This window comes from Pinus tabuliformis, chromosome J, assembly GCF_031772625.1.
Source record: "Pinus tabuliformis cultivar Carrire ecotype Pingquan chromosome J, CPIR1, whole genome shotgun sequence".
Taxonomy (NCBI): domain Eukaryota; kingdom Viridiplantae; phylum Streptophyta; class Pinopsida; order Pinales; family Pinaceae; genus Pinus; species Pinus tabuliformis.
In genome coordinates this window covers 1,578,050,427-1,578,194,605 of record NC_142295.1, presented here as the reverse complement: position 1 = coordinate 1,578,194,605, position 144,179 = coordinate 1,578,050,427, and positions in this window count along the sequence as shown.

The window sequence follows — 144,179 nt, the reverse complement described above, 5'->3', positions numbered from 1 at the left end:
GTGAGTGAATTTTTTTCAAATGAACCAAGTATTGACCTTCTATGGTCCATCCATTCATCAAGAGTGAGCATCGAGAAGGAGGATCTTCTTGACACAACTTCAATTATGGATCTTGAGTCTCCATACATCAAAAGGTTCAATAAATAGAGACGATTTGCAATGACTAGTGACCCCCACAGATCCATTAACCCCACCTTATTCAAAGCCAATCCTCCATTTCAGATAATAAGAAAGTGAATACGAGTGTTGATCTGCAACCATGCTCCACACCCACACCTGTCATCTTGTGCTGGACCATCAAAGAACCCTACAAGAAAGATCACCGAAGGAGGGGGGAATCTGTCTTGAGTGAATGAACAACCTAAGATGAAGTCTTCCACAACAACATCCAAGACAAATTTTTTGAAACAATAATGGAGATAAGGAGAGGCCTATTTTCAAAGATATCCAGGTTACAAGCACACCATATCTCCCATACCTTGAATAAAGGAAGCGACTTATACCTGCCTCTTCTTTGGGGCCCCCACCTAAAACAAGATTCCAATGAACCATAGGTATCCAGTTGTGAAATCTTGACTTGTTTCAGAATACTTCCCTAGAATTCCACTAAGAAGGGGCATAGGATAAACAAATGTGGCATGCTCTCCATATCCGAATGACAAAAAATACACTACCCAGGCCCGAGAAATTCCCATTTTCCAAGGTTATCCTAGGTTAAAATCTTATTATTCAAAGCCAACCAGCAGAAGAGGGTCACCTTTAATGGAACCTGCCACATCCAAACTGTCTTGAACCAACACTTGTTAACATAAAAAGAGATCTGATTTGAAATACATTTGTAAATGTTTGAAACCATGACCGTGTCCTTTTTCATAGCTCCCTCCCACACTATGGCTGCCATTTGGTATTTAGCATTTCTTGTTTCATTCAACAACTTTCAAAAACATTTAAAATTTGAATATAGTATAGATCGAGAAATAAAATTGTGATAACATAGATCCCCATCACCTATACTAGGAATCATAGGTAAGTTATTATTTGAATTATAAATTATTTCAATTATAAATCTATTTCTTAAACATTTCATACAAACTTAGTTTAAGAGGTTGCTCATATACTCATTTAAGTATTATGATAGGAAAAGTTTTGTTACTATTAGAGATATTAACTCGTATTTGTCTTGTGTTTATTGTGTAATATTTATGTATTTATTGTGTTATATTTATCATCAAACAGTTTGTTAATTAGTTGTAGTTAGTTCTTAATTTTAGTGTATGGTTGTGATATTATATGAATTAGGTAATTAGATTGGCAGGCTAAGATAGCTAAACTATCTTTAAGCCTAGCTTGTTATATAAATAAATATTATAATAGTAATAATAAAATATAAATAGATATTATTATAATAATATTTATTGTAGGGTTTATATACCTTGGGTTTATATTTTTTTATCACTTGGGTTTATAATATCAATCCCTTGAGTCTATTACTCTAAGGGTTCATATTCCTAGGGTTTAATATTATTCCCTTAGGTTTATAGTCCCTTGAGTTTTTAGTATTAATCCTCAGGGTATATTATTCCCTTGGATTTATAATATCAATCATGGTCAACCATGGTCAACCATGGTCAATCACGGTCAACCATTGTCAAATATGTTTTATAAATTCAATCATGGTCAACCATGGTCCAACATCACATTGTGATAAGTATTGTCTCAATATGAGAATCAACCATGGTCAACCATGGTTCAATGTCGCATTATGACAAAGATTCTCTTGATTTGAAAATCAATAATGGTCAAGCATGGTACAATGGTACATTGTGACAAGGATTGTCTCAATACAAAACTCAACCATGTTTATTTTGGTGTTTATAGTATTTATCTTAGGATTTATATACCTTGGGTTTATAATATTGTCCCCTTGGGTTTGATATTAGTCAACCATGTTTTATAAAATTAATCGTGGTCAATAATGGTTAATCATGGCCAACCATGGTCCAATGTCGCATTGTGACAAATATTGTCTCAACCATGGTACAACGTTGCATTATGACAAAGATTATCTCAATATGATAATCATGGTCAATCATGGTCAACCTTAGTAAACCATGGTCAAACATGTTTTATAAAATCAAACATGGTCATCCATGGTGAATCATGGTCAACCATGGTCAAATGCCGCATTGTGACAAAAAATGTCTTGATATGAAAATCAATCATGGTTAAGCATGATTAACCATGGTCCAACATCGCATTGTGACAAGGATTGTCTCAATATGAAAATCAACCATGGTCAACCATATTTGTTTTAGTGTCTATAATTTTTGTTTTAGGGTTTATATATCTTGGCTTTATAATATTAGTTCCTTGGGCTTAATATTATTCCCTTGGTTCATAATCCCAAGGGGTTTTAGGATTAATCCCTTAGGTTTATTATTCCCTTGGGTTTATAATATAAATCCCTTGGGTTTATTATTCCCTCAGGTTTAGAATATCAATCACGGTTAACCATAGTCAATCATAGCCAACCAAGGTCAACCATGGTAAAATGCCACATTGTGACAAGGATTGTCTCAATATGAAAATCCACCATGGTCAACCATAGTCCAATGTCGCGTTATGACAAAGATTGTCTCAATATGAAAATTAATTATTGTTAAGCATGGTCAACCATGGTCCAATGTTGCATTGTGATAAGGATTGTCTCCATATGGAAATTAACCAGGGTAAACCATGTTTATTTTAGGGTTTATAATATTTATCTTAGGGTTTATATACTTTGGGTTTATAAGTTTTATCCCTTGGGTTCATAATATCAATCCCACATGTTTATTAATCTAAGGGTTCACATTCCTAGGGTTTAATATTATTCCCTTAGGTTTATAATCCCTTGGCTTTTTAGTATCAATCCCTAGGGTTTATTATTCCCTTGGGCTTATACTATCAAAATCAATCATTGTCTCAACCATGGCCCAATGTCGCATTATGACAAAGATTGTCTCAATATGATAATCATGGTTAACCATGGTCAATCATGGTCAACCTTGGTCAACCATGGTTGAACATCACATTGTGACAAAGATTTTCTTAATATGAAATTCAACCATGGTTAAGCATGCTCAACCATGGTCCAATGTCGCATTGTGAGAAGGATTGTCTCAATATTAAAATCAACCATGGTCAACCATATTTATTTTAGTGTTTATAATATTTATCTTAAGGTTTACATACCCTGGGTTTATAATATTAGCCCCTTGGGTTTAATATTATTCCCTTGGGTTCATACCCCATACGTCACATTGTGACAAAGATTGTCTTAATATCAAAATCAATCATTGTCTCAACCACGGTCCAACGTCGCATTATGAAAAAGATTGTCTCAATATGTTAATCATGGTCAACCATTGGTCGCATTGTGACAAAGATTGTCTTGATATGAAAAAATCATGCTTAATCATGGTCAACCATGGTCCATTGTCGCATTGTGACAAGGATTGCCTCAATATGAAAATCAATCATGGTCAACCATGTTTATTTTAGTGTTTATAATATTTCTGTTAGGGTTTACATACCTTGGGTTTATAATATTAGTCCCTGGGGTTCATAATCCCATGGGGTTTTAGTATTAATCTCTTAAGGTTTTAGTATTGATGTTCTATTATTTAATAATTAATTAATTATTATTTATCATTTTTTATTAGTAAACTATTATTAGCAATATTATTAGTAACAATTTTATTATTATTATTATTATTATTATTTCCTATAAATAATATTGAAAATGAATTATTTTTGATTAATATTTAATTAAATATATTTATTTTTAAATATTATTATATATTTATTAATGACTTGTGTGATAGATATAAATTAAGCATCTGACACACATCAACAACATTTACTAAAATAATTATTATTATTACTAAATAATTATTGTTATTAAGATTATTATTATTAATTAATATTACTACTATTATCAACTAATACTATTATTAAATAATTAAATTAAATTATATAATTTACAATTAAATAATAATTAATAAATGATATAAATTAATATTTAATAATAATAATAATAATAATATAATTTTGTTGTAATAGTTTTTTTTTTGTAATATTATTTTTACTAATATATATTTATTAATGGTAGATAGGCGTATATCAACCAAATTAATATTTTTAATGTGGTTTTGCTAATTTGTATTCAAATTTTCCAATTTGGTATGAATGCAGGTAGCCCTATGTGTAACTCCCTCATGTGAGCATCCAAAAATATGTGAGAGATGTAGATTAAATTAATATAGATGTGTGTTTGTTGCATGAATATGTGGATGCCTCTTTTGGGAAGACCTGTCGGTGTAAAGAACCATCGTTAAAGAAGAATGAAGAAATCCCAGTTGTGGATAATGTGATGTAGATCTGGCATGGAATTAGTGCATTAAGCTAAATGTAGACCTGTATGTGTGTTGTTTTTTTAAAGAGTTTTAATATCTGTGGTCACAAATTGAAAGCATGTCAAGTCAAAATGCTGCTAGTTTTTTGTAGATATGATTCAAATGCTAAATGGCTTTATGCTAAATCTTGCACATTGATGGTGATGAACAATTAGAGAAAACTATTGTTTGATGAGAACTCGTCAGCGAAAGTTGGAACTATTTGCAATGTTTCTGACGGGACGCCATGGAATTGAATATCTTGTTGCAAATTAACTTGAAGCTAGCCTCATATAGCTGCTTATTATTATGTGAATTTCATATTATATGAAACACCTAATTAAAGTTCTGGGAATTCCTGTTAATCATATTGTCAGAATACACTTCCTAGTGGATGTAAGAATGGAATTTAATGATCTTCCTGAAGACAGATATGATTACAACACTTAAATCAACAATAGCATCATATATGTAAAATTACAAGTAGCTATTGGTAGCACCAACATTGACTTTTACAAAATAAATGGAGCAGATAAGATCATGGATCACAATTTCTGTTGCAATGGCCATGGTGGTTTTATCGTATAATTGTATGACAAGTAGTGTTGTCGTCGAATTTTACATGTGGAAGTAATGCCCTGGAATGTGATGGAAGCATTGGATGGCATCTTCATATGGTATGAGGCCCCTAAGCCCACATTTACTTTTATATTTTCCATTATCGCTAAAGTTTTCCATGAGTGATGGAAGTTTTTGTGTGTGCATGCTAACTAGGGTGACATGACCACAAGAGCATTGTGATTGGTTGTTTATATATATATATATTTCATAACAGAAGCTCAAGAGTCACAAGGGAGGTGCAGAGTTACCTCAAGAATTTGAGTATTCACCTTGGCTACTAAAGCTAGGCATAGGAGAGAAGATTAGTCTTTTGAGAAATAAGTAGTGGATTAACATTCCACTATTGGAATTAGTGATGTATCATTGTAATGGTGTATCTTCAGACTTTCACTTTATAATTTGAAGCTCCCTTGGAGTCGATGCACTTTCAAGCATATGTTGTGAATGATTCTAAGACTATTCTTTCATTGTTTATATTGTATGTCTATGTTTCTACATACAAATGAAAATGAACTATTTTGTTGGCTTTAGTATGCATCTTTGAATTGCACGTCTCTTGTTTTCATGATCATTATTTCTTTATGAACTATTTCACAGGTTAACTAATGATTCTTTCAGATATGTGTGTGTGTCTTTATTAGGATAGTAGTATTACTTTTCTCTTAAAGACTCATTTTCTCTTCCCTTCCATGAAATAACCTTGATACACTTTGCAATTGAAGCTAAATTACTTTTTTATCTCGAAATTATATGTGCTCTCTCTTGTGTTGATTATTGTAGCCAAGGAAAATCATTAAGGATTTGGTATCCGGTCCTATTTCTTGAATGGAGCTCCTACTCCAAATGGTGTGGCATCTAATTGTGACTTCATATTGAGGAGACCCCCTAATTGTTGGTGGCATCCAACCCCATCAACAATTTTGGTGCTAGAAAGAGGGCAACATTTTTATGGATGATAATTCACCACATTCACATAAAGAACCTTATATGAAAGTCAGTAATTGTCGGATCCCAACTCCAACTCATATATCCAAGAAAGAAGAGTCATCTAAGCAAGTTCTATACTATACCTACAAAGTAACGTACGAGAAACTCTGGACAATTCGAACTGTTATTCATCAGTTTTCTAAAGCTCTTTGATTACTTCCTATCACATCTGTTCCTCATAATAAAACAAAGAAAGAGATCACTTGTGGTGGTGTTTTAGTTTCTTCAATGGAAGAATTGGTTACCCCAACCCTTGAATATTTAGCTGACTCTCTTGAAGGAAATTATCATCAAGTGGATATTCCACCACCTATTGGGGAAAATATGGAAGGAGACGGGGAGGACTTTCATTTTTTTAACAAAGAACAACTGAGAGATTACAAACAATCAAATTAAAATGAGAATTTGAGTAGTGAAGAAGACAAGGCTTCAAAATCAAAGAGTCAAGAGGAGGAGGAGAATAAAGACATGGCCAATGACCAATTGGATTGAATGGCCAAAGGGCCTCTTACTCTTCCGATAAATCTTCATCACTCGCTAAAGCACCCAAAAAAACAGCCTACAAAGTATGGTTCTATTATGCAACTAGATAAAAAAACAAAAGAAAACATAGATCAATGAATTAAAAATTAGCCTCTTCGAGGGGCTAACCTCCTTTACATTAAATAAATTAAAAATTAATGGATGATACAATGACAAGACCTCCTTTTTATATATAGGAGTCTAAGGGGTCATAATATAATCATAGCCTACATAACAATAACAATGTAATGGCACAAAAATAACAATAGTGGTCTCCTATGAGGCACAACAATAACAATAAGTGGGCTACACTAACAACAACAATATAGGGACCTAACATGCCCCTCTCCTTCAAAAAAAGTGTTGTCCTGAACGCTTGAGTAGTTCTAGTTTCTTCTGTATAAAATTCTCATTCTCCCATGTGGAATCTTCAGCGGTTAAGTTCTTCCACTTAATGAGATACTCTGAAATTGTTCGATTTTGTAGCTATCATGGTTTTTTTTCATGACTACTTCATGATCGAATATGGTTTTTCATTCTTCGTCAAGTTCTGGAAATATTGTTTGAACTGGGAACTTGTCACTGATAACTTTCTTTAAGCATGAAACATGGAAAACTAGGTGTACTTGGGAAGATGCAGACAACTTGAATTTGTATGCCATAGTACTAATCTTTTGCAACACCTTGTAAGGACCATAGTACTTGGGTGATAATTTATTATCCTTATTAGCTTGCTTGAGGGAAATTTGTTTGTATGGTTGTATCTGTAAGAATACCTAGTCGCCTACATCAAAACTTCTTTCACTGCGATGCTGACATGCATGTTGTTTCATTCGATTCTACGCCAGAGTGAGGTTATCCTTTAAGTGTTGGAGAACTTGTTGTTGATGCTCAATGTGATCTTCCACTGCTTGAACCTTACAATTTTCTCTTAAAGATGATGTGATGAATGTTGGATGATATCCATAAAGTGCAATAAATGTGGTCATTTTTGCTGCAATATGGAAAGAAATGTTATACCACCATTTATCCATAGGAAACCACTTAACCCATTGTGTTTTTTTATTAGATACAAATCAAAGAAGATATCCTTCCAAACGTTTGTCCATTATATCGGTTTGACCGTCAAATTGAGGGTGATAATATGAGATATGAGCTACTTGATTACCAAGACAAGAAAATAATTCTGTCCAAAAATTTCCAGTGAAAATGAGATCTCTCTCACTTACAATAATCTTTGGGTTTCCGTGTAGTTTTTGAACTGTTTCCATAAATGTAGTAGCAACTATACTAGATTTAAAAGGATGAGATAATGCACAAAAGTGTGCATCTTGGTAATTCTATCAACAACCACCATGATGACACTCTTTCCTTTAGATTTGGGTAAACTTATGATAAAATCCATTGAAACCTCCTCTCAATGCTGACTTGGAATGGCTGAAGGTCATTAAAAGGGCATACTTTGTATACATAAACTTCACCTCATACCTTTATTTGTAAATTTCATCATTTTTATTTTTATTATTTATTATTTAATGTATAAATTGTGTGAATTTAATGACTAAGAATATCTATCTATCTATCTATCTATCTATCTATTTATTTATTTGAGGCCATAGGTTTAAAATTAAATATAAGTAGAGTTTGTATATGTTAAATTATTAATATTGGCTTTGTGATGAGGTTCATTGGATAAGTGTCCCCTTGGAGCGAGACCTAATAGGAGTGTTTCTACACATCTTAACCCTTGCCAAGTCACATGTTCCTTACTGATACTGGCTTGCGGGCTGTCGAAACTATATATATATATATATATATATATATAAAATTTGTTCCAATATTTACTTTTTTTGTTGCATTCCTACACTACCATTTATTCTCCATCACCAGACATTCTTTTCTATTAACATTATTATCAAGATAAAGATGTTTGAATTGAAATGAGGTTGTTTTTTTTGCTCCTTCCCACTCTAGAATTACTAAAAACAATAGTATAACACTTTAATAACCATCTTTTTTGTTCATTTATGATATAGGCATGCCTTACATTCCTTTATAATAGGGACAATCACCATGTCTTAATGAACACGATGGTTTGGTCCTTTATTGACAAATTACATGATGAAAATCTCATACCATTAGTGTGCTAACTTTCCTACATTTAAGGCGTAGAGACAACTCTCATGCCTTATAACAAGAATATACAATATGCCTTAAGGAACACCTTAGTTTGATGTTTAACATAGAAACTACATGATATAACTCCCTTGCTACTATTATGCCTCTACTCACTTGCATTGTCCTTTATACTTTTATGTACTTTCATTTATTGTTAGTATAGCCAAAATCCCATTCAAAACCTCTTATGTGTTCCATTATCCTCATTAATTTAGGGATAACTGTTAAGAATATGGTTTAATGTTTATTTGATGTTAAAAGCTTAATAAATGTTGAAGAGGCATTGTTGGATTGATGAAAGTAAGGGATTGTTAAAACCCCAATAAGGTTCAAGTCTCTACAATGTCATGTTGCTCATGTCATTGAGATTGGCCCTCTACTTTTAGATGCTTTTATCTGTTGTTACTATAGCCAAAATCCAATTCTTTTATGTGTTCCATTATCCTTGCTAATGTAGGGATAATTGTTAAGAATATATTTTAATGTTTTTTGAATGTTAAAAGCTTAAGAAATGTTAAAGAAGGCTCGTTGCCTCAACAAAAGTGAAGCATTGTTAAAACTCTACCAAGATTCAAGTATCTTTAATGACATGTTACTCTTTTCATTGAGATGAGGCCTTTAAGGCCAAGTGTAGGACAAGCATCCTCACTCTAAGTTTTCCAACTCATCTGATAATCAAGGAATTAATAGGGTAGCCTTAAGTAATAGGGTGGCATGATGATGTAATATGATAAGTGGAAAATTAATAAAAAAATGAAGAAGCTCAAGAAGTGAGCCACAAAAGGAAAGAATGTTATGAAATATTTGTTGAGAAACAACAATGGATTGACTTATTATTAAAAACTAATTCATGACAAGGTATATCTCCTTAGCTACTTATACAACTCATGCACTACTTAAGGTGGTTGCCATTTTCATGATTGAAAAAAATGTCTCTTAAACTACTTAGTACTATTCTTTCATGAAATAAGTTGATTGAATTTCATGATTAAAAGCATATAGAATCCTTGGGAGGCCATTAAGCCTTTCATATGCTAAAGGGATTTAACCGTGTGGATTAGCCTATCTTCCAATGATAATTGAAGGTGTTGGACATTATTCTTTGAGAGTGATTGTAAGCCATTGTAAAAAAATCCTTGATTGTAGAGAATTGATTTAATTAGGAAGGGGAGAGACATGACCAATGATTTATTTGAAAATAATGAGAGAGAATAAATCCCATGGATGAAACTTAGGCTAAATTTCATGCTAGACACACCTAAAAATTTCATCATGTATATGGTGTAGGGCATGATTCCAGATGATGTTATTCCTAAGGTTGGATTACAATCCCATAAAGACTAGTGGTGGAACTTGAAATGGGGTAGATCTAAATTATTCACTACATATATTATGTTTTTTGTTTGCTAGGTAATGTGAGTCGTGAGATGACTAACACACCTAACCCGTGGCTTGAATAGCCATGACCCAGGGGCATCTAAGTCATCAAGATCACCTGGGGATCATACCTAGATTCGGCCACACCAACCATTAGCATGGTTGGATTTTTTCCCATGGAGTTTCGAACTAGTGACAATTACACCATGTAGTGCCTTAACAAAACACCCTATCACCATCTTCTCTACACTCTCTCACTACGTACAATCTTGTTCATGACTATAGGTGGATTTTCTCTAGGCCAATATTTGATATTTGACTAAGCAACATTTAGTGCATCAAATCCAAACAAAATACTTGGATCTTCCAACTGTGAAGCCAATAGAATCTAGATTTAGAACCTCACAAAAATATTTTTTCTTTAGTTAATCTTGGGCTTGATATCTATACATAAAATAGTCACTTACCAGGTGTTCAAAACCAACATTTTCCCCACTATGGGCAAGCTGGGTGCTTCAAAAACACAATTCTTTTTATTTTTCCTTAGTGAAGTTGTCATGGGCCCAAGTAAAGTCCATTTTTTCCTACCAATACCTCTTGCTTTTAGATCTTATAAGGAATTCTTGTTCAGAGATCATCTTCCATGGACTTTAGAGTTCCAATCAACATGGGTGTTTTTCCATGTTTCCTTTTTAAGTGGAAGAAACACATTGAAGCAAGCTCCGTTTAATAAGAAAGACGTCTTGTTATTTCACATGGTATGATAATGCTTTAATTAGTGTGAGACCATCTTTGAAAATTGAAGTGAAAGTGTAAATACTTTATAGGGAGATGGGCCATGTACATTAGTGATTAGACTTGTAGGGTAGGAATGTTGTGGCATGAGCATGAATCTATCTAGTGTTTCATGTGCCTAGTTAACATGATAATAGCATAGCAATGGCAGGCCTTAACATAGGGTAGGTTGATAGGTTTGTTAAAGGGATGAATATATATACCCCATCTTCGCCCTATGGTACAAAATAACAATATTTTGATAATAGCAGTAAACATGCCTCTCACACTAGTGATTCATGGATTGGAGTTAATACTAGCTATGATAAAAGCACTTATTGCTAGTTGCTGGGTAATGCCAAATGATTCTAATGGCCTTCCATTAGAGAAACTTATAATTTAAAACTGTGCCCCAATACATAAATTTTCTATATAGAAAGTTATAGGGAACTAATCTATATTTTAGCATGAAAACCATTGTTAGTTCAAATTTTTGTCAATTGTGTCCTAATCCATTTTTTAAGTTTTTTATCATGTTAAAGAATAAAATTAAACTAATCTAATATGCACAATGTGCAATGTGGGTGTCGAGACTAAACTAATAGAACTAAAACGATAAATAGAACAACAAATGCATCAATTTTTATTTTTTATTTTTAATAAGGTTACTCTGTGAATAATAGTAGAAATACAAATAAGAGTAGTGATGGAGAATAAATGACAGCATAGGGATGCAAAAAGAAAGTAAATATTTGAATTTTTTTTATAAAAAAATTAAATAATTGTTTATAGCTAGTATTGACAACCCGCAAGCCAATAACGACAAGAATATATGACTTGGCAAGAGTTGAGATGTGTAAAAACACTCCCATGCGATCTCGCTCCAAAAAAACGTCTATCCATTACAACTCATCACAAAGCAAATATTAATCATTTAACATCTACAAACTCTACTTATCTTTAATTTTAAACTTATGGCCTCAAAATATATATATAGCCATTAAATTCACACAATTTATACATTAAATAATAAATAATAAAAAATAAAAATGATAATGATAAAATATACCAATAAAGGTACGAGGTGAAGTATATGTGTACAAAGTACGTCTTTTAAAAAAAACGGTATAAAGAAAAGATGGAACATATTATTAGTAAAATTGTTTTTTTATAAATTATATTTGAAGAGAGTATGAAAACCACACATTTTACCATTATTTGTAGATAAATTGATAATTGCATGCACTCTTTTAAAAATAAAATCTCAATCCATAGTGGTAAAGTCATATTCTTTAATATTTATTGTATTATCAACTTTTTAAGTGTGAGGAAGGATATTCCCTAGCACCATGGGGGTTTGTCGACAAAGAACATCTTTCTCTTGAGTGGCAAGCTCACTTTGCATGGTGTTACTCATTAAAGAAGATTCGCTAGGACCTTATGTTGATTAAGACCATCCGTCTCATATCATGTTGTGCTCTTAGTATACCATTTCATTATGACAAAATGATGTGCCCACTTCTATGATTGGTACACTCATTTAGAAAAGGCTCTTAGTTGCCTTTCAAAGCATTCGCCGTGCATGCTGTCCTTTAGAGTAGTCCATCTATGACTGAGCTGTGAGATTATTTTATTACAATTGAATATGGAGTTATTTAAGCCATCATGTTGGACTCAATGGTTTACACAAATATCAAATTAATATTCCATTGTATAAAGTCCTTTAAAATAAAATAATAAGGTTAAGGAATGTAAATTTATATGGCAAATATCAAATTAATATTCCATTGTATAAAGTCCTTTAAAATAAGATAATAAGGTTAAGGAATGTAAATTTATATGGAGTAATTTAAATATGGGGTAATTAATATATTTATATAAATAATTTAATATATATATATATATATAATTTTTTTAGTTTATTAATTTAAGGGTTTATATTTTCAGGGTATAATATTATTTTTAGGGTTTATAATATTAATTTTTGGGTTTAATATAAATCTTTTGGGTTTATAATTATGGTTCTATGTCATATTGTGATAAAGATTTTTCAATATGAAAATCAACCATGATCCAACATTGCATTGTGACAAAGATTGTCTCAATATAAAAATCAATCATGGTTGACCATGGTCTAATGTCACATTGTGACAAAGATTGTCTCAATATGAAAATCAAGCATAGTCAACTAGGTTTATTTTAGGGTTTATAATATTTATCTTAGAGTTTATATACGTTGGGATTACAATATTAATCTCTTGGGTTTAATAGTATTCCCTTGGATTTATAATCCCTTGGGGTTTTAATATTAATCCCTTGGGTTTATAATGTCAATCCCTTGAGTTTATTAATGCAAGGGTTCATATTCCTAAGGTATAATATTATACATAGGGTTTGTAATATTAATCCTAGGGTTTAATATAAATCCATTGGGATTATAATCATGGTCAACCTTGGTTTAACCCAATGTCACATTGTGACAAATATTGTCTCAATATGAAAATCAACCATGGTCCAACGTCACATTGTGATAAAAATTGATTCAATATGAAAATCAACTGTGGTAAACCATGTTCAACCATGTTTATTTTACAGTTTATAATATTTATCTTAGGGTTTATCTATCTTGGGTTTATAATATTAATCCCTTGGGTTTAATATTATTCCCTTGGGTTTATAATCCCTTGGGTTTATTAATCCCTTGCGTTTATAATATCAATCCATTGTGTTTTAAATTCGTTTAATTTATAATATTAATCCTTCTGGTTTATAATATCAATTTGTTGAGTTTATTAATCCCTTGAGCTTAAAATATTAGTTACTATAGAAAACTTACATTGCATTCCAATTTTTTGAACATAGCATTGTGACACTATAATGTATTTATTAATGTAGTGATATATTTATAATAATTAATTCCTTTATTTATTTATTAAATATTTTTATTATTTTATATTAATAATTAATAATTTATCAATTTTTTTTATTATTGGTTTATTAATACTTTATTTTAATTTACTAATTTATTTAATATTAATTTAAAATTAGCCCATAGGGCATTGGATTGATGGTGAATGAGTGTACTATTAAGGCGCTCCTTGTGATAGGTCACTAGTTCAAATCCCCCTAGGTAAGTACCTACCAAAAAGATATTAATTTAAAATTTAATTAATATTTTAATTTAATTTAAAAATTTATTAATAATTTAATTTATTTCTTTAATTTATTAGTAAGTTATATATATATATATATATATATATATATATATATATATATATATATATATATATAGATATATATATATATATAATCTTGGTTGGTTGGGAGGGAGGAAGGAATGGAATCCTCTCCACTTAGATTTAATTATTGCAAGTGACATGTTCGATGTTTACAATATTGATATTATATATGTATTCATCATGTACAATATATAGTGTTGTACCATGAAAATTATTTTATTATTTTATATTTATTTTATTGTATTTTTGTCTTATAAAAAGTAGTTTTATATTTTATATGAGGAATATATATGTTTTATCTTTTGGGACGACTCAAACTCAACAATAAGGTTTGAAGCATTTTCCATGAGAAATATCTTTATATTCCACATGAAGAATAACATGTTTTGGTCCTTGATGGACTACTCACACTTAACAACAAGGTTCAAAGTTTTCCCCCACAAAAAATATATTTATGTTCTATATGAGAAATATACATGTTTTAGTTATTGAGGGACTGCTTAGACTAAAAACCAAGGCTCAAAGAAATTTTCCATGAGAAATATCTTTAATTTTTATTTTCCATATGAGGAATACATATGTTTTGATCCTTGAGGGACTACTTAGATTCAACCATAGGGCTCAACTCTTTTTTCCACCATAAATGTCTTTATATGCTATATGGGGAATACACATGTTTTGATCCTTGATGGATTGTTCTAACTCAACAACAAGGCTCAAAGATTTTTTCCATGAGAAATATCTTATATTACATATGAGAAATATGCATGTTTTGGTCCTTAAAACACTTCTCAGACTCAACAACAATGTTCGAAGTCATTAGAACAAAGCTCATCATGTCACTTGCAAGAGTTGAACCTGGGTAGGGAAGATAACTATCATTCCTTCAAAATACTTGAGATAATCCAAATTGACTTATTGTATTGTATTTATTATGTTATGAGAGGGGTTAAATTTTTTAAATTGCAAATATTTTTTAAAGTGAAAATTTTGAAGGAAGATTTCATTTCAAGAGACTTGATTCCTCCCCACATGTAAAATTAAGATAGATTTAAATTAGTTTTTTTTAGGACATTAAAATCATATTAAGAAAAATGTGTGCTTTGGGCACAACAAATTACATAGTGTACTTCATTGACTAAATTTTAAGAGACTCAACCCAAAATATGTGTTGAGATAGATCTAAACTATCCAAACTTTGACTATATTTCATTACAATAAACCAAGGTTGTGAATGTGTATATAATTCGTAAAACACCCCTAGACATAATAATAATGTATCCAACATTGATATATTAACTTTGAGACAAGAAAAGATGATGTTCATCAACTTTATCTATGTTTGACTAGGTAGCTTCTAGATTTATGTTTGGAAGGATAAGCATGTGAGGTGAAGCATAGTGAGTCAAGACCAATGGTGTTGCATAACATAAATTCCCCATGGACCAACAATACCCCTTTTCCAAAGAGTTGTAAAGCATTTAATTGAAACCTCAAGCTTCCCAATTTATTTTTTGTACACTATAATTGGATCTTCTAATCAATCTGTATCTCCATTGTAGAGGTTAATTGAGATGTCAATTTCTCTGTTCTAACATAGAGGTAGAATATAGTTTCCTACATGTTAGTAATTTCATACATGGAGGTTAGGGTTTCCTTGTTCCAATAATGTGCCATGGTAGAGATCCAAACATTTGGAAGGGAAAACACTAGAATTCATTTCAAGGAATATAATAAATGACAAAATCACATAGGAGCCAAATGGATAGTAGTCCATGTGTGGCAAGATGCCATGAACAAGAATGTAATCCCCTTCCATAATTGCTCCATATCATCATTGTACTAGGAAGTGATTATCACTCTGTGGTAGATATAAAAACCTATTGTTCCATGATGACCCTTATAACTCCTTGCATTTGAGTGTGTGCCCCCCCAAATGTATGAGCTATCCAATGCCATGTCAAAATTATGCTTCATGGCATGATTATAGGTTAATAATTGAGAAGGAATGATGACCTTGAGTTGGCACACAAGGTTCTGAATGGATGCCCCATTGCATGGGAGGTATAAGAATATTCCCGGGAGTTATTTTACCTAATAATGTGATAAAATTTAGCCTATGGAATGTAGTCTAGTTTAGAATTAATATTCCTGAAGATGGATTTTAACCTTCGATCATGTGGTGAGGTGCCTAAGAATAGATGTTAGATAGAGTTTTTTGAGTCTCTAATAATTATTAACTTGTGTGGATAATGAGAGAGGGTCAGGGTTATTCATTGAAGGAATAGGCCTCTACTTGATTATTTGAGGCATGGCCTAGGCTCCAAGAGAAAGTTTATTCAATTGTTCATTCGTGGCTATAGATCAACCACATTGCACCTATCTTCCATTTGCAAAAGGAGGATGTGCGGTTGGGCTTTGATCCACGTATGTGTGCATGAGTTGTGAGACCATTTAATATAATCTCTTTGGTTAGAGCCACATGTTCGACCACTACCTAAAAGTGCCCCAGTGACTCCAAGATAGGTCCTCATGGGAATTGAACCTTGTCTAGTGGTGAAAAACTCCCGCTTTTCACTGTTGGATCCAACCACTTTGGGCTTAAATTAGTTCTTCTATTAAGTAAAACTTATATTTATTTTTCACGAATCTACATTATAATTATTTTTGTCTTATATTAATGATTTTTTTATGATATATATTAAGTTACTAATTACTTTAATTACAACAAACATATTTTATAAAACATGTTTCAAAAAATAAAAGTTGTAAGAAGAGCTTCGGCGTAAATCACATATAGAAAGAGATCTTTGTCTTTCGAGCCAGCAAGTGCTGATGATGAGCCACACTTGCTGGCTCGAAAGACAAAGATCTCTTTCTATATGTGATTTACGCCGAAGCTCTTCTTACAACTATTATGGATCACAGAAGTCTCAATTTAACAACTAAAATAAAAGTTATTTAAAATTTTATTAAAAAATATTATTAAATTTTATATTTTTTTTATTAATAATATAAATATTAATTATTAATAAAATATGTTGATAACTATATATTTATTTAATTAGTGATTTTATATTTTTATATTTTCATTAATTTATAGATATACACATTATGAGGAAATACATAATGTTATTAGTGCCTATCCTTTGGGATGCAGGGACTATAGTAATCGATTTTTGATTTCTCAATTAGTTTGATATGAAAACCAATGAAATTTCATGGTTTTAAACCAAATTTTCAATAAAGTCACATGTTTTTAATGTTTACATTTCACTTTTACTCTAAATGACTTTTACCCTACGTTTTAAATTTGAGGCCTTAGGTTAACATGTAGATTTCATTAACAAGTTTTTAAAATGAATGACATACTTTGTACACATATACTTCACCTCATACCTTTATTTGTAAAATTTTTCATTTTTATTTTTATTTTTTATTATTTAATGTATAAATTATGTGAATTTAATGGATAAAAATATAAATATAAATAAATAACTATATATATATATATATATATATATATATATATATATATATATATATATATATATATATATATATATATATTTATTTATTTATTTATTTATTTCAGGGCATAGGTTTAAAATTAAAGATAATTCAAGTTTTTATATGTTAAATGACTAATATTGGCTTTGTGATGAGATTAAATGGATAAGTGTCCCCTTGGAGCGAGACCTCATGGGAGTGTTTCTACACATCTCAACCCTTGCCAAGTCACATGTTCCTACTGCTACTGGTTTGCGGGCTGTCGATACTAGATATAAACAATTATTTAACTTTTTTATAGCATTTTTTCCAATATTTACTTTTTTTGTTGCATCCATACACTACCATTTATTCTCCATCACTAGCCATTCTTTTCTGTTAACATTATTATCAAGATAAAGATGTTTGAATTGAAATGAGGTTGTTGTTTTTTCTCCTTCCCACTCTAGAATTACTAAAAACAATAGTATAACACTTTAATAGCCATCTTTTTTGTTCATTTACGGTGTAGGCATGCCTTACATGCCTTTATAATAGGGACAAGAACCATGTCTTAATGAACACGATGGTTTGTTGTTTTATTGACAAATTATATGATGAAACTCTCATACCATTATTGTGGTAACTTTCCCACATTTAAGGTGTAGAGACAACTCTCATGCCTTATAACAAGAATATACAACATGCCTTAAGGAACACCTTAGTTTGATGTTTAACATAGAAACTACATGATAGAACTCCCTTGCTACTATCATGCCTCTACTCACTTGCATTGTTTTTTATACTTTTATGTACTTTCATATATTGTTAGTATAGCTAAAATCCCATTCAAAATCTCTTATGTGTTCCATTATCCTCATTAATTTAGGGATAACTGTTAAGAATATGGCTTAATGTTTTTTTGATGTTAAAAGCTTAAGAAATGTTGAAGAGGCCTTGCTGGATCAATGAAAGTGAGGGGTTGTTAAATCCCCACTAAGGTTCAAGTCTCTTCAATGACATGTTGCTCATGTCATTGAGATTGGCCCTCTACTTTTAAATGCTTTTAGCTATTGTTACTATAGCCAAAATCCAATTCTCTTATGTTTTCCATTATCCTTGCTAATGTAGGGATAACTGTGAAGAATATATTTTAATGTTTTTTGAATGTTAGAAGATTAAGAAATGTTAAAGAGGGCTCGTTGCATCAATGAAAGTGAGGCATTGTTAAAACTCTACCAAGATTCAAGTATCTTCAATAACATGTTACTCTTTTCAATGAGATGAGGCCTTTAAGGCCAAGTGTAGGACAAACATCCTCACTCTAAGTTTTCCAACTCATTTGATAATCAAAGCATTAATAGGGTAGCCTTAAGTAATAGGGTGGCATGATGATGCAATATGATAAGTGGAAAATTAATTAAAAAATGAAGAAGCTCAAGAAGTGAGCTACAAAAGGAAAGAATGTAATGAAATATTTGTTGAGAAACAACAATGGATTGACTTATTATTAAAAACTAATTCATGACAAGGTCTATCTCCTTAGCTACTTATACAACTCATGCACTACTTAAGGTGGTTGACATTTTCATGATTGCAAAAAATGTCTCTTCAACTACTTAGTACTATTCTTTCATGAACTAAGTTGATTGAATTTCATGATTAAAAGCATATAGAATCCTTGGGAGGCCATTAAGCCTTTCATATGCTAAAGGGATTTATCCGTGTGGATTAGCCTATATTCCAATGATAATTGAATGTGTTGGAAATTATTCTTTGAGAGTGATTGTAAGCCATTGTAAAAAAAACCTTGATTGTCGACAATTGATTTATTTAGGAAGGGGACAAACATGACCAATGATTTATTTGAAAATAATGAGAGAGAATAGATCCCATGGATGAAACTTAGGCTAACTTTCATGCTAGACACACCTAAAAATTTCATCATGTATATGGTGTAGGGCATGATTCTAGATGATGTTATTCCCAAGGTTGGATTACAATCCCCTAAAGCATAGTGGTGGAACTTGAAATGGGGTATATCTAAATTATTCACTACATACATCATATTTTTTGTTTTCTAGGTAATGTGAGTCTTGAGATGACTGACACACCTAACTTGTGGCTTGAGTAGCCATGACCCAGGCGCATCTAAGTCACTAAGATCACCTGGGGATTGTACCTAGATTTGGCCACACCAACCATTAGCATGGTTGGATTTTTTCCCATGGAATTTTGAACTGGTGACCTTTACACCATGTGGTGCCTTAACAAAACACCCTATCACCATCTTCTCTACACTCTCTCACTACGTACAATCTTTTCCATGACTATAGGTGGATTTTCTCTAGGCCAATATTTGATGTTTAACTAAACAACATTTAGTGCATCAAATCCAAACAAAATACTTGGATCTTCCAACTATGAAGCCAATAGAATCTAGATTTAGAACCCCACAAAAATATATTTTCTTTGGTTAATCTTAGGCTTGATACTTATATATAAAATAATCACTTGCCAAGTGTTCAAAACCAATATTTTCCCCACTATGGGCAAGCTGAGTGCTTGAAAAACACAATTCTTTTTCTTTTTCCTTAGTGAAGTTTTCACGGGCCCAAGTAAAGCCCATTTGTTCCTACCAATACCTCTTGACTTTTAGATCTTATAAGGAATTCCTATTCAGAGATCATCTTCCATGGGCTTTATAGTTCCAATCAACATGGATGTTTTTCCATGTTTCCTTCTTTTAATTGGAAGAAACACTTTGAAGCTCTATTTAATAAGAAAGACGTCTTGTTATTTGACATGGTATGATAATGCTTTGATTGGTGTGAGAATATCTTTGCAAATTTAAGTGAAAGTGTAAATACTTTATAGGGATATGGGCCATGTACATTAGTGATTAGACTCCTAGGGCAGGAATGTTGTGGCATGAGCATGAATCTATCTAGTGTTTCATGTGCCTAGTTAACATGATAATAGCATAACAATGGCATGCCTTAACATAGGGTTGGTTGATAGGTTTGTTAAAGGGATGAATATAGGTACCCCATCTTCACCCTATGGTACAAAATAACAACATTTTGATAATAGTAGTAAACATGCCTCTCACACTAGTGATTCATGAATTGGAGTTAATACTAGCTATGATAGAAGCACTTATTGATAGTTGTTGGGTAATGCCAAATGATTCTAATGGCCTTCCACTAGAGAAACTTATAATTTAAAATTGTGCCCCAATACATAAATTTTCTATATAGAAAGTTATAGGGAACCAATCTATATTGTAGCATGAAAACCATTGCTAATTCAAAATTTCGTCAATTGTGTCCTAATCCATTATTTAAGGTTTTTATCATGTTAAAGAATAAAATGAAACTAATCTAATATGCACAATGTGCAATGTGGGTGTCTAGACTAAACTAATAGAACTAAAACAATAAATAGAACAACAAATGCATCACCATTTTTATTTTTAATAAGGTTACTCTGTGAATAAGAGTAGAAATACAAATAACCAAATGTATAGGCCAAAAAAGTTTGAAACTAAACAACTCACGAATTGGAAAAACATTTAAGAAAGAAAATAGAAGTAGGAAAGGGTTACAGTTCCTTGTGTCCTTGCTGCTCACCCATAATGGATTTCACATCTATGCCCTCAACCTCTCAATAGCTTTTAGAGCATCTTGTATCATCACCCCTCACCCACAACGGGTTTCACGTTCCCACCCTCACCCTTTTGATGGTCTTCAAAGTAGCTCATATCCTTTCCCTTCACTCACAGTGAGTTTCACATATCCATAATTAACCTCCCAACGATATTTTTAGGTTCATATCTCATAACCTCATCCACCCTTCGGTATTTAGAGCCACATATAATGTTTCATCCCTCCCACTTTCTTCTACTTAATGATGTCTCTCTTCCACTGCCCCTTTTGTTGGTAAATACACTAGAGCATCTTGATAGCTTGTGCACCTTTATCAATCATATCACTAGTCTTCCTTGCAATTTTGGTTGTTTTTTGGATGGACTATCTTCCAATTCCTTTGCATATTCAGATCCAGTTCGATTCTCAATGTTTCTAGTTTCTGATCGATCGCATAAGAATGCATATATGGGGATTCAAGAATTTACCCCGTGACATCATATCCTTGCAGTAGAAAATCTATCTTTATAGTTTGTGAATGGGGGTTTAAGGTCTCTCATTTGACCTATATTCTATTTTATCGTGATGACATTGATTTGGTTGGAATGAATAACTCAATTTCTCATTTCATTAGACACTTCTCCTTTCTTGACAATGATTGGGGCAACTTGATAATTTACTCAACTCGTTGTTTAATTAGGTTGATTGTTCCTACTATGTAAGTATGAAAGCTAGCTTAGGGAGGTTGTCTTTGCATAATTTATTCACGAAAAAAACTACATTATGAAGCAACATTTTTATAGAAATCAAAATGTTCAATAAAGAAATAAATAAATTTTACACACTTAACACCAAAATCAAAGTTTTAGCTTTAAAAATGCTTGGCTCCTCCTCATTAGAGTTTCAACCAAAAAAAATAGTTAACAAAAAAATTGGATAAGCAAAAGCCTCCCCTAAATTATGGTGGATCTTAACCTTTCAACCAGAAAAACCATTATAAAAAGAATTGGTAGATCTTAACTTTTCATCTTTCTTTGATATTTCAAATATCTTTTTACCTTTTTTATTTCATCTTTCTTTGACTTTTCAAATACTTTTTTAATGTTTTTGATTTCATCTCTCTTTAATGTTTCAAATACTTTTTTATTTTTTTATTTCTTTTACTTTTTGTCATTTCTTTGTTATTATTATTCTTTTAATCTTTCTAGACTATTGTATCTTTTTCCTACCAAAATCGTTAAAAATATAACTTTTCTTTTTTAGACTTTTTTCCATTTTTTATAACTTAATTTAAAAAAAAAAAAACTGATTACAATTTATTTCGCTACAAAAGAATTTCATTCTTTACCCTTTTTCAGTTATAATTTTCTATTTTACAAAAAAATATTTAATAAAAGAACTTTTCTACAATACATTTATGATTACAATTTATTTACCTATAAACAAAAGTTTCATTCTTTACCTTTTTTCGGTTATAATTTTCTTTTTACGAAAAAATCTCTAATAAAGGAACTTTTCTTTTTGGTGAGACTTTTTCCTATTCGATATCTCTTTCTCATATAACTTTTCAAAAATACCTTTAAACCAATACATTTAACATTATAAATTAATAAAATTTATCCATTGCGACGTGGTGAAGGAAGGCGAGATCTGGTATGGGAATACATGTCCCGTTGTCGAGGAGACTCCTGACTAAGACGTCTCAATGTGATGCCACGTGGACTCCTCAGAGTTTTGTTGCTGACTGGTTAGGTCCTATTGTTTGTGGTTTTGTTTCTCGTTTACATGTTAGGCAATTTTGTCTTGTTTCTCAACTCCTTCAGATGGTGATGTCTCAAGTCTTCATTCTGGTTTTGTCGATGTTTTCCTAGTCTTCTGCATGATTTTTTGCAATGTTAAACTGGTTTTCCCAAAAATGGGATAGTTATGATACCCAGAAGGAACTCAGTTGTTCTCGGCTAAGGCTACAGCCTCATTGTAATTATATTTTTCTTTCTTTTTAATAGAATTAGCTTTACAAAGAAAAAAAATAAAATTTATCCCCTCTTTATTTTTCAATCATATGTTTTCAAAACAACATTGAAGTAATACATTTATCATTGCAATTTATTTAGTAACCATAAAAGTGTACATTTACATTTAAAAAGTGAATCAATTTTAGGTTCAAAGCCTCACGCTACTAGTCTAGGCCATCGTTTTGCAATCTTCGCCCCCTGCATGTTGCACTCTTCGCCATCATTTTTTTCTCGGAAAGTGACTTGGAGGAACCCTTTGGTTTTTTGTCAAAGCATTTTAGACGTGAGTTGATATAATTGCTTGAATGAGTTGTTCTAATTGTTTGAATGAACATGTTTTTTTTAACTAACATTTTGAAAAAATATCAGTGGAGTGGGAGCGTGAGATTTTATACTCATTGACTTTTTTTTAAAGCAGTTGCATAGTATTTAATGGGACACATATTCAATATAAAGTTTCAAGATTGTTTTAGCAATAATATGAGGTAATATTATTGTGTGTTTATTGTTAAAAAGGAGATATAAGGAAGTGAAGGGGGATAACTCGTTTAAAGTGCAAGGAGTGCCTTTTAAAAAGATTCTAATGGATATGATTTTGTGAATCACTTAGTGAAGTTATAGATCTGCTCGATTTTTATATGGGAGATTTACTTAGTGAATTTTTGACATATCATGTGCATTTGTGGCATATTAAACAATATTTTTAATTTGATTATATATTGGAAAATCCCTCTAAAAATCACATTATTTAACCCCCTACCAATATGAACCTGATTTAACTTCCCAATTAGAAAAACCCCTACTTTCATTAGATATTATAGGTATCCATTTTTTCATTAACATTTTTTATACCCCTTTATAATTTTTCATTAACTTTGAGCTCCATTTTTTATATTTGCCAATATAAAAACCCTTTACCCGCTATATATCCTCCAATATATTATGTAATTTTTTCCTCAATTTATATCCCCCGATATGAACCCACATGGTATGATATTTCTCCCCCAGTGAAGCCCCCGTGGATTTCTATTGCAAAAATTTGATCCTGACATATTTATTTGGGATATTTGGCATTTTGATTTGGGTGTATTTGGTATTAGATTTGGTATATTTAAAAAACAATGTCAAATATTTTGGTTGATTCTTAGTTGAATGAATCCACTAAATTGGATGGAGGAAATTATTTGAATTGGAAATTCAAGTTGCTGACAATTTTAGAGGCTTATAATTCTCAATTGTGAGTGGGAATGAGCCCAAACCCATTGTTGCAACTTTTCTTCCCGATTGGGACAAACAGAAGACAAAAGCAAAGGTGTTGCTACATATGTTCATAAAGGACAACATTATTCCTAACATCATATATTGCAAGACATCCAAAGAAACATGGGATATGCTCAAGGGTTTGTATGAAACAAAAAATACAAACATGATCTTATTTTTGAAGACTAAGTTTTTCTATAAAATGGAAGTAAATGAAATTATAGGCAATTTCATTTCCCCTGTCAAAGATCTATGTGATAAGTTAGGAGATATTGGTGAAAAGGTGTCTAGTACTGACTTGGTCACCGTCACATTATATGGTTTACTGCAATATTATCAAATTTTTGTTTCAAGTCTTTCATCTAGAGAGAAGCCACCTACATTTGATGAATTGAAAGCAATTCTTCTACAAGAGGAAGAGAGGATGAAGAGCTTTAATTTGGGCTCTAGTAGTTCATATTTGGTGTTCGTAGCCAAGGGTAAACAACCATACTAAGACAATCCGTGGGACAAGAGAAAAGGAGGAAAGTTTCAAGAAAAACATAAAGGTATGGTACAATCTAAATTTCCAACTCATGATAAGAGAAATGGTGATTGTTATTATTGTGGAAAACTTGGTCATCACTCTAAAGATTGTTATAAAATAAAATATAATGAGTCTAAACAAAGAAACATAAGGCATAATGAAAATTTTGTGGACAAAGACATCTCAATCAGTGATGGATTTAAAATCCTTAGATTTTTTGTTTTTGATGCTTCATTGTCTATGGAAACTGATGATGTGAATGCTTGCTCCATTGATTCTTGTGCATCACTCCATATGCCTTGTAATAAGGATTGGTTTGATGAATATTATGAGAACATTGATGGAACATATGTTTATCTAGGAGATAAAAAATCACTTAAAGTTCAATTTTATGGAGTAATAGGTGTAAATTTTCCTAATGGACAAGAGAGATAGATCCATAATGTGATGCATGTTCTTGGTATAAAAAAGATTTTAATTTCTACTTCTACTATTATTGACCAAGATTTGAAGGTGGAGTTTTTTAATCACAGTGTGTTGTGAAAGATATTCAAGATCACTACAAGGTTATTTCCACAGGTAATAGAGTTGGGGGGTTGTATAAGCTGGATGTGACTAGGACATGTCATCAAGCGTTGACATCTACAACAATGTCAACAGTAGAGTTATGGAATCAAAAGTATGGGCATTTAAACCAAAATGATTTAATGTTAATTCAAAAGAACACAATGGTTGAAGGTATTCAATTATGAAGAGTGATCATGTTGAATGTGAAGCATGTGTACTTTTTTGCTGAAGCAAGCGTCGATCCTTCTATTTAATTAAATCAAAAGAAAAATCACATATTGTACAAACACCCGATACTTTACAAGAAGACGGGAAAAGGACTCCTTGCCAATGTCAAAGACCCCCCTCCCTACTACGGTGTGCACCTATCTTAAGAGAAGTTGACGTGGAAAGACTACAAAAGCCCCCACCCACTAGGGAAATTCCGTACAGATACATGCCCCGAAGCCGACCAATAAACATAAACATCCCCAATCGCGTGAAACCCACACCCCGCAGAAGAGGGAAAAAACACGCCAAAAAGCGTGATGAGTAAAACCCACCTAGCCCCACAAAACCCAACAATCAATCCCTGCCGTTGATCTTGGTTGCTGGATCCAACAACCAGGAATCATATCATGCATCCGAACATGTCTGAAAGATAATGTGTGATCAAGGGCAGTATTCAGATCAATCTCACAGCCACATGTAGCACTCCCAATGGGATTGCTACCAAAAATAAAAAACCACAAACCATTCATGAGACAAGCGATCACCAAAGAGCCTACCCGGGCGTGGTTTTCAGACCTGAAAACTAGAAGGGTAAGAATACTAGCAGCTGGAAAACCAATTCTCATTTTCTGTCTGTTCTTTCCACAGCGCCTATCCCCGATACTGAGCTTGTTTGAGAAATGACCCAGTAAAATGTCATCCGAGAACTTGAGGATCCCCTTCGCCTGACTCCGGTAGAGAGTGAGACATAGCCTGGCTTGTCTTTCTACCATATGCATTCAAAAAGGTTGAGAAAAACCTTGCCGGATAAATCAATTCATACTTGCTATCCGGGTCCGATAACGAAACATTTCCCTATCTTCTGCAACTTGATCCTCGCAGAGAGCCTTTAAACAGTTTTGAGGAATCTCCTGCCACTTGTTCACCATCCCACAATCTACATTATTCACTCCTTGGTTGGCCAGAAGGTCTGCTAGTTTGTTGGCCGAACGTCGAACATGGTTGAAACTCACCGTTCGAAGCCCTTGGAGGTGAACATGGATTCTTTGGTAAACCAAGATTAGTTTCCAGTGATTAGAAACTTTCTCCAGCCGAGTACCATAATTAATTCTTTTCACAGAGTTAATAGTAATCTCCAAGTTCGCTTCAACAATGACGTTAGAGCAATGGTTCTAGATCAGAAACTCTAGACATTGTTCCAGAGCCATTAATTCTGCCATATTATTTGTGGCTCTGCCTAGATGATAGTGGAAGATAAAAATAATTCTGCCCTCTTCATCTCTTAAAACTCCTCCAAAACCAGTTGTTCCCGGGTTGCCTTTTGAAGCCCCATCAATGTTGTATTTCAGATAACCTTTCGGTGGAGGTTGCTAGAACTCCTTCCCTATATCCATTGTTGTGTCCTTTCTGATTAGACCTTGGGGAATAATCCCTTTCATTCCCAATTGTCTGAGAATTCTCAGCTCAGACAAGGAGGGGGGATTTTTGGGGAGATTGCAAACTATGGTACTAATTGTCTCCCGAAGTTGTTTCAGGATAAGATCAAAAAGACAGTGTGGGGTAGACTTTTCATTTTGAAAATCCTTTTATTCTTTCTTTCCAAACATTCCAGATAATGAACCCTGGTGTGAAGGCCCAGGCTAGATTAATGAACTCATTCTCTGAAAAGTTGACTCTTCGATTGTTTAGGGTATTAGTGATACTACTTCTATCCCTATCTGACTGATGGAAAATGGAAGAGAAGGAATCCCATAACCAGGTAGTAAAAGAGTAGCTGTTAAGAATGTGCTCCATATTCTCCTCTTGCTCTTCAGAAAGCTAACATCTATAAGGCCCCATAACACCCCTTTTTATAATGTTGTCCCAAGTTAAAATTTTCTTATGATGAACCAGCCACATGAAAGGCTTGATTTTCATCCAACCTTGGTGCTTCCAGAGGAGCTACCATGTCTTGTCTGGAACCCTGTAATCAAGCCCAAGAAGAATACTTTTGGCTTCCTTAAGATTAAAGTTACCTTTATTGTTATTGCCCCATCTCAATTGATCTTGCCCCTCTGTGACTAAAATCATCCTTTGTTTAAGCAATCTCCAAAGAGCCTCTGCCTTAATTTAATGGTGCTATCGTCTCTGCAATCAATTTTCCTCCAGCTTCTCCATTTTCCTGAGGCCTGAGCAAGATCCCAGAAATCCTTGACTTTGTTTAACCCTTGGTGATATGTTTCCTGCTTGAGACTAACAAAGTCCTCTGTTAACAATGTTGGTTCTTGCTGCCATTTGTCTTCCCAAAAGAGTGCAAGATCTCCTGCTCTAATTTCCCAGAAGCTGTTATTTTGAACTAGGCTTCGATTATCCCAGTATCTATTCCAGATGTGAGAACCTTTTACATTACCAGATATTCTTATGAGATCCTTAGTGTGCCAAGAGCTGGCATATTTTTCTTTCCATATTTTTTCCCACTGTGATTTTGGCTCTTGAATCCAGCGCCACCAAAGCTTGGCTCCAAGAACTTTATTAAGAATCTCCTGATCATCCAAGCCTAGTCCCCCCTGTTACACAGTAATTTATCACTGCCTTCCTGTCAGTCGCCCTGCTGTGTCCAAGAAGTCACAATCACTAAGTGTTTGATCCCTGAACTGGCTTAAAACCCATTTTTCCAAAGTTTTGTGCATCAGCGCGTCTGTTCCTAAAATAACCGCGATGACCAGCGCCCCACAGTGTATTTCGTGCGCTGCCATCGCGGAAGAACATCACTTTTCCGCGATGACGCACAGCGCGGCTTTCGCGTGTCCTTCCGCGCTGACATGACTTGTTCAGTTATTGTTATGTGCTGACAGCGCGGCAGTCTCCATATAATCCGCGCTGATCCAGTTTGGGCGAATTTGTTCAAACAACCAGCCTTCCAGATCTCTCCAGGCTTGGTTGTTAGCTTTGTGAATATCGACTCCCTTCTATGGCATGTCTGTTCGACCCCTTTGCAACTACTCCCCTTGAAGATAAGCTCATCCTTCCACCTTTTTAGGGGACTCCTTCTCCTATATAAACTTCCACCATTACCATGAGCAGCTAGTTAGAAACTAGTTAGAAACTAGCTAGACTTAGCTTGGATTGTACAGAGCTTGTAGTGCTCAGATTGCTGCTATAAGTGTGGTGTGTTAGGAGTGGAAGTGATTGATTGCTTTGGGAAGTTTGTTTGTGACATTTGTGTGAGAGAGAGAGAGTTGTTTGTCTTGGGAGAACCATCCTCAAAGGTGAATGCTTGAGATACATGCTGACTGATCCCTCCTGAGGAGTTTACCGACGTCAGAACATTTGGTTGTACTCTTCTCTATTCTGATTAATAATAGATGACTGCTATTATTGTTCCATTCTCGTTTGTTTATGCAATGGATAAATGTGAATTATGTCTTTTCTGACTGGCATATAGTTACTTTTACTAGATTTTACGCTTGCGTTTGCCTTCTCTTCGTGTGTGCAGGTGTCCGTTCGCGGGGATCGCGGAGGACTGTGACCAGCTGAAGCGAAGGAGCGAAGGGAACATCTCTTCGTCACACGACAGCGCAGGAATCCAAGTAGGTGCTCTTTACTTCTTGTTTAATTGTAACTAGGAACTTGCGTGGCAGCATTGTGTGATTGTTGCTAGACCCCTATTGGGCTAGTAGGGATCGCCTCTATCCGTAGAGGGGATTTACCTTCTCAACAATTTGGCGACTCCACTGGGGAGAAGCCTTTTTGTCTCTTGAGTCCACTTTTGTGTTTGGCTTTGATTGATCTCTTTGTGGGTTTTTGGGATTGTCTTTTGTTGCTTATGAACTTTCTGGGTGTTTCTGGAAAGCGTCTTTATTATTAAAAAGCTCCTGCCTTTGGTTTGGGAAGTTTTTATTTTGGCTTTCCTTGTTTTTTACTCCCAGCGCGTTTTATTTCGGAACAGCCGCGCTGACATCGCGACTCTGTTCTTTTGGTTTTCTCTTCATCGCGCCTGTACGTCTAACAGCCGCGCTGACCTCGTTTTCAAGGGCAGCGCGCTTTATTCGTGTTCTTCCGCGCTGACATCGCGCCCCCTTTTCTTTGCGATTTCGGTCATCGCGCCTGTGTGCCTTATATCCGCGCTGACCTCGTTTGTCCTAGGGCAGCGCGCTTTTTCCCTGACTTTCCGCGCTGACGTCGCAAAGTTGCTGAAGGCCTCCCCCTGTCAGCGCCAAGTTGCTGAAGGCTACCCGCGCTGAGCCTGAAAAACTCTTTTTTGTCCAATTTGACCTCCTGAACCTCTTGCTGTGACTTTCCCTTCTTCTCCCCACTTGTCTGATGACTTGTTTTTCACTCTCTGAACTTTGAACTGTTTGATTACGGGGCTCAACTCCATAGGGTTTCGTTTTGCTTGGTTTTAAGTTTGCAAACAACTTCCCTTCTAGCTGCTTGGTTCATGTTTTCATCCTTACTTTTGCGATTACTGGATTGTGTTTGGGTCTCTAATTGACTGGTTGCGACTCTGGTCCGTCGGATGTTTGCTTTTCTCTATTTGATTTCACGCTCTGAACCCTAGGACATCTAGTGGCCGTGTGTGTGTCAAGCCTCCCGTGAGGATCCCTGTTTGCTTGATTGACCAGCTCGTTCTAGACTCGCTTTTCGCATTTTTTCAGTGATTGTCAGAGTGTATTGGTTTGTGCTTCCAAGTGGTCTTTTTCGCTTCCTCCTTGCTTGCGATCCTTGTTTGTTTTGCAGAGCTTAGATCACATAGCTCGTGCATTGCCTTGTTTCCCCTTTGATTTCGAGACTTTGGTTGAGTGTTTTCGGGAACTTCGTGTGCTCTCATTAAGTAGTTTACTTGGTGTTCAAGTTCCTCCAAATTCCTTTAGGTGTTTTATGTCACTAAAAGAAAACGAATTAGTAGCTTACTTTAAAATTCAAAAAGGAAAAGAACATTTCATTGATTTCCATTTTCAAAAGAAAAGTTTCCTTTCCTCTCTTTAGTTGCATTTAGCTGCTTGTTTGTTTGTATTCGTTTTGTTTAAAAAATTCTTTGCTCTCTCGTAGCTAGAATTCATCGAACGAAACGAAATTCTTTTGCATATAGATTGCATCTAAGTAATTGTGAGCGAACATACGATAGAGCTTGAAATCGAAACTTAATCTCAAGATCAACTATAAAATGAACCAAATGAATCTAAAAACGCATTGGAACTAAACGCAAATATTTAGAGGTCTAGGTTAGAGACGTGTTCCGGCGTCTTAAAACATAGTCACTGTTGTTTCACATTAGGTTGGGTGATTCCTCCTTCTGTGACTCGATAGTGGTCTAACACGGACTGTGCTCCCGCGTACCGTCGCGTATATAGGGAGACCCCACTAGGCTTTTATCCTTGATCCATAGGAAGCCGAGTCTGCCGCCTTACGATTCGCAATGCAGTGAACACAGCATTCACGAAGATTGACCACCCGTACCCTAAAAAGTATTCTGTGGTTTTGCGAAAAATTTGGCACACCCTCTACCTAGAGTTCCAGAGCAGTCGCTTTTGATCCTTTTCGGACTCCCTAAACGAAAAGGTGCCTGTGAGCGTCTTGTCACTTCGTGCTCATTAAACATTCGAAGGAGACTAGAGTCATCTTTTCGTCCTTTTCTCGACTCTTGAAACATGAAAAGGTCAAGTTTGGTTCCTGTGTTTTAAAAGTTTATTCGGCCACGATAACATCACCTGGTTAGATCTTGTGTGCGTTAGCTTGAGTAGGTTTCGTTTTCATTTGCTATGGCAACTTTTCCAGGATTCACTAACCCAGGTTCCCCCTCTGATGGGAACCCAGGACAATTCCCTCCTCTTGGGAATGTTGGTGCTCCGTATATGGCGACGTTGTCCCTACCAGGGTTAACTGTCGGGTTGCCTGTGTGGTTGTTTTCAACCTCTTTGGTCCCTACCGTATCGGCTGTTAGTCCGTCAGTCCCTCCACCTGAACAACGTCATGTTGATCCTAAGGTGGATCTCTCCCCTTCGACGCCTACTTCTATGTCTTCCTCTTGTACTTCGCCTGGTGAAACTCTCGATGTGGGTAACCAGGTGGCTAAGAAGAAGAAGAAGAAGACCAAGAGGAAGAAGTCTCATAAGGGAGAGCTTACACACACAGTCCCCCTCTCAAGTCCAGCTATCCACTCCAGTATACCTGAAGTCGGGTCACCTTCTGCTCCTCCGCGGAAGGTCAAGTTTCCTTGTCGATTATGCAAGGAGGACCATCTCCTTCGTGATTGCCCTGGCATTCCCAGGGTATTAGAAGTTTGGTCTCACGATTTGGCCCGCCCTCCATCGTCCACTGATGATCATGGCGATGCTACCTCATCAGCTAGGAATGGTAAGGAGAAAGGGAAGTTTCGAATCCCCTGTCGACTTTGTGAAGGCAAACATCCCCTTCACCTTTGTCCACTCATGGATAAAGCCTCTGCTGTGTTGGAAAGTCTTGCTGCTCCTCCGAATCCACTTCCCGCTGGTTATCAGCGTCTTTCTACAGCTGTAGATCGCGCCCTTGTTGACAAAGAGATTGTTTCAGATTCCTCTTTTGTCCAAGACCCTCTTCCCGAACCTGGCTGTTCCCAGTCTGTTCCAGACCCGCCGTTGGTCGGAAAGAGTGTTGATTCGAGTTCACCTCCTCTCAAGCACTCTGTTTCGGAAGAGCAAAATTCTCATGTTCTTCTCGTCTCCTCAGATTCTCCTGAGCTTGATAAAGGTTCTCCTGAAACCTCTCCGGAGAATTTAGATTCGGTTCTTTCGGAGCAGGGGGGCAACCATATGGTTCCCCCACCAAGTAGTTCGGTCATCTCCTTTGACTGGAGTCGTTTGACTGCCCCTCCCCTTCCGTCCCATGTGCCTTTCTGGGTCACCGCCTATGCTTGCAGTAAAGCGCTGCCCGGCACTGTGTTAGACGAAGGAGCATCGGTTAGTCTCATGCCCGTTACTACTTGGCGAGCTTTGGGTTCCCCATCGCTCGTACCTGTCGCGCCGCATCTCACCGCGTTTGATGGAGGAACGAGTCAGCCATTAGGGATCCTCCCGAAGTTTCCTATTACTTTGGGAGGCAAGACCGTCTATATAGACGTCTCGGTTACCCAAGGTTCTTTAGACTTCAGTCTTCTCCTTGGTCGTGATTATGTGTATGCCATGGGAGCCCTTGTTTCTTCACTTTTCCGTGTGGTTTGTTTTCCACACGATGGAAGAATCGTGACGTTCGATCAATTATCATTCGTTCGTCCACAAGCCCCTCCGGCGCACTCATCCTTCCCTCCTGGCTTTCATCCACAAGTTGCATCTGCCTCGCCGCAAATCAACTATGTGGCCACCTACCCCGTGCCCGTACCCAGTGACGACACCATCGTACATAGTGTCCTGGGGGCATTAGGTCCTGATTTCCAAGATGTTGGACTCCCCTCCGGAGCCACTTTCTTGGGGGCCTCCACTTCCCGTTCATTATGATGAAGTCCATTCTGAGCACAGTTCCTTGTCTTGTGTCAAGCTCGCTAAAAAATGAAACACGGCGTTTGGAGCATAGTTCCTTGTCTTGTGTCAAGCTCGCTAAAAAATGAAACACGGCGGCCCGAGGATAGTTTTGATCTTGTGGCGACCTCGTTAAAAAACGAAACAAGGTGGTCGGAGCATAGTTCACTTTCCTATGTCAAGCTCCCTAAAAAATGAAATTAGGTCTGGTTGGAGCATAGTTCCTTTCCGGTGTCAAGCTCCTTAAAAAATGAAACCAGGTCTGGTGGAGCATAGTTCTTTTCCTGTGTCAAGCTCCTTAAAAAATGAAACTAGATCTGGTTGGAGCATAGTTCCTTTCCGGTGTCAAGCTCCTTAAAAAATGAAACTCGGTTTGGCCGAGGATAGTTTTGATCTTGTGGCGACCTCGTTAAAAAATGCAACAAGGGTTATGAGGATAGTTCTTTTACTGTGTCAACCTCATTAAAAAAAAAATGAAACAACTCCCTTTTCAGATCGAGTCTTTGATTAAGATCTCGTAAAATCCCAGTCGAGTCTTTCCAAGATCTCGAAAGTGAACCTTCATTCCATCCACTTTGTCGAATGCAATGAAGCTTGGGGGGCATGTACCTTACCTCGATTTGCATTATTATGCTGGGGGCATGCGAACTTATAACAAGCATAGTTTTTCGTTTCAAGCTTGTGTAAACATGAAACCGAATCCAAGCAGAGTTCTCCATGGTTCAAGCTTGTGTAAAAATGAACCCATACCCGATTTACATCTCGTGATTGCCATTTTTATCCGCTGAATTCTGCTAGATGAGCCTTGGTTGTTTCATTCCATCACCACCATCTCTTTGGCCGATCATATGCTTTCACTTGGTTGTTTATCCTTTCCTGAGGAACCGCAGCGATGAGTGGTTTTATTAGCCAGCCTCTTGACCATTACATGTTTCGAGCAGTTCCACCATTGCCGGAACCAGTTGCTATCCTTTATACCACTCGTTCCTCTAGGACGAGTCACCTTTAAGCTCTTTTCTGACTCGTAAAATGTGAAAAGATTGCCGAGTATTTTTCCCTTTTTGTCTCGTTAAAGAGAATAAAAATGGAGGTCTGCTTTCAGCTCTTTTCTGACCGTTTAAAGATGAAAAGATTGCCGAGTCCCCCTCTCGACTCGTTAACGGAACGAGAGGCGGTCACTTTTAAAGCTCTTTTTTCGACCGTTTAAACTAAAAAGATTGTCGGGTGTTTGTCGTTTCGCACTCGTTATTGGCTCCAAAACGACGTACTTCCGACTGCTTTTTTACTTTTTCGGGTCGAAGTTACTATTTACGAAAAGTACTCCTCGATCGAAATGGTCGGGCGGTTCTTTCGGGCATTGTTTTATACTTTTTCGGGCTCGAGAGACACAACTGTACGAAAAAGGACCCCCCTGGAGTCTCCTTTTCCGCATTCTTTTCAGACTCTCGAAACAAGAAAAGACGTCGAGTTTTTCCTTTGTCAGGCTCGTTAAACACTCAATGACATCGGATATTGTCAACATGACACACACCAAGCATATGTTATCCCCGTCAAGCTTGTCATCCAAAAATAATCGGGGTACCTGCCTGCAAAGGTGGGGAAAATGGAACTTTGATTACAGTCGTCTCGGCAGTACGTCACTCTTGAACATGGCACTCCGCTGTTTCGTGTCTGGGTGGGGTCATCTCATCTCGTTTTCACTAGCCTCCATGGGTTTGGGACTTCCTATTTGACCTCTCATCTGTTCATTGCCGTCATCATCCTACCCACTGCTCATTTGATGTCAAGTGCTGCCAAATCCGTTACAGTGCCGTTATATGTTCAAGAGAAGTTGTCCTCTGCCACAAAGCAACCTTGTTCACTATCTCATCACAAATTATTATACCTCTGTCTCGTATCGATGATGTGGGAATCATCATGGCCCACCTTCGATCAAGGCCACTTCTCGTCGACTTCAACTCATTATCCGAGAAAGTGACTTAGAGACTCTTTCCAGGTGCCTTGGAGCCTGCATGCCTCATGGCAGGTTCCTCGTGTTCGACGCAAGGTTTACATCATTGACCTATGATCGAATGGTTCCGTGGGTGTTCGACACCAGCTCATTGATTCACACGCTACGGATTGTACCTATAGTACCTTGAAGGCCATTGTCATTATTGGTGGTACCTCTCGCGTCTGTTAACGGTTCTCATCATTGGCCGGTAATCAGACGATGTTCATGCATGTTCGACTCCAACCCCTGTATTCACATGTGTGGACTTGTACTCTGTTCGGGTCGAGATGGAGCGCAAGACCCTGGATCCTTGCTCACTGTGGTCCAGGTTGCGATTTTGTGGATAATCATTACATGACTCATTGATGGATGGCTGCGCCCATACCTGAGTTTTCATGGATGGCTGCGACCATACCTTGTCATTATTATGGTCTCTTTAGCTGGGTGGCTGCGTCCATTCCATAGACCAGTCTCGCATGTCTTTTGGATGGCTGCGCCCATGCCTAGACTGCATGTATGTGATTGTCAGAGATTTTTTGGTACTTCCTGGTGGTGTTCCAGTTCGGCGTGTGTTGTAAAGCATTTCACCCCTCCCACTCTCTCGGTCTTCATGCTGTAGGGGGCATCTGTTACACAGTAATTTATCACTGCCTTCCTGTCAGTCGCCCTGCTGTGTCCAAGAAGTCACAATCACTAAGTGTTTGATCCCTGAACTGGCTTAAAACCCATTTTTCCAAAGTTTTGTGCATCAGCGCGTCTGTTCCTAAAATAACCGCGATGACCAGCGCCCCACAGTGTATTTCGTGCGCTGCCATCGCGGAAGAACATCACTTTTCCGCGATGACGCACAGCGCGGCTTTCGCGTGTCCTTCCGCGCTGACATGACTTGTTCAGTTATTGTTATGTGCTGACAGCGCGGCAGTCTCCATATAATCCGCGCTGATCCAGTTTGGGCGAATTTGTTCAAACAACCAGCCTTCCAGATCTCTCCAGGCTTGGTTGTTAGCTTTGTGAATATCGACTCCCTTCTATGGCATGTCTGTTCGACCCTTTGCAACTACTCCCCTTGAAGATAAGCTCATCCTTCCACCTTTTTAGGAGACTCCTTCTCCTATATAAACTTCCACCATTACCATGAGCAGCTAGTTAGAAACTAGTTAGAAACTAGCTAGACTTAGCTTGGATTGTACAGAGCTTGTAGTGCTCAGATTGCTGCTATAAGTGTGGTGTGTTAGGAGTGGAAGTGATTGATTGCTTTGGGAAGTTTGTTTGTGACATTTGTGTGAGAGAGAGAGAGTTGTTTGTCTTGGGAGAACCATCCTCAAAGGTGAATGCTTGAGATACATGCTGACTGATCCCTCCTGAGGAGTTTACCGACGTCAGAACATTTGGTTGTACTCTTCTCTATTCTGATTAATAATAGATGACTGCTATTATTGTTCCATTCTCGTTTGTTTATGCAATGGATAAATGTGAATTATGTCTTTTCTGACTGGCATATAGTTACTTTTACTAGATTTTACGCTTGCGTTTGCCTTCTCTTCGTGTGTGCAGGTGTCCGTTCGCGGGGATCGCGGAGGACTGTGACCAGCTGAAGCGAAGGAGCGAAGGGAACATCTCTTCGTCACACGACAGCGCAGGAATCCAAGTAGGTGCTCTTTACTTCTTGTTTAATTGTAACTAGGAACTTGCGTGGCAGCATTGTGTGATTGTTGCTAGACCCCTATTGGGCTAGTAGGGATCGCCTCTATCCGTAGAGGGGATTTACCTTCTCAACAATTTGGCGACTCCACTGGGGAGAAGCCTTTTTGTCTCTTGAGTCCACTTTTGTGTTTGGCTTTGATTGATCTCTTTGTGGGTTTTTGGGATTGTCTTTTGTTGCTTATGAACTTTCTGGGTGTTTCTGGAAAGAGTCTTTATTATTAAAAAGCTCCTGCCTTTGGTTTGGGAAGTTTTTATTTTGGCTTTCCTTGTTTTTTACTCCCAGCGCGTTTTATTTCGGAACAGCCGCGCTGACATCGCGACTATGTTCTTTTGGTTTTCTCTTCATCGCGCCTGTACGTCTAACAGCCGCGCTGACCTCGTTTTCAAGGGCAGCGCGCTTTATTCGTGTTCTTCCGCGCTGACATCGCGCCCCCTTTTCTTTGCGATTTCGGTCATCGCGCCTGTGTGCCTTATATCCGCGCTGACCTCGTTTGTCCTAGGGCAGCGCGCTTTTTCCCTGACTTTCCGCGCTGACGTCGCAAAGTTGCTGAAGGCCTCCCCCTGTCAGCGCCAAGTTGCTGAAGGCTACCCGCGCTGAGCCTGAAAAACTCTTTTTTGTCCAATTTGACCTCCTGAACCTCTTGCTGTGACTTTCCCTTCTTCTCCCCACTTGTCTGATGACTTGTTTTTCACTCTCTGAACTTTGAACTGTTTGATTACGGGGCTCAACTCCATAGGTTTTCGTTTTGCTTGGTTTTAAGTTTGCAAACAACTTCCCTTCTAGCTGCTTGGTTCATGTTTTCATCCTTACTTTTGCGATTACTGGATTGTGTTTGGGTCTCTAATTGACTGGTTGCGACTCTGGTCCGTCGGATGTTTGCTTTTCTCTATTTGATTTCACGCTCTGAACCCTAGGACATCTAGTGGCCGTGTGTGTGTCAAGCCTCCCGTGAGGATCCCTGTTTGCTTGATTGACCAGCTCGTTCTAGACTCGCTTTTCGCATTTTTTCAGTGATTGTCAGAGTGTATTGGTTTGTGCTTCCAAGTGGTCTTTTTCGCTTCCTCCTTGCTTGCGATCCTTGCTTGTTTTGCAGAGCTTAGATCACATAGCTCGTGCATTGCCTTGTTTCCCTTTGATTTCGAGACTTTGGTTGAGTGTTTTCGGGAACTTCGTGTGCTCTCATTAAGTAGTTTACTTGGTGTTCAAGTTCCTCCAAATTCCTTTAGGTGTTTTATGTCACTAAAAGAAAACGAATTAGTAGCTTACTTTAAAATTCAAAAAGGAAAAGAACATTTCATTGATTTCCATTTTCAAAAGAAAAGTTTCCTTTCCTCGCTTTAGTTGCATTTAGCTGCTTGTTTGTTTGTATTCGTTTTGTTTAAAAAATTCTTTGCTCTCTCGTAGCTAGAATTCATCGAACGAAACGAAATTCTTTTGCATATAGATTGCATCTAAGTAATTGTGAGCGAACATACGATAGAGCTTGAAATCGAAACTTAATCTCAAGATCAACTATAAAATGAACCAAATGAATCTAAAAATGCATTGGAACTAAACGCAAATATTTAGAGGTCTAGGTTAGAGACGTGTTCCGGCGTCTTAAAACATAGTCACTGTTGTTTCACATTAGGTTGGGTGATTCCTCCTTCTGTGACTCGATAGTGGTCTAACACGGACTGTGCTCCCGCGTACCATCGCGTATATAGGGAGACCCCACTAGGCTTTTATCCTTGATCCATAGGAAGCCGAGTCTGCCGCCTTACGATTCGCAATGCAGTGAACACAGCATTCACGAAGATTGACCACCCGTACCCTAAAAAGTATTCTGTGGTTTTGCGAAAAGTTTGGCACACCCTCTACCTAGAGTTCCAGAGCAGTCGCTTTTGATCCTTTTCGGACTCCCTAAACGAAAAGGTGCCTGTGAGCGTCTTGTCACTTCGTGCTCATTAAACATTCGAAGGAGACTAGAGTCATCTTTTCGTCCTTTTCTCGACTCTTGAAACATGAAAAGGTCAAGTTTGGTTCCTGTGTTTTAAAAGTTTATTCGGCCACGATAACATCACCTGGTTAGATCTTGTGTGCGTTAGCTTGAGTAGGTTTCGTTTTCATTTGCTATGGCAACTTTTCCAGGATTCACTAACCCAGGTTCCCCTTCTGATGGGAACCCAGGACAATTCCCTCCTCTTGGGAATGTTGGTGCTCCGTATATGGCGACGTTGTCCCTACCAGGGTTAACTGTCGGGTTGCCTGTGTGGTTGTTTTCAACCTCTTTGGTCCCTACCGTATCGGCTGTTAGTCCGTCAGTCCCTCCACCTGAACAACGTCATGTTGATCCTAAGGTGGATCTCTCCCCTTCGACGCCTACTTCTATGTCTTCCTCTTGTACTTCGCCTGGTGAAACTCTCGATGTGGGTAACCAGGTGGCTAAGAAGAAGAAGAAGAAGACCAAGAGGAAGAAGTCTCATAAGGGAGAGCTTACACACACAGTCCCCCTCTCAAGTCCAGCTATCCACTCCAGTATACCTGAAGTCGGGTCACCTTCTGCTCCTCCGCGGAAGGTCAAGTTTCCTTGTCGATTATGCAAGGAGGACCATCTCCTTCGTGATTGCCCTGGCATTCCCAGGGTATTAGAAGTTTGGTCTCACGATTTGGCCCGCCCTCCATCGTCCACTGATGATCATGGCGATGCTACCTCATCAGCTAGGAATGGTAAGGAGAAAGGGAAGTTTCGAATCCCCTGTCGACTTTGTGAAGGCAAACATCCCCTTCACCTTTGTCCACTCATGGATAAAGCCTCTGCTGTGTTGGAAAGTCTTGCTGCTCCTCCGAATCCACTTCCCGCTGGTTATCAGCGTCTTTCTACAGCTGTAGATCGCGCCCTTGTTGACAAAGAGATTGTTTCAGATTCCTCTTTTGTCCAAGCCCCTCTTCCCGAACCTGGCTGTTCCCAGTTTGTTCCAGACCCGCCGTTGGTCGGAAAGAGTGTTGATTCGAGTTCACCTCCTCTCAAGCACTCTGTTTCGGAAGAGCAAAATTCTCATGTTCTTCTCGTCTCCTCAGATTCTCCTGAGCTTGATAAAGGTTCTCCTGAAACCTCTCCGGAGAATTTAGATTCGGTTCTTTCGGAGCAGGGGGGCAACCATATGGTTCCCCCACCAAGTAGTTCGGTCATCTCCTTTGACTGGAGTCGTTTGACTGCCCCTCCCCTTCCGTCCCATGTGCCTTTCTGGGTCACCGCCTATGCTTGCAGTAAAGCGCTGCCCGGCACTGTGTTAGACGAAGGAGCATCGGTTAGTCTCATGCCCGTTACTACTTGGCGAGCTTTGGGTTCCCCATCGCTCGTACCTGTCGCGCCGCATCTCACCGTGTTTGATGGAGGAACGAGTCAGCCATTAGGGATCCTCCCGAAGTTTCCTATTACTTTGGGAGGCAAGACCGTCTATATAGACGTCTCGGTTACCCAAGGTTCTTTAGACTTCAGTCTTCTCCTTGGTCGTGATTATGTGTATGCCATGGGAGCCCTTGTTTCTTCACTTTTCCGTGTGGTTTGTTTTCCACACGATGGAAGAATCGTGACGTTCGATCAATTATCATTCGTTCGTCCACAAGCCCCTCTGGCGCACTCATCCTTCCCTCCTGGCTTTCATCCACAAGTTGCATCTGCCTCGCCGCAAATCAACTATGTGGCCACCTACCCCGTGCCCGTACCCAGTGACGACACCATCGTACATAGTGTCCTGGGGGCATTAGGTCCTGATTTCCAAGATGTTGGACTCCCCTCCGGAGCCACTTTCTTGGGGGCCTCCACTTCCCGTTCATTATGATGAAGTCCATTCTGAGCACAGTTCCTTGTCTTGTGTCAAGCTCGCTAAAAAATGAAACACGGCGTTTGGAGCATAGTTCCTTGTCTTGTGTCAAGCTCGTTAAAAAATGAAACACGGCGGCCCGAGGATAGTTTTGATCTTGTGGCGACCTCGTTAAAAAACGAAACAAGGTGGTCGGAGCATAGTTCACTTTCCTATGTCAAGCTCCCTAAAAAATGAAATTAGGTCTGGTTGGAGCATAGTTCCTTTCCGGTGTCAAGCTCCTTAAAAAATGAAACCAGGTCTGGTGGAGCATAGTTCTTTTCCTGTGTCAAGCTCCTTAAAAAATGAAACTAGATCTGGTTGGAGCATAGTTCCTTTCCGGTGTCAAGCTCCTTAAAAAATGAAACTCGGTTTGGCCGAGGATAGTTTTGATCTTGTGGCGACCTCGTTAAAAAATGCAACAAGGGTTATGAGGATAGTTCTTTTACTGTGTCAACCTCATTAAAAAAAAAATGAAACAACTCCCTTTTCAGATCGAGTCTTTGATTAAGATCTCGTAAAATCCCAGTCGAGTCTTTCCAAGATCTCGAAAGTGAACCTTCATTCCATCCACTTTGTCGAATGCAATGAAGCTTGGGGGGCATGTACCTTACCTCGATTTGCATTATTATGCTGGGGGCATGCGAACTTATAACAAGCATAGTTTTTCGTTTCAAGCTTGTGTAAACATGAAACCGAATCCAAGCAGAGTTCTCCATGGTTCAAGCTTGTGTAAAAATGAACCCATACCCGATTTACATCTCGTGATTGCCATTTTTATCCGCTGAATTCTGCTAGATGAGCCTTGGTTGTTTCATTCCATCACCACCATCTCTTTGGCCGATCATATGCTTTCACTTGGTTGTTTATCCTTTCCTGAGGAACCGCAGCGATGAGTGGTTTTATTAGCCAGCCTCTTGACCATTACATGTTTCGAGCAGTTCCACCATTGCCGGAACCAGTTGCTATCCTTTATACCACTCGTTCCTCTAGGACGAGTCACCTTTAAGCTCTTTTCTGACTCGTAAAATGTGAAAAGATTGCCGAGTATTTTTCCCTTTTTGACTCGTTAAAGAGAATAAAAACGGAGGTCTGCTTTCAGCTCTTTTCTGACCGTTTAAAGATGAAAAGATTGCCGAGTCCCCCTCTCGACTCGTTAACGGAACGAGAGGCGGTCACTTTTAAAGCTCTTTTTTCGACCGTTTAAACTAAAAAGATTGCCGGGTGTTTGTCGTTTCGCACTCGTTATTGGCTCCAAAACGACGTACTTCCGACTGCTTTTTTACTTTTTCAGGTCGAAGTTACTATTTACGAAAAGTACTCCTCGATCGAAATGGTCGGGCGGTTCTTTCGGGCATTGTTTTATACTTTTTCGGGCTCGAGAGACACAACTGTACGAAAAAGGACCCCCCTGGAGTCTCCTTTTCCGCATTCTTTTCAGACTCTCGAAACAAGAAAAGACGTCGAGTTTTTCCTTTGTCAGGCTCGTTAAACACTCAATGACATCGGATATTGTCAACATGACACACACCAAGCATATGTTATCCCCGTCAAGCTTGTCATCCAAAAATAATCGGGGTACCTGCCTGCAAAGGTGGGGAAAATGGAACTTTGATTACAGTCGTCTCGGCAGTACGTCACTCTTGAACATGGCACTCCGCTGTTTCGTGTCTGGGTGGGGTCATCTCATCTCGTTTTCACTAGCCTCCATGGGTTTGGGACTTCCTATTTGACCTCTCATCTGTTCATTGCCGTCATCATCCTACCCACTGCTCATTTGATGTCAAGTGCTGCCAAATCCGTTACAGTGCCGTTATATGTTCAAGAGAAGTTGTCCTCTGCCACAAAGCAACCTTGTTCGCTATCTCATCACAAATTATTATACCTCTGTCTCGTATCGATGATGTGGGAATCATCATGGCCCACCTTCGATCAAGGCCACTTCTCGTCGACTTCAACTCATTATCCGAGAAAGTGACTTAGAGACTCTTTCCAGGTGCCTTGGAGCCTGCATGCCTCATGGCAGGTTCCTCGTGTTCGACGCAAGGTTTACATCATTGACCTACGATCGAATGGTTCCGTGGGTGTTCGACACCAGCTCATTGATTCACACGCTACGGATTGTACCTATAGTACCTTGAAGGCCATTGTCATTATTGGTGGTACCTCTCGCGTCTGTTAACGGTTCTCATCATTGGCTTGTAATCAGACGATGTTCATGCATGTTCGACTCCAACCCCTGTATTCACATGTGTGGACTTGTACTCTGTTCGGGTCGAGATGGAGCGCAAGACCCTGGATCCTTGCTCACTGTGGTCCAGGTTGCGATTTTGTGGATAATCATTACATGACTCATTGATGGATGGCTGCGCCCATACCTGAGTTTTCATGGATGGCTGCGACCATACCTTGTCATTATTATGGTCTCTTTAGCTGGGTGGCTGCGTCCATTCCATAGACCAGTCTCGCATGTCTTTTGGATGGCTGCGCCCATGCCTAGACTGCATGTATGTGATTGTCAGAGATTTTTCGGTACTTCCTGGTGGTGTTCCAGTTCGGCGTGTGTTGTAAAGCATTTCACCCCTCCCACTCTCTCGGTCTTCATGCTGTAGGGGGCATCTGTTACACAGTAATTTATCACTGCCTTCCTGTCAGTCGCCCTGCTGTGTCCAAGAAGTCACAATCACTAAGTGTTTGATCCTTGAACTGGCTTAAAACCCATTTTTCCAAAGTTTTGTGCATCAGCGCGTCTGTTCCTAAAATAACCGCGATGACCAGCGCCCCACAGTGTATTTCGTGCGCTGCCATCGCGGAAGAACATCACTTTTCCGCGATGACGCACAGCGCGGCTTTCGCGTGTCCTTCCGCGCTGACATGACTTGTTCAGTTATTGTTATGTGCTGACAGCGCGGCAGTCTCCATATAATCCGCGCTGATCCAGTTTGGGCGAATTTGTTCAAACAACCAGCCTTCCAGATCTCTCCAGGCTTGGTTGTTAGCTTTGTGAATATCGACTCCCTTCTATGGCATGTCTGTTCGACCCCTTTGCAACTACTCCCCTTGAAGATAAGCTCATCCTTCCACCTTTTTAGGGGACTCCTTCTCCTATATAAACTTCCACCATTACCATGAGCAGCTAGTTAGAAACTAGTTAGAAACTAGCTAGACTTAGCTTGGATTGTACAGAGCTTGTAGTGCTCAGATTGCTGCTATAAGTGTGGTGTGTTAGGAGTGGAAGTGATTGATTGCTTTGGGAAGTTTGTTTGTGACATTTGTGTGAGAGAGAGAGAGTTGTTTGTCTTGGGAGAACCATCCTCAAAGGTGAATGCTTGAGATACATGCTGACTGATCCCTCCTGAGGAGTTTACCGACGTCAGAACATTTGGTTGTACTCTTCTCTATTCTGATTAATAATAGATGACTGCTATTATTGTTCCATTCTCGTTTTTTTATGCAATGGATAAATGTGAATTATGTCTTTTCTGACTGGCATATAGTTACTTTTACTAGATTTTACGCTTGCGTTTGCCTTCTCTTCGTGTGTGCAGGTGTCCGTTCGCGGGGATCGCGGAGGACTGTGACCAGCTGAAGCGAAGGAGCGAAGGGAACATCTCTTCGTCACACGACAGCGCAGGAATCCAAGTAGGTGCTCTTTACTTCTTGTTTAATTGTAACTAGGAACTTGCGTGGCAGCATTGTGTGATTGTTGCTAGACCCCTATTGGGCTAGTAGGGATCGCCTCTATCCGTAGAGGGGATTTACCTTCTCAACACCCCCTATCTCTTGGGTTTACAGATTTTGTCCCAAGAGACCAGAGCCCATTTCTTCATAGTTTCTTCCTTAACCCAGAGGAAATCTCTTTGAATGCTTCTGAATTGCTCTAAAACACCTTTGGGAGCTGGGAGGGTAGATAACATGAAAACCGGGATAGATTGCAGGACTGCCTTTGTCAGAACCAACCTACCTGCCAGGTTCAAGACCCGAAAGGTCCAATTTTTGACTTTGTCTTGCAATTTATTAAGCACCGGTTCCCAGATACTTCTACGCAATGGTCTTTCTGTGAGAGGAATTCCCAAATACTTTGTGGGGAGGGAATCCCTTTGGAAGCCCAGAATTCTTGAAATGTTTCTCTGAATAGCAATGTTAGTGTTTAAGAAGAAGATTTTTGACTTAGAAAGATTGACTTCCATACCTGTAGCCAAAGCAAATTCCTTCAGGATTTGATTGTAGGTTGAATCTTCTTTGACTGTGGGGAGCCCTTGCAGCATGGTATCATCTACAAATTGTTGGTGAGTCAGAGCTTGACCATTCTCAGATAATTGAAGACCTTTGATTTTGCCCATTGCCTTGGCATGCTTAATAGATCTGCCAAGTCCCTCCATCATAAGAATGAAAAGAAAGGGAGAGAGCGGGTCTCCCTGCCTGAGGCCTCTAGAAGGAATGAAGATCTCTGAGGGAGAGCCATTCACCAAAATTGAAAAGCTGGAAGAGGTCACCAGAGCCATGACCCATCGGATCCAGTTGTGGTCGAACCCAAAAGCAGTGAGAACCTTTTTGATGTAGATCCAATTAACTTTGTCATAGGCTTTGGCTATATCTAATTGCATGATCATCCCAGTCTATTTTTTACTGGTAAGCGTGTGGACCACCTCATGGGCTTGAATAATGTTATTTAATATTTGTCTTTGCTCCACATAACCCAATTGTTCCTCTGAAACTAAAGAAGGAAGGAGAGGTTTAAGTCTATTTGCCACTACCTTGGAGATTATCTTGTAAACCACATTGCATAAAGCTATGGGTCTATACTTGTCTGCAGTTTGAGCTGATTCCTATTTGGGGATCAGGGAGATGAAGGAGGTGTTGAGGGCTTTCAAGATTGTTTTATTGGACCTGGAATCCTCCACCACTTCCAGAATATCCTGTTTGACAATATGCCAACAAGATTTAAAGAAATCCACATTGAAACCATCCAGACCTGGTGCTTTGTAGTTATTCATGTCTTTGAGAACCTCTCTAACTTCCTCTTCAGTAAGAGGTCTGTTGAGGTTAACATTGTCCTCTCTAGACACCAACTTAGGGATATGCCTTGTAATTTCCTTGATGGAAAGTTCCCTATCTGGATTGTTTTCTCGGGTGATGTTTCGAAAATACTGAACAAGCACAGCTTCAATATTCTTATGGGTATTCTGGAGCTGTCCATTCTCATCCTTTATCATTGAGATTCTATTGTATGCTTTGTTATCCATAGTGGATCTGTGGAAGAATCTTGTATTTCGCTCTCCTTCCTTGAGCCATTGAACCCTAGACTTCTGCCTCCAGAATGTTTCCTCTTGTTTACATAAATTATCCCATTCTTGGTGATGCTTATCAGCTTGATCACTTTTGACTTTGTCAAAGCCGTCTTTGATCAGAGCCTGGTTGAGTTCCTGTAATTTGATTTCCAATGATCTTTTGTTCACAAAAATGTTACCAAAATCCTTTTTGTTCCACTCTTTTAGCCTAAACTTGACATGCTTTAGTCTTTTATGAAGGAGGTACATTTTTGAGCCCTGGAATTGCAAGTCCTCCGACCACCATTTTTCAATGTTGTTGATAAAATCCAGGTGGGAGAGCCAAATATTCTCGAATCTGAAGGGCTTGTTCCTGGGAGAAATCAAACCCTTGATTTCCAGTTGAATCGGCCAGTGGTCGGAACCTCCAAAGGGAAGGACTGTTGCTGTTATTTCTTTATCTGTAAGCAAAAGCTCCTCTGATATCATGAACCTGTCCAATTTAGAGGCTACCTATGCCTCACCTCCTCTTTTGTTGTTCCAGGTAAAAAGGCCATTGCTTAGGTCTGAATCAACCAATTTCATCTCATTTGTGAAAGTCTGAAACGCTAAGGAGTCTTTGTTGAGCACTCTAGTGCCTCCTTTTTTTTCTGAAAGAGATTTGATCATATTAAAGTCCCCTCCCATGATCCAAGGGATCCCAGCCTATCTGTTCCTGAGATCAATTAGGGATTCTAACAATTTGAGTTTGTCATCTATTCTTTGGGGACCATAAACATTTGTGACCAAGAAGGTTTTTGAATCCCCCACTGGTCGAATGACCACTGATAGGTAGTTTCTAGATGCTTATGCATATTTTATACTGATTTTCCTTGGATTACAAAGAGTTAGAATGCCCCCCGCTGTGTTTTCAGCTTTAACCTCTAGGAACTCAAATCTATTGAGCCATTTGCTGTGAATTTGTTTATTTTCTAGATGGAACATTTCGTTTCCTGGATGAAAATAACATCTGGCATTTCCTGTTTCATTCTATGAATAAGAATTCTTTGTTTTCTTTTATTACCTAGACCTCTGTGTTCAGAATGAAACAAGATGATGGAGCTTAGTGGAAAGAAGTCGCTTTTCACTAAGTGGGCCCGTAGGCTATTTTTGGCTCAAAGTCTATTTTTAGACATATGGATCATGGTCTATGGGTTGCAGGCTGCTATTTGTGGATGATTGGTCATGTTGATAAAAATAGATGGACTTCTATTTTTAGACATATGGGCGGTTTCTATTTTTAGACTGCCAGGCTAAAAATAGAACAGTCAAATATTATTGTCTCATAATAATATTTGGGTTATAAACATTATCTTATCCTCTCGGAGCACTTCAGTTTGAGCTACAAATGTGCCACATGTAGCTGTTAGAAGGAAATACGCTTTTCTTGTGGGTCAGTTGAGCTATTGCATGCATGACTTCAGTTAGAACTCATGTGGTTGAGTGTGGTGGAGTTGATTGTGGAGTTGATGGAGTTGTGTTCAGTTTAACTTGGTTGAACTAGTTGTATTTTAGTCTAACTAAAGAATACACTAGTGATGAGTTGTGTGAATTAATTATTAATTAATTCACTAATTATTAACTCATAAAGCAACTAAAGAATACATCAGTTAACTCAATGCATGTACAGTTCAATGGAGACAGGTGTTAGAGGTTGAGATTGATATCAGTTGTGACTATAGTTGTGCATGAGATTTGCACATGCATGGATGGAGATTTCCCATGAGGCTTGCGTAATATAACTAAGCGAATTCGATTTTACAGAGTGATTGATTATAATGCAGGATTGTGCAGTGGAGGCAGGAAAACAGTGGAGGAGATTTGAGGCTTCAGGTCTGAGCTAGTTTGTGTGTAACAGGTGGAGATAGTACTGAGTACTTGTGAGGAGTATTGTAATATGTATTGTTACATGTTCTCTATCATTATAATATACAGATAGTGTGGGGTTTTCAGCTGTAAGCTTTCCCCGGGTTACATATTGTGTTAATGTGCGCATGCGATTGATGTTTCATTGTTTTTAATGCTGCTAAATTGATGATCAACGTAGAGGAGGTTATGTATTGTGCATGTATTCCGCAATAGTGTATAATTGGGATAATCTCTGTGAATAAGTGTTTAATTATTCAAAATTTCTACATGGTATCAGAGCCGTTGATCATTAGATCTACTATTCAGAAAGTGTTTACATTTTATTTCTTCAGGCATAGTCTGTAATCGGGCCAGGTAGCCTCTGGATTCATCCTTCCTTTGGAAGGTGAGATATCCGGTAAAAGCCCATACAATCAATCTCTGTATGAGAAGTACTTTGTTTTCACGAATTTTAGATCAGAGGTGGTTGAGTTTTGAACTGGTGGAATTCGAATTTGTAGCAGTGTTTTCTTGGTATCAACGTGGCAATGTCTTTCAACAGATTGCGATTGGAGTATGCTCTTGAGGGCAGCTCGAACTATATTGCATGGAAGTACAGGATGGAGGCGGTGTTAGATGATAATGGGCTGAAGGATTTCATAGAGGCTGAGGTCCCAAAGCCTACTGATACTGTGCAAGTTGATGCTTGGCAAAAGAAGACAACAATGTGTCGAAGGATTTTGTTGGAGGGCGTGAAGGATCACATTGTGTCCAGCCTGCATGGAAAGGCTTCTCCATACTTGATGTGGAAAGCGTTGACAGATATATTCCAAAGCAAGAGCGATCAGAGGAAGCTGGTGCTCAAGGATAAACTCAGAAACATTAATTGTGAGAAGGGAGACAATATGCCCAAGTATCTCACGAAGTTCACTCAATGCAGGGATGAGCTAGGAAGTGTGGGGGTGACTGTCAATGATGAGGACTTGGTGAGCTTGGCTCTCCTTAGACTTCCGAAGAGTTAGCATTCCTATCAAGACTCTGTCAATGGTCAGGAGAAATTGCCAGGATGGGAGAGACTTTGGTCAGATCTTGTGCAGGAGGACATCAGGCGAAATACCAGGGACAAATCTTCATCAAAGGGACCTGATGAAGAAAATTGAGCTTTGGATGCCAAAGAAAAGAAGGGGAAGAAAAAGAAAGCTTCTCATTCCTGTGCGAAAGGAAAGAAGTAGGATATGTCCAAGGTGAAGTGCTTTCACTGTCACCAGCATAGACACTATGCCACTACTTGTCAGCAGAAGAAGAAAAATAAGCAAGCTGTTGGATCTACAGCAGGAGAGGCCTTAGCCTCGCAGTTTGAGCTTGATTTTTCGTTGATCGCATGCTTGGTATCAAGTGTGATGGGATTGGTATGGTTCTTGGACAGTGGTGCGTCTTTTCACATGACAGGAGATCGAGATTTGTTTCTGATCTGGAGGAGAAGGATCTTGGAGTGCACATCGAGATGGGCGATGATGGTAGATAAAGTGTGACCGGTATCGGTACCATTTCCTTTGAGAGGGAGTCTGGTAAACCCTTCAAATTGAAGGAAGTGATGCATGTTCCAGGATTGAAGAAGAATCTTATCTCTGTGGCGATGTTAGAAGACAAGGGATATGATGTTGTTTTTAGTGAGGGAAAGGCTTTCCTGCGCAGTAAGACAACTGGAGAAACCCGGAAGATAGGGGTTTGAGTAAGGAACCTTTATCAGTTGCATGTAGATGGCTGAACAGCAATGGCATGCAAGGCAGAAGGATTGTTGAGCCAGGATGACGGCGAGTTGTGGCACAGGAGATTGGGTCACCTTCACCATGGAGACTTGAAGATATTGCAGCAGATCACTACTAGGCTTCCTAAAGGCACTCTTGCGCAGTTAGATCAGTGCAAGGGGTGTACTTTGGGGAAGTTTGTGAAAGCCACCTTTCACGAGAAGGATAGTCGCACCACGATGATCCTTGAGAGAATTCACACAGACATGTGTGGACCTTTCTCAGTAGCTTCGACAGCAAAACACATGTATTATGTGATCTTTGTTGATGACTTCTCTCGAAAGTGCTGGATCTTCTTCATGTAGAAGAAGAGTGAGACATACTCAAAGTTCTGTGAGTTCAAAGCACTGGTCGAGAAGGAACCAGGGAAGAAGGTGAAGTCTCTTAGGAGCGACAATGGTGGTGAATACATCTCTGGCGAGTTCAAGGATTTCAGCAGTGCAGAAGGGATTCGAAGAGAGCTCATAGCTCCCCATAACCCACAACAAAACGGAGTTGCTGAGCGGAAGAATAGAACAATCATGGGTGCTGCACGGACGATGTTGCATGATCAGGGCCTACCCCTTCACTTGTGGGTGGAAGAATGCAGTATTATAGTATATGTGCAGAACCGTTGTCCTCATAGGATACTTGGCATGAGTACACCCGAGGAGGCTTATTCTGGTAAGAAGCTTGATCTTTCTCATTTGATGATTTTTGGTGCTAACGTTTACATGCATGTGACGAAGGATGCCAGGAAGAAGTTGGAGCCGACCGCAGAGGTTGGGATATTTGTGGGATACACTGCTACCCCCCACAACTATCGTGTGTATTTGCTAGATAGTGGCAAGACTGTTGTGCGACGGGATATAAAATTTCAGGAGGAGAAAGCCATGAAGTGTTCGCTTGAGAGGGAGCCACACTTGCATGCAAATGAGGAGCTATTAGTTCCTAAGGATGAGCTTCAGGACGTGGATCAGCCATAGGACGAAGTTCATGGAGTGGAAGAGACCACTCATGTAGCGCCAACCATTAGAGGGCGAAAGCGCTTGACAGAAGCTGAGCGTCTGGATCAAGCTGCAGAGAAGGTTGTAGGACCACCTACAGCTCAACGTAGACAGAGACAGTCAGCTAATCGGTACACTGGATACATGGCTCTTGTGAGCAAATGTGTTGTGACTGAGCCATCCTCTTTCGAGGAAGCTGTGGAGGATCCCGCATGGGTAGATGCCATGGTGGAAGAGTATGATTCGATTGTCAGAAATAGTGCATGGGAGATTGTCCCAAGACCGAAAGGGAAATCAGTGGTGGGTTCGAGATGGATCTACAAAATTAAGCTGGCAACTGACGGGAGTGTGGAGAAGTACAAGGCAAGATTTGTTGCCTGAGGCTTTTCACAGATAGAGGGGATCGATTATGAGGAGACTTTTGCACCTGTCGCAAGTTATTCTTCCAATACGGACGATTCTTGCTCTCTCAGCGCAGATGGGGTGGCACATTCATCAAATGGATGTGAAGACTGTGTTCCTCAATGGAGTCATTGAGGAGGAGGTGTACATATAGCATCCCGAAGGTTTCGAGATCTTCAGCAGCAAGTCGCATGTGTGCAAGCTCAAGAGAGCGTTGTATGGGTTGAAACAAGCACCACATGCTTGGTACACACAGATAGACAATTATTTCACCGGACTTGGATTCTCCAAGAGTGAGGCGGATCCTAACCTATACCAGATTGTGGTGGAGGGTAAGTTGCTTATCATTGTACTTTATGTAGATGATTTGATTCTAACAGGTGATGAGTTGTTGATACTTTCATGCAAGGATGATCTTGCTAAGGAGTTTGAGATGAAGGACTTGGGCCTCCTTCATTATTTCTTGGGATTGGAAATTTGGCAGCGCAATGATGGACTATTTGTTTCTCAGGGTAAGTATGCTAGGGAGATACTGGAGAAGTTCAACATGCATGGCTGCAAGCCTATTGATACTCCTCTTCCTAGAGGTTGGAGGAAGGAAGATGCTACTTCAGTAGAAGTAGTGGATGCCACTGTTTATCGACAGTTGGTGGGGTCGCTTATGTATCTGGTCAATACACGACCTGATATATGATATGCTGTTAACTAGCTTTCACAAGCTATGGTTAAGCCAACCAAGCTCTTCTGGAAGGCATGCAAGCATGTATTGCGTTATCTCAGAGGCACATCGGGATATGGATTGTGGTACAGATAGGAGGATGAGGTGAAGCTATGTGGCTTCACAGATGTAGATTGGGCAAGGAGCCCAACGGATAGAAAGAGAACATCTGGAGGGGTCTTCAGTATCAGGTCGGTGACAATTTCTTGGTACAACAGGAAGCAGAGATCCGTGGCACTCAGTTCAGCAGAGGCCGAGTATATGGCAGCAAGTTTGGCTGCATGCGAGGCTATATGGATGAGGAAGATCCTGGTCGGGTCAACGTTCGGTTCATACTCGGAGCCTACTGTGATTTATTGTGATAACCACAGTTGCATTAAACTCTCGACTAATCCAGTATTTCATGATAGATCTAAGCACATTGACATCAGGTACCATCATATCAGAGATTGTGTGCAGCGAAGAGTCATGTTACTTTCATACATTCCAACAGAGGATCAGGATGTTAATATCTTGACGAAGGCGCTCACCAGGAGAAAATTAGAATACCACCGAGGTAGGATAGGGGTTGTTGATAATCCATATCTTGTTGAGAGGGAGTGTTGAGAATGCAACAAGATGATGGAGCTTAGTGGAAAGAAGTCGCCTTCACTAAGTGGGCCTGCAGGCTATTTTTGGTGCAAAGTCTATTTTTAGACATATGGATCATGGTCTATGAGTTGCAGGATGCTATTTGTGGATGATTGGTCATGTCGGTAAAAATAGATAGAATTATATTTTTAGACATATGGGCAGTTTCTATTTTTAGACTGTCAGGCTAAAAATAGAACAGTCAAATATTATTGTCTCATAATAATATTTGGACTATAAACATTATCTTATCCTCTTGGAACCCTTAAGTTTGAGCTATAGATGTGGCACATGCAATTGTGAGAAGGAAATACTCTTTTCTTGTGGGTTAGTTGAGCTATTGCATGCAGGACTTCAGTTAGAACTCATGTGGTTGAGTTTGGTGGAGTTGATTGTGGAGTTGATGGAGTTGTGTTCAGTTTGAATTGGTTGAACTAGTTGTATTTTAGTCTAACTAAAGAATACACTAGTGATGAGTTGTGTGAATTAATTATTAATTAATTCACTAATTATTAAATCATAAAGCAACTAAATAATACATCAGTTAACTCAATGCATGTACAGTTCAGTGGAGACAGGTGTTAGAGGTTGAGATTGCTATGAGTTGTGACTAGTTGTGCATGAGATTTTCACATGCATGGATGGAGATTTCCCATGAGGCTTGCGTAGTATAACCAAGGGAATTCGATTTCACAGAGTGATAATTGATTCTCATGCAGGATTGTGCAGTGGAGGCAGTCAAACAGTGGAGGAGATTTGAGGCTTCAGATCTGAGCTTGTTTGTGTGTAACAGGTGGAGATAGTACTAAGTACTTGTGAGGAGTATTGTACTATGTATTGTTACATGTTCTCTATCATTATAATATACAGATAGTGTGGGGTTTTCAGTTGTAAGCTTTCCCTGGGTTACATACTGTGTTAATGTGCACATGCGATTGATGTTTCATTGTTTTTAATGCTGCTAAGTTGATGATCAACGTAGAGGAGGTTATGTATTGTGCATGTATTCCGCAATAGTGTATAATCAGGATAATCTCTTTGAATAAGTGTTTAATTATTCAAAATTTCTACACTCTGATATTCCATGATGTGAGCTTCATATTTAAATATTTGTAAATGAGTAACTAGTTAGGTCTTTCATCTTACCTGAGTCTATCATTAACTTTCCACACTTCATCAAGAGGTTCTTTTACTTTTTCCTGCCTCTCTTCTTTCCTGCATTTTTTTTTGCTAATCCTATAGTTGATTTCATTATTTTCACTCCTTTTTATTCTTGTTTTCCAATGGTTTTTCCTTTATCTAATCCTCTTTCCTGAGTTTTCCATAAGAATAACTGTTGAATTTTGTTGCAGTCTTCTTGGGGTAGTGAGTCTATCCCTCCCACGGATCCCTGCATCAAAAACCCTTCCAGATCTAGATGTTCCTTATCTAGAATTTCCTGAAGTTCATGATCTTCCAGATCTGTTTCACTTTGTGTCATTTCCTGATCCATCTCTAGTTCTATTTCACTCATTATAGTTTCTTTCTCATTATCCTTCTCTTGTGTTGGGTAGTAGTCTTCTTTCGTTTCCGTATTCTTTTCCTTAGGGACGTCCTCCATAGAATGGTCTTTATTTGCCATTTCTACATTCTCTTCCAGTGCTTGATACCTATTTTCACTGACCTTTTGACCCTTGTTACGAAGTTGCCTTGGTCCTTTTTTTTCCGCCTTTTCCTCTACTTGTAACTTTCTGGAAGCTATATGTGTCCTTCATTTCCTTAGGTTTGCCCTTGTTGTCTGCTTGACTAAGAGGGAAATCTCTGAACAAGTGTCCATGTTCATGGCATTTATGACATTTGAATGGGATATGCTCATAGTCTACTGTTTGTACCCATTCCTCATTAAAAACTTCCAGGATGACTTCATCCAGAAGAGCTCCTGATAGATCCATTTCTACACGGATCCTTGCATAGGAAGTGTATTTGCCTCTTCTTGTGGCTTTCGAAGCTTTGACAAAATGTCCTAGTTTTTTGCCTATGGCAACAAGCGATTTAGTTTGCCAATAATAAAGAGGAAGAGAATATAGCCTTACCTAGACTGGTACCGAAGTGAAAGTCTCCCACTCTGGAACAAAGTTCATCTTCCAAGGCCGCATATAGAGGCCAACTACTACATAAAAGTAGGGTCCTCCTTCGAATATTCTGTCTTTGTCTTCGATGTTTGTGAACACCACATTGAAGAATCCCTTTGACCCAAGATGAAGGTCTATACTTCCTTTGGGTTTCCAATGATACTTGATCCATAATTGTAAAGCCTTTTTTGTGGGCCATAATCCCATAAACTTGCAGATTATAGCGTAGGTCCCCATATGTTCCCTGTGTGCCTGCAGTGCAGGATCGTTTAACACTACTCTAGGAGTAATCTCCATTTTGGGTCTGCACGGTCCCTTTTGTTTATTGTTCCTTGTGCCCTGGCTTTTGTCTTCTTCCTCCTTGTCTTTAGTGCTGACATTTTCCTTGGGCCTGCCCTCGTCTGTCTCCTTTTCATTATTACTATGTTCCTCTTCCATAGAATCTCTGACTTTGCCCAGAGGGGACTGGCCTCTGCTGGCAACGATGCTTTTGTAGGAGGGAGGGGAGCTCCCTCCTCTGCGATCCTCCATTAGGAGCAGGCGCTGAACTTCTTCGAAACCCTAGCTGTGCATTTTTCTCGGCTCCTTCCGCAACACTCTTCTTGCCCGTACCAATATCGTGAAGCATGTGTACTTGGAAAGCAACATAGGGAGGAATTTCTTGTACATAAAGAAAAATGACAAGGAAATACTTGAATTAATTCATACTGATGTATGTCGATCTATGCAAACTAGATCTCTTGGTGTCACATGGTATTTTCTTATTTTTATTGATGATAGATCTAGATATACATTGGCCCATTTCATAAGAAAGAAGAGTGATGTTTTTCAGTACTTTAAAGAGTACAAAACTATGGTAGAAAAAAAACTAACAAGTGCATCAAAATAAACAGACCTTACTAGGGTGGAGAATATAGATCAAGAGAATCTAATCAATATTGTAAAAGCAATGGGATTCTACAACAATTTATAGTGCCACATACTCCTTAGAAAAATGGAGTTGTTGAGAGGAAAAATGATTTTTTTGTAGAATGTGCATGTAGTATGTCTCAAGGTAAAAATATTTCCAATGGTTTTTGGGTTGAAGCCATTGATATTGTTATTTGTTTGAAAAATGGGAGTCCAACCAGAAGTTTAGATATTAAAACACCTTTTGAAGCATTTTACGAGTATAATGATCCAGGTGGATACTGGTGGCCACGCTCCTATTCCACTTGGACCCCTAACGTTGTCTCTTTCAATTTTTTAGTTTCCTTAATTGTAGCACATATTACCATTTTTGGCAGTTTTTTGGGTCCTAAACTTCTGGAGCCGTTTTGAGGCCCTAAATGATGATTTTAGGGAAAATGGAGAGTCCAAAACACTCTCCAAAAGGTTTACTAGTTTTTTTCAACCTTCTCTTTGAGTTCATCAAAACAAGGTATTATGATAGCCAAATAGAGATTGTATGGTAAAGGTACAACCCTAGGAAATTGATGCAACAATTTACAAATGGGGCCCACAGTTTTGGCGCTTCATCTCTTAGGGTTAGGTTTTTGGATGTTTATGGTTTTCCATTGTTTCTGAATAATAAATAGGCCTTGGAGCCTCATTGTAACACAGTTAAGAGGCATTTAGCCACCACATTTCTTCTCAGAGATAAACTACCATTGCCCGAGCTAGTTTATTTCCATTTTTTTTGTAAGCATATTTCAGTATTATGATATTAATGAAATGAAGTGTTATTTGTTATGCATGTATGTATTTATGGTTATATTTGTAAATTGTTGCATTCCTATTTAAGTTTGGATCAATGGTATCAGAGCACTCTGTTCTTTCTCCGTTTTTCTTTCCATGTCCCTAACGAGGTCAGGGTATAAAGAGTTAGGGATTGATTTGGTTGAACCTTTGCAAGACTAGCCTCGTAAACCTAGACGACCTCCTATGGTGGAAGAAAAGAAATATGAGGGGGCACGGGATCCTATCAAAATTTTACTCGAGGAAGCCCTCAAGCGACAAAGGAATGCGATGATGGATAACTTTGCCTAGATCTTTCAACGACTACCCACAGGCGACGCATCTTCATCCAAGAACCACTCTAGAGGCACCACTCATTTTAAGGTACAAGTTAACTTTGACATTCCCATATTTGAGGGCCAGATAGATTCAGACATCATAGATAAATGGTTGAATCTATTAGAAGGATATTTTTCAATTCATGACTTTTTCAAACGAGAAAATATTACTTTTGCACTTCTCAAATTCACCCCACATATCAAGGACTGGTGGGAAACCTACTGTGAACAAAAGGACGAGAGGGAATCCTCACTGTTTTCAGTTACACCCACTTTGGATTCTTTCCGAGATGCCATCAAGGTACAATATTACCTTTTCAGTAGCTACGAAGATAAATACATAAAGTGGACCATGCTACGGCAGGGAAGGGACCAAGATGTGTCAGAGTTCACAAATGTTTTCCATACCCTCCTCACAAAGTTGAGTATCAGGGATTCTGAGCGGCATTTGGTACTCAAGTACCATGACTGTCTACACAATTACATCCAGGATGAGATGGAGATCCTAGACATCTCCTTTCTTAGCATGACATACCAATATGTTGTTAAGATTGAGCAGAAGTTTAAACAGAAGAAGTGAGACTTTGGATATGTGAATCTGAAGCAAGGAAAATGCACCCCCAAACCATAGAGAAAAGGTCAAATCCAAGGTGGTGTGACCCAATACAACCTGCCAAAGCAGCAAGAAAAGAACAAGACCACGAAGACAAAGAAGGACACGAGAAAATGGTGTGAGTTCCATAAGAGATCCACTCCCAACACAAGTGAGTGTTAGGCCAAGTAGTCATTGGTGGTCGAGCTAAAGGCTTTCAATTCAGACACATGTTTTGACTCTGAGTCAAAATATGACAAGGGGAATGAAAAAGGGAAGCAGATCATTGATGCGGAGTCTAGTGCCACTATGGCCACCACTAAGATCCATAGGAATGAGATTAAAGATCTAGAGGAGGGGGAATGCCTCTTCCATTCACAGATGTGGGTGAAGGGTTCTCTGTTGCAGTTCATTATCGACAAGGGGAGCCAAAAGAACTTTGTTTCAACAGAGGTCATGAAGCAGCTAGGCCTACCAATGACAACAGATCCGCAACCATATAACATTGGGTGGCCTCACCAAGGACGAGATCTCCGCGTCAACCAGTAGTTCCGCCTCCCCTACAACATCAAGCCCTTCACGGATGAGGTATTGTGTGATGTTGCTTTTCTTTTAGTTTTTGATGTATTATTAGGAAAACCGTACTTGTGGAAGCGACATGTTGTATATGAATCTAGACATTTCTTTGTGATTATTAATTTAGGCAATAAGTTGTACAGGTACCGGAGGTAGCCCCGCCTACTGCCATCTCCTTGATCACTGCAAAGGAATGCAGTAAGATCAATTCCCAGACTAGGAAATTTGTTTTCCTTATGATTTTCCCTTAGGGCAAGAAGAAGGTTGTGGCCATAGCTTCCAGACAGAGCTCCTCTACACAATAGCAGTGGATGAATAGGGTCATGGAGGAGTATAGGGAAATTTTCGCCTCACCTATAGGGGTACCTCTTTACTATCAGGTCAAGAACTCCATTGATCTGACCCCAGGTGTGCCACTACCCAATAGACCAATCTATCGACACTTTGTTCTGGAGAATGATGAGATCAAGAGGCAGATTTGGGAGTTGTTGCAGAAAGGGCACATCAGGCCAATCTCATCACCCTGTGGGAGCATGATTTTATTGGTAAAAAAGAAGGATGAGACATGGAGACTCTATATTGACTATCGGGCTCTGAACAAGATCACGATTTGGAATAGGTACCCAATCCCCTGTATTGATGACCTTTTGGACCAGCTCAAGGGTGTCAAATACTTCAGCAAGATTGACTTGAAGTCCAGTTATGACTAGGTTCCTATCGAACCCTCCAATGTGTGGAAGACTGCCTTCAAATCCAAGGAGGGTCTTTTTGAATGGTTGGTCATGCCTTTTGGGTTGACGAATGCCCCCACAACATTCATGATATTGATGGACAACATCTTGTGTCCCTTCACCAATGCATTCATGGTGGTGTATTTAGATGACATCTTGATCTTTAACTAGAGTTGGGAAGAGTAACTCCACCATCTTTGATGGGTCCTTGAAACCCTGCGACAACACAAGTTGGGTGCCAATTTGGATAAATTCACTTTTAGCATGACCCAGGTTCAATATCTGGGGTACATCATTGATGAGTAGGGTGTGCATGTGGACCCAACCAAGATACAAGTCATTCGGGATTGGCCAGTCCCAACCACTCTAACAGAGCTCCGCAACTTTCTAGGTCTTGCCAATTGCTACTAGAGGTTCATGTTGGGGTTCTCTCATATCACTTGGCCTTTAAGTCAAGTCACCAAGGGCGGAGTGAACCAAAGTTTTTTTGGTCTGAAACCCAACAAAAGGAATTTTCTGAGTTGAAGCATTGCCTATGCTCAACACCAATTCTCACATTACCAGACCTGCAACAACCATTTGATATTGAGACAGATGCCTCCGACTATGCTATTGGTGCAATTCTTACTCAGCAAGGGCATCCAGTGGCTTACCACAGTGAGACACTTTCAAACACAGTCCAAAAGTATCCCACTTACGACAAAGAAATGTATTCCATTATGCAGGCCTTCCATCAATTGAAGCATTTACATTCTGGGGAAGGAAACAATCATCCACATAGACCACCGACCCTTGTAGTTCATATAGACACAAGGGAAGTTGTAGAACGATAGTCATCAGAAACGGTCCACCTACTTGCAACAGTTCCATTTTAACATTATGTACAATAAGGGAAGAACCAATAATGTTTCAGACTGCCTTAGTCAACCACCAGTCATGCCGCTGATCATTGTGCTCGACTCCTGTGGGCACTAGACCTCAGGATGGCCACATCTTTACCAGAGTGATCTAGAATTCGGAAGCACATACCAAACACTCCTCAAAGGGAAGAAAGTTCCAAATTTTCACCTTCGGGATACATTGTTATGCCACCTAGGACACATTTGTGTTCCTTCAAGTGAGTGTGCCAACATGATTTGGGAGGTGCACTACAGTCGGGTCGTTGGACATTTCTGAGTAGAGAAAAAAATGGCAGTATTGCAAAAGTATTTTTATTGGTTGAAACTTCGTCAGGATGTCGGGAAGTACATTAGATCCTACATCGCTTGCGCCATTTCCAAACCAACCATCAAGAAGCAAGGCCTATATACTCCTCTACCTATTCCTAGTCAACCTTGGGAATCTATCTCCATGGATTACATGCTGAGCCTTCCCTCTACTAAGCACAGAAACAACCATGTTTTCGTTGTCATCAATAGATTCTCTAAGATGGCCATCATGGTGGCTTGCAAGAAGAATATCACAACAGAGGCCACTTCTAAGCTCTTCTTTGAGTGAGCGTGGGTACACTTTGGGATCCCACAATCTATTGTCTCAGATCGGGACAGTATTTTCCTGAGTGCATTTTGGTCAAGTCTCTGACCAATGCTGGATACAAAACTTACTAAGTCCACAACTTTCCATCCCCAAACTGATGACCAAACAAAGGTTGTCAATAAGATGATCGTACACATTCTGTGCATGTACAACTTGAAGCATCCACGCACATGGGATGAAAGTCTCCCCTATGTCCAGCAAAGCTACAACAAAGCTCTCCACAGTTACAACAAAGCTCTCCATCCATTTGTAGCTACTCAGGCAGATTCGGCTCATGTCTAGTCCAAAGTTGACAGGGCTAACAACTCCATTGAAATCATTCAACACATCCTCCAGTAGGTCCATGATATATTGGACAGAGCGAATGACAAGTACAAGCAACACCATGATCAACATCGGGTTTCGCACAAGTGCTAGGTGGGTGACAAAGTTTGGCTACATTTGTAGAAAGAGCACCTCATTGGACCCCATCACAAGCTTCACCCGCTCTGATATGGTCCATACACCATAACCAAGGCTCTAGGGGACAATTCCTTTGAGCTCAACATTCCACCATTCCTTGGTATGCACCCAGGTTCAATGTAGACCACCTTTGGCCATACTTTCCACCATTATTGGACACATCTGACATTACAAAACAACTTACACTAACAGAGTTGAACCCAGACTGCATGAAACAAGCCATAAATGATCAGATCATGGACACATAGATCAAGAACACTCACCAATAGAAGATCCAACTATATTAGGTTGTCAAAGTTGGCCAACTCCTGCACCAAGGCAAGTGGCTCACCAAGGACCATGTTTAGCAGAAATTTCTCCATCTCATGGAGGCACTCAACTCAATGGGGACTATTGCTTCCTAAGGTGAGAGGACTGATCTGGGTGGATATTAGTGGCCACCCTCCTAATCCACTTGGACCCCAACATTGTCTCTTTTATTTTTTCAATTTCCTTAATTTTAGCACAATTTACTATTTTTGGCAGTTTCTTGGTCCTGAACTTTCAGAGCCCATAAATGACGTTTTTAGGGACAACAAAGAGATCAAAACAGCCCCAAATGGAATTAATAGTTTTCTTTTCATCCTCCTCTTTGAGATCTTCGAAATGAGGTATTATGATAGCCAAACAAAAGATCGCATGCCAAAGTTACGACCCCGAGAAATTGCTATACCAATTTACCCAAACGGGGCCCACAGTTTTGGTGCTTCATCTCCTAGGGTTAGTTTTTTGGATGTTTAGGGTTTTGCATTGTTTCTCAATAATAAATAGGCCTTGGAGCCTCATTGTAAGACAATTTAGAGGCATGTATCCACCACATATCTTCTCAGAGATAAGCTACCATTGTGCGAACTAGTTTATTTCCATTATGTTTGTAAGCATATTTCAATATTATGATATTAATGAAATGAAGTTTTATTTCTGCTGCATCTCTGTATTTTTGGTTATATCTATAATTTTTTTCATTCCTATTTAAGTTTGGATCATATAAACAAAAAATGAGTTATTTAAGAGTTTTTAGTTGAGAGGCATTTACTCATACTCCAAAATATGAAAGAAGAAAACTTAACGCAAAGCCAATTAAGTGTTCATTTATTGGTTATGGTGACGATAAAAAAACATACATGTTTTTCGATCCCAATTCCCATAGATTTCTTGCAAGTAGGGATGTGGTGTTTCATGAGATTGTAGATGAAGGTGATACAATGAATAATAATAGTATATGGCATGACACTAATGATTATATAAGAAGAGATACAAGTGTTGAATATGAACAAGAACAAGCACACGAATGGGTATAGGTTAAAGAGCAAGGACCATCAAGCAGTCATGACACTCCAAGAAGAGGTGAAGAGACTCCACAAAGCAGAAGGAAAGATGAAATCAGTAAGACTCTAGGAAGGTTTTCATGTCAAATTCAGACACCTATAAGGTATAAATATTTTGCATTAATGTCTCTTGTAATGAATGTTGTAGAAGCTTCAAGTTATGAATAGGCTAAAGAATTTAAAAAATATCCATATTGAATGAATAATGCTAATGGGAATTAGCCTAATTTCTTAAAAATAAAGTTCCCATAAGATGAAAATGGTTGTACAAATCTAAATTTAATGTTAATGGAAGTACTGGTAAGTATAAAGCTAGATTGGTTGCAAAAGGTTATTCACAAAAAGAGGGAATTGATTATGAAGATACTTTTTCACTTGTAGCTAAGTTGAACATAATTAGAATCATGATTGAATTGGCTACAAAGAATAATTGGAAAATGCATTAGTTAGATGTCAAATCTGCTTTTTTGAATGGTGAGTTAAAAGAACAAGTTTATTTGGCTTAACTTGAAGGGTTTTTAAAAGAGGGAAAAGAGCATCTAGTTTGCAGGTTAAAGAAAGATTTATATGGTTTGAAACAAGCACTAAGATCTTGGTATTTAAAATTGATTCTTTCTTCTATGAGAAAGGTTTTATGAGAAGCAAAAACGATCATAACTTGTACACCAAGAAAGTTGAAGATGGGAATGTTGCTTTGATATCTATATATGTCGACAATCTTATCATAACAAGAATGTTTCCAAGTTGATTGAATAAATTAAAATTCAGTTGTCATAGTTATTTGAGATGAATGATAATGGTGAATTTCATTACTGTTTAGGTCTTGAAGTTTGGAGGGAATATGATAAGACACTAATCACATAAAGAAAATACATAAGGGAAATCCTTAAAAGAAAGGTTAAATATGATTGAATGCAAGGAAATATATACTCCTTTAAAACAAAATGTTAAAATTTACGGTGATGATGGAACCAAATAGGTGAATGGAACCTTGTATAGTAAACAGTTGGGAAGTCTAAACTATCTCATCACTATTAGGCCATATCATATTCTATCAGCATACTTAGTTAGTTCATGGCTAAGCCTTGTGAAAGCCACTGGAAAGAAACAAAGGAAGTCCTTCGATATATGAAAGGAACACTTAATTTTGGTATTATGTATACTGATGAATTTGATGTTGAGTTGGCAGGTTATTCTAATTCTGAGCAGGCTAGAAATCCATATGACCAGAAATATACTACTAGATACATGTTTAATATAGGTTTAGGAGAAATGTATAACTTCCTTGTAGATTCAGACTGCAGATTGTAATATGATAAAACAATTGACTTTATTATACTCTACTCATCAACGGAAACAATAATTGATCAATGAAATCACGAAGCAAAAAAAGAGAAAGAATTCAATCACACATAACACAATAATTTATTGGGGAAAGCCACAAATAAAAACCCCTGTTATATGTATATTGCTTTAATCAGAAAACATGATAATATTACAATGCTTTACTCAAGCCCGAGAAACCTCAATAGTATCTCTATCTATCTCACTCCCAACCTATGCACAAGCTTCTCTTGGCACACCTTTCTCTCACAAGATCCATGCACAAACTTGTGCTTCCTATTGCTTGGTCTCACCAACTCGTGCTCACCAAAACAATGATTAAAATTGTCTCTTCATTCCTCATTTTAAAGGAAATTTGAATGTCTTAAATAGTGATTTTGATTTATTTTAGGCCTTCTTCTGATTTCATGCACCATCTGTTTAATTTAGATGATTTTACAACTGCTAGTACATTGTCTCCGAACTCTAATCTCAACTGGATCATTCTACGATTTGACATGCATGAGTTAATTATGAGTGAATCTTCAGTTTACTGGTTGCGCAGTGTTGGCTACACCCCACCATTGTAGGTTACACCCCACTACTGGATCTCCCACTAATTCCTTCATTAGTTGTAATTAGTTTAACCGATTTTAACTTAGTTAAATTGAATTAAATAATTACAACTCAAAAGAACTCAACTTATGCCCCTAAAATTTAGGAACCAATCTACATGACTCTAGATAGACTCCCAAATCAAATTCCTAATTTAATTCAAGGACAAATTAAATCAGGATTTTTCTTGATGTTATTTTTAACATTCTTGTTGTTATTTTCAACATATCATGGAGCAGTAAGAAACAACCAATTGTTTCCTTGTCATCCATTAAAGTTGAGTATAAAGCATTAAGCATTGCTACCTGTGAAGCAATATGGTTTAGAAGGATACTTGAAGATGTTGGAGAAACACAACAAGCAGCTACAATAATCATATGTGACTGTCAAAGCACTATCAAGTTGGCAAACAATCTTGTATATCATGCAAGGTCAAACCAAATAGAAACACAATGCCATTTTGTAAGAGAAAACGTGTAATCAAAAGAAATTGACTTAACATGTTGTAATATAGATGAAAATTTGGCTGACATATTCACCAAGATTCTTGGAAAGGCTAAATTTGAAACTTGTAGAAGTAAGTTGTGTGTTGTAGAAAATCCAAATTATGTTGTAAGCCTAGATGAGACTTAGACTAGCAGGAAAGTTAACATTTAGGTCGTGATTAAGGGGAGGTGTTAGAAATAATCACGATAGTTTGAAGTGCATTTTAGACTGTTGGTAGAAAGTTAATAGTTGCTAGGAGTCAATGAATGTAAGTATGAAATAAATAACAGTCAACGGAGGTGATTGTAGAAACTTTGGTGCCCTTCATGTATAAATTGCAATGTTTGGAAATGAAATATTCAAGTTGTTATGTTGAGTGTGATCTTTGATATTTTTCCAGGGCAATATTTTAATTTTTAATTGAATATTTCTCAAAATTTATATTTAAATATTTTATTTATTTATTTATTTATTTTTTAATAAAATTAGAAACAATTATAATTGATTCGTAAATTATTATATATATTTTATTAAAATAATTTATTATAGCAAAGTTTGTAATATTTAAAAATATTTTAAATTTAATTATAATTATAATTATAATTATTATTATGTTCTGATTAGGTTGAATCTTGGTTGGGGCTAGCCCATTTATTAGATGGAAGAAGTATGATCCACCCATAATGGGGTGCTTATCACCAGGATTGTGTGAGGCTCAGTAGAGCCTAGATGCCCCTTGAGAGGTTTAATTCCCCCAAAGTTATTTCCATTCTCAAGCCCTCCCCATGAGGTTTGAAATTGTGATATGGCGGGGACTAAATCCCACACAAACCAACTAGTTTGCATCTCATGGGTTTGAAATATTTTATTATTATGTAGTTTTATTTCTTTAAATATCAAATTTATTATCAATAACTTATTATTCAAATTTATAAAAATGATCTACATACAAAAATGAAAGAATAAATAATGAATACACCATCCACACAAATAAATAAAAGATGTGTCCGAGAAAACCGAATATGAGAGGAAACCCAACTGGAAAATGAACCCTATGCCTTACTTTCTTTTCTTTTCTTTTTTAAATGATTAGAGTAAAAATACAAAGAAGAGTGCACTCACTGTGGAGGCATCTTTGAGACTATAGCTTAAATGGCTGCTACATAATCTTCTTTCCCCTTTGTTATGCTCTCAAATGCCACTCATAGATGCTTTGTTCAACTATGGAACAAGCACAATGTTAAAAGAATGGAATCTCCTCTCCTCCTAGTTGCTCAATATTTAACATAGTTTATTAGTAGTATAGGGTTAGGATTTTTGCATGCCTCAACCCTTAATTAGTGTTAGAGTTTTCGATCTTTTATAATCTTCTTGAAATTTCACATATGGCTAGCCACACATGTGAGTAATGGGGGGTTGATGTGGCATCCACTGAGTGCCATGGTGGTCAATAAGGTAGGTTGACTCATAGGAGACATAACTTCCTCATATGAACTCCCATTGAGGTGATTTTTTGCAATATTGGAAAGGTATTGGTAAGTAGAATAACATCAAGGGGGCTAGGAGCTTTGATGACAATGTTTTGACCCCCAAAAGTGTTATGCAACCTCCTCAAAAAATAGAAGAAGAGATAGATCAACGACTTCAAAATAAGCCTCTTCGAGGGGAAAACCTCCTTTACATTACACAAATGAACAATTCTTGGATGATACAAATGACAAGGCCTCATTTCTATATATAGGAGTCTAAGGGGTCACAATATAATCAGAGCCTACATAACAATAATATTGTAAGGGCACAATAATAACAATAATGTGCTTCTATGGGGCACAATAATAACAATATGGGGACTACATGGGCACAACAATACAATAAGGGGGTTGCACTAATAACAATAAGGGGCTACACTAGTAGTATGGGGACCTAACACGCCCCTCTCCTCCAAAAAAATGTTGTCCTCAATGCCTTAGTAGTTCTGGATGTTTCTATATAAAATTCTCATCCTCTCATGTGGAATCTTTAGCGGGTAAGTTCTTCCACTTGATGAGATACTCTGAAATTGATCGATTAGGTCCCTATACTACTAGTGTAGATCCTTATTGTTATTAGTGCAACCCCCTTATTATAACGTTGTGCCCATGGTAGTCCCCATATTGTTATTATTGTGCCCCATATAAACCCACTATTGTTATTATTGTGCCCTTACAATATTATTGTTATGTAGGCTCTGATACCGAATGTTATGCAGCCAACTCACAAAATAGAAGAAGAGATAGATCAACGATTTTAAAATAAGACTCTTCAAGTGAGAAAACTCCTTTACATGACACAAATGAACAATTCTTGGATGATACAAATGACAAGACCTCGTTTCTATATGTAGGAGTCTAAGGGGTCACAACATAATCAAAGCTAACACAACAATAATATTGTAAGGGCACAATAATAACAATATGGGGACTACATGGGCACAACAATACAATAAGGGGTAAAGTGTATTCAACTCCTCTTTTGATTGATAACACTTTTGCAATAAATTTTCCAAAAACCCAAAGTTCCATGATCGAACGAAGCACATCAATACAAAATACCATCTGATTGGACATCACGTTGAGGCCAAAACAATCCATCTACAACATTGTTCCACAAATGAGCAGATTACAGACATATTCACCATAGTTATCGATCAAACGAGAAATATTACCTCAAAACGGGTAGTCTACCCAAAAACATGAAAAAACAGATTGAAAACGAAAATTGTTGATGCTGGAATGACATTTTTTTTGGGTACATTTTCAACATTTTTTAAAAATGGCAGTAAAAACCAAATTTTAACCAAATTTTTGTGTGCAAAAAACACCCTGAAAAAAATGTTGATGCTGGAATAACGTTGTTTTTTTTTGTTTTTTCTAGGGTTAATTTTCAATATTTTTTAATAATGACGTTAAAATAAAATATCATGACTATGAAAATATTTAAATTTCCAACCATTTTCAAGCATGAACTTGAGAAAAAATAGTTATAATTGTTTTCAACCATAGCATTAAAGATAAAATAACATGACTTAGAAAAACACTAAAAGATTGACAATTTTTCAACCATGGAATTAAAACCAAAGATTTTGACTACAAAAAAAAAATTAAGTTTTCAAAATATTTCAAACATGACATTATGGAAAAAAAATATGACTAAAAACCTTTTAAAAAAAGAAAAATAAAAAGAAAATTAACTTGTAAAAATAAAAACCCAAAAAATAAAAAGCAAAAAATCTCAAATAATTTAAATATTAAAAAAAACACAAAAATAATACAAGAAAACAAATTTTCAAATATTGCAAAAAAATAAAAACACAAAATTTAAAAAATAATAATAATAAGTAATAAAACATAAAATAAAAAATAAAAAACATAACAAAAATATCAAATATAAAAAAATTATTAAAAAAAAGAAAAAACCTAACAAAATTTAAGATTTAAAAAATAATAATAAAAAATGAAAATATTTAAAAAACTTAACATAATTTAAGAAAAAAAATAACAAAAAAAAAAAAAAAAAAACATTTTTTTTGAAGCTAAAAAAAATTGAAACAAAAAAATTAAAAAAATAAAAATAAAATGAATATAAAATCAATAACAAAATTAAAATATAAAAATAAAAAATAAAATAAAACGTTAAAAAAATATTATAATACAAATCATAAAATAAATAAAAAATAAATAAATAAAAATAAATAAATAAATAAAAATTTGAAAAAAAAACTAGGTGGTAGGGCCCGATTCCAGGAATCGACCCTTGCCACCCCAGGGCTTGATTAAAAAAATAAAAGAGGCCATGGGGTGGTATGGGCTGATTCCAGGAATCGACCCCTACCACCCTAGTGCCCAATTTAGAAAAACAAAATAAAATAAAATAAGAAAATTGGAAAAAAAAAAAAAAAAAAACCGAAAAAAAGGCCAGGGGGTGGCAGGGGTCGATTCCTGGAATCCGCCCCTGCCACCCTAGGGCCTTTTTTTAGTTTTTTAGTTTTTCAATTCTCCTCCCCCCCCCCCCCCCCCCCCACAGCCTAGCCGACCTAGGGGTGGAAGGGGCCGACGTGCAACTCCCTCTCAACCCACCCTTGCGGCCCAACAGGACCTGAGGCGGCATGGGTTGATTCCCAAAAGAATCGGACCCTACCACCCCCGGGCCTTTTTTTTGTTTTTTGTAAATGATTTTTATTCTAATGTTTCTATTTAATATTTAATTTTTGTTTTTTTAAATATTTTTATTTTAATATTTTTCTTTTTCTTTTTTATTTTAATTTTATTAATTTTTTTAAGTTTTTTTTGTCTTTTTATATATTTTTTTATATTTGATTTTTTTTTTGTCATGTTTTATTTTTAAATTTATGTTTTATTACTTGTATTATTTTTTGTGTTTTTTATTTATTTTTTAATATTTGTTTTCTTTTGCATTATTTTTTGTCTTTTTTATTATTATTTTTTTTGAATATTTGAATTTTTTGATATTTTTTATTGTTTTTTTTTTACAAGTTAATTTTGTTTTGTTTTGTTTTTATTTTTGTTTTTTTTTTTTCTTTTTGTATATATATTTTTATATTTGATTTTTTTTTTGTCATGTTTGTTTTTTTTTTTTTCTTTTTTTTAACATGAAAATCACCAACATTAAAAAAAAAATATCTACACTTAACACATTAAAAAATTTAAAGTGTAAAAAATAAGCCCTCTAAACAAAAAGGGTTGATATTGCATTAGCACTTTTCAAAATCAAGATGTAAATCACTAACAAAAAAAATGTTCATACTAGATACATAAAAAATTTAAAGTGTAAAAAATAAGCCCTCTAAAAAAATTTGTGTTGATGCTGCATCAACACTTTTCAAAATCAGCATGAAAATCACTAACAAAAAAAAAATGTTCATACTAGATACATAAAAAAATTTAAAGTGTCAAAAATAAGCCCTCTAAAAAAAATTGTGTTGATGTTGCATCAACACTTTTCAAAATCAGCATGAAAATCACTAACATTTAAAAAAAATGTTCATACTTGATACATAAGAAATTAAAGTGCCAAAAATATGCTCAAAAAAAATGTTTATTCTGAATCACCACTTTTCAAAATCGAGTGATTTTTTGTTACCTCAAAAAAACGAGGTACTAGGTCATTTTCTCGTTTGATCAGTAACTATGTTCAAAGTGCTTGGAAGGGAAAAGTTTCAAAGATTCAAAATGATGCTTGGACTCACCAACATCCCTTCAGATTAAGGGGGGAATGTTGACATCTAATCCAAAAGGATTATTGTAAATATTGTCAGCTATGCATTTGAGAAAACTAAGAGACCTTGGAATTGGAATCCCAAGAGTCTCTCCACTCATGTATAAATTAATGATATGACTAATACAATAAAAAATGAAAGTCGTGCAGTTACTGCAGGTTTGACAAGCACGAATAGAAATTGGCCCGTATAAAGAAAAATTATGATACTAAGAAGAGCTAATTGCATAGAAGCGGTAGGTGGACCAAAATGCTCAGGATTATTCAAGAAACCCCACTCTTATATCATGTTAAACTCACACAAATAATGGACAACATATTAAGATACGTGTTGAATGGATTCTATTCATACAGATATACATTTTGTGCAATGTCTAATGACCCTTGGTTTTCATATTCCAAGTGGTCCCTTGGACTCCAATGACCTTTCACATTCCAAACCATAACCATTAGCGAATTAGGTGTCCAATAACGTGGAATATAATGTATTTATGGGAGGACTTAAACTAGTCTAGATCCATCTTAGTTTGATGTTATATTTATATACATAATTAGATGTAGATGGTGTTGAATCCATGTAGCCTGTAAAGGTAAAACATTTTTATGGACATGTTCACGTTGGGTATTTGTATGAATCTTCTTAGTGGCCCTATGTTGAATGGATGAATCCATAATGTGTGTATATGCTTAGAAGTTTCTTTGTTCTAATGGCTTCTTTGATAATCACTTTAATACAATATATGTAATATATTCTCTTAATTTGTGTGTAATAATGTGCTATAGAAATAAAGCTCTAAAGGATCTAGGATGGTAAGTTTAGAAATTAATAAGCTTAACTATGAAAGTGAGCTGGGGTATGGGGAAGGGGTGCGAGAAATATTAGGTAAAAAGTAATTATTACATTTTATATAATATTTCTACCTACCTTCAACCACATTTTACTAGGTTGGGATAAATATTAAGTAAAATATAATAGACACACATATCAGTGTAATTAGGTTGATGGTAGAGATGTAATCTCCATAAAATATTCTAGAATATTTGTAATAATATACATAAATCAAAGATTTAGATTTATCTTCAAAGTAGTTATGCATTTTTTAGTTTTTTCATTAAATTAATTAATTAAAACAAATGTCATATAAACAAGTATCATATGAAATATAGTTTTTTTAGTATGTGGTATTAGTAAGCCATGGTATTATAATAACACTTAATTACAGTTTAACAATTGCCATGATAACGTAGGAGTAAATCACTAGATTTTTTCAAATGTGTATATGTTTAACTTATATATTAATTATTTTACAATTTATTATTATTATTATTAGTAATTTAAATTTTATTTTTAATATAGTTAATTTTAATATTGTGAGATGTATTGATGCCTATTTATTGATATATAACATAGTAAGCGTTCTGATGCTTATTATGAATTGATGTCTATCAACTTTTACTAGCCATTTAATTTTAGTAGTAGTGTTGTTTTTGGAGGTCATCACTGTGTATATGGTAAGAGAATTGTGTTCACTATTTTTGGTGGATATTCCACCCATACTTAGGGATCAAATGCTCTTAACCATTTAATTAATCTGGCTGAGTTAACATAACATCAAATATATTTATTAATGTATATTCATTTTAATTAATAAAATTTTAAATTTTAGGAAATTTGCATTTAAATTATATCAATACCACGACGGTAAAGGATGTCGCCAATGATAAGATAATCTTTGGCTTGAGATCGAATACGTCATTGTTACAAGTGAGAGGTATCAGACCAGAAAGTTTTGGTTTGGATGATTCCTTCATCAGTAGAAAATGTACGTGAAAAAGGATCAGAGGAAGTGACATATTCTAACAAACGATCAAACCATACAATTGGTGATGTTGGATTTGGATTTTCTGCAAGCCAAAAATATTGATTGCTATGCGATCTCAATTGGGCTTAGTGGCATGGTTTCATTACGTAAATCAAATTCAGAATTATTGGAAATCTTCCATGAGTTAGATGAAGTGGAAGATATCATGTTACAGGTCTCAACTTTTGCAACTTCCGCCATTTGTGATGGTGACGGTAGTGAAAAGGTGCCCATTAGGGAAGAATATTTGAAGAGACCTACTCCAATGTTTTGAAGAGATAGTGGAGGTCCGTGAACTAATAGAACACTTCCATTTTCCTGTGAACTAGAGGCGAAGAAGGCGAGTTGATCAATTACTATGATTCCACCTTTATGAGGGAAAGCGATCATACGAAAGTATGTCGAAACCACAATAGCCATAACGTAAACCCACGGTCTTCCTAGTAAAATATTGTAGTCAAGGGGTCTGTCAACGACCTCAACTTCAATAGTTACAAGTTTTCCCCCTAGTTCATCTACAGGTTACTTAAAAATCCACAAGGTGTATAAGTGCGACCGTCAAAAGATTTTAATGTCATAGGTGATCGTGACAAAGGCAGTGAGCCAAGTGTTTTCCAACAATTTATTGACATGATACAAGTAGATGCACCTTTGTCAACAATGGTTCGGTGAATGAGGTGATTCAAAGCATTTACTTGGATCAAGAATGCTAACTATGCTGGTAATTGTGGCGTATAACCCGCATGGTTAAAAATTACAAGATTGGAATCCATTGGATCAATTCCACCAATTGCTGACAATAAAGCATGCTTTTGGGAGGGACAATTTTGAAGCACCTCAAGCGTCGAAATAACAAAAGGTAACTGAGCTAAATCTTCTACTATGTTATAATTTTGCGTTGCTCGAGCTTGAGTGTTGAATGTAGATTTATGAACAACTCCCTTATGCAGTTTTATTGTCAATTCTGGTGCAATGGGTGGTGGAATGGAGTCAGACGAAGTCGAAGTCGAAGTATTGGGTTGATCCATAGCTTGTGTTAGAGTCGGTCTTGAGCCCTCCATCAGTGATCAAAACTCTTTGCATTTGCATAGGTAGGTGTCTCATCAGTGTCATGTTTTGCATTCCATTAGGCATGCCATAACCCTGATGGAGGAGCTGGTGTATTTGTGCCCCTGTTGGCATTGCTGGATCAGGTCATATCAGTCATTAAGCTCTTTCAAAGCTTGTTTTGTTTTGTCTTGAAGTCAATTCCTAGGTCTAGGGTTTTGGTCATTTATCTCTGCAAGGTCATGTCTCTGAAAGTTCATAAGTGCTCAACAAGCCAGAGGGAGGATTGTAAAGATGTTTCTTTGATATTTTTATCTTGTACAGTTCATTTTCACCTTGGATTTAAAAACTCTATTTTTAAACCCAAGGTCATTTTAAATTTTGTAAAAAGTGATGAAATTTCAAAAAGACTTCAAAAGGGTAGCAGTAACCCTGGTCCCCTTGCCAAGATCCCTCAGATGATCTCCCTGCAAAAAGAATCAAGTCAAAGCACTAAAAGAGTCAATTTCAGGACAAAGGAAGCCAAAAAGTCAGTTTTAAAAAGTGTCAATGAGAAAACTTTAGAAAGTGGGTTTGAGCATGAAATTTTTTCAAATGAAACCTATAAACACTCAATCTCCCTCCTCTTACTCTCATTGTGCATCCAAGGCATTGAGGAGTGAGAGTGAGCAAGCATTCAAGAGTTTTGGGCAAAGTCTGGTCGAATTCGGGCTCAGGACAGGCGCGCGACCCGTCAGGCCAGGCGCGCGACCCGTCAGCGCCATTTCCGCAGTGCATTTTGTAACGGGCGCGACCCGTCAAGCGCGCGCGACCCGTTGGGCGTGGCGCGCGACCCGTTGGGCGTGGCGCGCGACCCGTCAAGGTTTCCCCTGCAAATTCAATTCGAAACCGTTCAAACTCCCTCAAATCTTCAAGATTGTTCGAGGTAGGCCCTCTACACTTCAGTTTGGTGGTTGGTTATGATTGATGACCCTCATGCTTGTGTTTAAAAGTTAAATTGTGCAAGTGGATGAAATTTCAAATGACTGTAATGTTAATGGTTAAATGTGCTAGGGTTTGTGTTGTTTCAAGGTTTTTTCCCTTTGTAATTGTTTCCCTCCTTCCCCTTTCCACTCATATGTGCACTCATATCTAGCTTCCCATACTATTCCATAAATAAAATGCAAACCCTCCCCTCTCCCTAATCACTAAAAATACAAACCCTACCCCTCTCCCAAAGCATCAAAAACACTCAAACCCTAATCTTGCTGCACCATATGCATGAGAAAACACAACAATTTGTTGGTGAATATGTAGAAAGTTTTGTATATTTCCTTATCTTCCCCTATTAATACATGTATTCATATTCCCATATTTTCCCTTTTTATACTTGTATTCCCATATGCAGTGATCTTTGAAAATGATTTCCCAATATCCCTGAGTATAAAAATGTATTCCTATATGCAAAAATTGTTTGCAATGTTTCCTTAAATTCCTTGTTATGTTCATATATTCCCAATTCCTTGTAAAAAGGTCCCTCCCCTAACATTTCCCTCATGTCATTGTCCCCTTGAAACAGCATAGAATTCAACACTTTTAAAGGCAAAAACAGAAGTACATTTTGTCCATTCTGCTCCTCAAACATGTCAGACACTGAAACATATGAGCAGAGTGATGACCATTCATCATCTCCAGAGATTGAGGTACAGAGGAGGCCACATAAGGGTGGAAAAGGTGGACATCACAGGCGAGAGGAGCCCACATCTTTAGCAGAATTACAGGCCTGTCTTATGGCAGTCTCTTGCTTTCAGTATATGTCATGTTATGAGTTTTGTGAGAGGATCTCTCGTATTCAGCACCATAGAGAGTTGGCTCGCCTGTTTGTTTTACACTTGCATGATAGACATGTCAACCTTGCCGGGGTAGAGTTCACTTTGACACCTGAGGTGATTGCACAGGCCACACGGATACCTAATGTTGGAGAGATATGGAATAAACGCAAAGTGCTGGATAGTGTTCATTTTGAGCCTTTCATTAGACCAGCACTCATGAGACACTTGACAGGAGTGTTTCCCTTCAGATTTCCCAGGAGTGAGTATGCTCCCATCATGAGGCTCATTATGCATTATTTTACTTGTGAGGGTAGATTTTCACAAGTATATTCATACCACATTCGCCTCCTGATGCACTTCACCCGAGTGAGGATGATGAACATCCCTGTTTTCTTCTACCAGAACATTGAGAAGATGGTGTCCATGATGCAGAGGAAGAGCCCGGCACAACAGTACATGAGCCTTTATCATTATGGTTTGATTCAGCTAGTGGTATTGCATCAGTTGACTCAGCAGGGCATCTCTTGGGATGAGTTCATCTCTCGAGATTTTTTCACAGCAACATGACATGATTCCTTTGGAAGACCAGGGTTTTGCAGTCCTTTTTGGGATTCTTGTGGTTTCATGTATTGATGGAGTGCTTCTTAATGTTCTTGTAAGTGTGTTATGTGATTCATCTCCTTTCTTTCCTTCTGCATATTAAACAAATGAAGTGTTCAAGTAAGAATTCATGCTTGCCATGCTCTGCTTTTAAATTTGTTTAATTTCTATGTTTTCTACTGTTTAAGGAGAATTCAAAGTATTATTTGTTCTCCTTAGCTCCTCACCGGTCTTTTCCATCCACTCACCTCAATCAAAGGCATCAATACGGTCTCCTACCTCGTCCCAAAGAACCTCCTACAGAAACTGTGTCAAATCCACGCACCCAAAATTGCAATTCCTCAATTTGCCACCAAAAACCCAAAAAACCCCAAATCAACCTTTTTAATTAGTTTACTAGCCTAATATCAGTGTTACCTTGTTGGTCATCTCATCCCATTGAAGATGTGCCGAGATTGACCGGAGAGAGCCTTCTCCTGCCCCGTAGGGCTAGCTACGAGGCTAAATGGTTTGATGTAGCCTTGAGGTTTACCTTTCTCAGCCTGAGGTGAAATTTCAAGCGCTAACAGCTTGGTTATTCAACGATGACGGTGGATTACTGTAATATTTACTTTGTGTAGTCACCAAAACATCAATCTTAGGCTTAGTGGCAGATAGCATAAGCACTTGTGAAGTGGAAGCATGATCTGTAGCAACCGAACGAGTCTCTGGGTTTGGAAAAGGGTTTGTCAACACAACAGATGTACTAGAAGTCTTAAGAAGTTTTGAGACTTTAGAGTGGTGAGGACAGTCTCGCGTAAAGTTCTCCTCATTAAAAATTAGACACGGGTAACGAGGTTTCCTAGCCGGAGAAGAGGAATGAGATGATTTCTCTTGAGAGGGAGAATTTTGTTTCTTTTTGGTTTTCCCCTTTTCCTTGCTTCCACGTTGCTTTTAATTTTTACCTTTTTCAGATGACATGGCTTTTATTTCGGAAGCAAGTGTGTTATCAGGTGTATTAGAGGTTTGATTTGAAATAGAAAATGTTTGACTAGATGGTCTACTTGCTGTTTGAGTGCTTGAATAACCCATCACACCGTCACCGACATGAGAATCCTTACTGGATGGACATCGTGGAACAGTAAAATTTGGTCTAGGTGCATTTGGAATGTTATCATAGAGCATGTCAGACTGGGTGTAAATCAAGTCTAAGTATTGGGCACGAGAAATTACTTGCTCTTCAGTAACAACTCCTCCTTTAGCCACATCCTCGGTGATAGATGGCAACAAGGATTTAATAAACCACTCGGCTAAAAGCTGATCAAGAAAAAAAAAATTGACCATTCGACGACGACGACGCCACTCATGAATATGATCAGAAATGTGAGTAGCAATGGTCTATTTAAAGTTGGTCAACAGTTCTGTTCCAGTTTCATATCTGATGGGTAACTGGAAATGGGTTAAAAATGTAGTGGCTAAGGCTGTGAAGTTGTCAAATGAAGCTCGTGGTAATTCAATATACCACTTTGCAGCCGAACCAATGAGCGTTCACTAGAAAAGACGTAGTCTTACTGAATCATCATTTAGGGAGTTGGATGAACACCATAAATGAAAAGTCATAATGTGATTGGACAAATCTTCTCTAGGGTTTCCATTGAACTTAGGAATATCAAAAGGAAATTTGTGTGGAATCACCAGCCACCAAGCTGAATAAAGAATGGGATCATTGGTAAGCCGATTTAAATCTGGTAATTCAAGTGTTGCAACAAAAGGCAACTGTCGGTTTAGGTCGGGTTGAGCGTAACCAGGGTAAGATGGAATTACTTGGGCAATAGGCCTTGCATACCAGCATAGGGAATCTGCTGCTGGTAACCGTGATAGGGGTAGGTTTGTTGAGAATATCTGGTATAAGGTTGTTGTTGGGAACGAGGATAAATTTTCTCTTGACCAAAACAAGCATAGGCTTGTTGACTAGAACTTGGGTAATCTTGTTGTTGACCAAACCCAGCATAGGCTTGTTAACCAAGTCTAGGATAATTTTGGTACTATTGGAATTGATTTTTTTGTATTGTGGCTACCACGGTTTTTGCCCACCAGTATAAGTTTGATCAGGTTGTGGATAAATTGGACTAGTATAAGTCTAAGTCATCCCAGTTAATGGTAAACTAGCATGAGGTTGTTGGATTTCAGACACAAACGGTTGTTGTAAAATGGCCTAAGAAGACTGAGTCTGTAGACCTGAAACTTTAGGGTAAGAGGTTGAAGGATCAACTTGCAAAGGTTGAGATCCAATCAACTGAGCTTGCGACTATGGTAAAGTCGCAACGAAAGGCGTAGTAGGTATGGATGAAACAGGTTTTATTGGTTGTGATGAATACACAAGCCTTGGTTGAATAGGGATTGTAGGCTGCCATTGACAAACAATCATTCCAGAGTAATTTGGACCTAAAGATGACAGTATACTGCCATATGGTGGCCCCCAGAGTATGGAGAATAAAAATATTGAGCATATTGTTCTCCATATGGAGGTAATCTAGTGTTAAGTGGATACATTGGATGGTAACCAGATGGACCAGCTTGATATTGACTTGATGGATCAAACTATTTAGTATTCGTAAGTGAAGAACCAGGTAAAATTCCTGTGGACGACATGGGTGAAGACCATGGACTAGAAGAAACATCGGAGTGAGTTACAGATAATGATTGGTAACCCAGTGGGATAGACGGACCACCATACAGATGTGACTCAGGTGTTGTGGTAAACATCGAAGAAGTAGCAATAGTAGATGTTGTCGCAGTTGTAACAGATGATATAGTCTGGGATGTTGTTTCAGCCATAGTCAAATGACCCAATAAATGTCCTAATGAATCTATGGGAGTTTGAAAGTAAACAGGATCAAGAAGAGTAGTATAAGTTAACCGAGGAAAAGAAGGATAAAGATAAAGCCTTGGTCCAAAACGAGTTGGAGTTCTAGGTGAAGTTTCTTCTTCAAATTCCTCTTCAATAGAAATCAAACCGGGTGGAAGGCTTTCACTGTTAGGTCCGTAATAAATCTCCGGTGTTTGACTCTGTGGTAAAGGAGAAGTCTCAACAGTTACAGATGTTTGAGGATAAACCAATCGATCGTCTTTTGATACGGGAACAACTTCTGGTTGTTCAACTTCGGGATCTAAGTGTTCTGGTAAAAGAACAACGAGTTTAGGATGAATTTCTTGAACAACTTCTGGTTTAGGATAAACTTCTTGTTGGAAAACTTCAGTTACCGTTTCACTAAGTTCACTTTCAGTGTCCTCAAGTAATTGTAAAGGTTCCACTTCAGTAGCAGATAAACCAGTAATAGTAGGAGTAACTGGAATCGTAGTGTGTACTAGTATAGGTGACTCTAAAATTAGATGAAGAACCAAAAGTTTGTGATGTACTTGACTTAGTTAAACGAGACCACTTTCACCGACTAGGTGTAGCTTCAGGCGGTAAAGGTGGTTTACTTGCTGTCCTACACGAATGATGGGGTAAAGGTTGATTTTCTTCCACGATTGTTGATTGATTTTATTATAAAAGGAAATGTTGGCTTATTGGGGCCTGACCCAGGTTTAGAGTTAAGTTAGCCAAACAAATCTCGGCACTACTAGCCCTTTCGGAAACAGTCCGAAGAGTGCGGACTGAGGTCTCACTCGAAGTAGTATGGGAGGGTGCGAGAACCAGGTTTCCAAACTCTGGAGATGTTTGATGAGTTCAAGAGGTTTGTGGTTCGATCTTTCTTGCACGTCGCTACACGCACCTTCCCTTACCTTGTAGCCTGTGATGCTGCCTTCGTGCAGCCCTACTCGGGGCCTGAACGCTATTATTACCCACGTCCTTACTAGTATTCCACTGTTAGTTGATTAACTTAGCTTATTTGTGTGCGTTAAGTTATATTTAGTAATATAAATAATTCGTACATGTGCGCGTAGGAAATAACCAGTATATTTGCAATTCATATCAAACATGCATTAATCTAGAGAAAAGTACACAAATTGATGCCAAACTTCTCTTTATTAATATCTTCTTTGTTTACAAACTTGACTTTGCCCTGCGCACTTAGCTGCAAGGGTCCGCACACTCAGCTGCAGACTACTAGGCCTCTGCACACTCAGCTGTAGAGCCTTCTCCTACTCTACGACCCAAGACACCCTTAGCTACTCAGACTCTCCTTCTATTCCTCTCTTCACTATTCTCCGCTATCTCTTACATTTAGAGCCTCGCTCTTTTTATACAATCCCATGGTCCGCAGACCATGGGTAGGCCAACATTACATCCAAACTAGGGTGGAAAACCTTATGACTCTAACATACTTCCACGCCCGCAATTCGCAGGGCTTTACAACATCATTCAGTCAAAACTTGGGCTTTGAGCCCCAAAACATGCCTCAGAGGGATTCCATGCCCAACAGGCCCCCAACAGAAACATCGTGACTCGTCCTTGAGTCAATCTGTTGGTGCGGTGATCTTGGCACGAAGTTACTCCAAATGTCCTTGAACTGCGCTGATGTCGGCAGTGCATTGAGCCACTGCTTTCTGAATCTGTTGCATCCTCTGTTCTGAGACCTCCGTGTTTGGGGTGGTTCTTTGCATTAACATGTGCACCCCTTGTATGTGCGCGAGATTTCCTTTGATGTTTTCCATGATAGTGAAAACCTCGTCGTTCCACGGCTGGAAGCGTGCTTTGAGAGCTGCCTCCTTATGCCGCGTCGCATCCACCTACTCCTTTCGTGCCTTAGCTTGCTGCATCCTCGCAAGCCGCTAAGTGAGGACTACTGTCTGCGCAGTTCCTCGGACACTTTCGTATTACTGCTGGAGTTCTTGCACCTCTGTCTCTAGGCACTGGATGTTGGGGTCCTCCTGCAGAGTTGTGAGGACCTCAAGTGCTTTCTCCAACAAAGTGGTACAGTCTTTCACCACACCTCCAATTTTTTCCAATCCCATTGTGATAGTGCTAGCGTGCTATTCTTGGACCTCCAAGGGAGTGGAAGGCTGCGCCTTTAACCGAAACTCGGCAATTTGAAGATTCAGCTCCAGCTGAACCTTGGTTGTTTCTTCTCTAGCCTCGCAAACTCTGGTTGCCAACATGTGGATCCGCACCTCTATTGGTAGATCTGCTGGGATAGCCAGCTCCGGGATGTGGCGACAAGCTTCGTTTACCACCTACACCAACTTTTGATTCTACGACACCAATTCATTGCACTGCAAGATGAGTTGTTCCATGTTTATCTTCTGCTTGCTAAGAACTTATATCACACGGCTCTCCCTAGCACACAACTTTGTCGTTATCCCATCCTGTAGCAGATACAGTGTCTCTCGTGGAAGGGCAACCAAATTAAGGCAAAGGCCTTTCATCATGTTAACTGAAAATATATTGGTCTCATTCGCTGCGACTAGGGCCCCTTTCAACAACATTATTGTGTTTTCCATCTGTGCATGCAGATCAACCTAAGGGGGCCGCACCTGTAACTCCTGCAGCTGCGCTCTGAGGGCCCCCAACATAGTCTGGTGCTCCTGCATAAAATCCTGAAGAGCCTCATTTGTGACATCGCGAACCATTTTACCGATGTCATGCAGATCACCTTCAATTAAGGTGATCAGGTCAATGGCCAATTTCGAGGCCTTGACCTTCTTCCTCGGTCTTGCTCATTCTGCTGTGTGTGAACACTTCAGCTGTGTGGACGCGGTGCCTAGGTTCGCGCTCCCTTCTGCTGTTTAGCTTCCTCTGGCCCCTACCACTGCGAGGACATTACTTGGCCCTCATCTGCCTTCGCGGTTGCTACCTCTGGAACCTGTGCTGCTGTTGCTACTTCTACGGCCTTCTTCTGCTCTACGTATTTCTGTGATGCTTCGCGCGCTGCCCTTACCTCAGTTGTTTCTGTTTCCTGCCACCTTTTCTCGGCCAATTGTGTGACGCGTAGATTGGCATCATCCTTCTTCTTCTATGTTGCTGCCTTCTCAAGTTCTGCAAGATCTGGGGCATGCCATTCTGGAGGCCATTTCTCCAAGACAGTAAAAATGGCATCGCTAGTGGCTACAAAAGGTAGCTTCATCCACTGCTTCACCGGATCCTTACGCGCCTTAATAAAAATGTTGTGCATATCAATTTTAAAGTTTGAAAAACTGTGCAGATTGTTGTACACCGTGGGCGACAGGTGCGGCTTCTAGTTGATCCACATCTAGATGTTCATCTCCATGAGCACCCAGAAGATTTTGGTGTCGCTTATTCGTTCCATGTCCTTTGTGGCCTAGAGTGAAGCATACTTCGCGGACTTTGGTAATTCTCTGTCAATGTTGGGGAATTGACTGTCCTCCGGCAGTTCCCCTGCTACAAGCACTATGGATAACAACAACCACGCATAGTGGAAGGTTTTACCCTACTCCTAGGCTTCGCGACAATTTTTCAAAAATTCCTCGCAGAGGAATTCAGACCAGTTGAATTGGACCCCCTCTGCACACTGCTCGGCCAATGTGACCACTGGCACCGGTACCTCATCGGCGCGACACTTCCTCATAACTTTGCGGCCAGGATTTGGGTTGCTACGCGTACCCCTTTGTCCTTGATGCTGGAGATGGCGTAGCCCCTCTTCTTCTTCTCCAACTTGTATTTCGTCTTCATGGCTTCTGCAAGGGCCAAATCACTGCCATTTCCTTCGGCTATGGTCACAGGGTCCTTTGCTTTGCATGGAAGCCAAGAAATACAGTGAATTAGGTCTGCCATGATGGGGATAGGCTCCTCCAGCCATAGATACCCATAATGCACCAAGAAAAGCAGTTGCCTGATGAGGAAAATGGTTATGGGGGCGTGGTGGAAATGCGACACCAATAATAAGTTCAACAGCCCGACCTTTTCCACACTGCGTAGTCACTTCCGTGGCTCTAGTGTTGTCACTACCCCCCTAGTGTTCTGCTTCATGAGGTTCCTGGTCTCCAGGTGAGGGAAATTCTCGCGATCAGCAAGGTACCAATCTTCAAACTTCATGGTTGGCATGCTACCCAGGTGCGTGCCTTCAAACACAATGCCGTCTGGGAGGAGAGGGGTCTGGAGTGAACTCTTGGTTTCATCTAGGTCCTTTGGCACTTTGGACGTCCCTGTCCGCAGAGGGACATATGCAGGCAGTTTTGTTGCAGAGCATGTAGGTTGAATATCCTCCTCCATGCCTTCGTCTTCTTCCTCTGCGATGATCAGGGCCTACAAATCTTCTTCTTCCTCATCTGTTTCTATTGTGACAACTTTCCCCTTCTCTGCCATCGATAGTTTGCTATGCAACGGGTTCCTAGGGGACATGCGTACGGGGGCCATTGCTTGTTTATCTTTCTTGGGCCTTGGCATACGCGGTGATTTGGGGATCTCTGCTACAACCCTGGAACCTTCGGGAGCATCCTCCATATTTAGGGCCTGCGCAGCCTCGCCAGTGGTTACCTCTTCAATTCCTAGACCATCCTTAGTTGTTGTCATTGTGTCTCAGCTATAATCTGTCACTCGCGAATTCAGGGGCTCAATTATCGCTCGGCTCTCAATGCTCAGGGCTCTGCTCAATCGCTCAATTCTCAAATGACCAAGTGTTGTTTTCTAGGCAGCCCTTTGTGTTCTATAATGCCTTTTGAATTCGAATTCAAAATTTCCCCCCAATTTCGGTTCATTAATGCTTTCTTGGTGGTAGATTTTCCCTAATCTTGCCCATAAATTGCATCTTAAATGCCCGTCGCCCGCTCCATTTAGCCTCAAGTCGAGCATCCCATCGTGAATAGTGACTTCAATGGTTACTTCCCAGCCAACCCGCATGGCAGCGTAGCCCTCCGTGCACGGTTGCAGTCCTTGTGACTCTCTACTTCTATGCGCATCCCCAATATCATGCAGCTCCCGGGCAGAATAGTTTATAGTCCCGCACTCCCTTCCAACTTCCTGGAGTGCTAAGACTGTCCTTCTCGCAGCTAGTCAGGTGGTCGCACCACCCGTGTGGGGCTTCATCCGGTCCTCCACCGTGGTTCGCGGAGAATCCCCACCGTCTATTGTTGTGGTTGGTATCACACACTTTACCACTTGCAACACGCTACCCTGGTCACTACATTTGGCGATATGTGGTCCAAGCCAAGGCAACAGACTAACCAATTCATGGCAATAGTGCTCAAACTTGTCAGTATGATCATACACACCTTGCCTTACCATCCTAGGTTCTTCGATGAAAAACACTTCCTTTATCTCGTCCTCCAACTTCTTGACCTCCGCATCCATCATAACGCTTTTCTTCCTTAATCGTACCCTTTCTTTTTCAAGTTCGCGGAGTCTAAAGTTTCCCTGTCAGATTTATTCCTCAAGTCCAATGTGTTTTGTTTCTTGCAGTTGTGTGATTCCTTCGTTTCGGGCTTTGCAGACCGTCGTATCTATAGGTGCTGCTATGCATGAACTAGGCTTCGCATGCTCCATAGGGATTACAGCCCCTGCTTCATACTTTAGCTTCGGAAGTGCTTGCGTGGTCAGGGTTTTTCACATGGTCCTATAAGCCCATAGAACCACTGGTATGTGCAGGTCCCAGTCAGTGTGTCTCACCTGGTGGACCATGTTCAGCACTTCACACACCTTGTCAAAGGCTTCCCTGCGGATAATATTTGGCACGCTTGGTCTTATCATACTTCGTCGTTCGCACCCTCGTCTTGCCTGCTCCTACTTATTGTTCCTATTTCCTATAGTGAGGACGATGTGTGGTTGTGCAGGTTGCGTACCATACGTCTGTACCCATATGGAGAGGTGGGCGCATAGGCTGTTTCACCCATCATACCTGACTTCCATCCGCAGCTGAGGATTTCCAAACCATATAAGCATCACCCTTTAGCATTCGTGCCAGTCCTCAAAATGTTATTGGCGCGTACCCCACCACCTTGCGGGCATAGCGCATAATGGCCATTTCAGAGCATTAAACCACTACTGTTTTGGCACCTTGCTTTCAAATTTGTTTAGGAATTCATCCACCACTATCAGCCCGTCATACATAGGAAGATCCCTTGCTTCTGTTGCTATACAACGTAGTGACTTTATCATCATGTTGTAATTGAGTGTGGTTACCTCATGTAATCGATTCTGCCATCATTATATTTGCTTGTCCGAATCTGATGTGCAAGAGCTTTCGCACTCCGACGGAATCCTGCCATCCACTGTAGGATTCAGCCAATCCTATTCCTAAGCGGTTATCTTGTAGATATAGTCTAGATCATGTCGCTCTCGTCATCGTGCACTAGCTTTGTGTAGCACGATCCTTCCGCAGGGTCTAAAGGTACCACTATGCGCAGTGACTTTTTTTCAAAAATCAGTTTGCGCTTCTTTAGATTTATCACTTCATTCATATAATTGTCCCAATCTATTCCCAATAGCGTGGGATAGGGATTGTTGTCATCAACAATATCTATCACTTCAAAATATGCAAGCACACTCGCACCTTCGATATCTACCATTATTCCCTACAATATTCCCATTGGTAGGATCTTTTGTTGGCTTGCCATTCTCAATTGAATAGGAGACAATTGCAACGTGGCTTGCCCATGCGCTCCCATGTCTTCTTTGGCAAAACGTTCACGTCCGATCCTAGATCCAAAATCACTTGATCCATTTCATATTCCCTGATTTTCATAGTCAACCTCATCTCCCTTCTTGTTCGCGTTGTGTGATTTCCAAGCTTCCAGACTACATGCAGTTCCCCTGATCCAACAAATCTAGTGATGAGTTCTTGTAGTCCCTTCACATCCTTTCTATTGTGCAGTAGCTTCATGCATGTCTCTAGAAAAGTAGTAAGCATTAATGGGTCCATCTTTGGTTCTAGTTTGTCTTTACTACCTAAATTGGAGGCCTCCGTGAAGCTCTTCTTAGCTTCCATGAGTGCCTCCTTCGTGTGCTACAAATCAAACTCTGGTTCCTTTATTGGAGCCTTGAGAACCCAAGCACTCTCTTCTGGCTGCTTACCTTTTTCATCTCCTGTCGTGATACCACTTCGGAGCACGATGTTTACATTCGGGTCCTCCTCGCATGGTTCAAACCTCATCATTTGTAGGTTCCGAGTCGGTGAGGCTGGAGTATCCCTCTATCGCACAACCTTGCTATCAGTGTGGGGTAGTCCTCCATCTCATGCTCAAACTAGGTACAATATAAACATGATGCTCTTGTCGGATTTGTACAATCATGGGCATAATGACCCGGCCCTCCGCAATTGTAACAAATCAGCCGTCTGCAACCCCTTCCTGGTCCCATTCCACCTCGACCTTGTCCGTGCCCCTGAAATCCAATGCGCACCATCCCTGCATTCTAATCGAGGGCTCATGTTTCAGTCTGAACTCTGTAGCTAGGAGTTTGATCCATCATCAGTTCATAACTCCTACAGGTGCGCTCATCATGGCCTACCGACCTGTAGAAATTACAGAGCAATTGCTGGGACGTCTGTGTATACTTTTGTAATAGGTGGAAATTATCTGTAGCATGCTTCCCTCCTATTTGAAAAATCACACACCATAATGCAGGCGCTGCGCTTGGTCCTGCTTGTGCCTCTGGTCTCAATGGCATTGGTCCTCCTCCTGCTAGGTAGTTCGCGAAGACTAGGAAATGGTCCTTGTCATGTCCTTGGCCTTTGCATGTTATGCACCATAACTCCTCGTGTGCCTCTATGCGAGTGGTCCTATCTTGTTTCAAACTCTACATATCAAGACATAATTTTTTCAACTGCGTGTGGATCTGTTGCACTCCCAGGCTAGGATCTTGTATTGGGGTCTCATGAAGCCTCATTACAATCTCCAAGGATTCAACCTGAGTGGATAGCTTCTACTGTGACACCGCGGTCCTTAGATGCGGCATTAGTGACACTACAAACCATGCGTGGTGTTGTCCATATGTGAAGGTCATGTTGGATTCACGAATCATAGCCTTCACTCTCTGATCCAGCTCCCAGGGGGTCTCACCTGGAAGCATCGTGATTTCCTTAAACCTGATAATTGATTGTGTTTTTGGTTTTGGTTTGCTAAATTCCCTGTTTAGCGCAACTTGGATATCCGTGATCACTGCGTTTGGATTGTCATTGGAATGCTTGATGTACCATGTCAATGCATGATCCTGCAAGGCGCTAATTAGTGTTTCCTTCTTGATATTATCATCTGTGACTCCTTGCACTTCCCATACAACCTTTACTATGAACCAAAATTGGTCCGGATCTTCATTCCCTACCCCTTTGAACACCCACAACTTTATTGTGCTCACCATACTGAACTGTGGTGGTGGCGGAGGTGGTGTGGGCGAAGATGGGGGTGAAGATGGTGAAACTTGTGGTGGTGTAGGTGGAGGTAGTATGCACAGAATTTGCTACCTTATCAGACTGATCACACTCCTTGGTGAAACCTTTGCGAGCTCTTCCTCACTTTCTCGCCACAGTGATATCAAGGGGCTAGTTTCTATCTCTGTGCTACCTTCATTTCTATAGATCCTCCCACTTCGCATAGCCCCAAACATCAATTTATTCGCATCACCCAATTTTCACACAGTAGCATTTTAATCCAAGTGTTCAAAGGTTTAACGTACTTACCTCGTAGTCCTTTGAGGAAACGTTGTTCCACCTTACTGTAGCTGACTGAAGTATCTACCGTGAGCTCGGTGATAAACCCTCATATAATTCGATCGAGCCAATGGTCCACAATGTGTGCGATCTTATCTTCCAATGCTTCTAGTTTGCACACCGACTCTAGAGTCCACACAATCGGTTTGTCAAGCCTACACCTTCCTTGACTGTCTGCTAGCTTCGTGATCCACTCGTACAACTCCGAGGGGAAGGATGCAAAGAAAATTTTGTGTATTTCCGTATATAAGTAGTGCTCTAACCATTGTTCCTTTGATACTCGCAGATTCATGTTTTCCTATGCCGCGAACTTGTGAATCTTTTTGTCCAACCACTCTTCAATTTATTTCTTTGTCAGATTCCAGTGACATGACATCAGACATCCCTTATGCAGATCCCAGTCCTGGCAACAGTACCATTTGTTGGCTTATTGGGGCCTGAACCAGGTTAAGAGTTAAGTTAGACAAACAAATCTCAGTACTACTGGCCCTTTCAGAAACAGTCCACGGAGCACGAATTGAGGTCTCACCCGAAGTAGTATGGGAGGGTTCTAGAACCCGGTTTCTGCACCCTAGAGATGTCTGATGAGTTCAAGAGGTCCACAGTTCGCTCCTGCGCTCACGTCACTACGCACACCTTCCCTTACCTTGCAGCCTGTGATGTTGCCTTCGCGCAGCCCTACTCGGGGCCCTAATGCTATTATTACCCAAGTCCTTACTAGTATTCCACTATTAGTTGATTAACTTAGCTTATTTGTGTGTGTTAAGTTATATTTAGTAATATAAATCATTCATACATGTGCGCACAGGAAATACCCAGTATATTTGCAATTCATATCAAACATGCATTAATCTAGAAACAAGTACACAAATTGATGCCAAAATTCTCTTTAGTAACATCTTCTTTGTTTACAGACTTGATTCCGCCCTGTGCACTCCACTGTAGGGGTCCGCGCACTCAACTGCGGACTACTAGGCCTCTGTGCACTCAGCTGCAGAGCCTTCTCTTACTCTACTACCCAAGACACCCTTAGCTACTCAGACTCTCCTTCTATTCCTCTCTTCGCTATTCTCCACTATCTCTTACATTTAGAGCCTCACTCTTTTTATACAATCCCATGGTTTGTAGACCATGGGTAGGCCGACATTACATCCAAAACTAGGGAAGACAACCCTATGACTCTAACATACTTCCGTGCCCGCAATTCGCGGGGCTTTACAACATCATTCGGTCAAAACCTAGGATTTGAGCCCCAAAACATGCCCCAGGGGGATTCCATGCCCAACAAGAAATAAACAAAAAGAGGGTAATCTAGGCAAAATAATTACCAAGTAACTGTGAACTACAATATATCGCCTCGGAGGAGCCAAGGACTTAACATATGAGCAGGTAATCTCCCCGAATGTTGTTTTCGGTGTATCACAATATACAAGGTGGCCAACTTGGTTACCTATAGATGGATAACAACCTAATGTAGTCCTCCCAAATATACCCGAAAGTACGTGGATTCCCAATCCGTGTTAGTGCTATCTAATGTGAAACGCATAGTGAGAGCATTCCCTTATACTTTTCGTACTATAACATTGCTTTAAATACCCGAAAGTATGTGGATGATGTACGATATACTTATGTATGTGGAATGAGGTATCACACTCGGAATGTATCATAGACCATTAGTGACAGCTACTATGTTTAACGATGTCGGAACACGTCTCTAGCCTAGAAATCTAAATGTTATGTGTTAAGTGACAATGCTCCATTAGGTTAATTGAGATAAATTTAAAAGTTTGCCTTTCAGGTTCACCGCGTGATATTTCTGAAACTCCTAGAATGCAACTAAGATGGGAAACATCCTTTTCATTTGATTTAAACAATGAAAACTGTAACTAAAAGGGATAGAGCAATCATAATCTTTAAACAAAGAGCATAGATCACATCTAATGCAACTTTCCCTATACCATTCCTACAAGCACACACAAACTTCTAAATGCACTATGCATGTTTTTCTTTTCATTCCTTTAACGTTCAGATGGACATAAAGAAATTAAATGCACAAACAATCAATCAATGCTTTTCACAAGAAATGAAGACTTTACGACAATTTCTTTTTTGAGAAAAGTAAAGACTAATCAATGTAAGCTAACTTTGGGATTGATTTGATAGTGATTAATAAAACATAAAGAAACATTGAACAAACAAAGCCAAAGTGGGCATGGAAAAGAAATGCTAATTTGGACTTCAGAGATAGAGAAACATTGGCCATTTAGGAAATAAGATGTGAAACAGTTTGGAAAAAATCAAGTAAAAAGATGGGTTTTTGGCTTAACAGGGACCAGCCCTAAGTGGGAGACAGTGTGTTGTAGAGCACTGTCTCTAGGCTAAGGTTGCTCTGCAGCGCACTGTGTCAAGAACAACAATGCGTTGATGCCAGAGAGCACTATCAACACACAAATAAGCACACATTTTGACCAAACAAGCTTCAAAATGACTGAATATAGGTAAATGAACTCAAGCAAAGTCTACTGGTGCTGCTAAGACAAGGGATAACTACCAGGAACAATGGTCATTCCCCAGTGTGGTCACCAATTTTTTATACGGAATTTATACCTATGGATAAGTATATCTTCCCTAAGTGGGTAGTTACACTTAGAACAATTGAAGTAAAGATGTTTAACCTTTTCCTACAATAAACAGATAAGATAAAAGAACCTACTTGTGATCCTTCGCTTCCTTTGATCTCCTTTGAGTTGCTCCCGTCGCTCCTGCTCAAACTGAATTCGCTCAATTGGTACCTTCAAACATAAACAGAAGACAACAACAATCAAAGCATATGATCTATTTATTGTGAAAAAATGGAATCGACAAAATTTGAACATACATTCATCATAGATATAGACAAAAGTATTGGAAAAGGAAAAAAAAACTTTATTGATTGATAGAAGGAGAAGTTATACCCAATGTGGTTCGATCTCGTGTCACTCATCTAGCTTATTCCAAGCCCTCATCACACCAATAAGAACATCAATCCTGCAACATAACATTACTTTGACAATGATTTCAAGTCTCTAAACCAACAATATGACAATGGGATGCCAATTTATAGATGAATGCAAGTGGTTTTGTCATTAATATGGCATTGAATGGTTTTCCATAATTGGATGATTAGTTTCCATGTTCAAAGGGATGAGAGGATAGAGGATAAGATGATCCAAGGTTATCCTAAGTCGAGCTCATCTTGATAGGATATGAGCTGGGTTCCTTCTATAAGGCTCTATAAAGGAGGAATATACTCAGGATCCAATGAACATTTTGAGCATTCTCGCCCAATGCATGCTTGAGTTGGCTTAGGTGCTCTGCAATGCAACCTTGAATGGGGCTACCTACTCTGCAGAGCACTTACCCCTGACCAGGGGTGCACTCATGACCCAAGGAAGCACTTCAACAAGGTTTGAAGTCAGGAAACTCTCATGGATGAAAGCACTCAATGATGTGGCATCTATAGGGCATGTAGCAACTGAATTAGGGTTTGATAGACCTTGTTTACATTGATATGATCATTGGGAGAGATGTGCCCAAATAGACCTGTAACAAACAGTGGCAGGTTTTTGAAGATGATGAAAAGTTAAAAACCATTTTACAGGAAACGGATGAATTTTTTACTTTACATGTGGAAGAAGAACACATTAATGAAATCAACCCAAATGAAGATGATCAAAATTCGAATTTAGAATAGAAAAATTTATGAACATGATATTTTTAAATTATCAAATAATTAAATTCCAAATGGGTTAGTTCCCCTTGAAAAATTGTTTGATCATAATGATGTGTCAAAAAATTCATTATTAAATTCACAACAAGAAAATGTTCATGACTGTAATATTGGCACATCTGATGAAATAAGAAATGTTAAAATCTCAATATCAATGCCTCAAGAAATCAAAGAAAATATATCAATCTTTTCAAAATTTATAAAGATGTATTTGCATGGTCATATGAAGAATTGAAAACCTATGACACAACCATTGTTGAACATAAATTTTTTGTCGAACCTAAAGCTAAACCATTTGAACATAAATTAAGAAGAATAAACCCAATCTTGCTTCCAATCATTGAGAAAGAAACTAAAAGATTATTGGATGCAAAAATAATTGTTCCCTTAAGATATTCTGAATGGATATCAAACCTAATACTTGTTAGGAAGAAAAATGGTGAAATAAGATTGTGTGTTGACTTTAGGAATCTAAACAAATTGTCTCTAAAGGATAATTATCCATTACCAAAAATGGATCAATTACTTTAGAGAGTTTCAGGTTTTGTTATGAAACCAACTCAAGAAAAAGATAGAAAAAATAGATCAACGCCTTAGAATTCAACCTCTTCAAGGGGGCAACCTCCTTTACATTACATAAATGAACAATTCTTGGATGATTCAAATGAAAAAACCTCCTTTCTATATATAGGTGTCTAAGGAGTCACAAAATAACCTATCCGACCTAACAATAATAATATAAAGCCACAAAAATAACAATAAAGGGATTCTATGGGGTAGACTAATAACAATATGGGGATAATAGGGGCACACCAATATTAATAAGGGGTACAACTACAATAGTAATGGGGTAATCACTAGTAGTATAGGGACCCAACATGCCCTTCTCCTTCAAAAAAGTGTTGTCCTCAATGCTTGAGAAGTTCTGGATGCTTCTGTATAAAATTCTCATCCTCCCATGTGGAATTTTCAGCGGATAAGTTCTTACACTTGATAAGATACTCCGAAATTGATCAATTTCGTAGCTGTCGAGTTCTTGTTTCTGTGACTGCTTCTGGTTCCAATATAATTTTTCCTTCCTCGTCAAGTTCTGGCAATATTGTTTGAACTGGGAGCTTGTCTCCTATAACCTTGTTTAAACATGAAACATGGAAAACTGGGTGCAATCAAGAAGCTGCAAGAAGCTCCAATTTGTATGCCATAGTACCAATCTTTTGCAACACCTTGTATGGACCACAATACTTTGGTGATAATTTATTATCCTTCTTAGCTTGCTTGAGGGACATTTTCTTATATGGTTGTAGGCGTAGGAATACCCAATCACCTACATCAAAACTTCTTTCACTACAATGTTGATCTGCCTGTTGTTTCATTCTATTATGTGCCAAGACGAGGTTATCCTTTAAGAGTTGGAGGACTTGTTGTTGATGCTCAATGTGATGTTCCATTGCTTGAACCTTAGAATTTTCTCTTAAATATGATGTGATGGATGGTGGCTGATACCCATAAAGTGCCATAAATGGGGTCATTTTTGTTGTTGTATGGAAGGAAGTGTTATACCACCATTCATCCAGAGGCAACCATTTGACCCATTGTGTTTGTTTATCAGATACAAAGCAACGAAGATATCCTTCCAAAAATTTGTTTACTATCTCAGTTTTCCCATCAGATTGAGGATGATAAGATGAGCTATGAGCTAACTGAGTACCAAGACAAGAAAATAATTTTGTCCAAAAATTTCCAGTGAAAATGGGATCTCTGTCACTTACAATAATCTTTGGGTTTCCATGTAGCTTTTGAATTATTTCCATAAATGCAGTAGAAACTTTACTGGCTTTAAATGGATGTGATAATGCACAAAAGTGTGCATACTTGGTAATTCTGTCAACTACCACCATGATGACACTCTTTCTCTCAGAATTGGGTAAACCTGTGATAAAATCCATTGAAACCTCCTCCCAACGTTCGCTTGGAATGGATAAAGGTTGTAATAGACCCGATGTCTTAATTGTTTCAACTTTATTTTGTTGGAAACCCAAACATTCCACCACAAACTTTTGAATATCTGATTTAAGGCCATCCCAAAAAAATTCCTTCTTAACCCTGTGGTAAATTTTTAAAAATCCTGAGTGCCCTCCTAAGGGAGAAGTGTGCAATTCCATAAGAATATTTTGTTTTAGCTGGGAATTCTTACAGAGGTATAAGCGATATTTGTACCATAACAAATCATTTTGCCAGCTAAATGTATCAGACATACTGGAATCTTGTTGTAACTTTTGAATAAGTGCCCACACTTCTTCGTCATTCTTCCATTTCTCCCTTGCTTCATTTATCCAATCTGGTTGGATAATAGAAATGGTGCATAACAATGCTTCCACATCTTCATCCTTTCTTGAGAGTGCATCTGCCACCACATTTTGCTTCCCTTTTTTGTAGATGATTTCAAAGTCATAACCCAACATCTTTGTGACCCATTTTTGTTGCTCTTCAGAGGATAATATTTGTTCTAAAAAGTATTTAAGGCTATCATGATCTATTTTTACCTTGAATTGTCCTCCCATTAGGCAGGGTCGCCATTTCTTAAGTGCATGGAGTATTGCCAACATTTCCTTCTCATAAATAGCTTTGTGTAAAAACTTTCCCTTGATTGGATGACTTTCAAAGCAATGGGTCTTTCATCTTGCATTAAAACAACACCAATTCCATTTCCTGAAGCATCACATTCCACAATAAAGGTTTTTGTGAAGTCTGGTGTAGCTAAGACCGGTGCTTGGCACATTGCCTCGTTAAGATGTTCGAATGCCTTTGTTGCTTCTCGAGTCCATGAAAATGCATCTTTCTTCAATAATGTTGTTAGAGGTGCTTTTATTCTCCCATAATTCTTAACAAACTTGTGATAATACCCTGTCAACCCAAGAAATCCTCGCAGATGCTTTATGGATGTGGGAATTTTCCATTCCTTAATGGCTTTAATTTTTCTAGGGTCTACCTTAACTCCTTCATGAGATACAATATGACCCAGATATTCCACCTCTTGTACTCCAAAGAAACATTTGGATCTTTTTGCATATAATTGTTTCTCCTCCAATAGTTGTAGCACCCTGTCAACATGTTCAACATGATCTTCCAAGACTTTCTGTAGATTAGTATATCATCAAAAAATACTAACACAAATTTTCTAAGGAATGGTTTGAAAATTGAATTCATCAAACCTTGAAATGTTGAAGGTGCATTGGTAAGGCCAAAAGGCATGACCAAAAATTCATAATGACCCTCATGAGTTCTAAATGTTGTTTTCGGAATGTCTTCAATCTTCATTCTGATTTGATGATATCCTGAATGAAGATCCAACTTGGTGAAGTAAATTGATCCATGCAATTCATCCAGTAACTCATCAATGACAGGAATGGGAAACTTGTCTTTAATAGTGAGCTTGTTGAGCTCCCTATAATCCAGACACATGCGCCATGATCCATCCTTCTTGTGCACCAATATGACTGGAGCAGAGAAAGAACTTTGACTTGGTTGAATTATACCAGCCTCTAGCATTTCTGCAACCATACGTTCAATTTCACTCTTTTAGGGATAGGGATATCTGTACGGCCTGATGTTTGGAGGAACACTTCCTGGAATCAGATAAATAGCATGATCATGATCACGAATAGGTGGGAGACTTTTGGGAGTCTCAAATACCTTGGAATGATTGTCCAAGACTTTTTGGAGATCTGGAGAAATAGATGATTCCATTGTGGACACATATAGCGAACATAATTGTGCAATTACACCTCTTTGTTCCTTTTTTAGAAGCTTTGTCATACCGTTAGAGCTGATTATCTTTCCCGTTTTCCCTGAAATACCCCTTAATTCAACTTCCTTTCCTTCCACAGAAAATTTCATGAAAAGTTCTTGAAAATTAAAAGCTATTGTACCCAAGGATTGTAGCCATTGGACTCCTAGTACAACATCAACACCTCCCATTGTAATGGAAAGCATTGGGCTAGTCAATACATATTCTCCCATGGATAGCTTGATATTATGGCACTTTCCTGAGCAATTTATTGTTCCTCCATTTGCAACCATCACTTGACACTCTGGTGCTAGATATAAGAAGCAATTCAATTCTCTTGCTACCTTACAATGAATAAAATTGTGGGTACTTCCTGAATCAATCAACACTATTACCTTTTTCTTCTTGATTTGTCCTTCTATCTTGATGGTCTGAGGAGTGGTAATGCATTACAAGATATGGCCGGATTCATTTCTTCTTTATCTAGGCTTTGTTCCTGGAGTATATCTGCTTCTTTTGACCTTTCTTGCTCCTTTTCTTCTTCCTCTTCACAATCTATGTAGAATAATTTCTTCTCAGCACACTTATGACCTTTAGTGTATTTTCTATCACAACTGTAACAAAGCCCTTTTTCTCTTTTTTCTTCAATTTTTGTGGTGTCAACCTTATAGGTTGTGGAAGACTAGCGGCAACAACACTCCCGTCTTTATAGTTGTGAGTGGTATGCTTCTTGGTTGCCATAATTTTGCTTTCCATTTTTCTTGCTAACCTAAATGCCTTCTCTAATGAATCAGGTTCCCAAAGGTGAACATCATGTTGGATATTATCCTTTAAAGACCCTATGAACACATCAATCCTATGCTCCTCTGGAATATCTTTTACCCTTATTGAACCCTTTTGTTTGAGACTTATCAATTGGCTAAAAAAAGTGTTGCTTTTTGTATCCTCATAATGTGCTATCAATTCTTCCGTAAAAATCGCCCAAGTGATAAATTGTTTATGAGAGCAAAGCCATTGATACCATACAAACTGATTTGGTTCTAAATATAAATTTGCAATACGTACCTTTTGTGTGTTTTTCACATTATTGAGATCGAAAAATTGCTCCATCTGTAATATCCATGTTGCGGGATCCTTGCCATCAAACTTCCCCATATCGATTTTTAGAATATGGTGGATCTTTTATCCAACATTAGAGTCTATAGAATCCTGATTAACATTTCTTTTGTTCTCATCATGAGTTTCCTTTACTACCCTTTCACCATTAGTGACCCTTTCTTGTAGCAACTTATTCATATTTATCTTCAATTCTTCCATGTCTGTCTTCAAATCATCCATATTAGCTTCCACGTCATTCATCTTAGCTTCTACACCTTTCTTTAAACAATCCATCTTAGCTTCTACGCCTTTCTTTAAACCGTCCATCTTAGATTCTGTTCCTTTTTGTGCAAGGGACAGTTGTTGCACTTGGTCTTGTAATTTTGATATATCATGTTGCATTTCTTCCTCTTCTTCATGAGTCATGCTAGAGCTTTCAGGTTCCTTACTAGGTGTTTGCATTTTCTTTCCTCAGGGCATCAGTTACCGATAATAATGCTCTAATATGCCCTTTGAATTCCTTCAAAATAAATTTTCAAACCAAGCTTAAGCAAAAATTTAAGAAACTCTACACAACTTTTTTCACTTTGTAGGAGCTCGATATTGCCTCTGATGTATCTCCGTAATTTCCAATCATCTAGATCTGAATTTGTGACTTGCAGTAGCTCTCCGTGTCCTCTTTCCAATGCCACAAGTCTGACCCAAATTGGATTCTCCAAGGAAGAGTTATGCGAAATCTCCCACAGTGACTTGATTATAGACTAGTTCAGTAGAGCGAACTTGTAAGACGTGCCACGAGTCACTGTTTCGACCTTTGGATCTGAAAAATTCATACAAGAAACTATAGTCCATCCTATTTCTGCACCTTCTTACAAAATTTCAATCCGATCCCCAACGAGAAAGTTATGACGCTTTTCCCTAGGTCACGTGTTTGGAATGAATTCAGGAGTCCGCAAAAATAACAACTTCCTCAGATCATATCTCTGCAAATATAGCGTGAACAACTCTAAAATTCGGACTTGAGGTTCAACAAGATCTCTTCTCAAATGGGTTTTTTATGCAGCTTCGGAAACGTTGTAGAAAAAAAACTATAGCGAAAATTCCACGATGACCTGTTTGGAGCAGCGAAACCCTAGAATCCAAAACTCTAATACCAAATGTTATGAAACCAGCTCAGGAAAAAGATAGAAAAGATAGATCAACGCCTTAGAATTCAGCCTCTTCGAGGGGGAAACCTCCTTTACATTACATAAATGAACAATTCTTGGATGATTCAAATGACAAAACCTGCTTTCTATATATAGGAGTCTAAGGAGTCACAAATAACCTAGCCGACCTAACAATAATAATATAAAGCCACAAAAATAACAATAGAGGGATTCTATGGGGCACAGTAATAAAAATATGGTGATAATAGGGGCACACCAATATTAATAAGGGGTACAACTACAATAGTAATGGGGTAATCACTAGTATTATAGGGACCCAACAGGTTCAAATAGAATTTCAATGTTAGAAGGATTTTCTGGATAAAACCAGATCCTGGTTAGTCCAGAAGACATAGAAAAGAAAACATTTACAACTCCTTGGGGTACATTTATGTATGCCAGAATTCTATTTGGCTTAATTAACATCGGAGAAATGTTTCAAAGAGAAATGGATCTCGCATTTGTCTGTAAGATCAATAAGTTTTTTGTTATTATCTTGATGGTTTAAATGTATTTTCTAATTATGATGAGAAACACTTAAAGCACTTGAGAAATTGTTTTGAAAGATGAAGGAAATATGGGATTTCTCTTAATCCCAAAAAGTCACTTTTTACCATTAAATAAGGAAAGTTGTTGGGAATTATAATTTCAAAGGAAGGAGTTGTAATTGATCCAAAAAGAGTCTCAACAATTCAGGTAATTAGTTTACCTAAAAGAAAAAAGGAAATTCAAACATTTTTAGGAAAAATAAATTTCTTAAGAAGATTTATACCTAATTATGTTGAGATTGTGAAGGACATTACTGACATGCTTAAAAAGGATCATGAAGTCAAATGGATAATATAAGCTAGATATTCGTATTCAGAAATCAAGAAAGCTATTTCAGAAGCTCTAGTACTAGCTAGTCTAGACTACTCAAAACCATTTAGTATCTTTTACTTTTCCTCTAACACTATCTTAGCTATTGTTCTACTACGAAGAAATGATGATGGATATGAGCAACCAATTTCCCTTATTAGTAAAGTGATGAGAGATTGTGAATTAAAATATGCTTCTCAGAGCAAAAGTAAGAAGTTTAAATGAAATTGAAACTGAAGGGGTCATTGAAAAAATTCAAGAAGGCATTTGTGGAGGATGTTATGCTTGGAAGGAAACTGCTTACAAAATTCTCAAAGTAGGTTTCTATTGGCCTAAATTGTTTGCACAAGTTAGAGCAAAGTAAGAAGTTGTATCCCATGTCAGATTTTTGCTGGAAAACAGAGGCTAGCAGCACTTCCCCTTGTCCTAGTTTTAATTGAAGCTTCATTTTTATAACGGGGATTAGATTTTATAGGTGAAATAGTTCTAGCTTCCAGTAACCAACATACATGGATATTAACTACCACCATTTACTTCCCCAAGTGGGTAGAAGAAATCCCTATTAAGAATGAAACAAATATATTAGTTATCAGATTCATTGAAGAAAATATATTGTCTATATTTGGCTTCCCACATAAAATAGTTACAAACAATGCACAGGCTTTCAACAACATTAAAATGATAGAGTTTTGTTAGAAATATCAGATTTCATTGCATCATTCTACACCATATTGCCCACAAGGTAATGGGTTATCAAAATAATCAAATAAGAGTCTGGTTAAAATAATCAAGAAAGTATTGGAAGATCACAAAAGAAGTTGGAATAGTCATCTCAAATATGTAGTTTGTGAAAATAGAGTATCACCCAAAATATCTACTAGAAAGTTCCCTTTCCAACTTGTACATGGATCTGAAGCAATTTTCCCTACACAACTAGCTTTTGTAGTCGTGAAATTTTTTCAGAAATCATATGAGGAATCTGATGATTTTTCAAGGAGAATCAATCAAATCATTGAGCTAAATCAAGACAAAGATGAAGTTCAACACAAAATTCATCAATATGAAAATATTATTTGACAGAAAGGTTAGAGAAAGAGATGTTAGACAAGGTGATATGGTCTTGAGATGGGATGCCAGAAGAGAAGAAAGAGGCAAGCATGGAAATTTTGATAATATGTGACTGGGAACATTCAACATTGTAGAAGTAAAGGGTAACAACACTTTTATTCCACGCAACCTGGAAGGACACTATTCTTCATTTCTAGTCAATGGACAATACCTCAAACACTATATTTACTATTATATTCTTGAAACCATCTTCATTGTAAATTTCTGGGTTTCTTTAAATTTCACTGTCAAAGTGTGATTTTCTCAGCAAAGAATCCATAGCTTGATGAGAAGGCACATGGATCTGCTTGCTCTCCGCATCCTGCAGGGGGAAGCAATCCCCGATGGAGCTGATGTTGTAACTTATTTTTACCCTGGTTGTTTTTTATTTTTGTTAAAAAAAAGAAAAATGAAAAATAAGAATAAAGAAAAAAAATGTCAAAAGAAAAGAATAAAAAAGGGAACATATATATCTATATCTATATAATAAAAATCCCAAAGTCATGAGCAAATTAAAATGGTGCATTGTTTTTATATATTAATTATTTTACTCTTTGTATGTTTTTCCAAAGGATCATAGATTAATTTGCAAATAAAAGTGGATATGAAATTTTGTCATTATGCAATAAAGCGAAATTGGAAATAAACTAAGGAGATCATCCCCACCTGCATCAATGGCGGGGGATGAGTTCGGGACCCCCTCACACCATTAGAATTTAATGGGGGGGTCTATTTTTTCTTTTGATAGCAAGAAAATTCATGCCATTAATCAAATTGACCTGCATAAGCAAGTTGGTTAAATGATATACTCTACATTAACAAGTTCAACTATGACAACCTCTAAACTGCAAACTTCTTTAAACAATATTCATACACAGTTGAAGATGGAGAGAATGCCATATCTAGCTAAAGATACCAGAATCAAAGCTCTTGAATATCGGGTGATCAAACTAGGATATGATCCTAGTAATATCAAAGTAGCAGAAGAGATGTTTAAAAATAAGAATGTTAACATTCAAGCATTGAGGAAGAAACTTAAAACTCATACAACTGAACATCCACAAACTAAGGAAGTTAGTCAGCTAGAAAGAGAGAAAGAAAATGTGTTCAAATTGATAGTTGAATAGAATGTTCAAATTCAGAAAACAGAAGCTAATATGGAATCACTTCTAAAAGAAAAAGAGCAACAACTCAACATTTCAACTGCTATTCCTATAGCAACTACTTCTACAATAGGTATATAAAAAACAGAGACATCTATAGTAACAACCATCATAGTAGAAGCATAGTCTACTAACTTAGTAGAACAACTGTCAAAAGCCATGGGAGACTTGTGTATGAAGGATCAAGAGACTGAAAAACTTAAAATTCAACTCCAGAAGATCCAAGACCAGAAGATTAAGTCTGATAATGCATATTTGGCTAAGATTCAAAAGAATTATAAATTAACTCAACAATTAGAAATTTATGAAAATGAACCCTTAATTGCACAAACTATTGCTTAGGCCAATGGGAATATTTGGATAGACATTAATGTATCAGTGGCTGAGTTATGGGCTTCAATTGAAACTATTTTTGAGTAGGAAGATTTATTGCAGAGGTCACAATAAGCAGTAGAAAAAATTAAGAAGGACATGGACCACAAACCTAAAGATGCTACAAGAATAATCAAAGTCCTAAACTCCAAGACAAAAGATGAGCTTGAAGAATTCGACATTGAAGAAAAAAATGAAGCTTTCTTGTTGGTCAGAAAGGTTTTAACCAAGAGAAATTTGACGCTAGAGCTTGAGAACAAGTGCCAGAATTTGGACTTTCAAATTAAGAAATTTCACAGGAAATTCAACGGTTTACATCAGAAAGGGCTTCCACCTTTGCAGTATAGAAGTGGAAAATTTATCCCACTTGAAAAGTATCAACAAAGGCTACATGATATAGTAGTGGACAAGACTAAATTTGTCAAAATCAGAGGAATTACTACTGGGAAAGCCTTCATTGAAGATTTAAGTTATGATTTGTTAATTCAACATGAAATTAGGCATTTGTTTCTAATTCGACCCACATTTGAAAAATATATTGAAGTTGATGAGTCATATAGAAAATTGTTAGAATTTTCTTTCCCTGATGAAAAGAGACAAGATAAACTATGTGAGCTCATCGAATAGGAACATAATGCATGATTTCAGGAGCATAAAACAGCATTTTAGTAGTAGACAACATAATTTAAGGAGCAGTCAACAGAAGAAGCATATTTCCAGCTACAGTCATAAAAAACGAGCCTCAAAATTAGTTCAGATCCACTATTTTTAGTTCTATTGTTATAATATCCAAAATATTTTGGATGATATTATATTTTGTAATAATTTTTTATTCTAATTTAGATATGAAAGTCGAAATTTATAAATATTTTGTATTTCAAACAAGAAAGGGTTGAACCCTTGTGATGAACCAACAAACACACTTGTAACTCTCTGAACTATTTTTGATGATTAATAGAAGGATTCTGCATTCATTCTGAGCAGCTTGTGTATCTCTGTGAGTTTATCTGGTATTCAATTATATTTTCATTTTATATTTTCTTTGCACATGTTTAAGGTAATACAAAAGTCTGGGCAACATTAGATTGAATATCAATCCATCTGAACTCTCCTGTAAAGTTATAATTATTTAAAGAGATTAATTAACTGAAACTGTCTGTCTTAGTTAATTCCTCTAAATCAATAAATGGTTGCCTTCTTTCATCTCTTGCACATGTAATTTTTGGATATAGAAACTTTTATACGCATATTCTATATATAAGAAATTAAATGTTCAATTTTATTATTTAAGGAAATATATTTTTTGTTTACTACTACTTCTCTTATCATTTTAAAGTTGAATTATGTGAAGAGTGAAGAATCAGTCCTTCTGTTTTCTCAGAAATAATTAATATTTACATATTTTTAAAAGTTTAAGAATTGGTAATCCTTTTAAAATCAAAAACATTATTTTAGATGCTTTGGCACAGTCCCTTAGCCTAAGACTATCTACAAAGGACAACAAGAACCATGACCACTGGAGATGAATAAGGGATGGTACTAGGACAAATAACACTAACTTTGAGGAGTTCCTTGATGATTTTTTCAGTTTCATTCTTTTGGGCAAAAGGATATCGATATGGGCAGGAATTAGGTGACTAGGCGCTCGGGACTAAAGGGATGCTATGATCATGTTCACACATAGAGGGTGGAAGCTCTTTTGGTTTGTCAAAGACCTATTGGTGGCGATCTAATACCTGTTTCTTCTTAGGATTAATATGAGGAGTAGTGGATTCAATGGCCTAGATAGCATTAAATTGGGAGACTACTCCATGATGCCCATTTTTTAAAAGATTCTCCATTCGATGTGAGCTAATGATAGTAGGAGCACCTTCCTGGAGTCCCCTCAATGTATGAATGTGGTCGTTCTTCTTAAAGCTCATATATAAATACTAGAAATCCATTGTGATAGGGCCTACTATGCAAATCCATTTAGCACCAAGGACAATGTATCAACCACCCATTTCAATGGAAAACATGTGGGCCTTTAGGTGGTAGTCTCCCATCTAAAGCTTAATATTTTCATAGCGGCCTTCACATTTTATGGCCCCCCCATCAACGATAAGGAATTAGAAATTAGATATCGCCCATACAAAGAAATGAACAGATTCTGTGACTCCCTTATGGATAATGTTATGAGTGTTTCCATTATAAATCAATACCACTACTGGATGATGTTTAATAAAGCCTCAGATTTTGAGAGTCTGAGGCGAATAAATGCCAGCCAGGTAATGTAGTGATATAACCAGCTCGTCGGGCATAGTTGTGAGATCATTTCTAGTTTGGGTTTCACCCACTTATTCCACAAGCACCTTAAGGGATGGAGCTTCATTTGCTGAGCTATTATCAGTAGCATCAATTTGAAATAGTTTTGGTTCTTTACATATATGTTCGGGGGAGTACTTGTCATCATAGTAGTAGCACAATCCTTGTTTCCTTCTTTCGACCATTTTCGTCGGTGACACCTTTTGAACCTTAAGTGTTTGGGTGGGGCCTTGAGCCTGGGTGAGATGTGCTTTGGTGATGAAATTTTGACAGTTGGACTAGGCATTTAAGGATATTTACACATCTAAGGCATTGTGGCATGCTTCCAACCAAGTATCTGGGTGGTGCATTCAGACATGGGATTGGATGGCTTCTTTTAGGCCACTAATGAAACATTCCAAGTAGAAGACATCTCCTAGGGCATAAATTCTAATGGCCAATTGTTCAAAGGTTGTAATGTAGTCCTTTACTGTACCTATTTTCTAGATCTTAGTGAGACGACCCAAAAAATTATATTCCCAGTCAAAGTGATCACATATGGATTTTGAGAATGTGTTTTAAGTTTCTCTCCCTAGATAACATTTCTAATGCCACTGCCACCATTGCCATCTCTATTGGTCCAAGTAAAGTCATCCCACATGTAGTTTAGTTCCATGTTCGCAGATATCATTAAGGGATAAATATTGTTCCATTTGTGCTACCCATACTATAGGGTTAGAGCCATCAAATTTGTACATGTCTAGCTTGGGTGTCCGGTGGCTCAAAGCATGGTGATTTCCATGGAAGTGAATGTGATGGTTGGATTCTCCTTCTATGTGTGCATCAACACTAGGGTCCTCCATATGAGACGCTTTTATAAGGGTTGCTAGTTGTGATATCTGGCTAGTAATGGTCGCGTCTAATGCGTCGATTTTTTTCTTAAGGTTTTCAACCTTCTCGACTACCCTTTCTGCAACCATAACTTGAGATCTAGTACCTAGCATACACCAGCCCTGGTAAAATTTTTGAGCTTACTTAAGAGTAGTCTGCTTGGAAAGAGGGAAAGCTCGAGAGTTTGATTTGAGATGTGAAAACCCCCAACAACTGAATCTAATATGTACGGTGGCAGAAGAACCCCAACTATTGGATCTGATCTGGATGGCGGTAGTCGAAACCCAACAAATGGATCTGATCTGGAGACAAAGTAGAGGACAATATTCAGATAGTGGAGGGAACTATGGTCATAAATGAGTGCGAGGTGCTACAAATCGCAATATATGTAGGTGTCCAACAATAGTACTTGACCCAATATTTCAAGGTGCTAAGTAAGGAGGATCTACTGTACCCTTATCCGTACTACCAACTACCCTATTGTACGAGTGAGTAATCTCCCCGAGTGTTGTTCTCATTGTACTGTAGCAGCAAGACGATTGACGACTTATCTAAGATTATTTTTCACATTATCTTAGGGGGCTTTCGATATACCCAAGGGTACGTGGAAGTGCAATCCATGCGAGGTTCTGTCTAATGCGTTACTCCTCGAAAAGGTACCCACAGGGGTTACAAGGGAGTCCAACAGGTGTGAACACCTCCTGTAGTTCCTATGTGCATGCCTCCCCAAATCTGAGGGTTTATGTGCTCAACGACAAATCTCATGGTTTAAAGACATAGAAAAACATCTCTAGCCTATTTTTTTTTTTTGCAAAAATTGGAGGTATAGTTGGCTCTAGAAAGTGCTTGGGTGCCACTTGTTATACTCTTGACCTGCGAGAAATCCAGAATACTAGAAATACGAAGTAATATAGCCCAAAACACAAAATTATCACATGTAATGAGAAACATTGCAAGGTATTTTATTATTTAGAAGTAAATTCAATGTTCACTTGCCTCTTCGAGGGGGAAACTTCCAACAAAGAAAAGCTCAATTATAATAGACTCGATGCTATTTACCTTACTAACTATGACTATTTATAGCTAAATTACATCCAAAACCCTAACTACTAGTAGTCCCTTGCATAACACGATTTATTTATTAACTATGGACCATTTACAACTAATTGTGGTCCCTTTCCTATAATGCGGGTCAACCACTTATAATTATTAATGTAGGATTTACTGACTCTTTAACTAACTATGATTTTGACTCGGCCCCTTAGGTGTATTACACAAATAAAGGGGTTAGGGTTGGACCCTAACATTAAGCCATGTAATTTGAACCATAATGCACTTCATAAAAAAGAATTCCCATTATAATGCATAAATCATGGCTTCAACATATGATGCTCTTTTTAATAAATAAATGTATGGTGCTCCTTTTAATAAATATGGATTCAACATATAGTAAATATATATGGTGAAAACGAATTCGATGGTGATAATTGTATGACACTCGCAATGCACTCAAAAAAATAACTTGCATCATACCAAGTTAATTCTTTAATAAATAAGATTGAACAATATTCACTTCAACACACCACCATTAAAAAGAACAACTCATAGTATAATGGAACAGTGCCAACACACCATTCAACGACTTCCAAAAGTGATGTAGGTTTCTACAACTTCAATGTTTCAAGCTTTAGAAAACTACCCTTGGCGCATGCTAGGTGTGTAGCTCCTAGAGACAATCCACGAGTTGAGGAAAGGGTCAGTGCCTAAGACATCTTAGAGGAGTGCTTTGAGGATTTGGTGAGATTTCATGTTTCACTCTGTATTTAATATAATTGGAATTAGATTGATTTAGAACTTGGTTCAATCACCCCTCACCAAATTATAATTAAAAATAAACACACACACACACACACACACACACACACATATATATAGGTAGATATCGCTCATCCCAAGGATAAATGTCCTAATATGGTGACTGAAACATAGTAAAATGCAGCTTAATATTTTTCGTTGTAGTAAAAATGAAGAGAGAGAAAGTAAGGAAGGAATTCATTGTAGAGGGTTTGATAACACAAAATCCTAAGCAATGAATCCCAACAGAACTATGGAAGAATAAGGAGATTAAAGTGCAGAAATTTTTAGCGCATTTAAGGTTTCTAGCTCTCTGTTTTCATGGGTACATTCTATCACAAAATAACATTGGTAAATCTGTGATGTCACTACTACTGTTGGCTACAAAATAACACTAGTAAATTTGTAATTGCACAGTTACCATTTCTACCCTATAACATAAGTAAATCCATAATTTATGAGTGTAACCAACAACATTTTAACACAATTTGAGAGGAAGATAAACATACATGAAATGAAAAATAGAGGGGAACACATACTACACATTACTTCACTTCAAATCACCAAATCTGCTCATTAACCTTTGAAAATTGAGTCCATATCATAGGTCCAACATAGTTGAATTTTGTATAAGAATTAACACCTCATGAACAAGCCATTGAACCAAGATTTGGAACATCTTTCTGTATACAGAACTCATAATTCTTGCAAAGACATATTTTTGACCTCTGGGAATAGGATTTTGGAGCCCATTAAATGAGTTTCTTGCCCCTATTTATGGGCAGACGGGGAGATTTGAATCGACAGTGACAAAATATCTTCTAATGTTACAACTATCTGATTGAGTAGTTGTCCTGGTGTATGCATATTCAAATGATTACATGACAGATTGATTCCTTCTTTAAAATGCAGAAATAAAAAAATAACAAAACATGTGAAACTGAATGATGGCTACAACCAAAAATATCCATTCCAATTCTTGTGACTGCCTTTAATTAGGCCATGTCTCTACCATGGTGTTTCTTCGCAGTTACTGTCCAATATGCTTGTCACTTTCTCACCCTAATTGTTTAATCTCCCCTCTTGAAATTGGCCATGATCAGGTGAAGTGGTGTTGCAGATGTCCCATGACATAGCTGTCGACCCATCCACCTGAATACACTCTAGCTAATGCCATGGGAACCAAATACATCTCATAACTCTTATAAAAGATCGTTATGGAAACACATAACTCCAATCACACTTGGCTCCTCTTCCGTAAGCTCCTTTATCACTTATTAACCATGGGACCACTGCCTGTGACCAAAAGCTTAATTCATAGGTGCTACAATATCAGAGCCTTCTATCCTTTTAACTTCATTTGAAATAACATTCCAGAAACATAAAGTTCCAATGCATTCAAGCTCCTCTTCCATTGGCCCTCTCCCTATTTATCCAATGGGACCCTGTCAGGGGCCTATCTCCCTTTGTAATTCGTGCTTCACCCTTGGTTCTTTGGATGGTCATGATCAAGCAACACAACATATCAAAGCCCATTCACAATCAAAACGTTTCCAAATTATACTTTACACAGGAGTTATGATATTCACATCCTCGATATGGCCCATAACACTTAAATGCTAAAGCCTCCCTTCGATCTAGGTTCTGTGGATCTTTGATGGCCTTGTGCCAATCTATATTGGAAGCCCTCTTCATCGAAAGTTTTCAAATTAAGAATTAACATTGGAGTTATGAAAACTTCCACTTCCAATGAGCTCATAGCTCTGGGTGCTTGACCCCAGCTCTACGCCCTTGGTTCTCTATAGTTCCCATGACCAGGCATCATATAATCTCGAAGTCCTCTTCATTGGAACATTTTCAAAAGCTAATTATAAAAGAGTTCTGATTTCTCTCAGCTCCAAGATACAGATCTCTGAAATAATGTCATGCTGGCATCATCATCTCCACGTGACATCTCCTGAGTGGTGAAATGTGTCATTATATTTGTCCCTTTAGGCCCTCCAAAATGTCAAAATCGCCTGCCATGTGTCCTTGTTTGGCCACGTCATGCTGACATAATATTCGTTGTTATCTTCTCAGAACCAACTATTTGATGCCATGTGTTCAGTTTTGAGGAGAGAGAAAGGGTCCCTAGGGTCCTTGGTTTTGTGTTGGTTTCCTTTGTATTTTCATGACCAAGCGCTAGTTTGTATTGGAGCTCCTTTCATCGGAATTTTTTTCAAAAAGGAATTAAAAAGAGTTCTAATGCCTTCAACCTATACTTTTCCTTCTTGGTACTTAGGTGCTCCGCCCTGTTCTACACGCTTGGTCCCTTTGGTTTTCCATGACTAGGTGCCATATAATATCGAAGCCTCTCTCATCAGAAATTTTTCGAAAAGGAATTTAAAAGGGTTCTGATGTGATCGGGTCCCAAATTTTGGCACTCCTATTTAGATTTCAGATTTCCTTTGGGCTTCGATACTTAGGCTTTTGATTTTAGCTTCCTCCTCGAGATTTCGGCCTCTGATATTTTTTCTCCTCTTTGGCCTTTTTGCACTTTGACTCCCCATTTTTGCCACCATTTGACATCATTTGACACAATTGAAAAAAGGTGTAGTAGGTGACAACACTAGGACTGCCTCAATGATTTTTTGCAGGTCTTCTTCACAAGTTAGCTTTACCACATTTTCGTTTCACATAGGGTTCAACACTAGCGTACACAAGCTCACAGGGGTTTTGACGAAAATTCAAACAACCAATGCATTCAACAAAAAGAACGCAGAGAATCAACACATAACACCATTAATTCATATTCTAGAATTAATGCACAGATAGATGGAACACATAGGGATAGAGTATAATGAAGAATAATGGACAAATATTTTATATAGAATAATGATAGTAGATAGGAGTTACAGGGAAGAAAATGCTAAAAAGGGGGGCTAGCTCTGATACCATGTCAGACCTGGAGTAACTCCACGAATTTCATTGTTTATTGCATGGGCCATATCATTAATTTATACATGAGTGGAGAGACTCTTGGGATTCCAATTCCAAGCTCTCTTGGTTTTGTCAAATGCATAACTGATAATATTTACAATAATCCTTTCGGATTAGGTGTCAACAATTATCTTCCTGTCAAAGTGAACGTTTATGTTTCTCTACCCTACCTATTTGTCAATGTTACTCATCTGTGCTTTACCGCTAACTATGCTTGTCAGCTTTTCCATTTGTCATCATTAGTTATGTCATTTAGCCTTACAGTTCTCAATATTCTCTCGACTAAATAGCATAACCAATGTTATCATCAAACTCCCTCATCTTCTTTGCTACTTTTGTCACTTCAACATATGTTGTCTATCATGTGTGCGCATAATAATGTCTTTCCTTTCAATATATGAGCCTGTAGTAGCCGCAATGGAAACCTTTAACATTAGTCTTCTCAACTTCTTTCATTCCTGAAGTAGACCTAGCTTGAATTCATTTTGTTCATTCTTGTGATAGCCCCACCCATGGTCCTCTCATAAAATACATCGCAAATATTGAATCATGGTTGAGCATGGTTTACCACAGTTTATTTTCATATTGAATCAATGTTTATCACAATGTGACGTTGGACCATGGTTGATTTTCATATTGAGAAAATCTTTTTCACAATGTGACATTGGGTTAGACCAAGGTTGACCATGATTATAAACTCAAGGGATTTATATTAAACCCTAGGATTAATATTATAAACCCTATGAATAATATTATATGCTAGGAATATGAACCCTTACATTAATAAACTCAAAGGATTGATATTATAAACCCGAGGGAATAATAAACCCAACGTATTAATGTTAAAACCCCAAGGGATTATAAATCCAAGGGAATAATATTAAACCCAAGGGATTAATATTATAAACCCAAGGTATATAAACCCTAAGATAAATATTATAAACCCTAAAATAAATATGATTGACCATGGTTTATTTTCATATTGAGACAATCTTTGTCGTAATGCGACGTTGGACAATGGTTAACCATGATTGATTTTCATATCAAGACAATATTTGTCATTATGCAACATTGGACCATGGTTAATTTTCATATTGACAAAATCTTTGTCACAATATAACATTGGATGATGATTATAAATCCAAAAAACTTATATTAAACCCAAAAATTAATATTACAAACCTAAAAATAATATTAGAACCTAACGATAAAAATCCTTAAATCAACAAACTTAAAATATTATATATATATATATATATATATAATTTGTATGACCATTAAATCTCCACTTCTTTTCTTACGGTCTTACAATAGACTACCTAATATATTAATTACCCAATGTTTAAATTACTCAATGAAATTTTACATTCCTTATGCTTATTATGTTATTTTAAAGGACTTTATACAATGGAATATTTTTGTAAACCATTGAGTCCAACATGATGGCTTAAATAACTCCAGGTTCATGTATAAAAATATCCAATTGTATAAAGGACAACACGGGAACATCACTTTATATGTCAGGGCACAACATGAACATAGGTTAGGTCATTGATTTCAAAGTAATGAGCGAAAGGTAAGCTTTATGATATGAGACGGATGGTCTTAATCAAAATAAGGTCGTAGGGAGTCTTCTTTAATGAGTAACACCATGGAAAGTGAGCTTGCCACTCAAGAGAAAGACGGTCTTTGTCAACAAACCCATGGTGCTAGGGAATCTCCTTCTTCGCACTTAAAAAGTTGACAATACAATAAATATTGAAGAATATGACTTTGCCACTATGGATTGAGATTTTATTTTTAAAAGAGTGCATGTAATTATAAATTTATTTACAAATAAAGGTAAAATGTGTGGTCTGCATACTATTTTCAAATATAGTTTATAATTTATTTATTTTTAACAATAATATGTTCCATCTTTATACACTTTTTTCCTAAGGGCATATCTTATCTTTATACGACATACCTTTATATTTTTATTTGTAAATTTTATTTTATTTTATTTTTGTTTTTTATTTTTATTATTATTTAATGTATAAATGGTTTGAATTTAATAGTGGTGAATATATATATATATATATATATATATATATATATATATATATATATATTGAGTTTATAAGTTTAAAATTAAATATAGGTAGAGTTCGTATATGTTGAATGATTAATATTGGTTTTGTGATGAGGTTTGATGGATAAGTGTTTTTTGGAGGGAGACCCCATGTGAGTGTTTCTACACATCTCAACCCTTGTCAAGTCACATGTTCTTACTATTGCTGGCTTGCAAGTTGTCAATACTATCTATAGACAATTATTTAGTTTTTTTATAACATTTTTTTCCAATATTTACTTTTTTTGTTTCATCCCTACACTATCATTTATTTTCCATTGCTAGGCATTATTTTATATTAACATTATTATCATGATAAAGATGTTTGAATTGAATTGAGGTTATTGTTTTTGCTCCTTCCCACTCTAGACTTACTAAAAACAATAGTATAACACTTTAATAGCCATTGTTTTTGTTCATTTATGGTGTAGGCATGCCTTACATGTCTTTATAATAGGGACAAGCACCATGTCTTAATGAACACAATGGTTTGGTGCTTTATTAAAAATTACATGATGAAACTCTCATTTCATTAGTGCGATAATGTTCCCACATTTAAGGTGTAGAGACAACACTCATGCCTTATAACAAGAATATACAACATGCCTTAAGGAACATCTTCGTTTGATGTTTAACATAAAAAAACATGATAAAACTCCCTTGCTACTATTATGTCCCTGCTCACTCACATTGTCTTTTATACCTTTATATGCTTTCATTTATTGTTATTATAGCTAAAATCCCATTCAATATTTCTTATGTGTTCCATTATCCTCATTAATTTAGGGATAACTGTTAAGAATATGATTTATTGTTTGCTTGATGTTAGAGCTTAAGAAATGTTGAATAAGGCTTGTTGGATCAATGGAAGTGAGGAATTGTTACAACCCCACTAAGGTTCAAGTCTCTTCAATGACATGTTCCTCTTGTCATTGAGATTGGACCTCTACTTTTATATGCTTTTGTCTATTTTTACTATAACCAAAATCAAATTATCTTATGTGTTCCATTATACTTGGTAATGCAAGGATAATTGTTAAGACTATATTTTAAGGTTTGTTGAATGTTAAAATATTAAGAAATGTTAAACAAGGCTTGTTGCATCAATGAAAGTGAGGCATTGTTAAAACTATACCAAGGTTCAAATATCTTCAATGACATGTTTCGCTTTTCATTGATATGAGGCCTTTAAGGCTAAGTGTAGGAAAAACATCCTCACTCTAAGTTTTACAACTCATCTGCTAATCAAGGCATTGATAGGGTAGCCTTAAGTAATAGGGTGGCATGATGATGCATTATGATAAGTGGAAACTTCATAAAAAATTAAGAAGCTCAAGAAGTGAGCCACAAAAGGAAAGAAGGTTTTGAAATCTTTGTTGAGAAACAACAATGGATTGACTTATTATTAAGAATTAAGTCATGGCAAGGTCTATCTCCTTAGCTACTTATACATCAAATGCAATACTTAAGGTGGTTGACACTTTCGTGATTGCAAGAAATGTCTCTTCAACTACTTAGTACTTTTCTTGCACGAACTAAGTTGGCTGAATTTCATGATTAAAAGCATCTAGAATCATTGGGAGGTCATTAAGCCTTTCGTATGCTAAAAGGATTTATCCTTATGGATTAACCTATCTTGCAATGATAATTGAATGTGTTGGACCTTATTCTTTGAGAGTGATTGTAAGCCATTATAAAAAAATCCTTGATTTTTGACAATTGATTTATTTAGGAAGGGGACAAACATGACCAATGGTTTATTTGAAAATCATGAGAGGGACTAGATCCAATAGATCAAACTTAGACTAAATTTCATGCTAGCCACACCTAAAGATTTCATCATATATATGGTGTAGGGCAAGATTCTAGATGATGTTATTCCCAAGGTTGGATTACAATCCATTAAATCCTATTAGTAGAACTAAATTATTCAATACATACATTATTTTTGTTTGCTAGGCAATGTGATTCTTGAGATGATTGACACGCCTAACCTGTGGCTTGAGTAGCCATGACCTAGGGTCATCTAAGTCGTCAAGATCACCTGGGGATCATACCTAGCTTGGGCCACACTAACCCTTAGCATGGACGTATTTTTTCCCATGGAGTTTCGAACTAGTGACCTTTACACCATGGAGTGCCTTAACAAAACACCCTATCACCATATTCTCTACACTCTATCACTACTCATAATCTTGTTCATGACCATAGGTGGTGGATTTTATATAGGTTAATATTTGATATTCAACTAAGCAAGAATTAGGGCATCAAATCCAAACAAAATACTTGGATCTTCCAACTGTGAATCCAACAGAATATAGATTTATAGCCCCACAAAAATATTATTTCTTTGGTTAATCATGGGCTTGATATCTATAGATAAAAGAATCACTTACGAGGTGATCAAAACCAATATTTTCCCAACTATGGACAAGATGAGTGCTTGAAACACAATTCTTAGCCTTTTTCCTTAGTGAAGTTTTCATGCGACCAAGTAAAGTTCATTTGTTACTACCAATACCTCTTGAATTTTAGATCTTATAAGGAATTGTTTTTAAGAGATCATCTTCCATGGGCTTTAGAGTTCCAATCAACATGGGTGTTTTTCCATGTTTCCTTTTTTTAAGTGGAAGAAACACATTGAAGATATAATTAATAAGAAATACTTTTTGATATTTCACATGGTATGATAATCCTTTGATTGGTGTGAGCCTATCTTTGAAAATGTAAGTGCAAGTGTAAATAATTTATAGAGAGATGGGCCATGTACATTAGTAATTAGACTTCTAGGGCAGGAATGTTGCGACATGAGCATGCATCTATCTAGTGTTTCATGTGCCTAGTTAACATGATAATAACATAACAATAGTAGGCCTTAATGCAGGGTTGGTTGATAGGTTTGTTAAAGGGGTGAATATAGGCACCCCATCCTCATCCTATGGTACAAAATAAAAATATTTTGATAATAGCAGTAAACATGTCTCTCACATTAGTGATTCATGGATTGGAGTTGATACTAGCTATGATAGAAGCACTTTTTTTTAGTTGGTGGGTAACACCAAATGATTTTAATGACCTTCCACTGGAGGAACTTATAATTTAAAATTGTGCCCAATACATAAATTTTATATATAGAAAGTTATAGGGAACCCATCTATATATTAGCATGAAAACCATTGTTAATTCAAGATTTTGTCAATTGTATCTTAATACATTGTTTAATCCTTGTTATCATGTTAAAGAATTAAATCAAACTAATCTAATATGCACAATGTGCAATTTGGGTGTCCAGACTAAACTAATAGAACTAAAAGAGTCAATGGAACACCAAATGCATCACCATTTTTAATTTTAATAAGGTTACTCTATGAATAAGAGTAGAAATACAAATAACTAAATGTATAGGCCAAAAAAGTCTGAAACTAAAAAACTAATTACAATTCTTTGCTCACAAATTGGAAAAACATTTAAGAAATAAAATAGAAGTAGGAAAGGGTTAGAGTGCCTTGTATCCTTGCTCCTCACCCATAATGGGTTTCACATTTAAGCCCTCACCCTCTCAAACGATTTTAGAGCATCTTGTCTCATCACCCCTCACCCATAATGGGTTTCACATTCCCATCCTCACCCTTTTGATGGTCTTCAAAGTAGCTCATATACTTTCCATTCACTCACAATGAGTTTCAACTATCCATGATTGACCTCCTAATGGTATTTTTAGGGTCATAGCTCATAACCTCATCCACTGTTTGGTATTTAGAGGCAAACTTAACGTTTCCTCACTTCCACTTTCTTCTAATTGAGGATGTCCCTCTTCCATTGCCCTTTTTGCAAGTAAATACACTAGAACATCTTGATAGCTTGTGCACCTTTATCAATAATCTCACTAGTCTCCCTTGCAATTTTGGTTATTGTTTGGATAGACTATCTTCAAATTTTTACATATTCAAATCCAATTGGATTCTCGATGTTTCTAGTTTATGTTTAATCACACAAGAATGGATATATGGGGGATTCAGGGATCTACCCAATGACATCCTATCCTCACAGTAGAAAATCTATCTTTATAGTTTATGAATGGGGGTTTAAGGGTTCTCCTTTGACCTATATTCTATTTTTTCTTGATGGCTTTGATTTGGTTGGAATGACTAACTCAATTTCTCATTTCATTAGATACTTATCCTTTCTTGAGCATGATAGGGGAAACTTGATAACCTACTCAACTTGTTGTTTAATTAGATTGATCATTCCTGCTACATAAGTACGAAAGCTAGCTTATGGAGGTTGTCTTTGCATAATTTATTCACGAGAAAAAGCTACATTGTGAAGAAACATTTTTATAGCAATCGAAATGTTCAATAAAGAAATAAATGAATTTTACGCACTTTCAATACCAAAATCAAAGTTTTAGCTTAAAAAATGATTGGCTTCTCCTCATTAGAGTTTCAACAAAAAGTTTACAAAAAGATTGGATAACCAAAAGCCTCCCATAAGTTATGGTGGATCTTAATCTTCGAACAAGAAAATCTATTATAAAAAAAGTTTAGTAGATCTTAACCAAACTATTATAAAAAGATGAGTAGATCTTAACCTTTCATCTTTCATTGATGTTTCAAATACCTTTTTTACGTCTTTGATGTCTTTTTACTTTTTATCTTGTCATCATTAATCCTTTTAATTATTATACACAATTTATCTTTTTCGTACCAAAATCTTTAATAAAATATAACTTTTCTTTCTTATAAAACTTTCTTCCCATTCTTTATAACTTTTCAAAAAAACCTAATTACAATTTATTTAACTATAAAAAAATTTCATTCTTTACAATTTATTTACCAATAAAAATTTTTCATCCTTTACATTTTAAGTAATAATTTAATTAAAAATTTTGTAACAATACACTTATTACATTTAATTTACCTATAAAAAAAAGTATTATTCTTTACATTTTTCAGTAATATTTTTTCGAAGTATTATTCTTTACATTTTTCAGTAATATTTTTTTTGAAAAAATCTTTAATAAAAGAACTTTCTGTCTGGTGAGACTTTTTTCATATTCCTTATATTTTTCATTTTCATGTATAACTTTTCAAAAAAACCTTTAAACCAATACATTTACCATTACAAATTATTTATCCATAAAAGTGTTCCATTCTTTATTCTTTCAATTATAACTTTTCAAAACAACATTGAAGTGATACATTTATCATTGCAATCTATTTTCTAGGAAGGTGACTTGGAGAGACCCTTTGGTTTTTCGTGAAAGCCTTATAGACGTGACTTGATATAATTGCTTGAATGAGTTGTTCTAATTGTTTGAATGAACATGTGTTTTCTATAGCTAATATTTTGAAAAATTATTAGTGGAGCGGGAGCCGGAGAGTTTACACTCGTCGATTTTTTTTTAAAGCATGGTAGTTAATTGGCCACATATTCAATATAAAGTTTCAAGATTATTTTAGTATTGATATGAGGCAACATTGTTTTGTGCTTATTGTTGAAAAGGAGATATAAGGAAGTGAATGGGATAAGTTGTTTGAAGGGCAAGGAGCCTCTTTTCAAGAAGATTCGAATTGATATTATTTTGTGAATCATTTAATGAAGCTACAGATCTGCCAAATTTCTATTGCAAAGATTTAAGTGACATATTTATTTGGGATATTCGATATTTTGATTTGGATGTATTTGGTATTAGATTTGGTATATTTAGAAGGCAAATTTTTTTATGATTTTTATTTGAATAAATTTATTAAATTGGATGGAGGAAATTGTGTGAATTTGAAATTCAAGTTGTTGACAATTTTAGAAGGTTATAATTTATTGTCAATTGTAAGTGGGAATGAGCCCAAGCCTACTATTGTAGATTGGGAGAAATAGGAGACAAAAGCAAAGGTGTTGCTACACATGTCCGTAAAAAACAACATTATTCCTCACATTAGAGATTGCAAGACATCCAAAGAAACATGGGATGTGTTCAAGGGTTTGTATGAAACAACAAATACAAACCAGATCTTATTTTTGATGACTAAGCTTTTGTCTATAAAAATGGAAGTAAATGAAATTATAGGAAATTTCATTTCCCATGTCAAAGGTCTATGTGATAAGTTAGGAGATATTGGTGAAAATGTGTCTAGTACTGACTTGGTCACCATCACATTAAATGGCTTAGTGCAATATTATCATTTTTTTTCCAAGTCTTTCAACTAGAGAGAAGCCCCCTACATTTAATGAATTGAAAGGAATTCTTCTACAAGAGGAAAAGAGGATGAAGAGATTTAATTTGGGCTCTAGTAGTTTAGATTTGGTGTTGGTAGACAAGGGTAAACAACCACACATAGGCAATCCATGGGACAAGAACAAAGGAGGAAAGTTTCAAGAAAATTAGAAAATATTGACACAATCTAAATTTCCAACTCATGATAAGAGAAATGATGATTGTTATTATTGTGGCAAACCTAGTCATTGTTCTAAAGATTGCTATAAAAGAAAATATAATGAGTCTAGACAAAGAAACATAAGGCATAATGGAAATTTTGTGGACAAAGACACCTCAATCAGTGATGCATTTAAAATCCTTAGATTGTTTGTTTCTGATGCTGTATTTGATGAGGAAATTGATGATGTGAATGCTTGGTTCATTGACTCTGGTACATCACTCCATATGGATTGTAATAAGGATTGGTTTGATTAATATTATGAGAACATTGATGGAACATATGTTTATCTAGGAATAAAAAATCACTTAAAGTTCAATGTTATGGAGTAATAGGTGTAAATGTTCCTAATGGACAAGAGAGATAGATCCATAATGTGATGTATGTTCCTGGTATCAAAAAGAATTTAACTTTTTCTTCTACTATTGCTGACCAAGATTTGAAGGTGGAATTTTTCAAATCACAGTTTGTTGTGAAAGACATTCAATATCACTACAAGGCTATTGCCACAGGTACTAGAGTTGGAGGGTTGTATATGTTGGAAGTGACCAAGACAGGTCATCAAGCATTTCCATCTACAACAATGTCAACGGTAGAGTTATGGTATAAAAGGTATGGGAATTTCATTCAAAATGGTTATTGTGATGAACAAAAAGCATACAAGTTGTTTGATCTCAATTCCCATAAATTGCTTGCAAGTAGGGATGTGGTGCTTCATGAGATTGCAAATGAAGGTGATAAAATGAATAATGTTGGTGTATGGCATGATACTGATGATTATGTCAAAATAGATACAAGTGTTGGACAAGAACAAGAACAAGCATAGGAACAAGTATAGGTTAAAGAGAAAGGAGCATCAAGAAGTCATGACAATCCAAGAAGAGGTGAACAGACTCCACAAAGGAGAAGGAAAGATGAAAGAAGTAAGACTCCAAGAAGATCATCACATCAAATTCAGGCACCTATAAGGTATAAATATTATGCATTAATGTCTGTTGTAATGAATTTTGTAGAACCTTCAAGTTATGAAGAGGCTAAAGAATATAAAGAATGGAGAGATTCATTGAATGAAGAATATAACTCTATAACGAAGAATGATACATGAGAATTAACAAAATTGCCTAAAATTAAAGTTCCCATAAGATGCAAATGGTTGTATAAATCCAAATTTAACGCTAATGGAAGTATTGATAAATATAAAGCTAGATTGGTTGCAAAAGGTTATTCACAAAAAGAGGGAATTGATTATGAAGATACTTTTGCACCTGTAGCTAAATTGAACAAAATTAGAATCATGATTTCATTAGCAACAAAGCATAGTTGGAAAACGCATCAATTAGATGTCAAATTTTCTTTTTTGAATGGTGATTTAAAAGAAGAAGTTATTTAGTTCAACCTGAAGGGTTTGTAAAACAGGGACAAGAGCATATGGTTTGAAAATTAAAGAAATATTTATATGGTTTGAAACAAACACCAAGATCTTGGTATGCGAAAATTGATTCTTTCTTCTATGAGAAAGGTTTTATGAGAAGCAAAAATGATCCTAACTTGTACATCAAGAAAGTTGAAGATGGGAATGTTGCTTTGATATCCGTTTATGTTGATGATATTATCATAACAGGAAATACATCCAAGTTGATTGAATAAATTAAATGTCAGTCGTCACAGGTATTTGAGATGAAGGGTCTTGGTGAATTGCATTACTATTTAGGTCTTGAAGTTTGGAACGTATATGATGAGACACTAATCAAAACAAAGAAAATATATAAGGGAAATCCTTAAAAAGGTTCAATATGATTGAATATAAGGCAATATCTACTCCTTTAGAACAAAATGTTAAATTTTACAGTGATGATGGAACCAAAGAGGTGAATGGAACCTTGTATCGTCAATTGGTGGGAAGTTTGAACTATCTCACCACTACTAGGCCAGATATATCATATTTTGTCAATATACTTAGTCAGTTCATGGCTAAACCTTATGAAAGCCATTGGAAAGAAACAAAGAAAGTCCTTCGATATCTGAAAGGAACACTTAATTTTGGTATTATGTATATTGATGAATTGATGTTGAGTTGATAGGTTATTCTAATTTTGACTAGGCTGGAAAATTTCCATATGACAAGAAATCTACTATTGGATACATGTTCAATATAGGTTTAGGAACAATATCATGGAGGAGTAAAGCATTAAAGTATTAAACTGAGTATAAAGCACTAACTAGTGCTACTTGCGAAGAAATATGGCTTAAAAGGATACTTGAAGATGTTGGAGAAACACAACGAGTGCCTACAATAATCAAACGTGATAATCAAAGCACTATCAAATTGGCAAACAATAATGTATATCATGCAAGGTCAAAGCATATAAAAACACAACATCATTTTGTAAGAGAAAAAGTGTAATCAAAATAAATTGACTTAACATATTGTAATACAGATGAAAATGTGGCTGGCATATTCACAAAGCCTCTTCGAAAGGCTAAATTTGAAATTTTTAGAAGTAAGTTGTGTGTTGTAGAAAATCCAAATTATGTTGTAACCCTAGCTAAGGCTTAGACCAACGGGAAAGTTAACATTTAGGTTGTGATTAAGAGGAGGTGTTAGAAATAATCATGATAGTATGAAGTACATTCTAGATTGTCGGTAGAAAGTTAATAGTCAACAGGAGTCAGTGAATGTAGGTAAGAAATAAATAACAATCATATGAGGTCACTGTAGAATCTATGGTGCCCTTCATGTATAAATTGCAACGTCTAGAAATGAAATATTCAAGCTATTGTGTTGAGTGTTATCTCTGAAATTTTTCTGGAGGGGTATTTTAATTTTTAATTGAATATTTCTTAAAATTTATATTTAAATATTTTATTTGTTGTTTTAATAAAATTAGAAACAATTATAATTGATTTGTAAATGATTATGAATATTTTATTAAAATAATTTATTATAGCAAAATTTGTAATATTTTAAAATACTTTGAATTTAATATTATTGTTATTTTCTTATTAGGTTGAGTCTAGGTCAAGGCTAACCCGTTTATTAGATGGAAGAAATCTGACCCACCCATAATGGGATGCTAATCACCAGGATTGTGTGAACCTTGGTATAGCCTAGTGCCCCTTGAGAGGGTTAATTCCCCTAAAGTGACTTCCATTCTCAAGCCATCCCCATGAGGTTTGAACTTGTGACTTGGCGGGGACTAAATCCCATGAAAACAACAAGTCTACATCTTATGGGTTTGAAATCTTTTTTTGTTATCTAAGTTTATTTCTTTAAATATCAGATTTATTATCACTAAATTATTATTCAAATTTATAGGAATGATCGACTTACAAAAATGAAAGAATAAATATTGAATACACCATCCACACAAATAAATAGAGGATGTGTCCTAGGAAACTCAATATGAGAGAAAACCCAACTAGAAAATGAACCCTATGCCTTTCTTTTCTTTTATTTTTTTAATGATGAGAGTACAAATACAAATAAGAGTGCACTCATTATGGAGTTGTCTTTGACATTATGGCTTAAATGACTACTACATAATTATCGAACAATTATGATCAGCCCTCTCTTAGCCAAATTATATGGTAGTATTCTGGAAAAAAAGTTAAGTATATGGCTTGAAAGTGAAGGTAAGCGGGCTAAAGGCCAAGCAGGTTTCAGAAGGCATCACTCAACAACAGACCACCTTGTTACGCTAAGGATCATTGCGGAGGAATGTCGTAATGATAAATCCAATTTATTCTGCTGCTTTGTAGACTTTAGAAAGGCTTTCGATACGGTTCCTAGACACAACCTTTGGAATAGGTTAGAAGAGCTAAAGGTTCCTCTTGAGTTAAGAGCTGCTGCTATAAGGCTATACGAGAATGTAATTGCCAAGCTAAAGAACAATGAGGGGTGGTCAAAAGATATTAAGTGTAACATCAGAGTTAAACAAGGTTGCCCCCTCTCCCCTACCCTATTTGGCATTTACATCGATAAGCTCGAAGGTTATTTAGAAGAAGCAGGATGTGGTGGCATAATCTTAGCTGGGATAGTCATTATCCTTCTTCTCTATGCTGACGATATTGTTCTTCTGGCAAGGTGCCCTTCTGATCTTGATAAGCAACTAAAGCTTCTTAAGGATTTCTGCTCTACCATGGGTATGACTGTTAATACAGACAAAACAAAAGTTATGATTATCAAATCTAAGAAGGACACTTGCGCTAATTTTACGTATGACAATAATAACGTGGAGGAAGTGTATTCTTACAAGTACCTAGGAATTGATATCCATCACAAGCTCAACTGGAACCATAGCATTGAGAAAATGATAAATGGGGGATGGAAAGCTTATTTTGGTCTTGAAAATAATTGTAAAACAACGAACCTCGTAATGTGGGATAAAAAGAAGTTCCTCTTTGAAACTTTAGTCACTCCTGTTATCTTATATGGCTGTGAAGTTTGGGGCTGCAGCATCTCCAGAGAATCATGGAGGAAGATTGAGCAAATCCAGAAGCGTTTTATAACTTATAACCTGAAAATTAAAAGTAATACACCCTATCCTATTCTCCTTATAGAAGCAGGTCTTTCTTCTATTGAGAGCCTAGCTATGCTCAGGTTTCTGATGTACAAGCACAAGCTCAATAACATAGACAATCATAGACTTCCTAAGCTAGCTTTAAATTCCAGCCAGAATCACCTAAGGCTTAACCGAGGATGGAATAAGGACACAAGGGCCTGGTTAAACTATTGGGGGATCAATGAGAATGATGCTTTGCAAAACATAAATAACATTAAAGATATTGTTACTTCTAAGTTCAAAGAAAAATTGTGGTGTGAGAAAGATTTAGCATCTAAAAGAAAATTAAGTTATTATAAGAAGGTCATCAACCCCACCCTTGAAGATCAAAAGTATCTCTCTATTCTAACTAGCTCAAAAAAGAAAATTAATATAGCAAAGATTAGAACGAATTCTCATGAGCTCCATAGCGAAACTGGCCGCTGGGTAGTTCCTAAAACGCCATGGATGGAAAGGATCTGCCATATTTGTGAGAACGGGAGCATCGAGGATGAAAAACACTTCCTCTTAGAGTGCCCTGCATACAACCACATTAGATCTCAATTTCACAACCTTTGTTACAATACTGACCTTCCTAGCCTTTTACAATACCAAAATTATAGTGATCTCGGGAGGTTTCTCTCCAAGCTTTTTGAGCATAGGAATAAAATCTTAAATCAAAATAAATAATTTTTCTTTTTAGGTCCGATAGATCATTATTTGGTCTCAGTGGACGTTAACCATCATCATCATCATCATCAATATTCTTACCCCTTCGTTATGCTCTCAAATACCACTCATAGATTCTTTTCTCAACTATGGAACAAGTACAATGTTAAAATAATGAAATCCCCTCTCCTCCTAGTTGCCCAATATTTAACATAGTTTATTAGTAGTATAGGGTTAGGATTTTTGCACGCCTCAACCCTTAATTAGTGTTAAGAGTTTTTGGTCTTCTAGAATCTTCTTGAAAGTTCACATGTGGCTAGTTGCACATGTGAGTAATGGGTTTGATGTGGCATCCACTTGATACCATGGTGGTTGACTCATAGGAGACATAACGTCCTCATATAAACTCCAATTGAGGTGATTTTTGCTCAATTGGAAAGGTATTGGTATGTAAAATAACATCAAGGGGGCCAAGAGCTATAATGACAATGTTTTGATCCCCAAAAGTGGCATTTGATGCCTCAACATGACTTTAGAACTTTTTGGGCCCTAAATCTTTACATTGGAGCCTATGACTAAAATGGGCCTTGAAAGCCAATTCTTCTAGTTTTCCACCCAGAAAGTACCAAGATAAATTAAAAGTTATATAATAATCCACTATGAATAATAATATTCATTTCTATTTAAAAGTTTGGATCTTTGAAGATCATAGGAATAGAAAATGACCAATCCAATGTATATTTCCCTTGCATACTGGGAGTTTTGAAATTGAGACCTTTTTCTTGATAACGTTACCTTAATGCCAATTCCTTTACTAAGTTTTTTGACATAGTGATGGTAATCCCTACTCCTCCTTCTATATGAGACACACCTCTTCTTGTTTGAAGATTGTAAATAAGATTAAAAAAGGAGAACAATGTGTCTTTGTTCAAGAAAGGTGGAGATAGGCTCATAAGGAGATGAACCCTAATTTCCAAATTAGGACCCTTTATTTAAACGTCAAAATAATGGGCTTTATTTTCAAATTGGGCATGAAGAGGAGATTAAGCATCAAAAGTTGACCAAGTACATAATTCAAATTGTAACCCTTAATGAACCAAACTTGATTTAATAATCGAGCATTTGAAAAATTAGACACATGCGGAACAATTAGGGCATATATATGTGGAATGTGCCTGATTTCTAAATTAGACCCATATAGAACAATTAGGGCATATATATGTGGAATGAACATTGAAAAGGTATGTGGATTGAGCCTAATTTCTAAATCAGTCATATTTTGATTATCATTTAAATGTTTCCACAAAGTTAAAAATGACGCTTTTAATTATTGTGGTTGCTTTCAAAACTTAGAAATTTAACCTTAGAAAGGGCTTGATTGATGAACTAGGCCTTAAGAAAATACGGGGAAACGTTATGATCTATACACTTTGAGATTATAATCAAATTATGTTTCTTTGAGAAAGGCTCAATTAATGTATTAAGATAGATTTCAAGATCAAGCCATTTTATATGTTCATGACAAAAAGACTTATTTTCAAAATGTAAACAAAGGCTATATAGTAGCTAGACTTATTTTCGAAATGTACACAAGGGCTACATAGTAGCTAGTACCTGTCGCTTAGTTCAAATATAGCTTAGTCAAACAAAAAAATAACAAAGACAAATATTTCATTACAAAAATAAAAGAATATTGTTGAATTCCATCACCAAAAATTAAGAAATATGATTAACTAATATTGCTTATATTAACATACATATATCTATGTGTGTGTGTTTTATTTTTATTAATATATATAATTGTTTATAATTAAATTTATTAAAATATACTTTTACTATAATAATAAGTCATTTTAAATTGAAAATATTGTGAAAAAATTATAATTCATGAAAATAGAAATAATAGAAAAATGAAAAAGAAAAAATCAAATAGTTAAATAAAAAGGAAATAAAACAAAAACCAAAAAAATAGTAACTACTAGAAATAGAAGTTACTAAATAACTTATAATAAGACCTCAACCAATCACCTTACACATAAATAAATTTAAATAATAATAAAAAATTACAAAAATTGAATTCCTAATGTTAAACTATGCATAAGCCTAATAACTTGTTGGTCAAAAACAAACTAATAATACGTCAGATATAATAAAAATATGCCAAGAAAACAGGATTAATAATTAAATAATTTAAAAATATATAAATCAAGCCTTCAAATTATTATCATTCTATCTCACCAAAACCACTTTTTTTTTTGCTTCTTGAAAAGCTCATATTCAAATTATTATCATTCTACAAACCCTTTTTTCCTTCATGAAATGTTCATATTTAAAAGCAATAATATTGCCAGATCTTAGACTTTTGTCATCCATAATGATAATGAGATTATCTTTCAGATTAATTACATTATTAAGATTTGGTCGGAATTTCAAACCATCTAATATATTATTATTAGAATTTTATGTACATATTGATGAATATATAATAAAAAATAAATTTTATATTTCTATATATATATATTAAAATATAGATTAAAGATTCCTGATCCTGAGAAACCCTAAACCTTGGAGCAGAGCGTTCCGATGGAAGCAAAGGTTGGGAGATGCCCGCAGCAGGGATTGGAAGGGAAGGTGGTTTCGGCGCCTGGTGCGTTGTCGGGGCTTGGAAGGGAGTTTGCATTGAGCTTCGCCAGGCGCGGATGCCACATTGTGGCCACTGCTCGAAGAACCCAACTCTTGATTTCTTTGTGTGAGGAGATTGAGAAGCTCAATAATTCATCACCTGCCTCCACGCAAGGGGATTCCAACAGCAGACCACTCATTAAAGCCGTAGCGGCGGTGCTTGATATCAGCCAGAACGATGCGGCTGTTGATGCGGCCGTGGGAGTTGCTTGGCAGTGTCTCGGCAGCATCGAGGTACTTATTATTAACGCTAGCTTTAGGGCCGTTGCCTACCCTTTGCTCAGCCACGCAGAAGATGGCGACGGGAGTTTCAGAGAGGCCCTGACTCCATTCAAGCCATTCCCAGCGAATAAGATCGCGTGCAACCCAGCAGCAAAAACAAAGAAACAAGCACAGGATGAGCTCACAGCAAGCTGCGCTTGCATTGCAGCAGATATGATGGCGGTCATTCTTCATCTGCAGGTCATTGGCATCTTCGCAGTGAGGATGAGGACGGAACCCGGCCTCGAGGGACTTCTGCAAGCCGCCAAAATCTTGGATGCTTTGAAAGGCAACACTTCAAACTTCGAGGGTCTCAGAGTAACCCTACATCCCAATAGATTATGGATCTAGCACGTCAGTGCCAGGAACCCTCGTACAATACCTGTCATGAAGCATGGCTGCGATTTTATGAGCCAGCCCCTGCACCCCAACAGTCCTTTGTTCCAGAGGGCCACCACAGAGTTCACCAGTGAGCAAAGACCTAGCTCCAAGGGAATCATCATCAGAAAAGAATCGCCTAGGAGCTTCCAAAGCACCAGATTCCTCTCGTCTTAGTTTGGCAAAGGAGAGCAGAACCCTGATTACTCTGCCTCGTTCCAGATCCAAATCATGCTCCTTTCTGGCAAAACTCTGCTACAATGGGTGAGCTCTTTGGATCTTGTGCAGGACCTCAAGCAAATCCTGGAATTTAAGCTGGGGATTCCCTTTGCATTTCAACGACTTCTCCACGAAGGTAAGCAACTTGAGGATCTTTATCCCCTTTCTTTTTACAACATTAATAGAAATGCCTCCATCATTTTTATTGTTCATTTGAGAGGGGGAGCTGTTATAGACATTTTTGTGCCTTACATCATGAAGCATGAAATGTCAATAATCTGAGGGATCCAAAGTCCCTAAACATGTTGTTCCTACCCCTAGAGGAACAAGGTCAGCAAACCACAACACTAAATATCAGTTCTCCACCTGAAAACACTCAAACACAAGCTAATTCTGGATCATGTCAGCTGCTCCACTGAGCATCTGCGCTGAATGTCAACTGCTCCACTCTATACCTGCGATGAATGTCAAAAGCAATGAAGGCTACCTACGCTGGGCGAGATTGTCCAAGTGGCACAGTCATTCCTCAATGTGTCAAATGCCCAGGAAGCTTCCAAAATGACACTTGGATCAAGGAATTCGCCTTGTGATGAGTAAGAGGGTCTAGATCTCCAAGTGGAAGCAAGAACCTCCAAGTGGACTCAAGAACTGAAGAATAACTGAAGTGGGAGAGGACACTAGTCAGCTTCATGCCAGCCTCAAGCTGACTCATCCTTTCTCCAAAACTCCTATATATAGAGCTCTCTCATGAGGTCTAAGGAGGCTGGAATCTTGTGACTGTAAGGAAGTGTTGTTGGTTTGAGTATAGAACTATTGGGTGATTTGCTTGAAGGAGGTGAAGAGGAGATTTCTTTCTGCTGGGAGGTGTTGCTGGATTGGGCCTCTTATGGTTGTAACACTCTCAAAACTTTACTTCTTCCATTAATAAAGCATTTGAGGTTCTTCTATATGCATGTGTCTCAATGGCGTATTGATGCTTGTATATTTGATTTATTCTAATCCTTGAATCGATTATGGATGTATGCTTCTTGTAGTTTCCCTTTCTTGTGCTTTTGTAGGATCTTCGTGTAGCTGGGCCAGTGAAAGAGCAAGGAGCTGGGAGCAAGCAGCAAAGAGGGAAGATTGGATCAATCATTAGCGGAAGATAACAGTTAGTGGATCTCTTTCTCCTCTCTCTTACATCTCATAAAGAAGTAATCTTGAATAGCTTTGCATTCAGTTGTTGCTGAGGTACTATCACCCTTAGAGTGGGATAGGGTCATTCCGTATTGGATACTTTTCCCAACAACAAATTGGTGACTCCGCTGGGGATCGTATCTTGTTGGTTGTTTGTGTTTTTTCTATTCATTTCATAAACAAAGGGAGTACCGAATCGAACTGCATTCGAATCTTTCAAATGCAAAGTAGAGGGCAGCTACTCTAGCTCAGTTTCTGGGCAAGTTTATGATTTGAAGAGCTGATCCACAAGGACTCTAAATAGCTCTTAGTGATAGCTTTTCATCCTCCTTTTCATCCCTTAGTGTGTACTTGACTGATAGCTTCTGATTTGGCCAAAAACTGTGAATTTTTGAGCAATCTGTGACCCGGAAACCAAGAGAAACGAAAGTTTCGTTCTTCAGTGCAGGCTGTGTGAAGGCTGTCTGCATTTCAGCGTAGTTCCCGAAGGGGCTACCTGCGCTAAAGGTCAAACTGCCTGTGTACTACCTGCGCTGAACCATTCTTGCCTTGTGCTACTGGGGTTTCCTGCTGTTTCTTGCCCTGTTTTCACCCTTGTTTTTGTTGCCTGTTACCAGTCAATGTACCTATCTGAAATCAACTTTCCTTGCCACTATTCCGCCTCGGTTGTATAAAGAAACTGTGTTTGTTCTTTGTGTATTTCTTGTATCATTTACAGTTTCCCATAACGAAAGTGAACTAGTCTTGTTGTGGCCTCTTAGATCTAGACCTGTGATAAAGTGTCGTTTTGATCTTAAGAGTTAGTTTATTTGCTGTTCATAGCTGATTGAGCTTTTTGCTTTCGTCATATGGTTTGAGTTTATATATTTCTAGTGTCGAAACAAGTAAATCTTAAGGTGTCTTTTGATTTTGGACAAGCTTGTTTGCTTTCACTTGAAATTGAATTCGAAATTATACAACAGCTTTCTTTCTGTGTCGCACAAACATTAAGAAAGAAAAAAGAAATACTTGCATTGTGCATGTGCATTATGACAGCTTGCATGTTGATTTAGGGAAAAATGCATTAGTGTGTGCTCTATGATCTGTGTGAAAAGATGTTATCTTTCTTTTCCCTCAGCAGTTAAGATTTTCAAAGTTGAAAGATTGAAAAGCTTGCTTATCATCTTAGACTGCATTTAGGAGTGTTACTATACATCTCGTGGTGATCCATAAAGGCAAACTGCTAAACAAGATCAACCTTAAAATAAATTGAATTTACATAACAACGCATTGAAACATAACGCAAACACATAGAGGTCTAAGCTAGAGACGTGTTCCGGCGTCGTTAAACGTAGTGACTATCGATCTCGACGAAGGTGGGTGATTCCTCCTGAGAGTCGGTGGCACTAATACGGACTTGTGCTCCCACGTACCGTCGCGTATATATTGGGAGACCCCTATAGGATCAAAGCCTTTATCCATAGGAAACCATGTCGGCCGCCCTACTGATCGCAATGCAGTGAACACAGCATTCACGAAGATCGACCACTCGTACCGTAAAACGTATTCTGTGGTTTTGCGAAAGGTTTGGCACACCCTCTGCCTAGATCTCCAGAGCAGTTTCTTTTGGCCTTTTTCAAACTCTATAACTGAAAAAGTCCAACCGAGCATTTGTCACTTCGGGCTCGTTAATACATCGAAGGAGACTAGAGTCATCTTTAGCTTTTTCTCGACTCTTAAAAAGTGAAAAAGCAAGTTGTGTCTAAAAGTGTCTAATAAAATTCATTCAATTCGGAAACACCAATTTCCCCTTTTAATATTTTGGTTGATCGAGTAATCCGCAATCGTGGAAGAAAGTCAATTGAAACCCCGTCGTTCGCGGAGGCTTACGAGTCAACCGTCTTTGTCTCTGAAATCGAAAACAGTACGGGCAAAGTGAACTCGTTTAACCGGTTCAAAATCTCCTTTAAAAGTTAGAACAAGTGTTCCAACTACATCGGAGGTTCCGGTTACTCCAAACATTTCTGGAAACCCTACCTCTATAGAGGAAGTTCAACAGCCACAGAAGGACAGTAATACTGATCCTAGTCTGGGGGAAAATACTTGTATAACTGAACCAGTTCCGTTTGTAACCGGTCCAGAGAGTTTTGCTCCTCAAACAACTGTCGCTGTCGAAGCAACCACTTCTTCGGCACCAGAAATATTTTACAGACCTGACGGTCTTCCTCTTCCACCGGGTTTGATTGCGATAGAGGAAATTGCAGAAGATCCGCAAGCAAGTACTCCAACTCATTTTGGAGTCGGGGTCACTCTATTTCCTTCATCAGAAGTTGATCCACCACAAGTGGAAGTTCCTGTAGAATCGCTAGGCAATCTATTATATAGACTTAAAATGTCTAAACAACCGTCATCATCTAGGACTGTGTCAAAGGACACAGCGACAGCAGAAGCCCCTGCCGTCACTTCGACGATGTTTTCCGGCATACCAGCTGTCCCAACTAGTTCTCAACAGCTAGAAGGAGTCCACCAAGGGACTATTTCGACAGTATGGTCTGTTCCAGTTTGTTCATCCGGAGTAATACCCGGCAACTCTTATGTTGAGACTCGACAGATTGATCCTCATGGAGGACAATTTGGGCCATCTAGTCCTCAAGGACTAACAATCCCTCTGAGTTCCGGATTGCTACCGTATGGGGGCAAATATGCCCTTTCATTACCCCCTCCGGGAGGGTACCCATACGTGAGTTCACAACAATGTTCAGGTTATACTGGAATTGCATCAAGTAGTTGGGTACCTATGCTACCTCAACAACCAAGGGTTGTATATTCTATGCAACAGTGTGTACCTGTGACGAACATCCCAACCACACCGGCTATTGTAACAGTGTCACAAGTTCAAGCGATACCTGTTTCATGTCAACCTCAAATTTCTCAGGTTGTAATGCAACAGCCACTTGACCATGGGTCACAACCACAATCGCCAACTGGTGGGGCGACACAAGTACAAACGGGTACAATTACCCCACACCTCGGTCCAACGGTTAGCATAGCACAACAGAACATGGCTTCACAACCATGGCTTGTGCAATACCAACAACCGCAATTCCAGCAAGTATACCAAGGTTCTGAGCAGCAGATCTTTGCGAATAGTGGACAACCGTATATCCAAAACGGTCAAAATCAACCACTTTATAGTGGCCAAGTCCACCAACCGTATCAGTCATACCAACATCAATTACATTATGCTGGTATGCAAAGGCCCACTGCTCAAGCGATTCCATCGTACCCTGGTTATGCTTCGCCTAACCTGAATCAACAGTTACCATTCGTGGCAACTTTAGAGTTACTCGATTTACACCGGTTAACCAATGATCCGATTGCTTATGCCCCTTGGTGGCCAACGATTCCTCATAAAATTCCATCTGACATTCCTAAATTCAATGGAAATCCAGGTGAAGACCCATCGAATCACGTGATGACTTTTCATCTATGGTGTTCGTCGAACACCCTAAACGACGATTCGATAAGGCTTCGCCTTTTTCAGAGGACATTGACAGGTCCAGCGGCTAAATGGTATATCGAATTGCCAAGAGCCTCTTTCGACAATTTTAGTTCCCTAGCCACGACTTTCTTAACCCATTTTCAATTACCGATAAGGTATGAAACAGGAACAGAAATATTAACCAACTTCAAACAGACAACTGCCACCCATATATCTGATCATATACATGAGTGGCGTCGTCGTCGTAGGATGGTGAAAACATATGTTCCTGATCAGCTATTAGCTGAGTGGTTTATAAAGTCGTTACTTCCGGCTATTACGGAAGATGTGGCCAAGGGGGGAGTCGTAACAGAGGAGCAAGTTATTGCTCGTGCACAATATTTGGACTTAGTTTATACTCAGTCCGGCACACTCTACGACAAAATACCTGACGCCCCTAGACCGGAATTTTCAATTCCTCCACCTCCTAAATCAAATAGTGACTCTCATGCCGGTGATGGCGTGATTGGCACAGCAAACACAAAATCGATAAAGGCTTCGTCAAAGAAAGCCCGTAAGAATTCGGATCAAAATGCAAAAGAAGAAATTCTTGCTTCGGAAGTAAATGCCGTATCAGAAAATAAAGGCAAAGAAACCAATCAACCAGGAAGCAAGAAGAAACAAAACAAAGGGAAGAAGAAGAAACAGGGTGAGTCATCCCCTGGAAAAAATTCTTCAAACCCTCCTGGGAAAGGGAAACCAAATTATCCATGTCTAATATGTGATAATGAGGATCATTACACAAAGAATTTCCCATTCAAAGCTGAGTTAAAAAGGTTCTTTAAAAGTTCCCAAACCTCAGCTGTGTTAACTGATCCATTTCCCAACCCAGGTCAAAATCTGGTTGATAGTGGAAATGCTTCCCCATCACAAGTACTTATGTTGTCGGTTTCGAAACAGCAGAATGATGCTTTGATTTCGACAAGGAACAAAGATTATGGGAATCCTCAGCTGTCAAACGAAAAAGGTATAGATCAACCAAGTAGTTCGACAACAACTTCGACAGAAGTTGTACCACCCATCATCCCTGAATTAAAAATAAAATCGCCAAAGGGTGTAGTACACAAGTCGACATTTAATCCTCGCGCCAGAGCCGCGCAACATTATAACATAGTGGAAGATTTGGCTCAATTGCCATCCGCTATGTCGACTCTTGAGGTGCTACAAAATTGTCCAACCCAAAGGCAGGCGTTGTTATCAGCAATTGGTGGGGTTGATCCTAAGGATTCCAATCTTGTATCCTTTGATCACAAGGGATATGATCCTCAGTTACTAGCTCAACTAGCTTTCCTTATTCAAGTGAAAGCCCTCAACAAAACTGTTCACAGAACGATTATTGATGAGGGGGCATCGACATGTATTATGTCGATGAGCTGCTGGAAAACTCTAGGATCTCCAACCTTGTCGCGATCTTCGACGACATTAAAAGCTTTCGACGGAAGGACTTATACCCCATACGGTATCCTTAATAACTTGAAAGTTGAACTAGGAGGAAAGACAGTAGAAATTGATGTTGAGGTCATTGATGGAAATCTTGACTATAACATCCTACTGGGTAGACCATGGATTTATGCGATGGCAGCTGTTGTGTCGACTTATTTTAGGAAGATCGCATTCCCGTTTGAAGGAAGGATTACGATCGTCGACCAACAGAATTTCCTCCCTAATGGTTCACAAGTTACAGGAAGCATTCCCATGATCCATGAGAGCAACCATTCAATTCAAGATATCGGAGTAGGATTATTGAAAGACCCCACATTGATGGGAACTTTTGCGCTACCACCTCCTATTTATATAGGAAATGTACCGTTTGTAGCAACCTGCAACATGATATCTTCCACGAAGGTCGAAATGGATCGGTCAATGGTCTTGCCCCCAAGCCCTTTAGAAATATTGTAGCAATCAATGTTTCAAGCATGGGAGGCGAGCCCAAATCAACGCTCGTCAAGCGTTTGGGTAGATAGGTCTAGAGAATATGGAACCCCATTAGATCCTTGGTCGAAAGTACATGGGACTGACGAAGGAATCTTACAATCAGTGATGATTGAGGGGGCACCATGGAATGATCACCACCATTGTTCCCTTCTTCCGGAATATGAAGAAGATACTCAAAGTGACCTTTATCACCCTTCAGTTTTTGAATTCCTAACAAATACTGTAAAAATGGTGGATTCCGAGCGAAACCTATCCAATATTGAAGAGACTATAGCCATAAATATCTCGACCAAAACAGATGTTGTAGAGAATATTTATGTCGGCAAAGGTTGTTCCCCTTCAGAACTGGAAATATATAACGCTCTTTTCCACGAATTTAGAGATGTCTTTGCTTGGTCATATGATGAAATGCCAGGAATTGACTCGAGTATAGTTGAACATGAAATTAAAATGTATCCTGATGTCAAACCAGTAAGACAACGGCTTCGGCAGGTGCACCCCAAGAAAGTCGCGGCCATTAAGGCAGAAGTTGAAAAACTTCTCCATGCTGGATTCATCTACCCGGTTCCTCTAACCGATTTGGTATCGAATATTGTCCCTGTTATGAAGAAACAAGGGACGATTAGAGTGTGTGTCGATTATAGGGATGTAAACCAATCTTGTCCAAAGGACAACTACCCCACACCCTTCATCGACCAGATAATTGATGAATGCGCCGGATGTGAAATCTTTTCATTTATGGATGGATTTTTCGGGTATAATCAAATAAATATCCGCCCACAGGACCAGTCAAAGACTACATTTATTTGTCTGTGGGGCACATTCGCTTATCGAAAATTACCCTTTTGTTTAAAGAACGCAGGGGCGACATTTCAGAGGGCAATGAATTATGCCTTCCATGACATCAAGAACATTGTTCAACCTTATCTCGACGATCTTCCGGCTCATTCGCGAAAGCGGACTGATCATCCGCAGCATTTAAGAGCGATATTTCTACGTTGCTGACACTACAAGATAAGACTCAATCCACACAAATGTGTGTTTTGCGTCGGTTCTGGTCGTTTACTTGGCTTTGTAGTCTCTAAGGATGGGATTCGTCTCGACCCCTGCAAGGTTCAGGCAATCATTAATTTGCCTCCACCTTCAAATTTGCTTCAGATTCAGAAACTCCAAGGGAAAGCAAACTTTTTGAGGAGGTTCATTCCAAATTACGCAGAACTTGCTAAGGGTTATACTCGTCTTTTGAAAAAGGATGTACCTTTTGTCTGGGACCAGGTGGCGCAAGCTTCCTTTGATGCTCTGAAAGATTGTCTAGTAAAAGCATCATTAATGTACGCCCCGGACTATCAAAGAGATTTTAACCTGTATCTGGCTGCAACGGATACGACCATTGCGATGGTTTTAGTTCAAGAATTCGATGGAATTGAACATCCTATATATTATTTAAGTAAAAACTTAAATGATACAGAAAGTAAATATTCTTATGTTGAAAAACTAGCGCTTGCAGCTGTTCAAGCGATTCAAAGGTTTCGACATTATGTCCTCTTTCGGAAAACTACCATCTTGTCAGATTGCAACCCCATGACTTATATACTGTCGCGACAGTTGCTGGGGGGCAAATATTCAAAATGGATAGTGATCCTTCAAGAGTTTGATCTGGAATTTGTAAAATCCAAATCAAAGAAAGCTCTAGTTTTCACAGAATTATTATGTGATTTCCCATCGTCGTCCAACGATGAAACATCGGAAGAGTCAATCGTGGACGAAAGTTTGTTTCTCATATCTGCAAGCGATGAGTGGTATGGAGATATCATAGTTTATCTCCAAACCCAAAAGTTCAGGCCAAACACCTCTTGCTCCGAACAAAAACGTATATGATACCAAGCAAAAGACTACATGATCGTCGGTGATTCACTTTACCGTCGTGGTGTCGATATGGTTCTGAGGAGGTGCCTTACCCATGAGGAGGCCGAAAAAGCCCTGAATGATTGTCATTCAGGCGCGTGTGGGGGGCATCAATCTGGATATGCAACAGCACAAAAAATCTTGCGAGCAGGATACTTCTGGCCAACCATGTTCAAAGATTGCATAACCGCAGTCAGAAGTTGCCATGCTTGTCAAATTTTTGATAGCAAAACCAGACGACCACCCGCACCTTTACAGCCAATAGTTGCTGTTGGGCCCTTCGCCAAGTGGGGCATCGATTTCATGCAATGTAACCCCACCTCGACCGGGGGGCATGGGTATATAATAGTCGCTGTTGACTATTTTACCAAATGGGCCGAGGCGATGCCTACATTGGATAACACTGGTGAAACAGCTGCCCTTTTCTTTTTCAATCATGTAGTCGCCAGGTTCGGTGTACCACAGGCTATAGTGACAGATCATGGGTCACATTTTCACAATCACATGATGGTCGAATTAGCTGCCAAGCTAGGGCTATCTCACGATAGCTCTACCCCATACTATCCGCAAGCCAACGGACAAGTTGAAGCAATCAACAAGGTCCTGAAGCGTATGTTGCAAAGGATGATCGGGGTTCATAAAAGAAGGTGGCACCTAATCCTGTACTCAGCTTTGTGGGCATACCGAACCTCGGTAAAGAACGCCACCGGGTTCACACCTTTTCAACTAGTGTATGGCCTGGAAGCAGTCTTACCGATCGAGTGCGAAATTTCATCGCTTAAACTTGCAATCGATCTTCTCCCCGGAACTTCAGAAGAAGAGGCTCGTTTCTTGGAATTAATCCAGTTGGATGAAACCCGTCGTGATGCCGCTTTGGCTAACGAGGCCCATAAGAAACGAGTCAAGGCTCAGTTCGACAAAAATGTCAAACCCCGTGTCTTGTCAGAAGGTGATTTGGTCTTGCTTTATGACCAAGAATCCGATAAATTGGGAGCAGGTAAATTCAAGTCCTTATGGATGGGCCCCTATATTGTTAAAAGGGTGTTAGCAAAAGGAGCCTACGAGTTAATGGATTACGATGGAATTCCACTGGCGCAGCCCTGCAACGGGCTGTACCTCAAGCGTTACTATGCTTAAATAGTAACCTGCATGCTTTTGTTGTATTTTGTTTTCGCTAAAGTATTTGTTCTGCTCGAGTGATCCACCTTTTTCATTTATTGCAGATGTCGAACCTTCTGGAGACATGTGTTGGATATGCCGACGGAGCAAGTCGTAGTTCGCAGAACCTATCCTCCGCAGCCTGGGCCATTTTTGATCCAAGCGGCGAGTTACTAAGTTTCAGAGGTGTATGTATTGGGCAATCAACGAATAACATCGTTGAGTATAGCGCGTTGATAGAACTAATCTCTGATGCCATCACACGTGGCATACGCCGACTAATTGTCAGGCTAGACTCACAGCTCGTAATACTACAACTCAATGGTATATATTATGTTCGCAATCCAGCTATTTATTGCATGTTCCTAAGGGTTAAGATCTTGGAAAGACGATTTAATTCAATTCAATATCAACATATTTCAAGAAACTTAAACACATTAACTGACTCATTAGCAAACTATGTGTTAGATAGAAATTTGCAACATTTATAAAAGGGACACATCATCAAAGATTGTACATATGGATCATATAACTCAAACAGAATAAAACCCGAAAATCAAAATACATAAGCTGTTTATATAAGTTCATACATAATGTTCTGTAACCAAGAAAAAATTGGTCATATGGCCTAAAAACTCAAAAAGATGCTAGGGGGCACCCTAGCCTAGTGGTGCTCATGATAGTACGTCACGACCTGTGCAATCATGCGCAAGAGACGAGTCCATCATCTAGGCACACCAATAGTATGCCGCTGCAGCTATAAAGGTAACTCGTCAATCTGTACATCCGGAAGACCACGAGTAAGGCTATCAACCTGCTCCTGCACACCTGTAAGGGTTTCAGTATCGTCAAGGTCGCGGATAACAACTCTCCTAGCAGGCTCCACTGCCGGGGCAGCAGCTGGCGATCTCGGACGAACTGCTGGACGAACAGGACCAATATCTGCATGCACCCAAGAGTACAATTAAAAGTCTTGATAGAATAAAGCACAACAACATTATGAATAAGAACAGTAAACAGTAATATGGTCAAGAAGTTTACCAATGGCACCCCACTGTTCGCCATCCGGTAGCACCAAATCCGGATCACCTCGGAAATCCATACCCACATATGGATACTCGGAAAACGCCATCTCCTGGCGCTCGAACCACCTGAAGAAGGCCTCAGTAAAAGTAATCTGAGGTTGACCAGCATGCCTAGACATGTGGTCGACCCACCTCTGCATGCGTGGCTCGGTCGGATAAGGCAAGTCAAGTATGAGGTATTGAGGCTGCATCAGTGGGATTTTCTCCAAGGCGAAGGCAGTCAGAATAGAACCAAATCCAAAGTTCTTCAGCTTCCCGTCCTTTACCTTAGTCAATTGACTTTTCATCTGAACAAGTACTGCATCACACCAGTTGAATACTTTCGGTTGGAGACACTCCAAGGCGTGCTGCATATAAGACCTGTTGGCAACATGTAGAGCTGCACTACCAGCCATCCTACCAATAGTGAACAGAATAGACCTGAGAGCCCGATCAGTAATCTCACAGATAACAATCTTGCCATCTCTGCTCGGCTGAGAACCTTCCCTGCAATACTGGCGGACATAATCTCTGGTGGAATCAGTCCCCCGAGCCGTACCTGACAAGGAAATGGGGGCACCTCGTCTTGACAGTTCAGTCAAGAAGTACATGTCCTCTATGGTCAAAGGGATGGCCTTTCCCCTAATCTGGAACACTTGGTTAACAGGATCCCAGGCATCAAGCATGTACTGCAGCAAATAAATCTGTGCTCTCATACTAGAGATACGGAAGAACTTCAGCAGGCCACAGTTCCGCAACGCGTTCACCGTGACAGGGTCATGGAGGGCAATCATGTCCTCCTCTTCATGTTCTCGTTCTCGCCATGTAAGGGACATTTTGTTCAAGGTTCTCTGCAAAGCAAACAAGAGAAGGAGTAAGTTCCTGATTTTGATGAAAAACTGGCGAAAAATCATCAAAAAATGACCTGAAAGCCCAGTTTTCTGAGCCCAGCGCAGGCAGAGAGTCTCCCACCTGCGCTGAGGGTCAGTCTGCCTTAAGGTAGCTTGACCTTCAGCGCAAGTTTCGAATGGGGAACCTGCGCTGAAGCTAGGGCGCCCTAGCAAAACCCCAGGGGCTCAGAAATACTGGAAAACAGGCATGAAACAGGAAAATGAAACCATGAAAAGGAAGAGATAGGGTTTAGCTCCTACCTGGTCCAGACGACGCCAAAAATCGTCCACATAATCTCCCAGAATCAGCTGGTGAAAATCAAGGGGGAAGAGGCACCTCCAGAGCTCCAACAAACCAAATGCAAATGAAATGGTAAATGAGAGGTAAAAACACCTTTTAATGGCTTTTTACGTAGTTCAAAGTGAAGTATTAGGGTTATAATCTCATTTTCATGCAAATATTATCCATTTCTAATAAAGTTTGTTGCAACAATTGAAAATACAGTACTATATTTGAAAAGAGAAAAGCTAGTAATGGTAAAAAATCAAAATTTGACCATATAATCGAGCAGTTTTACCGTGGAATTTATGCTCGTTAAAAAATAGAAAAGCGTGAGCAAGAGTTTCCTCCAGAGTTTAAGCTCATTAAAAAATGAACCTATCCCGGTAAATAACCATTGTGATCGTAAATTTATTAGCCATAAAAGCCTTGGTCGTGTTTTGCACCTGCCACCTCCATTCCATTTGGCCGATCGTTCACCCCCATATGATTGTTTACCCATTTTGAGGAACAGCTGCGAAGAGTGATTTCACTTAGCCATCCTTGTGACACTGCCGTGATTGGAAAATTCCAACCTGTACCTGGGATCTGCTGCTATCCCTGTTTTTCACTCGTTCCTCAAAAGACGAGTCTTCTTTGAGCTCTTTTCTCCTGACTCGTAAAATATGAAAAGTTTGCCGAGTTTTGGCCTTCCAGCTCGTTAAAATGACGGGAAGAGCTATCCCTCCTCTAGAATTTAATCTTTTTGGACCTGAGGGATTATTACACAAAAAGGTCGAGCGCTTGTTTTATTCAGCTCGTTAAAGTTATCGAAAACTCATCCCTTCTGTATTGTTTTATACTTTTTCGGACTTAAGGGATTAGATGACGAAAAAGGAATTTTGGAGTTAACTTTCTATACCTTTTCAGACTCTCTAAAAATGAAAAGGACCGAGTTGTCTTTGTCGCTAGACTTGTTAAAATAATTAAATAGCGACAAACTTGTCTTTAGACGAGAACGAGTTTCCCTATCGCTAGGCTCGTTAAAACATAGCGATGGGCTTGCCCGAAGGGCAGGTTATAGAACAAGCATATGTTATCCTCCTCAAGCTTGACAAAAATAAAGAGGTACTGGTCAGAAATGACTGGGGAAAAATTGGGAGAACCTCAAAGCTTTAATGGTAGCAAGTCGCTCTTGAACATGACACTTTGTCCTCCGTATCACATCGGGTTGGGTTGTTTCATTCACCGGTCTCATCACCATGGTCTTCGCCAAACCGTCCACATTTGGGGTAATGCTACCGATCCATCACATCAGTGTCGTTATATGTTCAAGAGATGTTGTTCAGAAAGAGTCAACCGTGTCCCATCCACTGCCATACATTATCCTTCATCCACCCATGATCGCCACCCTGAATCATATCTCACAGATTGTTTTCACCTCCACTAAAATCATTAGCTCCGTTCCGTGTCACTGATGTGGGATTCATTAAGGCCCTCCTTTGACGGATCGCTTCTTGTCGACTTCAGCTCATTATCCAAGAAGTTGATCTAGGAACAACCCCCTCAGTACTTTGAAGCTTGCATGCCTCAATGGCAAGTTTCTCACTTCCGGCGACAGGTATACATCAATGACCTTCGACCAGAAGATTTTGTGTGGTGTTCGATGCCAACAAGGAAAATTTTAAGGATGGAAAATTTTCTTGAAGTTTCAAACATTGGCGAATCTCACTAATCCCTAATATGCAAACTATAAAATGTTTATTGATATATTTGTAAAATAATTCAAATTTATAATGATTATATATGTAGCCTCTATAGTTGACGATTTTTAAGGTAAAATAATTTTATATTCTAAAATCTGGGCGAATTGTCTTTTATAAAAATTGGAAATTGGCGAATCATTTTGTGGAAAAATCATGGAAAATTAGCCCACTGGGCGAAGATAGCCCCTAAAATTTTCCATGGAAGCCAAGTCCTATATTCACACCACGTGAATTGTACTGTAGTACCTTGAGGGTCATTTTCATTATCGGTGATTCCTCTCGCGCTTGTTAACAATTTACATTATTGACCGGTAATCAAGCGATGTCTTTCCATGTTCGACTTCAGCGCAATTCTCACATGGATCGACTTGTACTTAGAGAGAAGATCGAACGAGTTTGAAGACCCCGGATCTAGTTTCATCCATCCCAGCTGCGATATATATTCAGGAAAAATAAAGACATTTGATATGTACATTATTGCAGCAGATGATCATCCTACTCAAAGGATGATAATTTCAGCAGAGAATTATCAGTCTACCATCAGACGATCGTCTGTTCTATGTACTAAAATGAATTTATAAAGCTGAGCATGGGAATGCCCGCCTCAGCTAGATCATGAAAGAAGAATGAAAAATAATGTATTGTATTGTATTTTGTTACAGGACACCTCTCAGCGATTGAATGAACTTCGGATCCTCCTGATAAAGCATTTCACTCGATGAACGACCTCATACTTTAGGGGGCAACTGTTATAGACATTTTTGTGCCTTACAGCATGAAGCATGAAATGTCAATAACCTGAGGGATCCAAAGTCCCTAAACATGTTGTTCCTACCCCTAGAGGAACAAGGTCAGCAAACCACAACACTAAATATCAGTTCTCCACCTGAAAACACTCAAAAACAAGCTAATTCTGGATCATGTCAGCTGCTCCACTGAGCATCTGCGCTGAATGTCAACTGCTCACTCTGTACTTGCGCTGAATGTCAAAAGCAATGAAGGCTACCTGCGCTGGGCGAGATTGGCCAAGTGGCACAGTCATTCCTCAATGTGTCAAATGCCCAGGAAGCTTCCAAAATGACACTTGGATCAAGGAATTCGCCTTGTGATGAGTAAGAGGGTCTAGATCTCCAAGTGGAAGCAAGAACCTCCAAGTGGACTCAAGAACTGAAGAATAACTGAAGTGGGAGAGGACACTAGTCAGCTTCATGCCAGCCTCAAGCTGACTCATCCTTTCTCCAAAACTCCTATATATAGAGCTCTCTCATGAGGTCTAAGGAGGCTGGAATCTTGTGACTGTAAGGAAGTGTTGTTGGTTTGAGTATAGAACTATTGGGTGATTTGCTTGAAGGAGGTGAAGAGGAGATTTCTTTCTGCTGGGAGGTGTTGCTGGATTGGGCCTCTTATGGTTGTAACACTCTCAGAACTTTACTTCTTCCATTAATAAAGCATTTGAGGTTCTTCTATATGCATGCGTCTCAATGGCGTATTGATGCTTGTATATTTGATTTATTCTAATCCTTGAATCAATTATGGATGTATGCTTCTTGTAGTTTCCTTTTCTTGTGCTTTTGCAGGATCTTCGTGTAGTTGGGCCAGTGAAAGAGCAAGGAGCTGGGAGCAAGCAACAAAGAGGGAAGATTGGATCAATCATTAGCGGAAGATAACGGTTAGTGGATCTCTTTCTCCTCTCTCTTACATCTCATAAATAAGTAATCTTGAATAGCTTTGCATTCAATTGTTGCTGAGGTACTATCACCCTTAGAGTGGGATAGGGTCATTCCGTATTGGATACTTTTCCCAACAACAGGAGCTACTGGATAGTCATCTTCAGCTGGGGATTTTTCATACAAAGATGCTGTCCATGCTTAGATGCCCAAGAAAATAGCTCCACCAGATCAGGCTCCCAAACCTTTTCTGGTGCAAAAACTGGAGGAAACCCCTTCCGTTGAAATAATGCATCCAACGCTAGATGAGCAAATCCAAAAGTATGCAGAGCATGCCATTATTTGCAGGTTCAATGGGCTATAGCCACGCACAGCAGATATCTACCAATGGATTCACTCCAGTTGGACCAACAACTGCAAGGTTCTCCTCTGCTCAAAGGGTTTCTTCATTGTAGTGTTTGCTTTCAATGAGGATTGCCAGAAAGCATTAACTGAAGGCCCATGGTTCTAGGTCTCAGCAGGTTTATTCCTCACCCCTTGGTTCCCAAATTTCGATCCCTCTACAGCAATCATCACCAAGCTCCCCATCTAGGTTAGACTTCCTAATCTCCCGATGAATCTATGGCATTTTGTTGTATTCCAAGGGATTGGCAATACTTTAGGCCGCTTTCTAGCCACAGACACCTCAAGAGGGGAAAAGGGCATATACACCTTCGCCAGAATCTGTGCAGAAATAGACATGAGCAAAGGTCTACATGAACAAATTAATCTCAAAATAGGAGACTTTCATTGGACTCAAACCCTGGATTATGAGAATACAGCCTTTTGCTGCTGAAATTGCCATCACACAGGGCACCTTCAGAGCTCTTGTCCCTCGATGCTTGCCCAAAAGAAGAAAGCGAATCCTAAGATGAAATCTAAGAGCTAGAAACCTCATGATCCTCCCCCCATGGATGATTAAGATTCCATATCAGTTGAAGAGGAAGGGGATATAGAAGGAATGGATACAATGCGAGCACAGGATCCGACATCGACTGGTCCCGAGGATTCTTCTGTCCCACCAATCTTGCAGAAAACAACTCATGATTCCTCTCCCTCGGATTCAGACAAGGAAGCCTCACCGTCAGCCCAGCTCAGTTTGCAAATCATGCCAGCTCAGCAGAATCATCTTGGTTGGGTCAAAGTTGGTAAAAAGAAAGGAAAAAAATGCCAAATAGTTGATTCTACACATGTTGAGTAGAATCCTCTGTTCTGCTCTTGTTACTCTGTTCTTCTTGTTACTTCTTGTTTAGCTTTGCTCTATTCTTCTTCTCTCTCAGGAGCCGAGGTGGATAGTCTATCCTTTCCGGCTGCCCGTTTTCTTGCCTCTCTTGGCTGTAACTTCATATTGTACCATACTTCCTCTTAATAGAATTAGTATTTACTGAGAAAAAAAAATATAGATTAAATATAAATTCATTTTAATTTTGAATAAAGATTTAAAAATATATTAAATGCAAATTTCTTAAATTTAAAACTTTATTAATTAAAATGAATTTACATTAGTAAAAATGATAAATTTTATATATTTGATGTTATATTAATTTAGTCACATTAATTAAATGGTTAAGAGCATTTGGTCCCTAAGGATGGGTGGAGTATCCACTCGAAACGGTGGACACAATTCTCTTACCATATACACAGTGATGACCTCTAGAAACAACACTACTAAAATTAAATGGGACCTCCAGAAACAACACTACTACTAAAGTTAAATGGTTGGTAAAAGTTGATAGACATTAATTCATAATAAGCATCATAACACTTACTATGTGCTACATCAAGAAATAGGCATAACTACATCTCACAATATAAAACTAACTATATTATATTTTTTTTAAATTATTATTATTAATAATAAATAGTAAAATAATTAATATATAAGTTAAAGATATATACATTTGAAAAATCCTAGTGATTTACCCCTGCTTTATCATGGAAATTCTTAAATTGTAAATATGTGTTATTATAATACCATGGCTTACTAATACCACATACTAAAAAAACTATTACTTATTTCATATGATACTTGTATATGTGACATTTGTTTTAATTAATCAATCTAACCAAAAGCTAAAAAATGCATAACTACTTTGAAGATGAATCTGGTCTTTGATTTATGTATATTATTACTAATATTCTAGAATATTCTATGGAGATTACATCTCTACCATCGACTTCCATCCCCTCCCCCCAACTCACTTTCATAATTAAGCTTATTAATTTCTAAACTTACCATCCTAGATCCTTTAGAGATCTATTTCTATAGCACATTATTACACATAAATTAAGAGAATATATTACATATATTATATTAAAGTGATTATTAAAGAAGCCATTAGAATGAAGAAACTTCTCTGCATATATACACAATATGTATTCATCCATTCAACATAGGTCCATCGAGTAGATTCATACAAATACCTAGTGTGAACATATCCATAAAAATATCTTACCTTTACAGGCTACATGGATTCAACATCATTTACATCTAATTATTTATCTAAATATAATATCAAACTAAGATGAATCTAAACTAGTTTAAGTTCCCCCTTAAATAGGTTATATTCCATGTTATTGGACACCTAATCCACTAAGGGTTATGGTGTGGAATGTGAAAATTCATTGGAGTCCAAGAGACCACTTGGAATATGAAAACCAAGGGTCATTAGACATTGTACAAAATGTATATATTTTTGAATAGAATCCAGAAAACACTTAGCTTAATTTGTTGTCCATTATTTGTGTGAGTTTACCATGGTATCAGAGCTAGGTTTCTTGAATAATCCTAAGCATTTTGGTCCACGCATTGCTTCTCTGCGATTAGCTCTTCTTAGTATCAAAATTTAGCTTTATACCTATCAATTTCTATTTGTGCTTGTCAGGCCCAGAGTAACTCCATGACTTTCATTGTTTATTGCATTAGCCATATCATTAACTTATACATGAGTGGAGAGACCTTAGGATTCCAATTCCAAGGTCTCTTGGTTTCCTCAAATGCATAACTGATAATATTTACAATAATCCTTTTGGATTATGTGTCAACATCCCCCCCTTAATATGAAGGGATGTTGGTGAGTCCAAGCATCATACTGAACCTTTTAACTTTTCCCTTCCAAGCGCTTTGGTGAATATGTCTGCAATCTACTCATTTGTGGAACAATGTCGTAGGTGGATTGTTTTGGCCTTAACATGATGTCGAATTAGATAGTATTTTGTATTGATGTGCTTCTTTTGATCATGGAACTTTGGGTTCTTGGAAAAAATTGTTACAAAAGTGTTATCAATCAAAAGAGGAGTTAAATACACTTGTTTCTCCTTAAATATTCCATAATTTTCCTGAGCCGCACAATTTCCTTTATTGCTTCAGTTACTAACACATATTCTGCCTCAGTTGTGGAATCTATTGGAACTGATTTTTTGCATGACCTCCAAGAGATAGCTCCTAATCCAAGACTCATAACATAAGCAGTAGATATTCTAGTTTATTTATTTCCATCAAGTCTGAACCAGAGTATCCAATCAAGCTAAAGTCATCCAC